Source organism: Trifolium pratense, linkage group LG2, assembly GCF_020283565.1.
Source record: "Trifolium pratense cultivar HEN17-A07 linkage group LG2, ARS_RC_1.1, whole genome shotgun sequence".
Lineage (NCBI taxonomy): Eukaryota > Viridiplantae > Streptophyta > Magnoliopsida > Fabales > Fabaceae > Trifolium > Trifolium pratense.
In genome coordinates, this window is record NC_060060.1 from 50,732,991 (window position 1) to 50,877,169 (window position 144,179).

General features: G+C 35.6%; 7 protein-coding genes across 26 annotated transcripts; 4 read left to right on the top strand and 3 right to left on the bottom strand.

Annotated features, from left to right (window-relative positions):
• Positions 1–15,785: 15,785 nt before the first annotated feature.
• LOC123909786 lies at positions 15,786–19,219 on the top strand. Of its 6 annotated transcripts, none has more exons than XM_045960681.1 (10): positions 15,786–15,900; positions 15,981–16,080; positions 16,173–16,236; positions 16,321–16,413; positions 16,514–16,578; positions 17,310–17,393; positions 17,580–17,659; positions 17,727–17,943; positions 18,887–18,942; positions 19,045–19,219. In XM_045960681.1, the coding sequence occupies exons 1-10, from the start codon at positions 15,872–15,874 to the stop codon at positions 19,142–19,144; spliced, it is 888 nt and encodes a 295-aa protein (XP_045816637.1). In that variant the 5' UTR covers positions 15,786–15,871; the 3' UTR covers positions 19,145–19,219. The 6 variants fall into 6 exon arrangements, with proteins under 6 accessions (XP_045816637.1, XP_045816641.1, XP_045816639.1 ...); XM_045960685.1 differs by having other exon boundaries at positions 16,363–16,413; positions 19,045–19,218; XM_045960683.1 differs by having other exon boundaries at positions 16,333–16,413; positions 19,045–19,217.
• Positions 19,220–19,232: 13 nt separating this feature from the next.
• On the top strand, positions 19,233–21,734 carry LOC123909782. 2 transcript variants are annotated; one of them, XM_045960669.1, is made up of 4 exons: positions 19,233–19,994; positions 20,093–21,043; positions 21,126–21,318; positions 21,406–21,734. In XM_045960669.1, exons 1-4 carry the CDS (start codon positions 19,380–19,382, stop codon positions 21,480–21,482), a joined length of 1,836 nt encoding a protein of 611 aa, XP_045816625.1. In that variant the 5' UTR covers positions 19,233–19,379; the 3' UTR covers positions 21,483–21,734. The 2 variants fall into 2 exon arrangements, with proteins under 2 accessions (XP_045816625.1, XP_045816626.1); XM_045960670.1 differs by having other exon boundaries at positions 19,301–19,994; positions 20,603–21,043.
• A 6,997-nt stretch (positions 21,735–28,731) lies between these two features.
• Positions 28,732–49,948, bottom strand: LOC123909785 (chalcone synthase 1A). Of its 2 annotated transcripts, XM_045960679.1 has the most exons (3): positions 49,504–49,948; positions 48,995–49,224; positions 28,732–29,702 (listed from the first exon to the last, which is right to left on the bottom strand). In XM_045960679.1, exons 1-3 carry the CDS (start codon positions 49,679–49,681, stop codon positions 28,941–28,943), a joined length of 1,170 nt encoding a protein of 389 aa, XP_045816635.1. In that variant the 5' UTR covers positions 49,682–49,948; the 3' UTR covers positions 28,732–28,940. The 2 variants fall into 2 exon arrangements, with proteins under 2 accessions (XP_045816635.1, XP_045816634.1); XM_045960678.1 differs by lacking the exon at positions 28,732–29,702 and having other exon boundaries at positions 47,613–49,224; positions 49,504–49,945.
• On the top strand, positions 34,268–39,858 carry LOC123909783. 6 transcript variants are annotated; one of them, XM_045960671.1, is made up of 13 exons: positions 34,268–34,366; positions 34,922–34,993; positions 35,074–35,173; positions 35,266–35,329; positions 35,414–35,515; positions 35,607–35,671; positions 36,403–36,486; positions 36,673–36,752; positions 36,820–37,036; positions 37,980–38,035; positions 38,138–38,233; positions 38,326–38,506; positions 39,534–39,858. In XM_045960671.1, exons 2-13 carry the CDS (start codon positions 34,965–34,967, stop codon positions 39,636–39,638), a joined length of 1,179 nt encoding a protein of 392 aa, XP_045816627.1. In that variant the 5' UTR covers positions 34,268–34,366; positions 34,922–34,964; the 3' UTR covers positions 39,639–39,858. The 6 variants fall into 6 exon arrangements, with proteins under 6 accessions (XP_045816627.1, XP_045816628.1, XP_045816629.1 ...); XM_045960672.1 differs by having other exon boundaries at positions 35,414–35,506; XM_045960673.1 differs by having other exon boundaries at positions 35,426–35,515.
• Positions 49,949–56,798: 6,850 nt separating the features above from the next.
• LOC123904892 lies at positions 56,799–60,938 on the bottom strand. The gene has a single exon (XM_045954499.1). The coding sequence runs from the start codon at positions 60,936–60,938 to the stop codon at positions 56,799–56,801; it is 4,140 nt and encodes a 1,379-aa protein (XP_045810455.1).
• Positions 60,939–68,237: 7,299 nt separating this feature from the next.
• On the bottom strand, positions 68,238–70,455 carry LOC123905578. Of its 3 annotated transcripts, XR_006808426.1 has the most exons (3): positions 70,057–70,455; positions 69,119–69,917; positions 68,240–69,034 (listed from the first exon to the last, which is right to left on the bottom strand). XR_006808426.1 is itself a non-coding variant. In XM_045955240.1 (2 exons), exon 2 carries the CDS (start codon positions 68,900–68,902, stop codon positions 68,366–68,368), a length of 537 nt encoding a protein of 178 aa, XP_045811196.1. In that variant the 5' UTR covers positions 68,903–69,034; positions 69,129–69,367; the 3' UTR covers positions 68,238–68,365. The 3 variants fall into 3 exon arrangements, 2 of the variants coding, with proteins under 2 accessions (XP_045811196.1, XP_045811195.1); XM_045955240.1 differs by lacking the exon at positions 70,057–70,455 and having other exon boundaries at positions 68,238–69,034; positions 69,129–69,367; XM_045955239.1 differs by lacking the exon at positions 70,057–70,455 and having other exon boundaries at positions 68,238–69,034; positions 69,119–69,367.
• Positions 70,456–74,645: 4,190 nt separating this feature from the next.
• On the top strand, positions 74,646–101,254 carry LOC123905579. Of its 6 annotated transcripts, none has more exons than XM_045955243.1 (6): positions 76,174–76,497; positions 76,648–76,761; positions 78,548–78,681; positions 80,307–80,409; positions 98,727–98,831; positions 100,376–101,254. In XM_045955243.1, exons 2-6 carry the CDS (start codon positions 76,689–76,691, stop codon positions 100,381–100,383), a joined length of 423 nt encoding a protein of 140 aa, XP_045811199.1. In that variant the 5' UTR covers positions 76,174–76,497; positions 76,648–76,688; the 3' UTR covers positions 100,384–101,254. The 6 variants fall into 6 exon arrangements, 5 of the variants coding, with proteins under 5 accessions (XP_045811198.1, XP_045811197.1, XP_045811199.1 ...); XM_045955244.1 differs by lacking the exon at positions 100,376–101,254 and adding an exon at positions 98,917–98,939; XM_045955242.1 differs by lacking the exons at positions 76,174–76,497; positions 100,376–101,254 and adding an exon at positions 74,646–74,816 and having other exon boundaries at positions 98,727–98,933.
• Positions 101,255–144,179: the final 42,925 nt, after the last annotated feature.

Here is a 144,179-nt window from a genome sequence, read left to right on the forward strand (position 1 = left end):
GATATATGCACTCCTGCTGATGTGCCCTGTGCTAGAGAGGCAGATCTGTCTTTTGACTACAGGCTGTTTGAAGGGTCAACCAGTAAAGCCCTTGAAGAAAGGAAGCCATCTGTTGATTGTGTGATTCAGACCTTGCAGGCTGAAGTTGATGAGGAAGGAGGAATGAAAGATGATGGTGTGGATGTGCAATAGGGAAGGCTCTGATGAAAGTGCCTCTATCTGATTCCATGATCTATTATGTATGGGCTAGGCCCTGATTTTTTGAGCACCTACGTGTGCCACTGGTTTGTAACTTGCACAATATGCTCTGATGACTTCAGGTTTTATGTGCTCTGACTTTATTGTCAAGATTTTGAGCTAAAAAGGGGGAGTAATAATCTCTGATATGCATGATGTGAAGACAGATGCTACAACATCTGGCATATTATGATGATGCATGACTTTAGGGGGAGTGTTGCATGAAGTGAGGGAGAGTAGAATTTATTTTTTTGCTACTCTAGTCATATGCAAGTTGAGTGCAAGTTATGTTCTATCCGCTGTCGCATGCCTCTGATTTTACTTAGGAATAACGTTGCAAAGGTTTTTACTTTTCTTCTTAGTTGTGTGTTCAAGTTGACTCAAGTTGACTTGAAGGAAAGAGTTCTCTATATCTCTCCACAAAGATTGGTCTAAGATTGTTTTAGCCAAAATTTGCCAAAGGGGGAGATTGTTGGGTTTTGAAGATTGGCTACAATTTTGCAAAAACATCATAAGCCGACTGTTGTACCTAAATGCTACAGAATGCCTGTACAGCATGTGTTCCCAGGAAAACAGAATGCGCTATAATTACGTTTGCATATCTAGTGAAGATTTGATCTACAAATATGATAGTGCTTATCCAGTAAGCCAAAACGCGTTTGTTACGAAAAGATACTAAGAAGGCGGTTTGTTTTATTTGTTACAAAAATATATTTCAATATTTTTGTTTCAAATTTTTTTATTGAAGAAATATATATTTTGGAGTAAATATTTTTTCAAAAATATATTTTTGGGATTGAAGAGTTTGTTGAAGATTTATTTTTCCAACAAATCTTGCGAGCTGTCAATAAAGATTAGATCAAACAATTCTGAAGATTTATCTTGAAGAAACAAGATTATTGAAAACTATAAATACATAGGCTTGAACAACGTATAACTTACGAATTCCAAAGAGTACTTTACAAAGTGTGAGTTTTAGCTTTTAGAGTGTTTTAATTGTGAGCCTTTCTTGTATCACATTGATGCAAGCTTAGGACTGTGTTTAAGTTGTAAGTTGTGTACTTACTCCGAAGCTTTTAAGCAAGGAGGTTAGGTACGATTAAAGATTCAACCTTAAGCTTTTAAGTACGGGTTGTGATCGTTTGTGTCTTGAAGGGTGACTTCACAATTGGTTTGATACTGAGTTTAAATCACAGGTTGTGTGATTGAGAGGAAGTGAGAGGGGTCTCATATCTAGGAGTTCCTAGGTACAAGTTGCATTGGGTAGTGATTAAGTGAGGAGTTGTAAACGGGGGAGTTTAGCTCTGAATTAATACTACTGATAGTGGATTTCCTTCCTGGATTGGTATCCCCCAGATTAGGTGTGTTTACACTGAACTGAGTTAACAAACCTACTGTGTTCTTTATCATTCTGCACTTTATTACTCTGTTCGTTCTACTCTGTTTTGTCTGCTTTGAGATACAGACAACTGCTGTAACATCTGTTATAGCACTTGTCCACTACATGCCAGGAATTTCATAAACAAAAAAAAAAATATATATCTTAAAGCTCCATTGAAAATGTATCTATATAAATTAGGGAGCTTCTATGGTGTAGTACCTTTTTGGACTGTTTTGATGCAGTCCATTTTTTTGACCAATAGAATTCAATTTAATTCCCACATCAATGCAAGTCTATGGTGAGCCTTATGAAACTTTTACTTATTGCATATAAGTTCTTTTATTAGTTTTTTTTTTTGACAAAAAATCCTTTTATTAGTTAAAATTATTTAATAATTAAAACTTATTTTTTTTCATTTGGATTTTGAAATTCCTGGCACACAGTGGACAGGTGTTGCTCAAGGTGTAGCAACACTTGTCTGTTGTAGACAGATGTTGTTACTGGTGCGCCAACACTTGTCTATAAACAGAGCAAATAACATAAAACAATACAAACAGTAAAGTAAATAACACACAAGAGTTGTTAACCCAGTTCAGCCTAAAGCCTACTCTGGGGGATACCAATCCAGGAATGAAGTCCACTATCAGCAGTATTACTTCGAAGCTAAACTCACCCGTTTACAACTTCTCACTTAATCACTACCCAATGACCCTTCTACCTAGGAACTCCTAGATATGAGACCCCGTCCCAATTCCCACCTTAGCAACACAGACAGCGCTGCTATTCAACTCAGACGATTACAACGATTGGAGACACACTCCTAAAAACTAGGATTCACTCTTGCTTAAAAGCTTGCGAGTAAACCACACAACACAATAGAACAATCTCCGTACTTCAAAGCTTAGGAGAAGTTCACACTTACAACTCAATAACACTCAGGTCCTAAGCTTGCATCAATGAGACACAAGAAAGGCTCACAATTAACACTCTAAAATCCCTAAAAACACACGCTTTGTAAGACTCGATTTTAGATGCTTGAAACCATATGCTTGCCTTCGTATTTATAGTAGTAGAATGACTTGGGCTTCAAGACAAAATTAGGGCTTCTAGAATTGCGGCAGCAGTGATATATTTTTGAAAATAATAGTTATATTTTTGAAACCGCAAAAATATATTTTCCAAAAATATAATTCTTTTGGAAAATAAAACTAGGGTTTAGCTGCCTTCTGAATCACATTAAACACGTGCGCCTTCTTCTGCAAGATACCTTGAACAAATTCTTCAAACAGATCTTCAAAAGATTGAGTAGAAAATAATAACATCCAGCTGGCGCGCGCAGAACAGAGTCAGGTGTTGTTCCAAAGTGTCACAACATTTGTCACAACACTTGGGGTCAGCACACTTGTCTCAACACTTGGCTGAAATATGTTTTTGCAAAATATAGCCAACTTACAAAAACCCAACAATCTCCCCCTTTGGCAAATTTTGGCTAAAACAATATTAGACCAGTATATAGAGAGATATAGTATTACCTTTCCTTCGAGTCAACATGATCACACAACTAGGAAAGAAAGTAACACATAATAAAACTACTTCCAAGATAGTCAAGTAGCATCAGAGGCAATGCAACAGCGGAATAAAAACATCTAGCCTCATGGAACAACACAAGGGAGAAATAAACTCCCAATAGTAGATGCTTAGAAGTAGGAGAAATAAACTCCTAATAGTTTAAGGCGCATCCATACATCATAAGAACAACAGGAAAAATAAATTCCCATAAAACATCTGAGAAAAATAAATTCTCAGTCATAAGAGATAGTGGACTCAATAGTCAGGTGCCATAACATTTGGCACAACATTCATCGTCAAATACATTCAGGCGATCAAGAGTTAATATCGCTCACACTCCCCCTGAATTCATGCATACACTCATCAGATAGAGAAAGAATATTCACTACTCCCCCTCAGTACATGCATATTACTCACACTCCCCCTCAATACGAGCATACGAACACTAGCACAAAAACAGTCACCAGATGTGGGAACATCTGTCGTCACACTTGTCACACACACACACTACTCCCCCTTTTTAGCCACAATTTAGACAAACATCATGAATAGGAAATCATAGTGTACCAGAGCATAGAGAATATCAGTGTGCAGTTATTACAGACCATAGAGCACGCACAGGTGCTAGAAATTCAGGGCCTTGCCCAAAGAAAGTAACAACAAGGAAAAACAACAAAAGGTCATCAGAAACAAATATAAGGAAACATCAGCAATCATATTGAAGAACTTTCATCAGAGTCCTCCATCACATCCTCAGAACCATCCTCAGACTCACTAGCCTCTTCTCCTTCTTGTCCATCTAGTTCACCCTCAGCCATATCAGCAGCTTCCTCAGCCTTGAGTGCATCAATCACACGATCTATTTTCAGCTTCCTGGCCTCAAGAGCTCTGCTGGTCTCAGTCAAGTCTGCAATCATCTGCTTCCTTGAAAGTATACTACCCTGGGCAGATGTGCCAACACCTGCTGCAGCATTTGTCCCATCCAGCAGCCTCTGCTCAATCACCAACACCCCTTTCCTTTTACAAGGAACATCAGTACTCCTTAGTATATCTGGGTGTTGCTCAAGAATTATATTGCATAGCAGAGTAGGGAGAGCAACTGGCTTCTCAACAGCATAAGTCAGGGCATGGCTTAAAGTTTCTTGAAAGAAATAAGCTCCATAGTCAAAATTGGCCTTGGTACCCACAGCATAGATGAACTTACCCAATCCTCTTGCTACATCACCTGAGTGGGTTGTAGGCACCTAATTATGTGCAGCAATCCTATTTAGAACAGCATAGAATGGTGAGAGGGAAGTTGCAGACAGTTTTGCCTTACTTGGCCACACTTTAATTTTTCCACCAGTGAGGACCTTGCAGATTTCATTATCTGTGGCTTTTAGAGGAGCCACTTCATCAGAACTTCTTTGTAGATATTGATTAATCACAATTGGTGAGAAATTCACACACTTTCCACGTACAAATACCTGCCTGTACTCAGGACTTGCTGGGTCATTACAGTTTGCAGCCACATTAATCAAAAATTCCTTGACAAGCCTGTCATAGCACTTGTCCAGACCAACCACTGTTTTCATCAAACCTGCATACTCAAGAGCTTCAACAACAAGAGGACATTCAAGAATATCATTCTTTAAATTCCTTTCCAGAGCTAACCTCCTGTGGTATACAAACTTCCATCTTGCAGACCCATTTTCCAGATGGAATGAAACATTATCCAAAGGAGCATAGGGAACAGTTTGAGGGATCTTCTTCCTTCCTATACTCTTCCTGGATGTGCTGCCAGATGCAGCAACATCTGTCTCTGGCTCAAACTCAGAATCACTTGTTGGTGGAGCTTTCCTTTTTCTAGTCTCAGTTCTAGGAACCACCTTACTTACAGGTTTTGGAGGTCCATACACAGGCTTTTTACCAGTAGCTTTTCCAGCCTTAGAGGGTTTGGGTGTTTGGACAGGTGTACTAGCAGTCTCTACAGCTTTACCAGCCCTACTTCTAGTCCTCCTAGCTACACTAGCTTCAGAATGTGCAGGAATAGCCTTATCACTAACAGTAGTTTCATTAACAATTATCACCTCAGGAGTTTCATTCACAACTTTATCAGAAACAGCTTCTTTATCAGTATCCTTAGGTGGGGGACTCTCATCAGACTCAGAATAGTCCACAAGGTTCTCTTGTGCCAAAGATGTGGTAACATCTGGCACCACATTTGGCGCAGCGCCATGTGTTGCAACATTCAGCGCAACATGAGTCTCAGGAGCAGTTTTCTTGAGAGACTCATCAGCAACAGCCTCATTGGTCTCAGTGGAAGCACCAATATTAGCATCAACAACAGTAGGGGGGTTAGGAACAGTTTTCCCCAATTTTTCAGACATAGCAGGGTCCTTTAAACCTAGGGTTTCAGTAGGATTTTCAACATTAAGACCTAAATTAACAGAAGTCTTACCAGATGTGTCAACATTCTCTTCTGCAGGATTAATGACAGGTGTAGGAGCATCACTCGATGGCAGTGGATCATTATACAGTTCAGACATTGTATAGGCCCTTCTCGATTCAGTTCGCGATTTCTTGCTTTTCTTCTTCTTTTTCTTAATTGAAGTGGAGGGAGATGAAGGATTTATACTCGTTCGTGATGATTTTTCCTTCTTTGCGACTGATTTTCTCCTCATCGTTGGACTTGTGGAAGGTATGGTGTTGAGAGGAATAGCATTAATCACCATTTGTGGTGACGGAACATCTTCATTCTTCGTTGGTGAGGATTTTGCAGAATCAGACATGATTATTGAGTGAGATTTTCTAAGAAAGGTCAAGATTAAAACAGAGTTGATGAAGAAGTTGGAGAGATTTTGATCGAGAGAAGATGCAGTTCTGTTTGTGTTTGGAACGAACACAAGAAGTTGAGCAGTTGGTTGCGTGTTTTGGGAATAGAATAAATGTTGTAATGATTTCCCTTTGTAAACGTGCAGAGAGTGTAGGAGGGAAGATAAAGTAACTGTTGTACACTCTCCTTGCAATAACTGCTATTGATTTTCAAAAAGGCAAATTCCCAATTTGCCCCTCAATTTTTCAAATTGACTTGCGTCCAAAGCTTTAGTAAAAATATCTGCTAATTGTTCTTCAGATGCAATGTGCTCAAGTTTAACAATTTTTTCTTCTACAAGCTCTCTTATAAAATGATGACGTATGTCAATGTGCTTAGTCCTACTATGTTGAATAGGATTTTTAGAGATGTTTATAGCACTTAGATTGTCACAGTAAAGTGTCATGACATCTTGCTCCACACTATACTCTTTCAACATTTGTCTCATCCATAACAATTGAGAGCAACTACTCCCAGCTGCTATATATTCTGCCTCAGCTGTTGATAGAGACACGCTATTTTGCTTCTTACTAAACCAAGATACTAGATTGTTTCCCAAGAAGAAACATGCACCAGAGGTGCTCTTTCTATCATCTGCACTTCCAGCCCAATCTGCATCACAATATCCAATTAAGGTAGAATCATTACCATGAGAATATAGAATTCCATAGCCACATGTGCCATTGACATATTTGAAGATCCTCTTTACTTGAGTCAGATGACTCATCTTGGGTTCGGATTGATATCTTGCACAGACACCAACTGCAAACATAATATCAGGCCTGCTAGCTGTGAGATATAGTAAGCTCCCAATCATACTTCTATAGAGACTTTGATCCACATCAACACCTTTCTCATCTTTGGTAAGCTTCAAGTGTGTAGGTGCAGGTGTCCTTTTGTGACTACCACCTTCCATACCAAATTTCTTCACAATGTTTCTTGCATATTTTTCTTGAGAGATAAATATGGTGTCTTCCATTTGTTTGACCTGAAGACCTAAAAAATAAGTTAGCTCACCTACAAGACTCATTTCAAATTCAGATTGCATTTGATGCACAAAGTGTTCCACCATTTGTCGCGACATTCCACCAAATACAATATCATCCACATATATCTGAGCTATCATTAGCTTCCCTTTCTCTTCTCTTACAAACAGGGTTTTATCATTACCACCCTTCTTGTATCCATGGCTGACAAGGAATTCAGTCAGTCTTTCATACCATGCTCTAGGGGCTTGTTTCAATCCATAGAGTGCTTTCTTTAGTTTGTAAACATGGTTAGGAAAGCTTGGATCTACAAACCCTTTTGGTTGCTCAACATATACCTCTTCATTTAGATAGCCATTTAGGAATGCACTTTTTACATCCATTTGATATAGCTTGAATTTCAAAATGCATGCCACAGCCAAGAGTAATCTTATGGACTCCAAGCGAGCAACTGGAGCAAAAGTCTCATCAAAATCTACTCCTTCTATCTGGGTGTATCCTTGTGCTACAAGTCTGGCTTTATTTCTAGTAATATCACCATTTTCATCAGTCTTGTTCTTGTACACCCACTTTGTACCAATAACATTTATACCATCTGGTCTAGGTACTAGATCCCATACCTCACTTCTTTTGAACTGAGTTAGTTCCTCCTGCATAGCATTGATCCAGTATTCATCTGTCAAAGCTTCTTTAACATTCTTTGGCTCAATCTTTGATATGAAACATGAATTGGAGATTGCTTCTTTTGATCTTCTTGTTGCAATTCCTTGATTTGGATTTCCAATGACAAGTTCCAGAGGATGATTCTTCTGTGTTCTAGTAGATGGTCCCTTGTTTGGTCTAGGAACCTCTGTAGTAGACTCAGAATGTTGATCAGGTTCAGGTTCAGTTTGATCATCATCAGGTGTTGGGACAGGTGTTATGACATCTGTCTCTTCAGCTGGATCTGCACTTGTTGTATCACTGTCATCAACAACAACATTAATTGATTCCATCATAGTTCTTGTTCTGGAGTTAAAAACCCTGTATGCTCTGCTGTTGGTTGAGTAACCTAAAAATATCCCCTCATCACTTTTGGGATCCAATTTTCTCCTAGGTTCTCTATCTGCCAAAATATAACATTTTGACCCAAACACATGGAAGTACTTCACAGTAGGCTTCCTATTCTTCCATAGTTCATACAATGTTGTAGCAGTACCTTTCTTTAATGTTACTCTATTGTGAATGTAACATGCTGTATTCATGGCTTCAGCCCAGAACTTGTAAGGAACATTTTTGGCATGCAACATTACTCTAGCAGATTCCTGTAAGGTTCTATTCTTTCTTTCAACCACACCATTTTGTTGAGGTGTAATTGGTGAAGAAAATTCATGAATTATTCCTTCAGCAGCACAAAAATCAGCAAATTTAGAGTTTTCAAATTCCTTACCATGGTCACTTCTGATTCTTACAATACCACAGTCTTTCTCTTTTTGAAGTTGTACACAAAGATTTTTGAATTCTTCAAAAGTCTCAGATTTTTCCCTAATGAAATTCACCCAAGTATATCTAGAGAAGTCATCAACAACAACAAGTACATATTTCTTACCTCCAAGACTCTCCACTTGTATGGGCCCCATCAGATCCATGTGTAGTAACTCAAGAACTTTAGAAGTGGACAAGTGTTGCAACTTCTGGTGCGACACTTTGGTTTGCTTCCCAATCTGACATTCACCACAGATATTGCCTTCCTGTATCTGTAAGATTGGTAGTCCTCTGACAGCTTCTTCTGATATGACTCTCTTCATGCTTTTCAGGTTAAGGTGTCCTAATTTTTGATGCCACAGCTTAACCTATTCATTTTTAGTTAAGAGACATGTAGATACATTACCTTCTTCAAGAGGGATCCACAAGTAGCAGTTGTCTTTTGATCTAACACCCCTCATAAGGATGTCTCCTTCATTATTGCTGACCAGACATTCATTTTTTGTAAAGTTGACTTTCATGCCTTGATCACATAGTTGGCTTATACTGATTAGATTGGCAGTTAGTCCTTTTACAAGGAGAACATTTTCAAGTTTTGGTAGACCATGGTCAATAAGTCTTCCAATACCTTTGATTTCCCCCTTTGCTCCATCTCCAAATGTCACAAAACTTGTGGCATAAGATTTTACTTCCTTTAAATATTTTTCAACACCAGTCATGTGTCTGGAACAGCCACTATCAAAGTACCAATCTTCTTTTGATGATGCTCTGAGAGATGTATGGGCAATCAGACTTTTCCCACTGCTTTCAGCTGTATACTCCTTGGTATTGGTTGCATCATCTTTTTGCTTCCATTCCATCTTTGTTTTAGTGATGGATTGATCAGATTCTTGTGGAATTTCACTTGGATAACCATACAGTTTGTAGCAATAAGGCCTTATGTGCCCCTTTCTTCCACAGTGATGACATCTCCATGAATGGTACCTGCTTCTTGGTCTAGGTATAAACCTAGGTCTCTGCCATCTTTGCTGATGTGGTGCCACATGTGGCAACACTTGTCTCTGCTGTCTAGGAGACAGGTGTGGCGACATCCTGTCATGCATTTTTGGAGACGGTTGTTTACTCAACTCAGGCAAAAATTTCCCTTCTTTGTTGTAATCCATAATCCTATTAACATTTTTGTATTCATACCCAATGCCTGTTTTGGATCTACTAGGGGCAGGCAAAGTTTCTAGGATTTCATCTAGATCACTTCCTTTGAATAGCCTAAGAACATGCTTCTTTAAATTCTCAAGATGAGAGTTTAATTCAGTTACCTCTTCATTCAGATGGGCTATCTCAGTCAGTTGTTTGATCTTGTCAGCTTCTAAGTTGATGATAGTTGCCTTCTGTTGCTCAATGATCTTTAAACTATCTTCCCATTTAGTACCAAATTCAGAGATTCTTGACAAATTAGCAGCTTTCTCAGTTTGCAACTTAGTGATTGTCTCTTTTTGCTCTTCAGAGACTCTGCAGACTTCTGCACTCTTCAGACACAGCTTTTTATATGATTCAGCAAGCTCATCAAAGGTTAGTTCTTCTTCACATGATTCAGTGTCAGATGTGCAAACACTTGTCAATACATGTATAGCTTTTGCAGTATCAGCTTCTCCTTCAGAATCTTCATCTGACCAAGTTACAGTTAACCCCTTCTTTTGTTTCTTCAGAAAGGTTCCACATTCACTTCTGATGTGACCAAACCCCTCACATTCATGGCATTGAACACCTTTATTTGGAGCTGATTTCTCATCTGTTACAGGTTTTCTGAAATTCCTGTAAGTGTTGCGACCAATGTCAGCTGCACCTGTCTTAGAGCGTTTGTCCATTCTCTTTAGCACCTTATTAAATTGTTTTCCCAGAAGAACCATTGCATCAGAGATGCTTTGTTCAGATTCTGTGTCACTCAGTTGATCTTCTTCTTCAGCATTTGAAACAAAAGCAATACTTTTGTTTTTCTTATCCATCTTTTCATTTGTGGCTACCTCATAGGTTTGTAATGAACCAACTAGTTCATCTAGCTTCATATCTGTGATATCCTTTGCTTCTTCTATAGCTGTGACTTTCATGTCAAACTTCTTAGGTAGAGACCTGAGCATTTTTCTTACCAGCTTTTCTTCAGGTATCTTTTCACCCAAGGCATCAAATTGATTGTCAAAATCAAGTATGGTCATGTGAAAATCCTGAATGGTTTCATCATCATTCATTCTTAGATTCTCAAACTTAGTTGTTAGGAGTTGTAGCTTAGACAGCTTCACTTTAGAGGTACCTTCATGAACAGTCTCAAGAATTGTCCAAGCTTCCTTAGCACAGACACACTTTTTGATGAGTCTGAATATGTGCTTGTCAACACCATTATATAGCGCATATAATGCTTTTGAGTTTGCAAGAGCAAGCTCATCTTCTTCTTTGGACCATTCTTCAGCAGATTTCAACTCAAGAGTTGGTTTACCATCTTTGTCCATCTTCACAGGTGGAGTCCATCCTCTCAGAATTGCCTTCCATGTCTTGCTATCAATTTGTTTTAGGAAGGCCATCATGCGGGACTTTCAATAGTCATAGTTTGAAGCGCCAACCAAGAGAGGTGGTCTGGTAACAAAACCTCCTTCTTTGTCCATCCTTGCCAAAAACGATTTCCCTGGAGCTCACCCTAAAATTCAGAACAGGGTGCCTGCTCTGATGCCAATTGAAATTCCTGGCACACAGTGGACAGGTGTTGCTCAAGGTGTAGCAACACTTGTCTGTTGTAGACAGATGTTGTTACTGGTGCGCCAACACTTGTCTATAAACAGAGCAAATAACATAAAACAATACAAACAGTAAAGTAAATAACACACAAGAGTTGTTAACCCAGTTCAGCCTAAAGCCTACTCTGGGGGATACCAATCCAGGAATGAAGTCCACTATCAGCAGTATTACTTCGAAGCTAAACTCACCCGTTTACAACTTCTCACTTAATCACTACCCAATGACCCTTCTACCTAGGAACTCCTAGATATGAGACCCCGTCCCAATTCCCACCTTAGCAACACAGACAGCGCTGCTATTCAACTCAGACGATTACAACGATTGGAGACACACTCCTAAAAACTAGGATTCACTCTTGCTTAAAAGCTTGCGAGTAAACCACACAACACAATAGAACAATCTCCGTACTTCAAAGCTTAGGAGAAGTTCACACTTACAACTCAATAACACTCAGGTCCTAAGCTTGCATCAATGAGACACAAGAAAGGCTCACAATTAACACTCTAAAATCCCTAAAAACACACGCTTTGTAAGACTCGATTTTAGATGCTTGAAACCATATGCTTGCCTTCGTATTTATAGTAGTAGAATGACTTGGGCTTCAAGACAAAATTAGGGCTTCTAGAATTGCGGCAGCAGTGATATATTTTTGAAAATAATAGTTATATTTTTGAAACCGCAAAAATATATTTTCCAAAAATATAATTCTTTTGGAAAATAAAACTAGGGTTTAGCTGCCTTCTGAATCACATTAAACACGTGCGCCTTCTTCTGCAAGATACCTTGAACAAATTCTTCAAACAGATCTTCAAAAGATTGAGTAGAAAATAATAACATCCAGCTGGCGCGCGCAGAACAGAGTCAGGTGTTGTTCCAAAGTGTCACAACATTTGTCACAACACTTGGGGTCAGCACACTTGTCTCAACACTTGGCTGAAATATGTTTTTGCAAAATATAGCCAACTTACAAAAACCCAACAGATTTAAATCATATTTCCAAAAACAAATATTATCATCACAAACTCACCATCACCCATCATCATCACTAACCAAAATAAAAAAATCATCCTCATTTTATCATCCTTCATAATTTTCACTTTCTCAAAACCTAGAAACAAATATTCATGTCCCTAAACTAATTGTGACTTCATCAACTCCTCAAAATTTCTTCAACTCCATTAAAGAACTACAAGTAGATGAAGATATTCTTAATAACAACAATAAAGTGGGTTTGATTTTTCTGGGTTTTACATCAAGCTTGTTTTTGAGTTCTGAGTTTAATCTTTGATTTCTATGTTCTTTTATGCCCTTTTTTAATTTGTTAATCGCTTTGTGATGATTATTTTATTTTTCTCATTCAAAGAGGTTTCAAAATTTGGTTTGTTTAGATTTTTTTTTCCTGAAGAGGCAAGCCATAGCCAAAAACCAATGGTTCTTATTCTTCCGCTGCAGCAACAATAAAAGCTCATGTCATGTTAATCAATTAATTCACGATCTTGGTACCCTTTTGCGTGCTAGATAATGACCAGAATAATTTTTTTTGGTAGGCGCGGCCGGAATTACTGTGAAAATACACGGTGGAATCGTAGTAGCAGACTAGCAGCGCGAGTTTGTTCGTCAACCTAAAATTCCGGGTACCCGGGTCGGATTCAAGACCCGTTTTTGAAAATCACGACCCAACTTCTGAAAAAACTTTTTTTTTTTTTTTTACTTTACAGTCACATTAAATGAAAGAAAAAAATAAAAATTGTTCATCAAGACAATTAATTACTATTTGAAACCTTTCCGATAAACACTCATAAATGCCATAATTTTTTTTATAAGGATAAAGGTCATAATTTGTGGAGCTTTACCAAGTAAAAATCAAACTTTTGATATTTTCTTATTTTACTTTTTACGGAGACTATTTGTATTCTCTTTCTTACATTTTTTTTTTACCTTTTTAAGATAATAAACTAGAGAATAAATAAAATGCAGTAAGTTTCCGTAGATTTGAGATTATTCCTTCATGTATTGAACTTTTGATATTTAATGAAATGCAGTAAGTTTGTTTGGTTCAAAAAAAAAAAAAACTAGAGAATAAATAAAAATAAAAAACACAAATCGGCTTAGTATGAAATCCTAAAAAAAAATATCCTCCAAAAAAAACCATCACTGCATCCTTTCAAATTTTTTTAAAAATAAATATGGAAGAAAATAACACGTACTATACATATAAGTTGTTACCTATTTTTATTTTACTTTTTTGTATAAGCATACGTTTTTTTTTTTAAGGATGTATAAGCATAAGTTGTTACCTATTATTAATGCTGAGGTCTTGGAGTTGGACACCAATTAATTTCCTTTGCAACGAGATAAATCTATTACTACTTGTTTTGTTGTTGTTTCTTTTTATTGCATCAAAAAATATTAAAATCGATTATCACCAAAGTTATTAATTTATCCTTATTACTTTTAATTACATTGCAAGTTTTATATCATTCATTGTAATTTCACTACAAAAAATATTTTAACAATATCATATAAAAAATTTAAATATTTAATTTTAAATAAACTTTCTACATTAATATAATGACAAACTCAATTATCGAATAAAATTCTCGCACGGGTCTTTAAACTAGTTTTGATAAAAATATATATATGGTGGACTATTAAATTATATTTTGAATGATACAGTAGAAACTCTTTAAATTAATACTCGGTAAATTAATAAACTCTCTAAAATAATAAATTTGTCCGGTCCCAACTTGGGGCAATGTAAAAAATTGAAAAATTCGATAAAATAATAAGATAATAATTTTTCAGGAGATCCTTTATAATTTTTGGTCCCAATAAAATCATAAATTAATAATTTATAGAAACTGAAAAAAATATATTACACTCTATTTAAATATAATTAAATAGTTGTTTGTTTTCTTTTAAAGTTCAAAAGTCCTTATTGATTTCCAAAACATATGAACACAGTAGTTACTAATTTACGTTGAGTCTCAAGGTTCGCTGCAACGTAATTCTAAGAGGCATAGACTAATTTGTCTTTTTGTTTGGTATGTACAGTATAATTACTTAAAAACTCTTTAAATTAATAATTATTAATTTATCGATAAATTAATAACTCTCTAAATTAATAAATTTCTCCGGTCCTGACATTATTAATTTAAAGAGTTTCTACTGTACTTACAATCCTAATAACTTAATAATTTTTAAAAAGTAAAATAAAAAGTGAGTCAACAAAAAACAAAGTTTAATAGTCGAAAATCTAATTTTATTAAATTTTACCCTCAATTAAAAACTATGGTTTGTTTAATATAATTTTTTTTTTAATAAGCTAAATTAGTCCACCCAAATTGGCACTAGAGATAATCTAACTTGAAACATTAGGCTATGTTTGGATTGATGGTACATAATGAAACAGAGCGGAAGTAGATTATACTTTATTGAAATTAAAATGAAGGATATAAAACTTTAGTGAAATTAAAATGAAGGATATAAAATTTGCAACGTGCCGACGTGGTTAAAAGTAATAAGGATAAATTAGTAACTTTGGTGGTAATCAATTTTAATATATTAGTCGTAGATTATACTGTACTTTGAAATTTTACTTTATTTATATAATTTTTAAGTCATTAACTTCAACGATAAAAGTCTAGGGTTAATAGTGTTTCAATTGACTTAAAGTATAATTTCATGTAAAATTATACTTTATTTTTTATTTATACATTATTTTTATAATTTTTAAGTCATTAACTGCGAACGAAGTATAAGCATCGGTCAAAAATTAGGGTTAATAGTGTTTTAGTTGAATCGGAGTATAACTTTCAGTCAAAGTCTAGGGTAGGGTTAGTATTACTTCAGTGGAACCAGGATATAATCAAAACCGAAGTATAACTTAAAATAGAGTATAACACTCAATCAAAAATCAAGGTTAATCGTGCTTCAGTTGAGTAGAGAGTATAATATTAAATCAAATTATACTTTATATTTCAATTTTACCTTATTTATATAATTTGTACTCCCCTTAGCCATAGTCTTTGATTGACGATTATAATTTAAAATAAAGTATAATTCGACATAAAATTATATTCCGGTCTAAAAATTAGGGTTAATAGCGTTTCAGTTGAATTAGAGTATAACCTTCAGTCAAAGTCTAGGGTTGATAATTTTATAAAAAAAAAAGTCTACGGTTGATAATACTTTTGTTGAACCGCAGTATAATCTTAAGTCAAATTATGATTAATTTTACTTAATTTTTTTATTTTTAATTCCAAATAATCTTATGTCAACTTATACTTTATTTTTAAATTTTACTTTATTTGTATTATTTTTAAGGACAAAACTTACATGCATTTCCATACATGCATTTCTTACTTTTCCTCTTACAAAGAGGTAGTTTTTTTTATTAAAAATTAATTTTCTTTTATTTTTTCAAAATGAAAAAACACAAATAACCACCTCTTTGTGAGTGGAAAAGTAAGAAATGCATGTATGAAAATGTATGTAAGTTTTGTCCTATTTTTAATTCCCCAACTTCAACCGGAATATAGTCATTAGTCAAAGACTATGATTAATGGAATTTGGAACCATTTTTGACTGATTAATATGGCCGCAGAAGCAAATAAGATCCGCAGGTACTCTCTTTCTTCTTCTTCTTTCTCTGATTCCATCTCCGTTATTCTAACGCCGTTATCTCATTCTGCAAACTTTTCAGTCGAATTTTAGAGATTCACAACTTCATCAAAAACGACGAAGAAGAATCAAACCCTTCAGATTCCGCCGATTTACTCCACGACTGTGCTCTTCATGTTCAAGTTGCGTACAATTCTTAAATTGAATAAACTCTCACTCTTAATCTTACCCTAACACAATCAATTTATTCACTTTCAATTTTCATTTCTCACAGAACACAGTGCAACAAATTGTATCCGAATTCTCTGATATCGATTCTTTACAAAATTCCGATTTCGGTAATTCAAATCAACTCTTTTTCCTTTTCCTTTTCTTTATGTAATTTTAGGTTATGTGAATTTTCTTTTGTGTTGTTGTTTCATATGCTTATGTAGAGTATTTGACAAAGGAACTTAATGATGTAAAAGTTGAATCCACCAATGTAGCTACCGAGATTGAGTATCTTGCGAGAACTCGTAAGGATGGTTAGTTTCACTCACTTTTTGTTTGTTTTTTTGTTTCACATAACCACCAATGGATTATACTGTGTAATTATTGTTATTCTTTTTTCTTCAGATTCTATTAATTTGGAGGCCAAACTTGAAGAATTGGAATGTTCTTTACAATATATTGCATTAGAGGTTGGTATTTGCTACTTGGTTTGGTTCTCTTCTAAACAAAGCAACCTGTTTGGATAAAAAGGTTGTTTGTGGCTTTTAGCACAAGCACTTCTCATGATAAGTGCTTATGTATAAGCTATTTTTATAGAAAAAGATAAAATAAGATTGTTTTTGTATGTGCTATAAGTTGTTTTCTTAAGCTATCTTGGATAACTTATGAAAATAAGCTGAAAAAGCTTATGAAAAAAGTCATAAAGGACAAAACTTATCCCATTAAATAAGCTCAAATAAGCCAATCCAAACATGCCTTAACTAACTATGTTGTGTTTTATACTTTTAGCTAATAATAAACACTTCTGTCCTAAATAAATATCAGACCAGTTAACTAAATTATGAGAATTAAGAAATTGGGTATGATATTAATTTGTTAAATGGTAGTATTGTTTTTGCGCTTCATAGTATTTTTTGGAAACTTATTTGGTTATAGAAAAAATGTTAAATAATTAGGGGTATTTTGGTAAACAAATATATAATGCAGTTGAAATTTTGAAGAGAGATTCGAACAAAATGGGATGATGAAAGTTCTCGAGGTTTCTATATTTAGGGACGGAAGTAGTAGTAATATACCTATGCTCATTATGACGAAGCCTTGTTTGTTTTCAATTTTCATTTAACCATCCATTTGTTTATTGAGTGGAAGGGGATTCTCCAGTCAGTAATCGTGTTTTGACAGTTGTTTTTAATAATTATAGGAGCAGATGACAGCTGAGGCTAATGAAGGAATTGTTTCTCCAATGCTGGAAGACACTGTCATGAATCTAGGCGAAAATTTGGAGGTGTTTGATTTCTATGCCCCATTGCTTGCCGTTTATTTTTATTCTTTTTGGCATTGAATTAGTTTCAAACCCAAGTGGACTCATTACTCCGTGAACATTTTTCTGCTTCTTTCACTTTGGTGGTTCTTCACTGTAACTTTTATACAAAGTGTATATTTTTATTGAAATATTTCTTTGTTGTTGCAGCAATTGGAACTTGAGAGTAAGGTTGATGAAATGAAGGAGATTCTGAAGACTATGGAGTGTCTTCAGTGTGAGGTCAAATGGTAAGTTCAACTATTTTCATTCGCACTTTCAGATACTATGGCTTACTCATCTTGCTCACCTTTTCAGGTTTGATGCTATAGATCAGATTGACGATGTATTGACGGGTCTAAAAGTGCTTGCATTTGACGAGAATTGCATTAGGCTGTCTTTGCAAACTTATATGCCAACGGCAGAGAGCATTTCTTGCCTACAGAGAGTTGAAGATACCAATGATGCATCTGTGCAGAATCATGAGTTATTGATTGAAGTGTTTGAGGGGACCATGAAGTTAAAGGATATTCAGGTTTCAAAACAGATCACCATTTCATTCTTTGACTTGTTTGTTACGACCATTGTTCATTAGATTTGACAATGGTGTTCAGCAATGATGTGGAAAATTACTGATATGAACCATATAATTATTAGGGAAAAGTGACAGTTTGAGTGTTGCCATTTAGATAAGCTCATATGAACTATGAAAGGCTTTTCTGTCATCAAATAATGTCTGCTTTGAAGTTGTTTCTTTTGGTATTTTGAAGTATACTTTTTGTGTTTTTTGAAGCAGAATTGACCATGAAAATCATGGTCAACTTCTTTTAGTTTGATCTGATGGTGATATTCATTCTGATATTCCATTTGGCTTTATAGTTATCATTAGTATCTTGTAAAAAGCTGAGTTTATAACTATTTTTTTAGTGTCTTCAACTTTATGCCTTATGGTGTTTGCTCTAGTTACTTTTCTTTTTAGTTTTAGTACCTTTGTTGTAGGTGATTAATACTCTGTAAATGTTGTTTTGTATTTGCAAAATTAGGTGAAATTTTTTAAAGTTTAGTAGTCATGGAGTTATTTTTAAAGTTTAGTAGTCATGGATCATTTACCAATTTCAATTAGCCCAGACATTTCTGGATGGAATCTTTAGCATCATATTTTGTTGTTAACTTTAGATTTCATGTAGAAGACTTAAGAAAGGGTAATTATAAGATTAGGTTCTGAAGGAGCTTATTTCTATTAATTAGTAATAACGCTTCATACTTCACATGTGATCTTAGCAAAACACAGCAACAATATCATTTTTCCTTTCCTAATCTCTTCCTTTAGGAGGAGATTGTTGGATACTTTTGATATAATGATGTTTGGTTATACTTGATGAACGACGTATAAAATCAAAAGCATCAAGTTATTCATCAGTTTAGTTTTTAGCATATGCTCTTAATGATTTGTTAACTTTTTTGGTTTTGTTATTTAGGTTTTTCCAAATGATATATATGTGGATGACATTGTTGATACTGCAAAGTCTGTCAGGTCCGCCATTTCTTTCTTTTTGCTCTGTCTAGGTTTACTTAATTCTCCCCTCCACCGAAATTCCTTATGGCTATAACTTTTTGACCATCATTCACCATGCAGTAATTCCTCATTGCAATGGTTAATACAAAAACTGCAAGATAGAATTATACTAAGCACACTTAGGAGACTTGTGGTAAATGATGCTAATAAATCAAGGTGAGAGACTGTAATATAATCCTTTCAGTTTGATGTTATTAAATTTGGATTATGATTTAATATTCTTTTCACTATTTCTTGTCTTAATGTAGATATTGATGTTATCATAGAATTCAATGATGAAGACGTGGTATGGTAGATATTTCTTGTCTTAATGTAGATATTAATGTAGAGTGGTATGTAAGAAAAAATGTGGTTTTGTGGCTCTTGTAAGCAGAGTGGGAGGTAAGCACACATTCATGATGAAGACGTGGCATGGTATTCACTCGTGTACAAGAGATCCCAATAATAAGACTGCAACTGCGAAGTGGGTGGCACAATTAATACTTAATACCATGAGCACAAGTGACCATATGAAGGTAAATGACATTTTGACTCACGTAAGGAAAAATTTCTCTGTCAACATCAGGTTTTGGAGAGCTTGGAAAGCAAAACAGATGGCTAAGGAAATTGTAGAAGGTAATGCTGCACGACAATATAATCTATTATGGAGATATTCTGCAGAGCTTAGGAGGGTATCTGATAATGGTAACACTTGCAAAATCACAATTGAGAGACCACATCCAACTTTACAACCTAGGTTTGGAAGCTTTTATTTTTCATTTGATGGTTGCAAAAAGGGGTTTTTGAAAGCATGTCGACCTTTCATTGGAGTTGATGGTTGTCATCTAAAAACTAGATATGGGGGGCAGCTTCTCATTGCAGTCGGAAGAGACCCAAATGACCAGTACTTTCCATTAGCATTTGGAGTGGTTGAAACTGAGACCAAAGAATCATGGAGATGGTTTTTGACGTTGCTACTAGAGGATATTGGACAAGAAAAAAGATGGGTTTTCATTTCTGATCAACAAAAGGTAAATGTTGTTTATACCTATATTTACGCTATATATTTTGTTGCATGCTTGTTGTTTGTGTTTTTGTATGCTAAAGATACCTATTTCATTAATGGTAGGGGTTGATTCCTGTTTTTGAAGAGATGTTTGAAAAATTAGAACACAGGCTATGTTTGAGGCATCTATATGCTAACTTTAAGAAAAAATTTGGTGGAGGCACTCAAATTAGAGATCTCATGATGGGGGCAGCTAAGGCAACATACATCCAAGCATACGAGAAGAAAATGTCAGAGCTGAAAGTAGTAAATACAAAGGCATGGGAGTGGCTAGTAGGACATCAAACAAAGTTGTGGTGTAAGCATGCTTTCTCATTTTTTTCAAAGTGTGATGTCCTAATGAATAATATTTCTGAGGCTTTCAATAGTACTATCTTGGTTGCTAGGGATAAACCAATTATCACTATGTGTGAATGGATTAGAATTTATCTGATGAATAGAATGACAACTTTAAGGTATAAAAATGTTAAGTACCAACAAAGGATAATGCCTACACCTATGAAGAGATTGAACAGGGAAGTTGAACTTAGTGCAGGTTGGTGCTCACATTTGTCTAGTGAAACTGAATTTCAGGTTGAACATCATCAACATGCTAGTAGTTTTATTGTTAATTTAGACAAAAGAACTTGTACATGTAACTTTTGGGAATTAGTAGGCATACCATGTAGACATGCCATTTCAGCTATGGGATTCTCAAACCAAAATCCTGAGGACTTTGTTGATCACTATTATTCAAGGGAGGCATATGAACTTTGCTATAGTTTTAGTGTTAGCGCTATTAATGGTCAAGACATGTGGCCTGAGGCTGAAGTTGAAGTTGAAGATATGTTACCCCCACAATACAAGAGAGGTCCTGGTAGACCAAAAAAGATGAGAAGAAGGGATGCTCATGAAGATGCAAAGCCTAGAAAACAAAGGCCTGCGCCTAACAGGTGTACAAAATGTGGAAATCCTGGTCATAATACCAGGGGTTGCAAGAGCACAGAAGTGAACTCAGATGCACAACGCAGACAGGTATAAGGTTATTTACTAGCTTTTATTTCACTGAGTAGAACTTCACATAATGCTAGGTCTGATTGTATTTTTTTTATGACAGAGAAAACCAAAGAAAAATGTTGAAAATGCATCTGCATCTAATGGATTTGTTAATGCATCTACCACAGTTGGTACTGCATCTAATGCAGCTGAAACTGCATCTACCGCAGTTAGTACTGCACGTGTTGTTAAGGCACCAATTGAATGCCTTTTAGATGAAAATGATGACAATGTTTTGTACGGCACCAAAAAAAGTATTATTGCAAATTTAAAACTTTTTGTACTTTATATAGATTTAAACCATTCTTGTAACTGATTCAATGATAAATCTATTATTGTAGGAAAAGAAGAGAAAGTACGCAGGACCGCAGAAGAAGGTGAAACTCCAAAAATGATGCAATGTGAACAAGACAAGTGATTTTTAAGTTTCATTTTGATGTATTATGTATTATGGTGGCCTATGTAAATCAAAGGATAATAAAGGATAATGAATAAACATAGACAATAAAGGATAAAGGACAATAAAGGATAAAGGATAATAAAGGATACTGAAGGAGTTATATAAATCAAATTTTATTTTAAGTAATTTCATTTTGATTTAAACATAGACAATAAAGGATAATGAATAAACTGAAGCTTTAAATTGAAGCTTAAAAAATGACAGAGTTAAGCGTGGTGGTGGTGGTTGTGGTGGTGGTGTTCGTAAGAAGAAGAAGAAGAAGAAGAAGAAGAAGAAGAAGAAGAAGAAGAAGAAGGTCACAAAATCTCTCTCCCATGGCTGCTGCTCACGAAGTAGAAGGAGACACTAAGCCAAACCCCTCTTTTATGCAACCATTTATCTTTCTTTACATTAAAAAAATTTTAAAGTTGTATTTTTTAATGTGCCACGTGGCTCATATTGATTGGGCCATGTGGCACACCGTTAAGTGCTCTTTTTTGTAACGGCTGGAAATAACAGAGGGACTAATACCAAAATTGTTTCAAACTGCAGGGATGAAAAACCAACAAAAAAAACTGCAGGGACTAATACCAAAACTAGGTAAAACTACAGGGACTTATCACATATTTAAGCCTATTTCTAATTCTAATGTATGTGGAAAAACGTATTAATATTTGGAAGGGAAATTTGAATGGTCAATCATATATTGTTGTTTTGGTGTTAAAATATCAACCAGGAAATTCAATGGAAACAATCAAATAATTGGCTTGATATATTCCAAGGGCTATCCAGTGTTAGGTGAGGTGAGACTGTTGATTTTTAAATTGAATTAAAATAATATTCTCGTCCTTAAGCTTTTTAAATTATTTGTTTTTGTCCTTTAGTGCATGTGCATCTTATTATTACTTATGAATTATGATGAGAAATTCTATCTTGGGCAGAAACCTAAGAAAAAATCATTTAGGCACACACTCACAAATATAATAAAGGCAAAATTACACCAGAAGTCCTTTATCTTATTTATTTGTAACACTTTGATCCTTTATTTTTTATTTGTAACATATAGGTCCTTTATATTTTAAAACATGCACGATCATGTCCTTTTTTCTATTTTTTATTTAAAAATGCTGATGTGTCGATGACTTGGCAGTAATGTCACTATTTTTTTATTATTTTTTTTTACATAAACATTTTAAATAAAATTTTAATTTTTAAAAATAAAAACCTAAGAATGTTCATATTCTATATTCTTCATCTTCAATCAAAAAACCTAATACCCACAACCCAAAAAACCAAAAAATTTAACCAGATCTGAGAAATTAAAGCCATAAATCACATAACAAAATCAAACAAACATTAAGAAAACATAAATCAAGCAAGTCCCAAAAATCTAAAACACAACCTCATAAATTTGTTAAAAAAAAAACTCATGAATTTGTTCTCACTGTCTCTTGCCAACAAGTAACACCACACAAGACAATAAGATTAAGGGCGGCTAAAGCTCATACAATTTGCAGTAGATCTGCTTGAGGTGGTGGAGCTTTGGAGATACAACTTTAATATGTGGATTTGACAACAAACTAAGGGGGTGTATTGGATTGAGATTTCAAGAGACAATTTTGTTAAAAAAAGTCTGGAAGATTTTAAAAGACTTTGTGACATTATATTGACTCTGTGAGATTTTAATAGACTTTTTTAAAAGACTTTTTGTAATCAGGATTTTAAGCACAAGATTTCAATGGATTCATCATTTAGATTTTTAAGATTTTAAAGAATTTTAAGGATTTTTAAAATTTCAAATGACTCAATTTTATTTTTTTTGAAGACTCAATATTCAATCCATAAACCGACTAATCCGAGAGACAAACATAAATCTCAGTGTTCATAAACTTTCACCACCATGTCAACATTCAAGTTTTAAGAAGATTTTGACAAAAAAAAAAAAATGAAAACTGTTTCATGTAGGAACTCTAAGAAAAGTAATTACGTTAAAATCTTAAAATCCCAGGTACAATACTTATTTGGATCTGAAGCCCCTTAATTGCTTAGATCGGTGCCAGATTTGTGCGATTTCTCAGTCTTTAAAATTGAGTGGTTTTAAGGTGTTAAGCATAAAAAAAATTGATCATGGGTGAACAATAATATGATTCCAGGATGATAGCATAATAGTGATTGGAGGGATGAGAAGAAAACAATAGTATATAACACAAGATCAAGACTGATCGTCGAACTGGCTGATGGCATAATAGTATATATGAACTATACCAAGTTTTGGTGGAAAAAAAAAACTGACGGCAAAAAAAGTCTATGGAAAGTTGAGAAAGTCTTGAGGGTTTGATTGAGTAAGATTGTTGGATGAGTGTTTTGTGTGTATTTTCAACTAAAAAGTCCATCAAAATCCATCACAAAGAAGAATCCATCAAATTCTCTAGACTTTTGAATACCAATAGACATTTTAAAAGTAGTAAGAAATCTCAATTGAATACCAACAGACTTTATTGCCCTGAAAAAAAAATCTTGATTGTCTTAATTGAATACCACATGATTTATTTAACTTTTATAAAAGTCTTGATTGAATACCATAAGACTTTTTTATTATAAAAAAATCTTTTAAAATCCTTTGAAATCTCAATCCAATACACCCCCTAAGAAAAATAGATGTTTGGTGGTGTAGCTTTGGAGTTTTAATTTTTTTTTTATTTTAGATGGATATTGAGGAGAACATAAAATAAACGTAAGGGACTAACTTGAAACTTAAAATAAACGTAAGGGACCAAATTGATACTTTTTAAACGTAAGAGACCAAATTGAAACCTAAAATAAACGTAAGGGACCAAATGTGTAGTTAAACCTTTAATATATTAGTAGTAGATTATACTGTACTTTGAAATTTTACTTTATTTATATAATTTTTAAGTCATTAACTTCAACGATAAAAGTCTAGGGTTAATAGTGTTTCAATTGACTTAAAGTATAATTTCATGTAAAATTATACTTTATTTTTTATTTATACTTTATTTTTATAATTTTTAAGTCATTAACTGCGAACGAAGTATAAGCATCGGTAAAAAATTAGGGTTAATAGTGTTTTAGTTGAACCGGAGTATAACTTTCAGTCAAAGTCTAGGGTAGGGTTAGTATTACTTCAGTGGAACCAGGATATAATCAAAACCGAAGTATAACTTAAAACAGAGTATAACACTCAATCAAAAATCAAGGTTAATCGTGCTTCAGTTGAGTAGAGAGTATAATATTAAATCAAATTATACTTTATATTTCAATTTTACTTTATTTATATAATTTGTACTCCCCTTAGCCGTAGTCTTTGATTGACGATTATAATTTAAAATAAAGTATAATTCGACATAAAATTATATTCCAGTCTAAAAATTAGGGTTAATAGCGTTTCAGTTGAATTAGAGTATAACCTTCAGTCAAAGTCTAGGGTTGATAATTTTATAAAAAAAAAGTCTACGGTTGATAATACTTTTGTTGAACCGCAGTATAATCTTAAGTCAAATTATGCTTAATTTTACTTAATTTTTTTATTTTTAATTCCAAATAATCTTATGTCAACTTATACTTTATTTTTAAATTTTACTTTATTTGTATTATTTTTAATTCCCCAACTTCAACCGGAATATAGTCATTAGTCAAAGACTATGATTAATGGTGTTTCAGAATAATTTTACTTAATTAAAGATACTGCGGCTACTCCCTAATCATTTTTTTTGCTAAAATTGTATTGTGAAATCTTAATTCAATACAGCTCCTTAAATCATATTTACATTTGAATTTGATTCAAGCATAATTAAATTGGATAAACAAGTAAGCAATTAATTTTAATGCATATAATTACATGATTAAAATGACAGATCATGTATGTAACAAAAAAAAATGACACCTCATGTATTAATTGTTACCGCAAAGATAGGCTGGACTCGAATATATATGTACATATGGAGTGCAATATTTAACATAAAATTGGCATAGCTAATTGGTTAATTGGTATGGTGATGTTTTACAGTCCCTGCTTCGAATCTAGGTTTTGCCAAAATCGTCCATTTTCTTCTCTTTTTTTTTTCCGGTATTTTAAAGAGGCTGATTCTTGTCATCATCTTCAACCTTCATCCGGGTCACTTCGACCCGGTTTTTGACCCGCAATACCAGTGCGAAATCCGATAATTTCTCGACAGTTTCAAGTCGATTTAAACTCAAAAATAACAATTAATTATCCATAAACATCACAAACACCATTTACAATACATTTTTATTTTAGTTTTAATTCAAATAGTCTAAAACAAAAGACCTAAAATTAAAATGGCGCACCTCTCCTAACTATTGCCCATTTATTATCGGAATAATCTTTTTCATCATCATTAATTTTAATTATATTATCGTCATACCATTTTTTAGCTTTTATATAACTATCAAAATTCTGGAAATGATAAGCCGCTGCATTTTGTAATAAATAATCAGTAAACTCTGTCTCACTGTTCTTTCAATTCTAGTTATTCTCCGAGGACAGCATTTAACCGTCTATGAACTTCTAAGACTGATTTCATTTTCTCTTATCTTTCATGCGAATTCTGTAACAAAAGATAAAAAGAGAAAGGCACCTATTTTGGATAATTAGTGGTTTTGCTAAAGAAGTTCCTTCCCTCTACTCTAGTATGCTATTGACTTCCTTTGCCAACTGCAATACATAATACATAGTCCCAACGATTAATCATCCATAAACATCACAAAAACCATTTACAATACATTTTTATTTTAGTTTTGATTTTGAATCAAATAAGTCTAAAACAAAAGACCTAAAATTAAAATTCTCAACATGTTTGGATGAGTTGGTGTCAAATATGTGTGTTTTTATTTATTTAAATGAATGTAAGAAATCAAAAGGGATGTAGAACCTTCAACTCCATTGCAAAATTCATATGAAAAGAACAATGGTAAAATTTGAAAACTATCAATTGAAAAGAAAAAAAAAATATGAAGGGGTGAAGGGGAAATCATAAAATTCTGAATGTTCAAAAAAAGAAAAACGGAGAAGAAGATTATGGGTTTTAGATCTGAGTTTTTCTCAAGTTTTGAGATTGGATTTATACTGCTATGTTGATGAAGAAATCAAGAACCATGATGTTGCGATTTTTTTTTTGAGTTGCTCGGTGATATTGTTTTAATTTTTTTACAATCACAATTAAAATTAAAAACAATTTAATAATTGGGGTAATTTTGTTACTTTTAATATGGTAGGGGCTTAGTTGAAATATTAATAGATATAAAGATACATGGTATGTACTATGTACTATATAAATGGTGTGTACCTTATAATTCAAAGTTAGTCAACACTGCATTGTCATTGGCCAGATTAAAAATGTATCAAAACAGTTCAAATAAAGAATGCATCATAGAATTTTCCTATAAATTATATATATTTGAATATAACTTAGATGATTAATAGATGTAAATTTATAATTTATTACAAAACCTTATTATATTTATTAACTACATATTAAACATAATTAACTATATATTTAAATTGTGTTAACCAATTTTTTTTTATAAGCATTGTATTAACCATCTGATTTGTTGAGGAAATTTGATGTCTAATTTATGTGTCAAAATAATGCAACTCAAGGCGATACTTCAAAATAACAGTTAAATAATTTAGAGTAATTTATGTTGGCGGTACAATTTTCAGCAGAATATTCTTCCCAAAGAGCGTGATTCATAATTTGCGGTGATCATCTCTCTTAATATAATAGCTTGACTGATCAAAGTGAGTCTCTTTTTTTTAATTTTATTTTGTTGACAAACAAAAATAACGATATTCATTAATTCAAATTGGTAAATATTACATCAATCAAAATCATTACATATTCAAAATTGCTAAAAACTAAAAAGGATGAATCTGCGAATAAGCTCACAACATCCGAGTTAATAACATAAAATGACTTTATCTTTAAGCTTGTAATTGATATGACGAAATACAAGTGTCCGGAATAGTCATGCCTCCGGATCTGCTACGTTGAAGACGCTGAAGTCATTGAATCTGTATTTGATCTGAATCAAGCAAATCTGCAAATCTAAACAAAACAAACACCGTACAAAGACGGGTCTCAAAACAAACACCACACAAAGACGGGAATCAAAGTGAGTCTCTTTAAAACAATAAAAATAATTGAATTGTCCCACTCGTTGTCTTTCCTAGTTCTCAGCAAATGGCAACACCATTTATGTGTATTTCATCTTGAATGCTAGTAAAGTGTCTTTTAAAGAATTGAAAAAGATGTTACATTAACACATGTTTAACTTATAACCTAGTAGAGGTTCGTGGTTGGTATTGTTGTTTCAAAATGTTGTGGTAATGTTACTACAACAAAGAGGATTTCACAAAAAGAAAAAAATAAAATTAATAATGTAATGGTGATGACTCCGCAAAAATGTAGAACAAAGATGATTGTGTAAGACTCTAAAGCGTATGTGATGATGTGAACCCTAATTTTTTAGGTTTGATTTGTCTACGCTTGTTTATTTATATACTAGATGCAACAAAATAATAGTGAATCTCGTTTGGAGTACTTTGGACTTCCTTTGCACACCCACACCAAGCTTATCGGCAATGGTAGTTTATTACATAGCAATAGATTCTTCAATTCTATTTGCGCGTGTACACGTACACACATATACTCGTGTCTTTTTTCTGAGAAGACCTTTAAAGAGATGTGACCTTTCACTAACCCGTTATGGTGAGGAGATACAACTCTTCAAAGAAGAGATGTAACGATATTCATTCATGCTCTTTGATGAGAAAACACAACCCTTCAAAAAAGAGATGTGACTTTTCACTAATGCATTTTGGGGAAAAGACACACATAAGAGATGTAGTTTTCCATGCATTAATGCAATAACACATCTATTAAACATGTGCATCTTTTTTCTTCTAGCTTACACCTTCTCTCTATTACTCATGATGATTACTCTATTATTCAATGCTTAGTGCATTATTATTTCAAGGAACTACATTCTAAATGAAAAGTTATAAGTAAGAAGTGAAATTATACTGAAGAAGGGATTCATTAATGACATGTAGAATTCAGTGTTGTAGTTAACAGATATGAAATAAAAGGAGTTAATCTGGTTGAGGATTGCATTGATTTTATTAAGTTTCAACAATCCATTGATGAAATGGAGTTGATTGATGTTCCAATGGTTGGAGAAAATGTTTCATGGTACATATATGTTTGATGGATTTATTATGAACTGAATCAATACATTTATTTTATCTGAAAATCTTATCAGATAACAGATAATTAAAGGTTTATATAACAGTGATAATCATGATCAATTATAGGGATAGGAAACACAAAGAAAGAAAAAAGAAAAGAGCGTGGGGGAAAAATAGAACTTGTTCCCTTAGTAAAACGTGTGGATTTAGTTGGCCACGCTATGGAGCACAACCGTCTCGATAGTGAGTCCTGGTCCAAAACCGAAAAGCACACCCCATTCAAGTCCCTCGCCTGTTGTAGCAAGTCCGTCTTCTTTTGACTTCCTCCTCATCTCATCCAATATGAATAACACACACGCACTTGACATGTTACCATATTCGCTAAGTACATTTCGAGTGGCTTGCATTTTCTCTGGCTTTAAGCCCAACTTAGCTTCAACTTGGTCAAGAATTGCTGGTCCACCAGGGTGTGCAATCCAAAAGAGCGAATTGTAATCAGAGATGTTCAAAGGTTGAAATGCATCAACAAGAGCTTTCTCAATGTTATTTGAGACAAGGCTAGGAACATCCTTGAGGAGATGGAATGTCAACCCTGCTTCACGAAGGTGACCATCAATGGCTCCTTCACTATCAGGAGCGATTGTTTGTGCGGTCCATACCAATTCAAACAAAGGCTTCTCAACTTCTGGTAACGGATCTGAACCAACAATCACAGCTGCCGCACCATCTCCAAACAACGCCTGTCCCACAAGACTATCAAGATGGGTGTCACTCGGACCACGAAAGGTTACTGCAGTGATCTCTGAACAAACCACCAATACACGAGCACCTTTGTTATTTTCAGCCAAGTCTTTAGCTAAACGAAGCACCGTACCACCAGCGAAACAACCTTGTTGGTACATCATATAACGCTTCACATGTGGACGAAGGCCTAAAAGCTTTGTGAGCTGATAGTCGGCACCAGGCATGTCCACACCACTTGTGGCTGAGAAGAATTTTAGAAGTGATGCACCATAAGCAAAATAATCCTACGGGGATATTTTGTGACAACAAGTCGGCAATAGCATTGAGTAAAAATCCAGTTTTTCATGGAAGGTCCAAGTATATTGATATTCGGTTTCATAAGATACGAGAACTAGTTGATGAAAAAGAAGTTGTGATCGAATATTGTCCCACCGAAGAGCAAGTTGCAGATATTTTCACAAAGCCTTTGAAGATTGAGTTATTTTACAAGTTGAAGAAGATGCTTGGAATGACAAGTTTGAAAGCTTGATTTAAGGGAGGCAATGTTAGCTAAATAAATCAAGAGACTAGTAGAAACCTTGAGAAGCAAGTAGAAGTGTAGAACTATACTTGGCCATTAAAGAAATGTTTTTCATTGGACCTCATGAGAAACCGCCCACCTTGCCTCCACCGTTTGTTTTGATTAGCTTAATCCATAAGTATTTGTTTGCTTAATTATTAAGTATCTAAGGCTATAAATAGCCATGTACCATATCATTGTTGTAACATATCAAAAGTTAGTAATCAAATATAGACATAGTGTATTGAAGTTCATAAACTCTTCCTCTGTTTTCTTGTTTCAATTTTATTTCTATATGTTCCACTGATATCAAATTGATATCAGAGCAGGTTAGATCCTGCGGGTGTTGGTGTCATAAATAGTTTGAGTGTGTGAGGAACAAAAGAGTTCTCATTGTGTCAAAAATTATTGTGAGTATATTTTCAAAGAGATATGGATACTAATTACAATTTCGTTTGATCCGGTCCTAAATTAAATACCGAGTTAGATTTTGATTATTGGGAGATGTTGATGACAACACATCTTAAAGCTCACAATATTTAGAGCTATGTTGAAACTGGTTTGCAAGAAGGAGCTGATGATACCGCTCGTAGAAGGGACCAATTGACACTCTCACAAATACACCAAGGAATAGAGTATTCAATGTTTGGCAAGATAGCAAATGCCAAAACTGCTAAAGAAGCGTGGGACATATTGAAGTTGTCACGTAAAGGAGTTGAGAAAGCTCAGAAATCAAAATTGCAATCTCTGCGACGAGAATATGAATGGTACGATGTCGAATTCAGAAACAGTAGAACAATATTTTTCTCGAATTATAAATCTTGTCAACAAAATGAGGGTGTATGGAGAAGACATCCCGGATAGCAGAGTAGTGAGAAAATTCTACGCACCATGCCGATGAAGTTTGATCATGTGGTGACGACGATAATTGAGTCGCACGATACAGACACCTTGTCTGTAGCAGAGTTGCAAGGAAGTATTGAAAGTCATGTCAATAGAATATTGGAGAAAACGGAAAAAGTTAAAGAAGAAGCCTTAAAGAGTCAATTGAATTTCAACAATGTTGGTGAGTCAAGTCAAATGGGAGAAGGCAGAGGTCGTGATAATTTTAATCATGGAGGCTGAGGAAATTTTAGAGGCCGAGGTCGAGGAACCTTTTGAGGAAGAGGACGTGGCAATTTCAACCAATGGAGAGACAACAATTTCAATCCATCATATCAAGGAAGAGGCAGAAATAATTTCGGTTCTAGCTTCCGTGGAAGAGGAAGAGGAAACTATCATCAAAAGAGGACAAATTATAATTGTTTTCATTGTGGAAAATCTGGGCATAAAGTAGCTGATTGCAGATATCAACAACAGGCAAACATGGCAGAAAGTACGTATCAACACACTGGTGAGAATTATGAAAATCCACACAGTTTATTTTTAGCAAGTAATACGTTTCCAGAAGAAGAAAACATTTGGTATTTGGATACTGGATGTAGTAATCACATGTGTGGGAAAAAAAAGCTATTTTCTTCTCTAAACGAATCAGTAAAATCTACCGTGAAGTTTGGAAATAATTCAAATATTCCAATTTTGGGGAAATGCCAAATTGCTATTCGATTGAAAGATGGATCTCAGAACTTTATTGGTGATGTTTTCTATGCTCCTGGTCTTCATCACAATCTATTGAGTATGAGACAGTTGTCAGAGAAAGGGTACAATGTGCATATTCACAATGGTTTCTGCACATTGATCGACAGAAATGGAAGATTCATCACGAAGGTAAAAATGACACCTAATCGCCTATTCCCATTAAGAATTCAACATGATAGATTTCCTTGTTTGAGTTCTATTATTCCAAATGATGATTGGTTGTGGCACATGAGATTTGGTCACTTCCATTTTTCTGGCTTGAATTACTTGTCACGAAAAGAATATGTTTCTGGGTTGCCTGTTGTGAATATTCCGAGTGGAGTATGTGAAACTTGTCAAATTGGAAAGAAGCATAGAGATATTTCCAACCGGAAAGTCTTGGAGAGCGAGGAAACTACTAGAGATAGTTCATTCAGATTTGTGTTCAGTTGAGATACCAACACCTGGTGGCTGCAGGTATTTTATTACATTTATTGATGACTTCAGTAGAAAAGATTGGGCATACTTTTTGAAGCAGAAATGAGAAGCTTGTGATGTCGTCAAGACATTCAAGGCATTTGTAGAAAAACAAAGTGGTTGCAGAATCAAAGCTTTGAGAACAGACAGAGGCCAAGAATACCTCGCTGGTACAAATTTCTTTGAGCAACATGGAATTGAGCATCAGTTAACAACAAGATACACGGCTCAACATAATGGAGTTGCCGAACGGAAGAATAGGACAATCATGGATATAGTGAGATGCATGCTCAAAACAAAACAAATACCGAAAGAATTTTGGGGCAGAAGCAGTTGCTACTGCAGTATATATTTTGAATAGGTGTCCAACAAAAAGTGTTCGAGAAAAGACTCCCGAAGAAGCATGGAGTGGAAGAAGACCTTCGATCCGACACCTCAGAGTTTTTGGATGTATAGCATATGCTCATGTACCAGATCAACTCCGAAAGAAGTTAGATGACAAAGATGAAAGATGTGTCTTTTTTGGCTATAGTCCAAACTCAAAAGCCTACAAACTTTACAACCCAGAGACAAAGAAGGTGATTTTCAGTCGAGATGTGACTTTTGATGAAGGAGGAATGTGGAATTGGTCCTCAAAGTCACAAAAAGAGCCGGTAGTAACATTAAATGATTACGAAGATGAGAACGAACAAGAGACGGAACATGTAGATCCAATAACTGACGAGCCAGAAACATTTGATAGACTACAAAGGCAGCGGAGATTACCAGCCAGACTGCAAGATTGTGTTTTAGGGAACGATAACAACGCATCGGATGAAGAAATTATCTGATACCAATTTGATATCAGTGGGACATATAGAAATAAAATTGAAACAAGAAAACAGAGGAAGAGTTTATGAACTTCAGTACACTATGTCTATATTTGATTACCAACTTTTGATATGTTACAACAATGATGGTACATGGCTATTTATAGCCTTAGATACTTAATAATTAAGCAAATAAATACTTAATCAAAACAAACGGTGGAGGCAAGGTGGGCGGTTTCTCATGAGGTCCAATGAAAAACATTTCCTTAATGGCCAAGTATAGTTCTACTTGCTTCTCAAGGTTTCTAGTAGTCTCTTGCACTTATGGAAGTCCCTTGTTCCTAAATATATAAAGAGAATTTTCTTGCATGTTCATAACTCACATCATATAACAAACACCAATATACAAATAAATCTATAGTCTTACAAAACAAATTATTTTTTATCACACCAATCATTTGGTGCTCCAACAATGTTATTCATAGGATCCCACCCTAATCCAGTTTCTTTCCCAAACAAGTTGTACCATGCTCGCCAATTTTTTCTTAGACTGCCATACCTGTTCTTTAGTTGAACTTTCTCATACTTCCGGTCAACTCATTAAATCGGGAAATAATGTTTTTCCACCCTTTTTTCGTAAAACTGGTACCAACACATTCACCCTTATAAACTTGATACAAACAAGTTTTGACAAAGTTTTCAGTTGACTTATTCACCCCATCTTTAGTTGTAGAGGCCGTAGTAGAACAAATTGAGATAAAATTGGTAATTGAAAAATAAACCTTCATTCCAAAAAACCATGAAAACTATTAATTGTGTGAACCAGCTATAGTAGGTCACATGCATAGGTCCACCGGTGGACCCTTATTTTTGGGTTCATATAAGTGGCTTCCCAATTTTTAATTTTTCTTTAAAGATAAACTTAAATGGCTTGAATCGAGAGTCTCTAAGACTTAACTCAACTCTTTTAGATTTAATATTTTTAATATTTTATTGGAATTCAAACTCAAAATTTCACAAATTTTAGTGAATTTCTAATTGTAACTACCACTTCAACAAAAACAAAAATAGAAGAAAAATTTAATAACATAGATAATATTTTGCCCAAGTGTATACTGTCAGTGCCACATCATTAATAACATTAACACATCATCAAAATTGATTCAAAAATTAAATGAAAGACTAAATTGAAATAAGGGACTAAATTTACAAAAAATTGAAATAAGAGACTAAAATATTAATTTTAAAAATAAAGGAATCAAAATTTTAATTAAAAAATTAAAAATAGAGGACCAAAATGCAAACATGCATTTATCCCAAAAAAAAAAAAGAAAAATGTTCGAACCAAAGCAAAAATAAGAAGCTAAAGCAGAAATGAACTGTTTTGAAAAAAGTGCAAAACAGGGGGAACATTGAACAGTACTACATATAGGGTTGGGAACAGGTCAGACCAGACCTTGACAGGCCTGAGTCTGGCCTACGATTTTTTTTCAGGCCTGAGTCTGGCCTGTGGCCTATCAAATGTTATTTTTTTTGGCCTGCCCTGAGTCTTTTAAAAGTCTGGTCTGGCCTTGTAGCCTGTTTAAAAGCCTGTGTTACATTAAAGCTTCTCTATATAGTTTTTTTAAATAGGCTAAACAGGCCTTAAAAAGTTCACATTTAAATTTTTATAATTTCTACAACATTAAGAAAAAACTAATAATATGATTAACACAATAATTAAAAACTAATAAAATAACAAATATGATTACGAAAAGTCGCAATAATTAAAAGCTAATAATATTTATATAAATAATATTTTTTTATAAGATATAAATAATAATATTATATAAATAATAATTATTATAAACAGGCAAGTCTATCAGGTTTTGTAGGCCTTTTTAAAAGCATAAACCTGACCTATTTATATAAACAGACCGTTTTCAAAACCTAAACCTGTCATTTTAAATAATCAGGTCAGACCTATTCCCAACCTAACTACATAATTCACATTTGAAATTTGGAACCATTTTTGACTGATTAATATGGCCGCAGAAGCAAATAAGATCCGCAGGTACTCTCTTTCTTCTTCTTCTTTCTCTGATTCCATCTCCGTTATTCTAACGCCGTTATCTCATTCTGCAAACTTTTCAGTCGAATTTCAGAGATTCACAACTTCATCAAAAACGACGAAGAAGAATCAAACCCTTCAGATTCCGCCGATTTACTCCACGACTGTGCTCTTCATGTTCAAGTTGCGTACAATTCTTAAATTGAATAAACTCTCACTCTTAATCTTACCCTAACACAATCAATTTATTCACTTTCAATTTTCATTTCTCACAGAACACAGTGCAACAAATTGTATCCGAATTCTCTGATATCGATTCTTTACAAAATTCCGATTTCGGTAATTCAAATCAACTCTTTTTCCTTTTCCTTTTCTTTATGTAATTTTAGGTTATGTGAATTTTCTTTTGTGTTGTTGTTTCATATGCTTATGTAGAGTATTTGACAAAGGAACTTAATGATGTAAAAGTTGAATCCACCAATGTAGCTACCGAGATTGAGTATCTTGCGAGAACTCGTAAGGATGGTTAGTTTCACTCACTTTTTGTTTGTTTTTTTGTTTCACATAACCACCAATGGATTATACTGTGTAATTATTGTTATTCTTTTTTCTTCAGATTCTATTAATTTGGAGGCCAAACTTGAAGAATTGGAATGTTCTTTACAATATATTGCATTAGAGGTTGGTATTTGCTACTTGGTTTGGTTCTCTTCTAAACAAAGCAACCTGTTTGGATAAAAAGGTTGTTTGTGGCTTTTAGCACAAGCACTTCTCATGATAAGTGCTTATGTATAAGCTATTTTTATAGAAAAAGATAAAATAAGATTGTTTTTGTATGTGCTATAAGTTGTTTTCTTAAGCTATCTTGGATAACTTATGAAAATAAGCTGAAAAAGCTTATGAAAAAAGTCATAAAGGACAAAACTTATCCCATTAAATAAGCTCAAATAAGCCAATCCAAACATGCCTTAACTAACTATGTTGTGTTTTATACTTTTAGCTAATAATAAACACTTCTGTCCTAAATAAATATCAGACCAGTTAACTAAATTATGAGAATTAAGAAATTGGGTATGATATTAATTTGTTAAATGGTAGTATTGTTTTTGCGCTTCATAGTATTTTTTGGAAACTTATTTGGTTATAGAAAAAATGTTAAATAATTAGGGGTATTTTGGTAAACAAATATATAATGCAGTTGAAATTTTGAAGAGAGATTCGAACAAAATGGGATGATGAAAGTTCTCGAGGTTTCTATATTTAGGGACGGAAGTAGTAGTAATATACCTATGCTCATTATGACGAAGCCTTGTTTGTTTTCAATTTTCATTTAACCATCCATTTGTTTATTGAGTGGAAGGGGATTCTCCAGTCAGTAATCGTGTTTTGACAGTTGTTTTTAATAATTATAGGAGCAGATGACAGCTGAGGCTAATGAAGGAATTGTTTCTCCAATGCTGGAAGACACTGTCATGAATCTAGGCGAAAATTTGGAGGTGTTTGATTTCTATGCCCCATTGCTTGCCGTTTATTTTTATTCTTTTTGGCATTGAATTAGTTTCAAACCCATGTGGACTCATTACTCCGTGAACATTTTTCTGCTTCTTTCACTTTGGTGGTTCTTCACTGTAACTTTTATACAAAGTGTATATCTTTATTGAAATATTTCTTTGTTGTTGCAGCAATTGGAACTTGAGAGTAAGGTTGATGAAATGAAGGAGATTCTGAGGACTATGGAGTGTCTTCAGTGTGAGGTCAAATGGTAAGTTCAACTATTTTCATTCGCACTTTCAGATACTATGGCTTACTCATCTTGCTCACCTTTTCAGGTTTGATGCTATAGATCAGATTGACGATGTATTGACGGGTCTAAAAGTGCTTGCATTTGACGAGAATTGCATTAGGCTGTCTTTGCAAACTTATATGCCAACGGCAGAGAGCATTTCTTGCCTACAGAGAGTTGAAGATACCAATGATGCATCTGTGCAGAATCATGAGTTATTGATTGAAGTGTTTGAGGGGACCATGAAGTTAAAGGATATTCAGGTTTCAAAACAGATCACCATTTCATTCTTTGACTTGTTTGTTACGACCATTGTTCATTAGATTTGACAATGGTGTTCAGCAATGATGTGGAAAATTACTGATATGAACCATATAATTATTAGGGAAAAGTGACAGTTTGAGTGTTGCCATTTAGATAAGCTCATATGAACTATGAAAGGCTTTTCTGTCATCAAATAATGTCTGCTTTGAAGTTGTTTCTTTTGGTATTTTGAAGTATACTTTTTGTGTTTTTTGAAGCAGAATTGACCATGAAAATCATGGTCAACTTCTTTTAGTTTGATCTGATGGTGATATTCATTCTGATATTCCATTTGGCTTTATAGTTATCATTAGTATCTTGTAAAAAGCTGAGTTTATAACTATTTTTTTAGTGTCTTCAACTTTATGCCTTATGGTGTTTGCTCTAGTTACTTTTCTTTTTAGTTTTAGTACCTTTGTTGTAGGTGATTAATACTCTGTAAATGTTGTTTTGTATTTGCAAAATTAGGTGAAATTTTTTAAAGTTTAGTAGTCATGGAGTTATTTTTAAAGTTTAGTAGTCATGGATCATTTACCAATTTCAATTAGCGCAGACATTTCTGGATGGAATCTTTAGCATCATATTTTGTTGTTAACTTTAGATTTCATGTAGAAGACTTAAGAAAGGGTAATTATAAGATTAGGTTCTGAAGGAGCTTATTTCTATTAATTAGTAATAACGCTTCATACTTCACATGTGATCTTAGCAAAACACAGCAACAATATCATTTTTCCTTTCCTAATCTCTTCCTTTAGGAGGAGATTGTTGGATACTTTTGATATAATGATGTTTGGTTATACTTGATGAACGACGTATAAAATCAAAAGCATCAAGTTATTCATCAGTTTAGTTTTTAGCATATGCTCTTAATGATTTGTTAACTTTTTTGGTTTTGTTATTTAGGTTTTTCCAAATGATATATATGTGGATGACATTGTTGATACTGCAAAGTCTGTCAGGTCCGCCATTTCTTTCTTTTTGCTCTGTCTAGGTTTACTTAATTCTCCCCTCCACCGAAATTCCTTATGGCTATAACTTTTTGACCATCATTCACCATGCAGTAATTCCTCATTGCAATGGTTAATACAAAAACTGCAAGATAGAATTATACTAAGCACACTTAGGAGACTTGTGGTAAATGATGCTAATAAATCAAGGTGAGAGACTGTAATATAATCCTTTCAGTTTGATGTTATTAAATTTGGATTATGATTTAATATTCTTTTCACTATTTCTTGTCTTAATGTAGATATTCTGTTGAATACTTGGACAAAGATGAGACTATTCTAGCTCATTTAGTTAAAGGAATTGATGTATACATAAAATTGTCTCATGGTTGGCCAATATTTGGTTCTCCATTGAAGCTGATATCTATCAAGGGTTTAGATATTTTGAAGAAAAATTCTGCAAGTTTTCACTGCGAAGTTGAGGTGAGAGAATTCCACCTAGCTATAAAAAATTTCAGACATTATTCTTCCTTGTGCTGTACAGATGTGTTAAAGCATTCTCTATGTGGTATCAAAGTTTTCACCTCAAACTGTCCTACTTAAATTGCTTGCTGAATCCACTGGAATTGTGGAGTAGTTTATACATATATTTTCATTTCTTTGATAGTAGCTGGAATATTAATTCACCGACCTAGCCAATATGCTAGTCCGTATGTTGTTTTTAGTCCTCATATGATAGTACTCCGAAATGTGCGAAACTTAAAATTTACTATTACTAGAGTGGCCTGGTTAGGAATAGAGTGTATCAAATTATGTAGAGTTCAAGCCTGGACATCAATAAACCCACCTATGTAATCAACATTATGTAGAGTTCAGATTTTTTGTTTGAAACTGTCAAATGCAAGTTTTAAACATCAAGAATTAGCTCAATATAGGTTTATAAAGAAGCAGTAAATGTCCTCCAATTTGTTGTATCATGTTACTGTCTTTTAATTCCTTTCAATCATATTACTTGGTAAATTTATATTTGACAATACTTGGTAAAATTGCAGTTGTATTGATTCTTGTACTAATTTTACTTGGAATATGTATTTTTATTGTTGAGAAGTGAAAAGTTTGCACTTGTGATACAAATTGTGGTGGAAGAATGTAGATAATTTAAAGTATACATTTTGGAGGCTAGTAGATTAATCCGCAAACTTTTAAGAAATTAGCATGTTGTAATTGGCTATTAATTACATGTTTTTAAGTCATATTTGGTGTGTGGTATTCAAAGAGTAAAGTAATTGGAATCCCACTTTACCAAAAAAAAAAAAGTAATTGGAAACCCCTTTGATGTTTTGCTATTAGTTTCTTTTTAAAAAAAAATTTGAAAAACAAAACAAACGGGTGACTATCTGTCTCCTACATACAAGTATCTGTAATGAAATCATATCTCATATTTGTGGTTAACTTCAATGGTTGGAAGATTTGTGCACTGACATTGTTCTTTGGTGGATTGACTATTCAGAATCTGGCCAACTCTTTAGACACTCATACTCGGCAAAATATACTGCGCTTTGTTGATGCTGTTGAAAACGTGCTTAAAGAGCAGTTGCAGCTTGATAGCCGCTGATGGTTCTGGCTAAGGATGTGCTCACAAAATCTGTATGTTTGAAGTTCTGTATCTTGTGCTCATATTCACTTTTCTATTTGCTGAAGCAAATATTATAATTATCTTGTTAAGATGATTTACTTCAATTTTAGACAAGAAACTGACATGCTAAACTGGTATATGTAATATTCGAATTGTCAGGATCAGTTAATCAGATATTGTGATAGAATTGAAAATTTCACATGAGTAATCCCATAGTTCATAAGAAGTTCATATTTTTAAAATGATAGAATGTGTCAATGATAAAAAACGGTATCCGTTTCCTTTCTGTGCCTTCATTCATCAGATCAAAAGTATTAACACCACTCAAGTTTTAGTCATATCCTGCACGTACAAGTCTTATTTGAAAGGGATTTTCCTTTTTCTATTTAAATAATACCTTCAACTCCTTGTCTTAATCAAATAAAAAAGTTAGAATATTTGAAGGTAAAAATGTGTCTTCCACTTGGTAATTCATAAAAGATCATGAAATTGCAAGTTGATTAATATATGTATTACAAATATTATATGGAGGGGTATTAAGCAACACCATATCACATTCTGAATACTTAAACACACTTTATTCAAATGCTCAGCGAAGCAAGTGAAGATAAAATCCCCCAGAAACAAAGAATTAAATGAGCATATAGTGTTATAGCATATCTAGGCAATTTAAGTGCCAACACTGTGGAGCACTACAGTCTCGACAGTGAGTCCTTAAGAACTCAAAAAGAAACGTAGGTATATTACATATACACTTAAGGAGAGAGAACTGGTAGATGAAACACATGCTTAACTGATCAAATTCCTAGCAAATTCAAATATTAATTGAAAATAACATAAGGATAGGATAGCGATAGGATATGATAAGAAATTGGATAAGAATAGGATAGGATAGTGACAGGATAAGCACATATCCTGTCATGTGTTTGGTGCACACAGGATAATAAAGATGATATCATTATTTTATCATATCCTGTGTTTGGTGAACACTTGATATTGATGTGATATCATATGATTAAATGAAAAAATTATTCTCGTAAAACAAATACATTTTTTATTAAAAAAAATATATTTTTAATTAACATAAAAGAAATTAAAATTTTTTTGCAGAAATTGAAATTGTATCAAATTAAAATTGTCATTGTCAAACACACATTAGCAAGAAATCAACGAAGCAACAAAACAACGGTAAAACAACAATATATTGTCAAATATTTTTATCAAACCGTACTTAAACTACCCTATCAAAGACTTAACAAATGCAAGAACAAGTGTTTTGAAACTTGATATTTTCTCTCAATCAAACACAGTATCATGAATATGAAAAAAGATAAGAAGCAAATTCTACATGTTAATGGGTTATAATCATAATAATACGCAGAACAGTAGCAAATTCTTTGGATTATAATCATAACATAGCAGAACAACAGCAAATTCTCAATCAAACATAGCAGAACAGCAGCAAACAGTAGCAAATTCTTTGGATTATAATCATAACATAGCAGAACAGCAGCAAATTCTCAATAAAACATAACACAGTATCATGAATATGAAAACAGATAAGAAGCAAATTCTACATGTTAATGGGTTATAATCATAATAATACGCAGAACAGTAGCAAATTCTTTGGATTATAATCATAACATAGCAGAACAGCAGCAAATTCTCAATCAAACATAGCAGAACAGCAGCAAAGAAAACGCAGGTAGTAGCAATATCCACATGTAGCAAATCAATGGGTTATAATCATAATAATAGGCAATAGTATTAGGTAGATATAAAGACTATGCAATAACAACACAGCAACAAAGAACCAAAACCTATCAATCCCAAATCGATGAGTTATAAAATAGTAATAAAATAATTGATCATTGATTCATAAAAGCACAAGAAGAGCAAATCGATGAGTTATAAAATAGTAATAAAATAATTGATCATTGATTCATAAAAGCACAAGAAGAGAAACGGCAACAGTAGCTATGATGAATAAGAAACAATTCATAGCTATATAAAATAATGATAATAATAGGACTTGTGAGATGAGAAACGGAAACATTAGCTATAAAATAATTCATCCATGTATACCTGAAGAGATGAGAAACGGCAACAGTAGGAGAAGAGAGTAGCGTGAAAAAAAAAAGAAGCAAAAAGCGGCTGGTGAGAATCGAAGAGTGAAAAAGCGCTAGGTTAGTATAATCCTATCAGGTTGCTAACCCAGCCTAAAATAAGGATTAGAATAACAAAGAGTCAATAGGATAGGATTAGTAATAGGTTAAATTTATCCTTTCCAATTGGTGCACCAAACATCGGATAGAAACAGGATAGGTTAATTTTATCATATCCTGTCTCCTTATCCTGTGCACCAAACGGGTCCGAAAGGTTTGCTAGTTGCTACATACCAAACTATATATTTCTAATTCTAATGTATGTGGAAAAACGTATTAATATTTGGAAGGGAAATTTGAATGGTCAATCATATATTGTTGTTTTGGTGTTAAAATATCAACCAGGAAACTCAATGGAAACAATCAAATGATTGGTTTGATATATTCCAAGGGCTATCCAGTGTTAGGTGAGGTGAGAGTGTTGATTTTTAAATTGAATTAAAATAATATTCTCGTCCTTAAGCTTGTTTTTGTCCTTTAGTGCATGTGCATCTTATTATTACTTATGAATTATGATGAGAAATTCTATCTTGGGCATAAACCTAAGAAAAAATCATTTAGGCACACACTCACAAATATAATAAAGGCAAAATTACACCAGAAGTCTTTTATCTTATTTATTTGTAACACTTTGATCCTTTATCTTTTATTTGTAACATATAGGTCCTTTATCTTTTAAAACATGCACGATCATGTCCTTTTTTCTATTTTTTATTTAAAAATGCTGATGTGTCGATGACTTGGCAGTAATGTCACTATTTTTTTATTATTTTTTTTACATAAACATTTTAAATAAAATTTTAATTTTTAAAAATAAAAACCTAAGAATGTTCATATTCTATATTCTTCATCTTCAATCAAAAAACCTAATACCCACAACCCAAAAAACCAAAAAATTTAACCAGATCTGAGAAATTAAAGCCATAAATCACATAACAAAATTAAGCAAACATTAAGAAAACATAAATCAAGCAAGTCCCAAAAATCTAAAACACAACCTCATAAATTTGTTAAAAAAAAACTCATGAATTTGTTCTCACTGTCTCTTGCCAACAAGTAACACCACACAAGACAATAAGATTAAGGGCGGCTAAAGCTCATACAATTTGCAGTAGATCTGCTTGAGGTGGTGGAGCTTTGGAGATACAACTTTAATATGTGGATTTGACAACAAACTAAGAAAAATAGATGTTTGGTGGTGTAGCTTTGGAGTTTTAATTTTTTTTATTTTAGATGGATATTGAGGAGAACATAACATTGATATTGTTTGTAGGTGTATTTGAGAAGAAATTAATTTTGGGTTAAGGATGAAGATGATGATGAACACATTAATTTTTTGGGTTTTTTATAATTTTAATAAAAGAAAAACATTTTAAAATGTAATATAATCCAATTTCAAAAATAAATTATTATTTATAATCCTACATGGCCATGCCATCTCAGCATTTTAAATAAAAAATAGAAAAAAAGGACATGATTGTGCATGTTTTAAAAGATAAAGGACCTATATGTTACAAATAAAAGATAAAGGACCAAAATGTTACAAATAAATAAAATAAAGGACTTCTGATATAATTTTGCCTATAATAAAGTTAAAACAAAATTAATATTGTCACGTCATCTAGTCATTTCTTCTTTAAATTTTTTTACTCATGTATGTGTGCCTAAAAGATTTTTTCTTGGGTTTGTGCCCAAGTAAGAATTCCTCACTTATGATACCGTTTAAAATACTTTGAACTCGTTTCAATCCGTTATACTTCCTCTGTCCCATATAAGAACTAATTTAGCTAAATACACTGTGTATATGTTTTGTTTTGACCGTATTTTTCTACAAGTATATAAATGTAAATATTATAATATAAGATTTTGTTTGATTTGTGTCTACGAGTATTTTCAAAATATCAAATTTCTATAATTTTTACTAATGCACAATTAAAGATATTTGTAATCAAAGTTATGCATTGGTGTGCGTGCACTGGTCAAATAGTTCTTATATTTTCGGACGGATGGAGGAATTATGATTTTGAATTCGTAGTAGATATTGCATATTATTCTCCATAGGTGTGTTTAGTAACAATTTGTACCGGAACACGAACTCGAATTTTCCCTATGTGTTTTTTTTATATATAATTTCAACACTTTAATACACATATAATTTAAATATGTATACCTCAATGTTGCATGGGAACATATCCAAATAAAATGTGTATGAAAAATTTAAAAAACAATTTTTTTTATTAAGTAATCTAGTGGCTATAAATTCTATTTGTAAAGTGAATAAGTTGGATGTCCGAGGTTCGAACCTTGGCCCCTGCAACTAGGCTACCTAAAAAAAAAAGCCTCCCACACAAAATATGTATGCTCTCCGGCACTTTTGATCGGTTGAGATCAGATCATATCATATTTGTGTATTTTCTTTTTGGTAAAGAGGGGTTTTTTGAGTTATTTTTGTCAAGTAGCCTAATGCTTAAAAATTTATCTTTTTAAATGAATAATTGAGAATTCCGAATTCAAACTCCAACAATGCATATAAAATGCAATATTTCAGCCCATTAAGCTCACACTTTATCAACAATAAGAGAGTGTCTAAGCATATTTGTGTATTTTCACATTGCTTTCCTTCATAACAAATAGCCGTGCTCTAATTGTAATCCATTAACTTCTCGTGATTTTCTTCTCACCGCTACTTCATTGTTCTTTCAAATTTTGTGAAAATTCATTCCTACTAAATTGTAAAGCTTTTCTAATAATGAATTGTTGAAAAGAATTTGAGTTTATTTTTTTTTTTAAATAATTATTTATCAAATTTTATGATTTTCTAGTCGAATTTTAGATTATCAATACCCCTTTCTCGTGAGAACTGGAGAGTAAACAAAAAAAAAATATATCTTAAAGCTCCATTGAAAATGTAACTAAATAAATTATATATATTTGAATATAACTTAGATGATTAATAGATGTAAATTTATATTTTAACACTTGAAAACTGTAATTAACTACGTTTGTATTTAATTTAGTTGATGGTTAATTTATTACAAAACCTTATTATATTTATTAACTACATATTAAACATAATTAACTATATATTTAAATTGTGTTAACCAATTTTTTTTTATAAGCATTGTATTAACCATCTGATTTGTTGAGGAAATTTGATGTCTAATTTATGTGTCAAAATAATGCAACTCAAGGCGATACTTCAAAATAACAGTTAAATAATTTAGAGTAATTTATGTTGGCGGTACAATTTTCAGCAGAATATTCTTCCCAAAGAGCGTGATTCATAATTTGCGGTGATCATCTCTCTTAATATAATAGCTTGACTGATCAAAGTGAGTCTCTTTTTTTTAATTTTATTTTGTTGACAAACAAAAATAACGATATTCATTAATTCAAATTGGTAAATATTACATCAATCAAATTCATTACATATTCAAAATTGCTAAAAACTAAAAAGGATGAATCTGCGAATAAGCTCACAACATCCGAGTTAATAACATAAAATGACTTTATCTTTAAGCTTGTAATTGATATGACGAAATACAAGTGTCCGGAATAGTCATGCCTCCGGATCTGCTACGTTGAAGACGCTGAAGTCATTGAATCTGTATTTGATCTGAATCAAGCAAATCTGCAAATCTAAACAAAACAAACACCGTACAAAGACGGGTCTCAAAACAAACACCACACAAAGACGGGAATCAAAGTGAGTCTCTTTAAAACAATAAAAATAATTGAATTGTCCCACTCGTTGTCTTTCCTAGTTCTCAGCAAATGGCAACACCATTTATGTGTATTTCATCTTGAATGCTAGTAAAGTGTCTTTTAAAGAATTGAAAAAGATGTTACATTAACACATGTTTAACTTATAACCTAGTAGAGGTTCGTGGTTGGTATTGTTGTTTCAAAATGTTGTGGTAATGTTACTACAACAAAGAGGATTTCACAAAAAGAAAATAATAAAATTAATAATGTAATGGTGATGACTCCGCAAAAATGTAGAACAAAGATGATTGTGTAAGACTCTAAAGCGTATGTGATAATGTGAACCCTAATTTTTTAGGTTTGATTTGTCTACGCTTGTTTATTTATATACTAGATGCAACAGAATAATAGTGAATCTCGTTTGGAGTACTTCGGACTTCCTTTGCACACCCACACCAAGCTTATCGACAATGGTAGTTTATTACATAGCAATAGATTCTTCAATTCTATTTGCGCGTGTACACGTACACACATATACTCGTGTCTTTTTTCTAAGAAGACCTTTAAAGAGATGTGACCTTTCACTAACCCGTTATGGTGAGGAGATACAACTCTTCAAAGAAGAGATGTAACGATATTCATTCATGCTCTTTGATGAGAAAACATAACCCTTCAAAGAAGAGATGTGACTTTTCACTAATGCATTTTGGGGAAAAGACACACATAAGAGATGTAGTTTTCCATGCATTAATGCAATAACTGTTGTATTCGAATTTAAAAAACAGTTAAAAAATAATTTTTACAGCCACCGAAAAGATTACTGGGTTGAGTCGCGGACTAGGTCGCTCTCTTTAAGACGTTTCGTGGCACTGCCCAAAATTGTGCAAGCAGACTATCAACCACGCCGTCCCCAGGATAAAACAACCCAGTTACAACTGTATACCGATATGCTACTGCACGGTAGAAATCGGTCAAAGAATACACCTTCTTGAATGGTACTACAATACCACTCGAATTGATGCTACGACATCATTCTATGTTTCATCGGTGATTCAGTGATACTACAATATCACTCAGATTGATGCTACAACCTCAATCCATGAATCAACGGTACTACGATACCACATGTGGTACTACAATACCACATGTATTGATGATACTACAATATCAATCAATATAATGACACTGAGGCCATTCCAGTATGGTACTAAGATCATTCTCAAATCAAAGGGATAATGGTAATAAGACCATTCTTTATTTGAAGGAACTAGTGATACTTTGATCACTCTTAAAATAAATTAATACTAATATAACTATTAGTATTCTTAAGGAACTTATGCTGATATAAATCAACAAACACCACTTGTTTGATAAAAGATTAATAACAATTGGTCATAAAATGAATAAGAAATATCCAATTAGTTATTATGGACTCAATGTACTTAAGCATGATTTCAACTAAAAAATAGGGAAAAGTTTTGCTAAAATCATAAGTCTCGCAAAATAATAGAACAAACTTGAATGTAGACATCAAGATTAAATTCAACATTAGAAAATGTCCATATATTCAGCATTAAGTTCTAAAATGTAAATTCATAGTATAATACTCCCAAAAATTAGACCCAACAATCATACTAGAGTTCGGTCCCTAATTGTGATCATCCATTGTTTGTTTGAAAAACAAAATAAAAAACTAACATACCTTGAAGTCTGCCATCACCGCTAGCAACTAGCTTCAACTCTTTGGATGAACATGGCTCCAAAACCAATTAAACAAAATATTGAAATGTTTATTGCATAATCGTGTAGTCACTTGAGCATGTATCTACAACTTGATTGTACAAATTATAATTGCTCCAACCATGTCTCACTTAAGGGCTGAGATGTATATGCATATATTTTCTTAGTGAAGCAATCAATTAGAATTATTCTCCCATAAATTAACAGTTACAAAATGATGGAAAATAAATCACAATAAATTAAATAAATAAATAGTATGTCCAATATCATCAAAGTGTAGGACTTAATTTACAAAATACACACTAGTATGCTACAACACACTAGTATGTTCTAATACCCGATATGTGACTCAATTTTATTTTCAATTCACACACCAATGTGATGTGAACTTTGTTCCAACAATAACACATCTATTAAACATGTGCATCTTTTTTCTTCTAGCTTACACCTTCTCTCTATTACTCATGATTACTCTATTATTCAATGCTTAGTGCATTATTATTTCAAGGAACTACATTCTAAATGAAAAGTTATATGTAAGAAGTGAAATTATACTGAAGAAGGGATTCATTAATGACATCTTATGGTTTATTAGCGTAGAATTCAGTGTTGTAGTTAACAGATATGAAATAAAAAGAGTTAATCTGGTTGAGGATTGCATTGATTTTATTAAGTTTCAACGATCCATTGATGAAATGGAGTTGATTGATGTTCCAATGGTTGGAGAAAATGTTTCATTGTACATGTTTGATGGATTTATTATGAACTGAATCAATACATTTATTTTATCTGAAGATCTTATCAGATAACAGATAATTAAAGGTTTATGTAACATAGTGATAATGATGATCAATTATAGGGATAGGAACCACAAAGAAAGAAGGAAAACATTCGCTTTTTGGGTGAAAAAGAAAAGAGCGTGGGGGAAAAATAGAACTTGTTCCCTTAGTAAAACGTGTGGATTTAGTTGGCCACGCTATGGAGCACAACCGTCTCGATAGTGAGTCCTGGTCCAAAACCGAAAAGCACACCCCATTCAAGTCCCTCGCCTGTTGTAGCAAGTCCGTCTTCTTTTGACTTCCTCCTCATCTCATCCAATATGAATAACACACACGCACTTGACATGTTACCATATTCGCTAAGTACATTTCGAGTGGCTTGCATTTTCTCTGGCTTTAAGCCCAACTTAGCTTCAACTTGGTCAAGAATTGCTGGTCCACCAGGGTGTGCAATCCAAAAGAGCGAATTGTAATCAGAGATATTCAAAGGTTGAAATGCATCAACAAGAGCTTTCTCAATGTTATTTGAGACAAGGCTAGGAACATCCTTGAGGAGATGGAATGTCAACCCTGCTTCACGAAGGTGACCATCAATGGCTCCTTCACTATCAGGAGCGATTGTTTGTGCGGTCCATACCAATTCAAACAAAGGCTTCTCAACTTCTGGTAACGGATCTGAACCAACAATCACAGCTGCCGCACCATCTCCAAACAACGCCTGTCCCACAAGACTATCAAGATGGGTGTCACTCGGACCACGAAAGGTTACTGCAGTGATCTCTGAACAAACCACCAATACACGAGCACCTTTGTTATTTTCAGCCAAGTCTTTAGCTAAACGAAGCACCGTACCACCAGCGAAACAACCTTGTTGGTACATCATATACCGCTTCACATGTGGACGAAGGCCTAAAAGCTTTGTGAGCTGATAGTCGGCACCAGGCATGTCCACACCACTTGTGGTGCAAAAGATTAGGTGAGTAATCTTGGACTTAGGTTGACCCCATTCCTTGATGGCCTTTGTTGCGGCCTCTTTTCCTAGCCTTGGTACTTCCACAACCACCATGTCCTGTCTTGCATCCAATGAAGGTGCCATGTACTCACATAAACTTGGATTCTCCTTCAAAATCTCTTCTGTCAAATGCATGTATCTCTTCTTAATCATAGATTTGTCACCTGAAAAAAATGATTTGCAGATTAATCATTAGTCCTAAGTAACACTAAAAAATAAATATAGAGACACATAAAAAATACTGTCAAATGTCAATGTAAAAAAAAAATTACACTATCAATCAAAGTCATATTGTCGGATCATTAAAAACGTTTGATTTGAATCATAACTACTGGAGTACTTTGAAAGTCATACATTTGATTAGTTGAGTTGCTGACACTGCAATTTTTTTACACCGACGGTGTATAGAAATTAAACTCGTATAATACAGATAGATATCTTACACATGCGCTGGAATTTTTCTTTGAGCTCAGTCTTGTGTTCGCTGTTTGTGATTCGGAAATAGTAGTCAGGGTATGTACTCTGATCAACACAGTTTTTAGGAGTTGCAGTGCCTATTGCAAACACAGTGGCAGGGCCTTCAGCTCTCTGTGCCTGGCGGATCTCATTAACTGTAACCATATTCTTAAGTGAACAAAGAAGAAAACCAAATTATGGGATGAAAGTAAGAAAGTGTTGTGAGAGTGACAAAGGGAAGAATGATTGAATGATACTAAGATGAGATTTAGTTTGTGAGAAAATGTTGATATATATAGTGTGACTGAGTTGAAGGAAAAGTGATTAGATAGAGTTCAAAGAGTGTTACATTATTACAAGCATGATACTGGCCGGCTAATTAGTGATTATTATAATATTAATAGAAAGTTGAGTACCTAGTATTTTGTGTGAGAAATGAGAATGGTATATTAAGATACAAGGTTTGGTATAGTGGTGAGGGGTTTGGATAGTATGTTATAGGTCCTGAGTTTGATGCACATCTCATTATAAACAAAAAAAAAAAAGAATGGTATATTAAGATATGAGTTAGGTGAGGGAGGCTCTTACCAGATTGGTTTGTTTGGTGCATGAATGACTGTGTAGACTGAAGACTCTCTTGTCTACCAACCAACCAAAACCACATTTCTTACGAGTCAGTCAACCAACCAATTGGTGTTCTATTAGATCTTAAACAAATTATACTATAATCACTTATTATAAGCTTGCTTTTCTTAAACACTAGGGATAAACCCGTGCGTTGCACGAGTTTGATTAAAATATAAAATTAAAATATTTTTATAAATAAAAAATAATAATTGCGATAACTATAATCACATATAGTTAAATAATAGATATTATTTTAAAATATGATTATATTTAATATTAGTATATGAGTAAAAAAAGTTGTTTAGAAATATTAGATTTTTTATTAATTTATATCGTAGTTTGTTTACATTTTAATGTAATAGATCTCTTATAATATTTCATAAGTTTGAAAGGATGTATCATTTTTTATTTTATTAGTGTAATAATATAAGATTTTAGTTTTCTTTATATGAGTTGCAATTTTATAGTCAAATGTCACTTTATTTTTTATTTTTGATGTATCCCTTATTTTATTATTTTCAATAAGAGTTGGAGGCATACCTAATTATACTTGTAGACAATATTGCTCATGAGAAATGTTAAAAAAAGTTTTGATTATAGAATATGATTCATATATGGTGGCTTTGACTATTTGTTCCACGTGTTCTCATTTTTTGAAAATTATGTATCAAATAGCATATTTTGCTTACTACGTTCTATGCAATTTAAGGTTCCAAATAGCTTATCTACTTACTCATCTCTCGTTTTCTTGGAGTTTATTCTCACTTATTCACTTGGTGAAATTTTATTCCAACTTTATTTGTCCCAATTTTTTAGTCTATTGTTTGGTTCACTTTTTTTTTGCTTGGTCCTTTTGTTTTTGGTTTGTTTTTCTTTTTCTTGGTGAGGTTTGTGTCTCTTCAAAATTATTGTTAGTTTTTGTCCCTCTTATTTAATATTTTCTTGAACATTTATTTTCTTATTATATTATATAAACTTGAATATTTATTGTTGTCAATATATAAGTTTGGACGAAGATTTTATATATTTGAATTTTGGTTAAGGTAAAGAAAGTCTTATAGATGAATTTAAGATTTAACATGTGTCATCTTCTTATTTGCTTAAAAAAATGTTATCTTATTCTTATAAATATTCCACTATTTTATTTTCAGCCGTAACGTAAACATTCTTTTAGAATATGTACTTAATTTATCCAAAAAGTTATATTATTATGTAAATTAAATTAATAATTTTTGAATTATTGGTGAATTTTAGTTGTGTGTAAATATGTTTAAATATATGTGTGATTATATTTTCTAAATATATGTAAATATATTTTAACATCTACGGTTTTAATAATTTCTAAAATTTATTTTGACAAATAAGCATCAACAATTTTTATTTAATAATTTTTGTCTTTTTTTAATTTAATTTAGAAAGTTTTTAGTACAATTCTAAGTGGGAGGAAAAAGTATTTAGCACAATTTCTAAACTAACATGTTTTTAGCACAATTCTTTTCATCGATTCATTTTATGGTTGTAAGAATAAGATGGCATGCGTAGATTAAAATAGGACCGTCCATTAAAATTCATATATACTCATATTGAACCATCCAGATTTAGGCAAGTGTTATACGATAAATGCATGAAGATTATATATTTGGACAACCTCTAAGTCAATTTGAATCAATATAACTTCTTGCATGTATTACAATTATAAGAACCGCAAGACTTGAGTGTCAACTACAAAAAAAAAAAAAACTTATTTTAATTTCTACTTTGTTTTTGTTTCTATATTTCTCTTGATCGAGATCAAGTAGATCACATACACATTGTAGACAATATAGTATTTAAAAATGAGACACATATTGACAAAATATGTGTCAAAATGTGTCAAAAAAAATGAGACACATATTTATATTTCTAAATTATTTGGATTGTCCTCTTTTAATTGAATTCCTCTAACATCAATATACCCTCGATCTATATAAATTTTAAGGCACTTCAAAATCAATAAATAGAAGTCTCTTGTATCCTCTTCAACTTATTCACATGAAAATAATTAATTATATTTCCATTAATCAACAATTTTTTATACAAATCTTTTACCTTATATAAAATAATAAATGAAAAAGAAAATAAGAAACAAATAAGCTAAAACATTAGACTAATAAAATAATAAATGAAAAAGAAAAGTTGTCTAATTACAAACATTATATCAATAAAAAAAATGATGGTTTACAAACTGCCATTAGAGTTAAATACACATCCTTACATGAGGTGTCATTTCATAGGCTTTATAAGGAGCAAAGATGCAACGTAAGCAAAAATATAAGTATGTTTTATCCTGTTCTCCTCCTTCACATGAAAAAATAGTCATATTCATATTAATCGATTCAACTCAAAGTTTAATTAATCATCGAACAAAACACCAGTTGATATTTAAAAAAATATCCAACCTAAAAAAGAAATAAAAAAATGATTAGAGATGTTCTAAACTCAGAGTAATAGAAAAATTTCAATTTACAAACATATTAATAGGCAACTATCACATATATGTATATCAATTTCTTAATCAATCACATGTAGAAATACCTGATATTCTAAGAGGTTAGACACCATCACATACCAAGGACAAAAACCAATTTACTTATGATGTAACTATATATATGCACACAATAGCTTTTAAATCAATTCAAGACACTATAATGTGTAACTTTAAGATATGGAAGGTGAAGATGCATAATTTTTTCTCATGGAGATGTTAGACAAAGAAACCATAGAGTTTTTGTCATGAGATAGATAATTAAAATTTTGTTAAAACATAGAAGGTAGACTTCCTGGTATGGTGGTGGTGATAATTAGCTTTTGGGTTAACTTTATATAGAGCTTGTGTTTGATAATTAGCTAAATTTACATATTCAATATTAGTGTCTCCAAGAATTCTTTGTTTTCAATTGCATTAATAGGAAATTGTAACATACAATATATATTTTAATAAGATATTGCAATGCCATTAAAACAATAACATGATGCATCATTCCACCTTTCATTACTTGCAATTCATTTTTGTCTCAATTCAACAACAATAAATTGTGTTAGTTTTTTTTTTAATATATTATTATTGTTTATTATTTATTATTAGAGTAACTCTATTATATGAAATATGAAAAGGTTTTAATAAAGATTTGTAGACTTTTCTTATAGAGTGTCACATCATCACAATAACTTATATGTCTAAGTAGAGTCATAAAATTAGAAGTATGATCCCTTTTAATTCATTAGGCTAAGTAGAAGTATGATCCCTTTGGTTTCAAGCAATCCCTTCTAAACAATATAAGTAATGAAGAATGATCCCTTTTTAATTCATTTAGTATTGAATGAATATATTTCAAGCAAGAGAGACACACGTTTTTTTTATTATTAAATTCAGTTCTTTAAGGGATTGATCAAAGAGGTTTGGAATATCAAAGTGAGTCACTTGCTTGAAATATAATGATTCCTTTTTTTATTAGTATTGAAAGAATTCCAATAGTCATGAATATTTTGTGGTTATATAAATCTTATATATTAGTTGGTCCATTTTAATTTAATAATTTTTCATTTTAGTTAGTTGGTCCCTTGTAAGAAGTTATATAGTGATAATTTGATATATTGATAATTAAAATAAAAATGATTTAATTAAAGATAATTAAAATTAAAATGATTTAATTAAAGGAGATGATGAAAAGGTTATATAGTGATAATTTGATATATTGATAATTAAAATTAAAATGATTTAATTAAATATAATTAAAATTAAAATGATTTAATTAAAGGAAATGATGAAAATGTTTTTTAATAGAGATTGTAAACTTTTCTTATAGAGTGCCACATCATCAAAATACTTGATTGTGAGCAACTCAACATTCCTTTTACTTGTAAAAGAAAGATTTTAAGGCACTTCAAAATCAATAAAAAGAAGTCTCTTTTATCTTCTTCAACTTATTTACATGAAAAAAATTAATTATATTCCCATTAATCAACAATTTTTTATACAAATCTTTTACTTTATATAAAATAATAAATGAAAAAGAAAATAAGAAACAAATAAGCTAAAACATTAGACTAATAAAATAATAAATGAAAAAGAAAAGTTGTCTAATTACAAACATTATATCAATTAAAAAAAAATGATGGTTTACAAACTGCCATTAGAGTTAAATACACATCCTTACATGAGGTGCCATTTCATAGGCTTTATAAGGAGCAAGGATGCAACGTAAGCAAAAATAGAAGTATGGTTTATCCTGTTCTCCTCCTTCACATGAAAAAATAGTCATATTCATATTAATCGATTCAACTCAAAGTTTAATTAATCATCGAACAAAACACCGGTTGATATTTTAAAAAATATCCAACCTAAAAAAGAAATATAAAAAATGATTAGAGATGTTCCAAACTCAGATTAATAGAAAAATTTCAATTTACAAACATATTAATAGGCAACTATCACATATATGTATATCAATTTCTTAATCAATCACATGTAGACATACCTGATATTCTAAGAGGTTAGACACCATCACCTACCAAGGACAAAAACCAATATACTTACGATGTAACTATATATATGCACACAATAGCTTTTAAATCAATTCAAGACACAATAATGTGTAACTATAACATATGGAAGGTGAAGATGCATAACTTTTTCTCATGGAGATGTTAGACAAAGAAACCATAGAGTTTTTGCCATGAGATAGACAAATTAAAATTTTGTTAAAACATAGAAGGTAGACTTCCTGATATGGTGGTGGTGATAATTAGCTTTTGGGTTAACTTTATATAGAGCTTGTGTTTGATAATTAGCTAAATTTACATATTCAATATTAGTGTCTCCAAGAATTCTTTGTTTTCAATTGCATTAATAGGGAATTGTAACATACAATATATATTTTAATATATTATTATTATTAGAGTAACTCTATTATATGAAATATGAAAAGGTTTTAATAGAGATTATAAACTTTTCTTATAGAGTGTCACATCATCACAATGCATGCTTGTGAGCAACTCAACAACTAAAGTATTTTTTTTTTCATAAAATTTATTTTGTCAAGCATGAAATTTTTTTGAGGAGTAATTTTTTTATTTGGTTTATTTATTTAAAGTAAATTTTTGCAAATTGCAAATCATATTTACACATGCATGATTTATATTTTATGTTTGGTAGTGTAAAATATGAAAGAGCATATATCTATTCATTGTTCTTTTTGTAATTTATCTTTTTTTTTTTCTTTTCTTTCTTTCATTATTATTGGGAGCTATTATTATTGTAACATATAGATAATTACTTTGGAGGATAAATGGACACACAAAATAAATTGTGGGACAAATTTTAAATAGATATGAGAAGTTCTCTAAAGCATGCCACATCATCACAATGAAGGCCTATGAACAATTCAACCTTCCTTTTACTAGTAAAAGATAATAAGAAAAATGATAATGTAATAAATATATTGTGTATTCAACCTTCCTTTTATTAGTAAAAGATAATAAGAAAAATGATAATGTAATAAATATATTGTGTATGAATGAAACTAAATTACATTTTGTATATAGATATAGACAATGAGTAATGTGCACAAGATTACACACGGGGTGCTCGCGGTTCGGTTTGGATCGGTTTTGAGGTAAAAACTCATCTGATCCAAAAATAAATTCATTTGCGGTTTGGTTCGGTTTTGGATGACAAATAAAAAAAATCCGATCCAATCCGATCCAATATTATGCGGTTTAATTTGGATCGGTTTTTGGATATCCAAATTATAAATTGTAATTTTTTTTAATAAATATAAATATTATAAAAAACGCTACAAAATAATAATTTGACATTTTTGACAAAATAAATATTAAGTTTGATGTAAAATATAACATATAATATATTGAAAATTAAAATTTTGGAATGACAATTACCAATTATATTCGAAACATATAAAAAGTAAAAAAAAAAAAAAAAAGATTAAATTAAACTATCATATAGTATTAACAAAATTTAAAATAAAAAAAAGGTTAATGCAATATATATATTTATACTAATAAAAAGATAAATAAATATTAAAATATATGTATGCGGTTTGGATCGGTTTTAAGAAATCAATCCGAAATCCGATCCGATCCAGCGGTTTTCACAAAAGAACATCCAAACACATCCAAAAAACTTCGGTTTTTTGCGGTTTTCGGTTTTTTTTGGATCGGTTTTCGGTTTTTATTTGGATTGGTTTGGATTTGAGCACCCCTACTGACACGGTACACAATTCTTTTTTACCGTTGGATGGTTAAGTTTCACTAGATCTTTTATACTAAACTTTCTACTAAGCAAGTAATTGCAATCCGACTCAAAACCGATATATCCGCCAATATATGAAAGCACTCGGTCGAGTGTGGGTCAGGTCTTGGGTCAACAATTGTGACAAGTCGGTCATTAATAGTTGTATACGAGCGGGAGCATGTCTCTAAAAATGCATACCGAAACCGACTGAACTGAATAATGGAATCGAACCAGCAACCTTCCAATAAAGCAGTGTAACCTTATCACTTGGCTAGGTGAACTTGTGTCATTATTATGCATGCATATTACATATATTTTTTTTTTTTTGGATACAAAAGGGGCCAAAGCCCAAAAGAAAAGTAACTATAGAGAGATGACTCTAGGGGTAGTTATCCCCATAACATCAGCTAACAACAATGAACTCAGACTCATAGGACATTGTTCATACACACGCATCCCCGGCTCATGATCACACCCCAAATTAGCAAGAGCATCAACACAAGCATTTGATTCACGATAAGAGTGACAAATCTTAACTTCCCAATCCATACCAAGTAACCGTCTAATTTCTTGAATAATTCTCCATCCAACAACACTTCCATCCTTGTCGCTTTGAAGAGTGTGTACCACAACATTAGAGTCGATATGCAGCGCAATCTTTTTGAAACCTCTATCATATGCAAACGTGAGACCATCAAAGACCCCCCACAACTCTGCAATGTATGCATTACACCGACCCAAATGATGTGAGAAACCCCCGAGCCATTGACCACCCGAGTTTCTTAGTAGTCCCCCGCATCCAGCAGTGCTACCGCACCTACTAGCACCATCGGTATTGAGCATTATCCAATCTCCTTCCGGACCATTCCACCCAATTTGTACTACCTCCTTAGTTGTTATATGCGATGCTATCTGCGAAACATTGGCTCGCTTATAATGATGAACCCAGTTCATGATCACCCGCCACGGTTGACTCGGCCTCACTCGCTCATCTCCATGAGCCTCTCTGTTACGCCAAAGCCAAAGAAAATGACACCCGACTGCCCACACACAACTCCAAATACCTGCCTTCACTCTCCCAAGATCTTGCTGCAGGTTCATAGTTATCCAATCATGCAAATTAGCAGCATAAAAAGTAGCTCCTGCTAAGCCATTCATCAAATTACACCAAATTACTTTGGCTAAAGGGCAGTCTCGAAGAACATGCATGGTATCTTCAACTATATCCACACAGTGCTTACACCAAGGTGTACAAACATTCATCTTACTCTTGCGATAATTTGTAAGTAAACGATCATGTTTCACCAACCATATAAAGCTACGAACTCGCTCCGGAACTTGCAGGCGCCAAACCCGCCGCCACACAACATCCCACTCGTCATCATTAAAATTACAAAGCATTGTATATGCTGAAGCAATACTGAATTTTCCATCTGTTGTGCCTCTCCAAGCTAGCCTGTCCGCAGCAGCAACATTTTTTGGTGGTACAATAGCAAATAATCTGTTTATTATATTTTGAGGCAGCCATGTACTTAGATCATCTACTTTCCAAACCCCATTATTATCCACTAAGTCCTTCACCTTCCAACCATGCAATTCGTGAGGTATTACAATGCCAAGATCTTTTATTGGCCTCCCATATAATAACCAATGATCACTCCATGCATTCACAGTAGCCCCATCACCAATAGTCCAAAATTCATACATATGAAAATTGTGTAAAGCAGTAGACAAACTCTTCCACAAAGTAGAGTCTTGCGCTCTCACAATGGGATCTTCAATACTTGAATTTTGTCTCACATATTTACCTTTCACAACATCAATCCACAGAGCTTGTTGACCAGTTCGAAGAGCCCAACCTAATTTCATTAAACAAGCTTTATTCATATTAATTAAGCGCCGAATACCCAAACCACCATGAGCTTTTGGTTTGGTAACAGTGTCCCAACTCACAGCATGATATTTGCGACTTCCATCTTCGTCACCCCATATAAAGGCCCGCTGGATTTTCTGAATTTCATTCAAACAAGCTTTCGGAATGGGAGTAGTCATCATGGGATAGATGGGAATGGCCTCGATAACCGACTTCAAAAGCGTAACTCTACCGGCGAAAGACAATTGTTTTGCTTTCCATGCCGATAACTTGCTCTTTACCTGATCTAACAAGTAGTTATAGTCTGATCTCCTTGGAGCTCTCCCCACAAGAGGAACTCCTAAATATTTCCCCAAAGAAGGGGTTACATTGAAGCCAGATAATAGTAGTAACTCCTCTCTAACTTGATGGCCAACATTTTTTGAGAACATGATGCTAGTTTTCTCATGAGAGACTTGTTGACCTGATAATTGGCAGAACTGACCAAGAATTCTTAGAACAACATTCATTTGTGTGGAAGTAGCCTCCACAAAAAGAAGTAAGTCATCCGCAAACATAAGATGCGAAATAAAGGGACCATTTTTACCCGCCCTCATAGGCTTCCACTCTCCCTCCTGAACTCCTTGCGTAATCAAATGCGACAGTTTATCCATGCAAATAACAAAAAGATAAGGCGATATAGGATCACCCTGCCTGATACCTTGTTGCGGTTGAAAGTACTCCGCTCTAACACCATTCCATTTGACATTCGTACGGACGCTAGTAACCGAGGTCATGACTACATTGATCCACTCCAAAGGGTATCCCACCTCAGTAAGAGTCTGATGAATGAAATTCCAATTGAGGCGGTCATAAGCTTTGGACAAATCTACTTTGATAGCAAAATACCCCACCTTTCCATTTAACTTGCGCATGCTGTGAGCCATCTCCTGAGCGACAACGATATTCTCATGAATACTCCTTCCAGGAATAAAACCTGTCTGATGAGGGGACACCACTGTTGTAATAGTATCTTTTATTCTATTAGTCATAACTTTACTCACTATTTTGTATAAAGTGTTACACAAAGATATGGGTCTAAACTGCTGGATGGACTCTGGCTGATCGACCTTCGGGATTAAACATATATCAGTGTAATTAACATCCCGCACACAGAGAGGATTCGACCACACCTGCTTGACAAAATCACACACACTTTGCCCCACTATCTTCCAAGACTTCTGATAGAAACCTGCAGGAAAACCGTCAGGTCCCGGAGCTTTCCACGGACTCATATTGAAAACAGCTCTCTTCACTTCTTCATTGGTAATGTCACCACGAATCATTTGTAAATCTTCGTCATTCAATTGAGGAAAAGTAATTTTAGTTTGATACCAATTCAAAGCATTCCCCTCATCAGCGAATAAAGCTTTGTAATAGTTATTAGCCATTTGTTTCAGCGCCTCTACATCTTCGACCCAATTACCATGCATATCGCGAAGCATATTTACTTTATTATATCTCCTTCTAGTGATTGCTTTAAGATGATAATAACGAGTATTCCTATCTCCGTCAACCAACCAGTTTGCTCTAGATCGCTGAAACCACATAAGTTCTTCCGATTTTAGGATGTGAGCCAATTCATCTTGAAGATCTTTTTCTAACCGAATAAGAAATCTATTTCTCCTCTCCGTCTGTAACTTCCGTTGAATGCCTCCGATCCGGCCCAATAATTTTCTTTTCTGTTTCATAACTCTTTCAACAGTGATGTCATTCCATTCCTTAATTCCATGTGCTAGCTGACTCAACCTTTCTTTGATACTAACTGGTCCACTCCAGCAAGCTTCTAGCATTCCCATATAACTCTCCTCTAAGAGCCAAGCACTCTCAAATTTAAAATATCTTGGTCTATGTACATGATCAAAACCGTAAAGCGCAATTAACAATGGATGATGGTCTGAGAAATTAACTCTTGGCAACACTTTAACCACTGCATTCGGGAAACCCAACCTCCACTCATCGTTTGAGAAGGCACGATCTAATCTTTCAAAAATTCTATCTTTATTTTGAAAAACTGGACCACGCCATGTAAACTTCGGACCGGTAGCTCCACAATCAATCAAATTACAATCATTTATTCTATCTACAAATTTGTCACATTTTCTCTGTTGCGCGGGTAAGCCCCCTTTTTTCTCTGAAGGATTAGCTATATCATTGAAATCCCCCGCTAGTAGCCATTCTCCCACCATACCTCTTGAAATAGTTTTTAATTCTCTCCATAATTCATGCCTCCCCTCCTCCCTAGGACTTGCATAAACCGGCGAGAAGAAAAAACATTTCTTGTTCTGTAAAATCACTTTCAGATGAAGGAATTGAAAGTGATTAACAATTACTTCCACATCTAATAGTCTCTCTTTCCATGATACAATAATGCCTCCAGCGAAGCCATTATTATTAGCATATTGATAACCATCATAACCTAACAATTCAAAAGACCTCCTTAAGTTGAGAGGGCTGGTCCTTGTTTCCATTATGACGATCAAAACAGGTTTATACTTATCAACATATTGTTTACAATTACGGTAAAAGGCAGTACTAGCAGCACCCCTACAATTCCATACAAAGAAGTTGTCATTCATCATAATAGACATAATTTAATGAAGTTTTCCTCTTTCTCCGGTCACCACATGGCTTCGGTTATCACCGTCGTCCGCTATATCCACATCCCATTCCTCAGTGCTTGTGTCCCCACTTTCCTTTGCATCCATAAAAATCTCCGTCTCCAAACTCCCCCCTCCAATGGTTTTTGGATGTACGGAAGGCTCAAGACCTGGCTCTCTATCATCCATCATAGGTCCATGAAAATTTTTTTGACTCCTTTAATCCTGGGTCCCTATGATAATTCAAATGTGATGAAACCATCTCTTGAGCACCATCAACGTTGGCATGCTCTATAGATTTCAACTCAACATCTTGCTCCAGCTCCACCCTGCTTGGTCCCTTACCACCCTTGATTGGCAATTTTTCGTTTTTGTTCAGTGGGTTACAATGTGTTGCAAGAAAAGTGTCCAAAGCATTTGTGACCATTAAATCTGCAAGAGTATCATTTTTCTTTCCAATTGTGTGTCCTGTTTTTTCCTTGAAACTAGCACGTGTGGCATTAAATTTCTTGCTCTTATTGTTATTTACATGGCCTTTGGATCTCTCATTTGTTGACTTTGTGGTATTCTTCTCTCTCCCATCATTATGAGGTACTGATTGCATTGAGTGCTCCACATCATTGTTGATAATCTCTTCACTATTTTTTGGCAGGAATAGATTCATGTTTGTCTTCCTCCATTAACAACGCAAATCGAGAGTCCTGTCTGTCCGTCAAGGTTTTTTTGCTTTTCCGGTTGATTATGCTCATCTGCCGACTGCTGCACCGGTACCCATCTCTCTCAACAACAACAACGGAGAAAAACAAAAGGCAGGAGAGAAAGAGGGGAGAGAGGGGGGGAATACGGAGAAGAGGTAGAAAGAAAGAGGGCAATGCTTCTACGGGTGGGGGAGGGAGTCCTCTGTGTTGTTGTCTTTTAGGCAGCCGTCCAATTCTATGGCCCCAAATAATGGACAACACTAATAACCGACCGTGAGGATAGGATTAACCTAAGCTGAATGAGAATAGGGAGTAAGTCTTGTCTGGTCCCCCCTCCCCCCCCTTTTGTTCTGTGTCGTCGGTTATGCAACAACCCGCCTCCCCTCTCCTCGAATAGTAACTTCAACACACAGCCGCGCATACTTCCCTCTTTCCTGCAAAAGTGTGTTCTTGTCTACTTTAACTGACGTCCCTATTCGATTACCAATGAAGTGCAGTATTCTGGCATCATAGTACTCAATTGGCAATCCCGAGAATCGCACCCACACAGCAGTCTTAGTAACTGTCGCAATCGCCGGATCAAAATTTGGACTCCATGCACGCACCACCAAATAATGATCATAAATCATCCACGGACCCTCCGTTAACGCCTACATTGGTCCTCCAAGCTTGTAAAGGTAACAAGATAAAAATCATGGCTGAGGTCCACAATTTGTATGACACCCTTACGAACCCATAGTTGCTGCAATCGGTTCTCGAGAGCCCTGTAACCAATCTTTCTTCCAAGCAGTTGCACTATTACACCTTGTTCCAAGGTTGTTGGATACGGTGCTCCTCCTTCAAAGAGAAAGAGAAATTTTGGACATTCAATATCCCCAACTCTCTGTTCTTCGATTTGCCCTTCCACGTCAGCCCCATCCTCCTCAACCATCTCCTCCTCCCTCACAGTCTTACCACCTACCTCCGCTGCATCAACACCGACCACCACTCCAGCAATAGTTTCCTTGAAAGACTTAGAAACTATCATAGCCCCCTTCTCTCCTAATTCCCCTTCCTTCACAGCCGCGCCCTTACCAGAACCCTTTTCATCATCCATCGCACTTCCTTTGATTTTTTTTGAGCTTCTCTCCTTCTGGTCGAGTTCATCTCGTGACGGCACATGGTGTCCCGACGTAAACCCTAGCAGAGGGTTTTCGTCGCTCATCGTTTTTTTTTTTTTTTACTGCTTTTTTCAATTACATATATTTTGATTTGAAACTAATTAAGAAACAATCAAATCAATAATCTCACACTTGATTTATTTTTCTTCTTTTCTTTCTTTTCTATTTTACAAAAAATCTATTTTTCTTTTGTTTCCTAACCATCACCCGTAGTAATTTTAAACTAATTAATTTTATTGTAACCAAAAAAATCTTATTAATTTTATTTTTCTTATTAATTGTATTTTTAAACTTATTCATTTTTTTTTAAAAAAAAATTATTAGTTTTTTCTTATTGAATGTAATTGTTATAAAATTTAACATTCGAATATATTTTTTAAATTAAAAATAATATTCCGGGTCAACAGTCATGCAGTCCTACTAGTGACTCAGTGCCTTGACTGGGTCGATCACTGGTCCGGGTTTTAAAACTATGGTATCATTTGTTGCATTGTGTACGAAATATTGAGCTATTTGAAAAATATATATGAATTTTTTATCAATGAAATTTTGAATGTAACAACAAAGTTTAAAGCTAATCTGTTAAAGCCGGACCCGTTATACCCATCACCCGAATGACCCGACACCCGAATAAACCGAAGATCTCGACGGTCGAAATTGAGTCTAAATTAAGAGGTTGCATTTTTTATCGGTTTGACGATTTTTTGCTCGAACCCTACCGAACATTGTTTTAAAAACCGGACCGGACCGGCCGGTCGGACCGGTCCGGCCGGGAACCGGTGATCAGTCTGGGTTGGTCTGTATTTACAACCAGTTCAGTGCCCAAACCAGCATAAACCGCTTTGAACCGGCCGGGTCTATGGTCGAACCGGTAAACCGATGAAACCACCCGTGAACCGGACCTGAACCGAACCCGGTTTTAGAGATTCACTAAATATTTCAAAAAATATTTGAAAATAGCTCTCAGAGAGGATTGAACCACGTTCAGCTGGATAATAGTACTGCCCACTACCACTAGGTCATCTTAATTTTTTGTGTTACTATTACATCTTAATATTATATATTAGTTTAAAACAAATTAAATGAGCTATATAATCATGCATTGTCACACATATAACCATCGGGTCCGGTTACTGTGCATAAGCCATACTTATGCACGGTGCATAAGTCTGCTTCGTACACCCCCTCCTTTGTCATACACCCCCAATTCCAAAACCCATCTCCACAGCCCAACTCCTTTGCGGCCCTCTCCAAACGAAAACGAAAACCATTTTCATCACCCTCGCCATTTTCATCACCATCGCATAAACGAAAACCATTTTCATCATCACCGTCGCCATCAACATCACCCTCGCCGGAAATCATCAAAACCCATCAAAGTTCAACATCATCACCATCGCCATCATCATCACCCTCGCCGGAAATCATCAAAACCCATCAAAGCTCAACATCATCACCATCGCCATCATCATCAACGCATAAATCATCTTTCATCGCCATCATCCTCGCCGGAAATCAAAGCCCAACATCACTGTATCATCATTATCATCAAAATGAAACGAAATCAGGTTTGTGCTTACTGCAGTAATTGCTCTTAATTTTGTTGTTGAGTTTGAAAAATGCTTTCAAGTAATTGCAATTAGTTGGTTGGAAATGGTTTTGTTGTTGCATGATTTTCTAACTAGATGTGTATATGATTTTTAGATGCTTAATTGCAGTTAGTTAGTTGCTTAATTTTTGGAAATGGTTTGAAAAATGCTTTCAAGTAATTGCAGTTACTTAGTTGCTTAATTTCATTTTTAAGATGAGATATGAGTTTCTAACTAGATGTGTATGTGATTTTTAGAACTGTTGTGACTTCAAGTTTGTTTACTTATGCATTGTTATGACTTTGAATCCAAGATGAATATTATTGGAATGGTTTTAGATAGTTTTACTGTAAAACCATTAGATGTACTTAATGGTTTTGCCTTTGAATCCAAGATGCATAATGTTATATATAATTTACAGCACGCTCAAAAGGTTGTTTCAGAAACTATCTTGTTGAATATGTGTTTTTGGACTGTGATTATGAGATGTAAGATTAGTGTTAGGGTAGTTTTCTGTGTAATTTGTAGTAGTTACTTATCACTCAATCACATAGAATGATTCATTAAAATGTCCTGTCTGTGATATTGTATTTTGTGGAGCTGGTATAGAATTGGTCTAGAACAAACTTGACAGTTGATTTAGATTGAACTGTTGAAGATAGTAATTATGTGACAAGTTACTGCATAGAATCTGTGTCCGTAATATGTAATATGCAGAACTCTACCAAAGGATATCTGCAAGATATTCTTTTACACTTTGAAGCTTAGTTGTTAGTTAACCATTGTGCTTGTTTTCTGCATACTTAGGATGCAATATATTCTGCACTATTGGCATATCAGAAACTGATATTCAATAAAAATTTACTGGTATATGCCATGGACTATTCCTAAGGAACTTGCTTGTATCTTCTGTTGCTGTGATGGTCCCTATTGCTGGTAGACCTCCTCTTTAAACCGACTTTACGAAAAGCTCATTCTATGTCATATGATATGTCATATTAATCTCATTAATTTGTTTTGCATTTTCTTACAATATACTTTCATAACTATATATGCTGAATTACTTTTGGATATGCTGAAATAGGCAACAACATATAAGCTAAGTCTTAGTCTTGTGAGGTACAATCTTTTCAGCAATTGTTTGGACAATGATTTTAAGCTAAAATGTTAATTTGTGCCACACTCTAGCTTGGTTGTTCTGTTTTCATTGCTATGTCACTTGAGTGCCTTTAGTGCAGTGCAAGCCTTACTATCAGTATCTCTTGGCTTTGTATTGTTAAGATTCTTTTGTAGCTAGAGCAGGTGTTAGGTAGGGGAGTGCTAGCTTAATTTTGTTTTGGTTTTGGACTGGTGTCATTGCAGCCTCATAGGAGTGCTAGCTTAATCTTGATGTAAATAATAAGACCTCCTTTGTATTTATTAGACCTTGTAGTACTTCTTGTACTTGGGGTTTTTATTTTATTTAATAAATCTTCTTTTTGCTTTTTCACAAAAAAACAAAAAGAGATGAAAATCTATACACTTGTGTTGTACATGTGTGACTTTTTTCACATTACATACATTATCATGGAGTAATACCCTGAATTACAAGTCAACTTGTGGTTGCCTGCTATAAATGGTCCTTTAAATATTTTTCAACGATACAAATACACTGCATGTAAGAACAAGGAACATGAAAATATGCTGAATCGTAGGCTAGGCTTTAAGTGTAAGTTATTTCGATTTTCCATAAGTGTGGGCAACTATATTTAGTACTCATGGCAGTGGAATAGCTTAATTAATAATTCTTTAGAACTGAATAAATATTAGAGCATCAAGTAACTGCTTCATCTTGAATGTTAAAACCATTTTTGCTGTTGAATTGTTTTAGAGAATTGTACTCTAAAACCATTATATGTATTTAATGATATAATTTTAGGCACGGCAAGAGGTTTGGCCTATCTGCACGAGGATTTCCATGTTTGCATTATACATAGGGATATAAAGACTGACAACATTCTCTTAGACGATGATCTTCAGCCTAAAATTGCTGATTTTGGGTTGGCAAGGCTTTTACCAGAAGATCAATCTCATCTTAGCACAAGATTTGCAGGAACATTGTAAGTCCAAATGATTACTTTTATAAAGATGTAGCTGACATAAAAAGAATCTAATTTTAATGTTACATTCTTTTATCAACTATGCTAGGGGATACACTACACCAGAATATGCAATACATGGTAAGTTAAATGTATGTTTCTTCTATGAATTTTCTATTGCTTAAATGATCAATTTTTGAGTTGGACCTTAACAAATCTCACCTTTAGAAAGGCACATGATCCATTTTCTGTTTCTAATCACTGTGTATGTTAGGCTTTTTTTATTGAGGTGTTTAAAATTGATTTTAGAATGGTTTCAGAGAGTTGTACTCTAAAACCATTTAGCTGGTAGAATGGTTTCAGAGAGTTGTACGCTGAAACCATTTTGCTGGTAGAATGGTTTCAGGTAGTTGATGTTTAATTGTTGCTTCCTAAACTATTTTGCTGGTAGAATGGTTTCAAATGATTATGTTCCAGTTACATCCTTAGTTTAGGCCATTTGGAGGAACTACAAAATTAACATCAGTTCATTTATCTTATCAATCAATTATGATTATCTTTTTTTGTAAAACTTATAGATTGTTGGAGATAATATGCAAGGTGCTGTGTTTGGAGAGCTGCTAGATTGCCTCTTGAAACCTACAAACATCAAAGAGAAAATATCAAGTATGTTAACTTCATTTTGTCATGGACAATGCTTCTTAATAATGCACTTCTTCTTAAAGTATAATTTATTTTTGACAATTTTGCGCAAAGGGATTGATATAGGTTGTTTTTACTTGTAGGCTTGATGCTACTTGCATCTCTTGGAAGCGAATGCGAGGAAACTATGTTAAAACAATTGATGTTGTTGGAGTTTGGCAAGAGAACAATGTTGTTGAAACTGAAAAGACCATTGAAGCTCTTAAAAGAGTTGCATAGTAAATTTAGAAAAGTTCTCAGAATTGATGTTATTCTTGTTGTATAAATTGTTGTAGACCTTTGGATGTATTTATATATTTTAAGTTATTTTATGTGTCATCTTGGGTAGAAATTTTAATATCACCACATACATATTGTAAAGAATTTAGACCTATATTTGTGTACTATCGATTAATGCAATTAGATTTCTAATGATTTTGCAATATCATTTTTCTGGTTTCAATATCCTTCCCATAGTTTCTACTAGTTATGCAATTCACCAACTACTAGTTAATGAAACCATTTAACTATACTAATGGTTTTAGTGTAAAACATATTGAAACCATTTAGCTATACTAAACCATTTAACTATACTAATGGTTTCAGTGTGAAGCATATTGAAACCATTTACCTAAACTAATGGTTTCAGTGTAAAGCATATTGAAACCATTTACCTAAACTAATGGTTTCACTTATACAAATCCATCATAAACTAAAACTTGGAAATGTGACATGATGATATAGTTGTGGTTTTCATTATTTAGTTCATTTCAATATTAAGGATTTCAAAAATCTATTTTAAAACAATTTAACTACTAGTTATTGAAACAATTTAACTATAATAATGGTTTCAGTGTATAACGCTATGAAACCATTTAACTAGATTAATGGTTTCAGTGTATAACGGTATGAAACCATTTAACTAGACAAATGGTTTCAGTGTATAACATCTAGAAACCAAAATAATTGTCTAATGATTTTGTAACAAACTAGTGTCAAAATAATCAAAACCATCTAATCTAAAATCAACAGTTATGATTTAAAATAGTGAAAACTGTGTCGAATATTACTTTTTTTTTTTTAACAAAAACAAACTTATAGCATTTCATTAATCAAAAAAGGTTCAATACAAGAAGGTAGTAATTTAAATAGATAACGACTAGATCAAGAAATGGTCGCCCTAGCAAGCGTATGAGCAATCATATTCGCTTGTCACTTGGTAAAACTCACCTCAAAGTTTAAATGTAAAGACAACAATTGCTTAATTTTACACATTAAAATACTAAAGTCAGAAAGGCCAACATATGAACAGCGTATTGCATCCACTACACTCTTAGAATCTGTTTCAAATATGACATTAGTGAGACCCCAACGCTCCAACTCCTTCATAGCTTCAAACAAGGCAAGAGCTTCCCCGTCAATTATGGAACATTTCCCTTTAATCCATGATGTACCAGCTAGCACAAACTGACCCAAGTAATCTCTAACACACCATCCCGCGCTTGTAACACCTTGCTCGATGTGAAAACCTGCATCAACATTGCACTTGAGCCATCCAAATTCTGGTTGTTTCCACTGTGTATTCTGCTGATGTACTTGCGGTCTGCTGTTGTTCCTGTCGCGAATTTGCTGAACCGCGTCCCATTCATTCCACAAATGCATCGCTTTACCGCATAGTTGTTGCCCCGAATCTTTCACATTATTCCAAACCCAATTGTTTCTATTATTCCACAAGATCCACACTAGCATAGCGAATTTCCCAGCTGTATATGTTTACCCTCATAATGACAAATATTCATAATAACATCTTTTGGCGCATTGTAGTGTTGAAACCGCGCCGAAATCATCACATCGAGTCCAGCAGCTTGCCACGCTGTTTTGCTGTTATTACAGTAAAAAAGGAAATGACAATCATCCTCGTTATAGTGGTTACATATCGGACATGACAATGGGCAGGGCACAAACCTCTCTTTACCTCAAAGTTGGAATTTAAAAGCAACAATCTCTTAATATTTAAAATGAGGATACTAAAGGCTGAGACACCAACATGGTTAGCATGTAAAGCTACAACAACAGTACTTGAATCAGTTTCAAATATTATGTTCTCTAAGTTCATATTGCTTGCATCCTTCGTGGCCTCTAAAAGAACTAGGGCCTCTACTTCAAGAATTGAGTAAGCACTACTTATCCAATATGTTCCTGCACGCCTAAACAGTCCGCCGTCATCTCGGATGTACCATATACACTTTTTCAGCCATACAGTGTGTAGACCAGATAATACAACAAATCAATTTCCAACACATACAACTAAGAATTAATTTACCAAGAGATTTGCAGAGCTTAAAGTGGTGGATGTGATGAGATTCTGAAAATACCAAGTGTTTGATCATTCGAGAGATGAGCGGATACTGTAACTAACAGAACCACTAACATAGCTAAAGATCAAAGTCGTGAACCTCTAAAACTAAACCCATATACAAAAAATTGAAACTAAATTTGTTAACCCCATCTGCAAAATCAAGTTTCAAGTAACAATTCATTCATTCGTTTATTCATCCTCAGCAGCAGCCTTAGAGGAAGGACCAGTATTCTTTGGAAGCAACAAGTTATGAATATTAGGCATAACACCACCATTAGCAATGGTAACATCACCAAGAAGCTTGCTCAATTATTCATCATTCCTAACAGCCAATTGAATAATATGACTTAGCAAAGTTCTACTTTTCTTGTTGTCCCTTGCAGCATTTCCAGCCAACTCCAAAACCTAGTCAAACTCAAATTAAACCAAATTCAAAATCAAATCCAAATTCAAACGAAATCGCATGTGAATTAGTAATTAGAATTTATTCAAGAACATGAATTTGATCTAAATTTGGGGAAAAACGAAAAACTAATTGAATTACCTAGATCTTGATCCTGATACAACATGTATATGAAATTGAAGAGAATGAGATGAATTGAACGGAAATTGATCTTGATACACCTACGAGTACTTCATCTTCCTCATATTACAACCATCACCGCCACCCTTTTTATCAAACTACTCATAACTAAAAAGAAGAACAGAACAAGAAAGAAAAGTGAGGACCACCGTCGAGAATCCACCGTACACCACCGAGTACGAAGGGAGAAGACGACGGCGAGATTCAGAGAGAATCGCGATGTTGAGACCTTGAGAGAGCTTGAGACTGTGATCCTGTGTGACTCAGGGTCAGAGGTGAGACCTTCAGATCAATACACGTGTCATCACTATAATCATGATCGGATGGCTGTCATCACCTTATGCATTGTGCATAAAAAGACCCTTATGGATATTAACTTTTGCCATAACCATCATGATAAAATTCTCCCCCCACTTTTTTTTTCTTTACGAAAAATAAAATGCATTATTAATTAATTTAAAAAACATACATTATCCATTTGGATTTTCTTATATATATATTTGACTCAAAAAATATTTTTAAATAAATTATAATATTATATGTTGTATATATGTGAATCAAAATGAAAACATAATTTTTTTTGTAAATGTAGGAATTCTTATTAATTTAGGTCATGAATATTTTTAAGTTTTTTTATAGGTCGGTTCGACAATCATGCGGTCCGACCAGTGACCCACTGGTCCGACCAGTAAACCAGTAACCCACCATCTTGACCGGGTCAGTCACCGGTCCGGGTTTTAAAACTATGCTACCGAACCTAACCGATGCTCAACCTACAATCTATATTCTTATTTTAATTTTCTTTTAATGTTTATTGTTGTGATTCATACTTATAATGATTAATTAAATTATTCTAAGAACAAATTGTTATTATATGTAAAATGAGGGATCAAATTCGTTATTATCTGATACTAACTTCTTTTTTTTTTACTTCACTTGACAACGACTTTATCACTTATCAGTTAGCACGTCATAAAAAACAATTGTCCCGAAAGGAACATGTTTGTTGCATTCACTTTCATATATTTCATATATGCATTTATACATGAATTGACACTACAAGTCATCATTTGGAGATATACTTTTTTTTTTTTTTTATAATGTTCACATATGCCCTTAAGGCACATGTTAAAGAAGCAAAAATAGAAAAGGAAAATGCTAAGCAGTGCCCCCGGGGCACTGTTTAAGGATGCAAAAATAGTAATTTGGCATTGGAGTTTGTGCAACCAACTCCTCAAAAGTTTAAAAAGTGTTCTTTTCTTTTCAAAACTTTCTTTTTTTGGTTTCCTTAACCAGTGTCGGGGGCACCGGTTAGCATGACCCAAATAGAAATTATTAAATACTAATTTATGTTTTTTTAACATTTGAAGCATTAAATTTCTAACATCATTAAATGTTGAGTTACTATATTTGGATATCTTAACATGTGCCTTAATATTAACGAGTTGAGGTATGCTCCATTTAGCATAACTCCATTTAATCCAGTTCAATTACTAGATGTGTGACATGTGGATAATTTTGTTTTAAAGGCTGTTATTAAAAGTTTAACTCATAGAATTTATTATTTAATTAAAATAAAAAATTAAACAAAGCCTTTCTTCTTCTCCCTGCATCGTGATTCACCGGTCACCGCTGTGGCTTCTGCCTCTTCTGTTGCTACTGCCGTCCTCACTATTCCTTGCCGCTGGCATCATGAGCAAACCTCACTGTCCCGCTGTCGCCGCCATGAAGGCTTATCGCTCCGCCTACATCCGCCGCCGATATGGCTATGTTCTTTGTAATTTGTTTCCAGAAGCAGATAGAAAATCCCAATATTTGTGTTTGAGATTTGTGAAAGGTAGGGGTGAATTGCTGGAAAAATACAATTGTAAAAAGAAAATTTCCATTTCGATCTGTTCCTTTTGAAAGTAAGAAGAGGTCCTGAACAAAGATACAATCATGGTGGTGCGGCAGTGGGTTGTCACGGCGGCTGGAACGATTCAACAAGGTGTGGCGGTAGAATGGTGAGTGTGATACTGTTTCGGTGTGGAAGACTTAAACAATACTGATTCTCAGATTTCTAATCTAGACCGTTGAATGTTTAGTAGACACGTGTCAGTATCTATTAACCAAACTGGAAAAACTGGATAGATATAGCACTGGAGCATACCCGGACTCAATATTAACAAGACCCTTTTAATATTCATTGATTTGCATTAATAGATTAGTAGTAAACTGTGATATTTTAGTGTACATGATCTTTAGTTTAAATTCCAATGTTAGCATCATATTGGATAGCAAAATTTTGTGATTTTTTTTCTTCATCATGTTGGATCACACAGGAGGGCACGAAATGTGCTTTTCTGCCACTGGTTTATATAACTATAGAATTTTTTAAAATGCGAAGAATTCGATATAAATTTTTAAAATTTCAAAACATAAAGATAATGTAACGAAAATCTCCACATAAAAATTAAATTGAGTTTCTTTTTTTAATTTTTTTTACAATATTCTAAACATGTCTACAAAATAATTATTTAAAAATACACATTATTTTAACAATAGGAACTTAAACTAAAAACCAAAACATGTATTTTTTTTGTCAAGTAGCTTAGTAACTAGAAATTTCACACGTAACATGGATAAGTAGTATGGCTGTGGTTCGAACCCCGACCTTTCTGCATATATAATGCAATTTACTACAAATTGAGCTAAGTTCACGGAACAACATGCCACTTTTTTTACCCAAGACAAATTTTTTCTTGGTAGTTATAAGGAAAAAAAATTTACCTAAGATTTTTTTAAGAAAGTACAGTATAAAAATTAATTTTTTTCAAAAAAAAAAAAAACAAAATCAAACGCCCCATTTAAGCGAAGTGATTAAATATGTGTGCTTTTCATTCTGTCCCAAAAGAACCTTAAAAGACAGTTTTTTGTTTGTCACGATAATGGGTTTCACTTGTTTTTGGAATTTTCATTCTTAACATATTTGCCCCATTTGGTTTATAATCGATACATGTTGGGAACGATGGTGGGTTTCATGTATAAGATTGTGAATTATTGTGTGAAGGAATCTGTTTTCATTATCTTAAAAAGGGGTATATTGCCCTAGAAACCCTAAATTTGACCGTTGGAATCGATGAATATACTTTGTTTTATAAATTTTGTAACGGATGGATCGTAGATGCCTCAATGACCCTAGTCCTTGAATGTGAAAGCTACTTGTTGCCTTAATTGATACTTAAGCAATTCTCTGAAGTTTTATTCATAATGCATGAATGGGTATATAGTCTGCTTTGATGACCCTTAGTCCCTAAATTCGATTATGCAACTACAATTAGAAGTGATTGCATTATGAACAATATTCAATACATGTTGGGAACGATGGTGGGTTTCATGTATAAGACTGTGAATTATTTTGCGAAGGAATCTGTTTTCATTATCTGAAAAAGGGGTGGAGTATATTTCCCTAGTAACCCTAAATTTGACGGTTGGAATCGATGAATATACTTTGATTTATGAATTTTGTAACAGATGGATCATAGATGCCTCAATGACCCTAGTCGCTCAATGTGAAAGCTAGTTGTTTCCTTAATTGCTACTCAAGCAATTCTCTATCGGTGTTCGATTCTACAATTGCATTTAGAAGTGATTGCATTATGAACAATATTCAATCTTCTGCTTCATAAAAACAAAATAAAAGAAACCTTAATTTACCAAAGGTGTTCTTTTTGTTTGAACATTCAATTTTCTGCTTGAAAAAAGCTACAACTTTACCCATTTTTTCTCATTCTTGATCATTCAAGGAAATTCAATCTTCTGCATGAGAAAAACAAAAGTACCTTAATTGTGCAAAAGGTTTTCTGTTCTGTCCCAAAAGAACCTTAAAAGACAGTTTTTTGTTTGTCACGACTCACGATAATGGGTTTCACTTGTTTTTGGAATTTTCACTCTTAACATATTTGCCCCATTTGGTTTATAATCGATACATGTTGGGAACGATGGTGGGTTTCATGTATAAGACTGTGAATTATTGTGTGAAGGAATCTGTTTTCATTATCTTAATAAGGGGTGGAGTATATTGCCCTAGAAACCCTAAATTTGACCGTTGGAATCGATGAATATACTTTGTTTTATAAATTTTGTAAAGGATGGATCGTAGATGCCTCAATGACCCTAGTCCTTGAATGTGAAAGCTACTTGTTGCCTTAATTGATACTTAAGCAATTCTCTGAAGTTTTATTCATAATGCATGAATGGGTATATAGTCTGCTTTGATGACCCTTAGTCCCTAAATTCGATTATGCAACTACAATTAGAAGTGATTGCATTATGAACAATATTCAATACATGTTGGGAACGATGGTGGGTTTCATGTATAAGACTGTGAATTATTGTGCGAAGGAATCTGTTTTCATTATCTGAAAAGGGGTGGAGTATATTTCCCTAGTAACCCTAAATTTGACGGTTGGAATCGATGAATATACTTTGATTTATGAATTTTGTAACAGATGGATCATAGATGCCTCAATGACCCTAGTCGCTCAATGTGAAAGCTAGTTGTTGCCTTAATTGCTACTCAAGCAATTCTCTATCGGTGTTCGATTCTGCAATTGCATTTAGAAGTGATTGCATTATGAACAATATTCAATCTTCTGCTTCATAAAAACAAAATAAAAGAAACCTTAATTTACCAAAGGTGTTCTTTTTGTTTGAACATTCAATTTTCTGCTTGAAAAAAGGTACAACTTTACCCTGTTTTTCTCATTCTTGATCATTCAAGGAAATTCAATCTTCTGCATGAGAAAAACAAAAGTACCTTAATTGTGCAAAAGGTTTTCTGTTATGTCCCAAAAGAACCTTAGAAGACAGTTTTTTGTTTGTCACGATAATGGAGTTTCACTTGTTTTTGGAATTTTCATTCTAACATATTTGCCCCATTTGGTTTATAATCGATACATGTTGGGAACGATGATGGGTTTCATGGATAAGACTGTGAATTATTGAGTGAAGGAATCTGTTTTCATTATCTGAAAAAGGGTGGAGTATATTGCCCTAGTAACCCTAAATTTGACCATTGGAATCAATGAATATACTGTTTTATAAATTTTGTAATGGATGGATCATAGATGCCTCAATGATCCTAGTCCCTGAATGTGAAAGCTAGTTGTTGCCTTAATTGTTACTCAAGCAATTCTCTATCGGTGTCCGCTTTTCTATTAAAAAAAATTATGAATTTTTATTCATAATGCATTAATGGGTATATATTCTGCTTTGATGACCCTTAGTCCCTAAATTTGATTCTACAACTACAATTAGAAGTGATTTTTATGAACAACATTCAATCTTCTGCTTCATAAAAACACAACAAAAGAAGCTTAATTGAGCAAAGGTGTTCTTGTTGTCCCATGACCCTTTGTTTGTTTGGCACAAATTTTTGAAAGATTAACTTTTTCGTTTGGTATGGTAAATTTTTGAACTTTCATTTCAATATATTTGCATTCACGAATCCTATATGTTGAGATAATTTTTTTATTTTTTTTGACACGAACATTCAATCTTCTGCTTGAAAAAGAGGTACAACTTTACCCATTTTTCTGGTTCTTGATCATTGAAGAATATTCAATCTTCTGCTTGAGAAAAACAAAAAGAACCTTAATTGTGCAAAAAGTGTTCTTTCCAAGATCATGTTTGGTACCAATATTTTAAAAAAACATTGTTGTTTGTTACGATAATGTAGTTTTACACGTTTTTGGAATTTTCATTCAAAATATTTGCCCCATCTGCTTTATAATCAATACCTGTTGGGAAAGATGACGGGCTTCGATAAAAAATTTTAATCTTCTGCTTCGATAAAAAGTGATTGGATGTCTTGTTGCCCAAAGAATGCCGGATAAATTACTTAATGACCCTAGTCCCTGAATGCGAAAGCTAGTTGTTGCCTTAATTGCTACTCAAGCAATTGTCTCTATCAGTGTCCGCTTTTCTATTAAAAAAATTATGATTTTTTATTCATAATAATGCATGAATAGATATATAGTCTGCTTTGATGACCCTTAGTCCCTAAATTCAATTCTGCAACTACAATTGGAAGTGATTTTGCATTATGAACATAATGAACCTTGTCCCTAATGTTGACTGATGCCTTACTGTGAAAGATAGTTGTTACCTCAATGACTATAGAGTAACAGATGGATGAGATACTATGGAGTCAATGAATATACTATGTTTTATAAATTTGGTGCTAATTTATCCCAAGTACATGTGATTTTGCCTGCTAATTTTTTGCCTTATGTAATAGAATTTCTGTTGCTCTGGTTTTTGCTAGTCTGCTGCATGTTTCTCTTAAGCTGTCTTCTTGCATGACAACTGCATACTGTGTGGCTTCTTTTAACTGATCAACTACATATTGTGATGCATGATGTAAGATTGGCTCCATTGTAATTGAAGTAAACTTCCTGTTTTGTACATTTGACATGTTCATTGATGACTTTCTTATGTGATTTTGTTTAATATTTTTCTGCCCTTTAAGACCTTGTGGTTTACCATTGACTTTTTGGTTATATTGTGTAGATATCTGTGAGAAATGTACATTTTGTGGATCCAAAGTGTTCATGGCTGAAGTTATTATTCGTGGGTTTTTGTTAGTTTTGGATTGGTTTCTGGCGTACACCCATGGATACAGAGGTATAAACTAATAGCTCAATTTAGAATGTATTATGACCTTATTATTAATTTAAATTTATAAAGTAATATATAGTTGGGGGGCATCCTGATTGTTACATACGTAGTTATATGGTCTTTTCTATAGTAAAGAAATATGCTTTTTGATAGTTTGTGTTATCATGTATTCATGATTAAAGATTGAGTTTATTGTGAGTTTGCTTAAGTTCCAGCTTGCTCTACCTTGAGAGTTTAGTTGCATTTATTTACTACGAGATTTAATTTTAGCCATTATAGTTAGCCTTGGGGATAGGGAGATCGGAGGGGGAAAAAGATTGCTGGAGATGGGGAGATTATAGTTATTCGGTTAGGGAGGCATATCGATGTTTAACCTCTGAGGAATCAGAAGATTCTGGTTGGTTGGTATGCCGAGGTCTGGAATGCTTTAATCCCGTCTATAATCTAAATTTTGGTCTGGAGACTCTTTCTAAATAGACTCCCTACCAAAGAGAACCTTCGGAAGCAAAGTATCAATCTCAATTTTGGTCTGGAGACTCTTTCTAAATAGACATCCTGTCATCGTTCCCAATAGGTATATTCCGATTTTTTAATTCTTGATAATTCAAGAATATTCAATCTTTTAGTTAAAACTCAATTGAGGAAACATGCTCTGCCCAAGAACCTTAAATCTTCTGCTTATTGGAATTTTTGTTCCAACATATTTGCCCCGTTTGGTTTATAATCGATATATACCTATTGGGAACGATGATGGGATGTCGATTTTATCATTTTTGATTATTGAAGAACCTTCGATCTTTTGATTCGAGAAAAAGTTAACCTTCAATTTTGTAAATCGAAATTTAAACAGGTATGCAAATCCTACAAGACTATAAATCATTGTGAGATGGAATCTTTTTCCATTATCTTAAAAAACGGGTGGAGCATATGGCCCTAGAAACCCCAAGTATGATAGTTGGAATTTTATATGTTTCTCATATGGTATAATGATTGTACTGATGTGTTTTTCTTTATGCAATTAACACTTGCTGTCAATTACCTATGCGTCGTGCAATTTACGATGCCGCTATATAACTACAGCTCTATAATTAGCTTAACAAGAGGACCTTTTTTACCATGTTATGTATTTGAGAGATTTGGCGCTTAATGCAGTCTATTTTCGTTTTTGAGAACTTATTCAGCCTATAAAATATGCTGCTTTTCTACAATTTGTGCCGGAGTCTAGATTTTATGCATATTAGCTATATAACATTGACAATAAAACATTGGATTCTTTTGAATTTATACAAGATTGCATTATCTAGATAACAAGATTAACATTATGATGGTTGTTGTGTGACGGGAAGTTCTTTTATAATATGCTTTGAATGCTTTTTTAAAAATTGATCAATTACATGAAAATAAGTAGTAGAGAAAGTGGTAATTTATGGCATGTATGGTGGTTGATTTCGGATTTTTGGAGAGGGTTACAAGGATGAGCGACTCAGATTTTAATAGGTTTATGCTCTCATAAGTCTCGTTTAAAAAATGACGATGTTTTATGTCATCATATAAGTATATGGATAATTAGTTGCCTTGGATTAAGTTAGTTTGTAGTTTGTAGTGTTTTTCTCCTGTTTACATTTTTTTGAAACTTCAACTAATCAAGTTTAAGTTGGTATGACTACATATAGTGATATAACAATGCAATCCTCTCTGTTTTTATGTCTTCTTTTTTCCTGTCTATATATTCTTTTGAAACTTGAATTTATCAAGTTTAAGTTGGGATGAACTTATGAATATCTTCTTGTAGTTTCTCGGATTGTTGCACGAAGTGAGAAGCATAACATGTACATGCTGCTAGATGTAAATACTGAGATTTATCCTTTAAACATAGGCGAAAGATTCTTGTTGACTTTGTCTCCATCGCTTGTTTTAAATACTAAGGTAAATTTAATGCTCATTTCATTTGTTGTTCCATGCTTTATTATATCCGATATAGAAGCAATTTTTAATCTATATAATCCGAATTTATATATGCTTTATTATCTGCTTGATCGTTTGCGGAACTATCCGATAAAACCGTTCTGTTGATGTCACATATTATGTGGATTGTGGAGGTTCTTTCTGCTGGTGCTAACTAAGAAGTTTATCATTTTTTACTTATTTTTTGATACATTGAATCCAAAGTATGGAATAACTCTTACACAAGTGTTTGTTACCTATTTTTAGCATCTAAGGTCAGTCAAAGTAAATTCAGAATGGCAAGGCACTAAGTTTAATGGGGTTAAATGTCTTACATGCGTCGAAATATAGGAGTCCTGTTTGTAGTTGACCAAGCTGAGAAAGATCCAAAAAATTACTGTTAAATGGTCATATCTAAAAGAACAGTGAATTCCCTGAAAAAGAAATAAAACTAGTATGGTCGCTCACAAGTCACATCAATACTCTTAGGTTATCTACCTTCAAATACCTTTATTTTGAAGCCAGAGCTAATAATTCTAAAGCCAGCAAACTATATGTGGTTAAGGTTTCTTGGTGTCACAAGTAAGAAGTAAAGACAAATTGCAATTACAATATTATGCTTACCGAGCTTTTCAATAGATATCTGTTAAAGCAGTTTAAATGATATTATTTGTCTTGAGTAATGGATAACTGGATATTGCTATTACACTGAATTGATTTTGCCTCCACGACGGCCCAATTTCAATTCAAGAAAAGTTTGAATACATCATGCACGGAAGGTTATATGAAAATAAGTAGTACAAAAAGTGGTAATTTATGGCATGTATGGTTGATTTCGGATTTTTGAAGAGGATTACAAGGATGAGCGACTCAGACTTTAATAGGTTTATGCTCTCATAAGTCTCATTTAAAAAATGACAATGTTTTATGTCATCATATAAGTATATGGATAATTAGTTGCCTTGAAATTGTGTAATAATACTACCTAAAAATAGACCAAGAGCTATTGAATATCAAACTCAAATCTGATTGAGATTAAGTTAGTTTGTAGTTATAACATCTTTAAATACTGACCAAAAGTTGTATAGAAATCCTATGGTCAAATGGCAAGTATAGTTAAATTTTCCCTTTGATTTTTAGTCCCTATTCTTCTAAGTACAAGTTTTTCTGCAAAAAGATATCCTATATTGCTTGATTCTCTAATAAGCTAAATGGTAGTATGATCTCACCTCAACAATTATAAAACTGAGTCTCGGTGTACAAAGTGAAAGCTACTGCAGTTATTGGTTGAAAATATTATTCTTGTTTTGAGCCTTCAAGTGGTAACACTGGATAGGATTGACATTCATAGCAGCCAACATTGAGGGGCTATATACTTAATAATTAGTGACTATGCCATTAAAGTAGTTGATGTAGTTCTTCAAAAGAAGAAGCGATAATAGGCAAAACGTATTTAAAATTCTTGTAATTTGGATTTTGGAGGTATTCTCATTATTTATGTTTTCTAATTTGGTTTATGTGTTTAAGCAAATTGAAGTTGATTAATTTGGCATCCTTTTAGATTCATTATGAGAGACTTGACTAGAATATTGATGCTCTGGTTGTAGGATATGAATTCAAATAATGTGTGTTCTAGAGTGGATTGTTGGGCTGGCACAAGACCAATACCACCTCCTCGACTGTATAAGCCTCACATCATCACCTATGAAGGTATATCTCATTCTAAACCTCTCTTTAACTCAAAAGTTTGAAGGACATAAATTAACTTAAAAGCAAAGACAAAAAATTATTACTCAAAGGAAGGATAATGTAACATCCTGACTTTAATAGGAGAATATTAAGGCTTAATTGCATATTTAGTCCCTTATGTTTATTTTAGGTTTCAATTTGGTCCCTTATGTTTAAAAAGTTTCAAGTTGGTCCCTTATGTTATTGATCTCAAAATAAGTTGGTCCTTTTCGTTAAATTTTGAGTTAATTTCTTCTTAAAGTTTCACATAGTACTCTCCTAAGTGGTTCACGTACGCAAATTCATTAGACAAGTCGACGATTTAAACAAAAATTTGACGAAAAGGACCAACTTGAAACTTTTTAAACATAAGGGACCAAATTGAAACATAAAATAAACATAAGGGACCAAATATGCAATTAAGCTGAATATTAATTAGAGATAATTATTAGAAACTACATGGAAATAAGTGAACAAGTATAAATGGATAATCAAAGGACACAAGTAAGTACATTTTGGTGTTAAGTGGAGGGGGAAAAGGATAGTAAAATAGCACAATTGTGAATTCAAGACATGTTGGAGGGCAAGGAGATACATTGGTCCAATGACTTAAATATTTTTGATGAGAGGAAAAGAAGAGATGAAATTTATTTTTCCCTTCCTTCCTTCCCTGTTTCTATGACCAAATCTCATTTCATTTCTTCCTATTTCATCAAAATCAAACTTGCATGTGTGTCATTCTTTTTCCAATAACCTCATATGAGCCCACAAAGGTAAAGTTTCAACTCATCTCTTCCCTCACCTCCACAAGGTTGTCGAACCACCTTCCTCCTACACCCAAATTCTTCTATTCTTATACCATTGAAAATTGCCCGAGTGATTTTTGATTGCGTATTTGCAAGTGTACAAATCCGTCAATTGAGTAATAAAAAGTTATCGATCCTCAGGGATTGCGCGATTGTAACAAGGAAATCATGTCTATAAACATACTAAAATTAACACACATATCGGGGGTTTGTTTGAGTAGTTCGGTATTGTAAGAAAACATAGCGAATTCAATTGTAGACAAGCGAGGTAGGATCATCGGAATCACTTAAGCTATAGTCATCAAATGCAAGCAATTATATCAAATGGAATCACTCAAGTGTTACAACTAGATCAACAATATGGTGAATCTCAATCTCTTGATAAATTCACCCTATCCGTTGTCGATACTCCTCCGATCTCTCGGATGAAAGCTACCGACAATGAAGTATTTGAAAACGCGTTGATCGTGTGCTACACTCTATGTTTCAATCTCTCGACCGGAAACACTCAAGTGCACAATGCATTCAGTTCAGTATTTCAATCAATATTCTCATACGTGATTAAAAACTAGAATCATTGCAAAGTTGATCAGAAATTGTAAAGCATTAAACTCGGAATTGCATTGAATAACACATACAAGAGGATTCAAATTTGATAAGCAAGATTACATGAGATTGTTACAACTTAAGTTCATCCTAATTCCTACCTCTATGAGGAAATTAGTTCCTCATAGTTTCTTGATTCACTTCAAGCTCCAACTCCATGGCAATTGCTTGCATCTTGCTGAATACCTTGAAGCTATCCACTTAATTGCAGGATCGGACCTTCTTGATCGCCCAGAATCTCAGAATTGGTGATGAACTGCAGAATTTTCCAACCCTTGTCCAGAAAAATCACTTTTCTATATATAGTAATTGCAACCACGCCGCGCGTGGTTGCGTTTCTTCATGCTACGCTGCGCGTGTAACTGCATCACGCGGCGCGTGATCAAGTCAGAGGCAACTGGTCTTCAGCAAAGTTTACTACGCCGCGCGTGATAGGTTCCACGCCCCCGGCGTAGTTCAAATCCTCTATCACGCCACGCGTGGTCCTTCTCACGCTGCGCCTGATCATAGTCAGTGGCCAAACTTCTTCTGGTCAGGGTTTCACGTCGCGCGTGGACAGGTCCCCACGCCGCGCGTGATCATAGCAGGTTTTTGGTCTCTCTGTAATAAGCATCACGCTGCGCGTGATGGATCACACCCCCAGCGTGGTTAACTTGCAACATTTCCTGCATAATTTCCTGCTTTCTTGTATTCCAAGTAACCTTGCTTCTGAGTTGATTTCTCTTGATTTATTGCTTAAAAACCTCTAAAATAAGTCTAATGTTCCTCAAATAAGCATGGATTATGAGAGTGTGACGACACGTCATCACAACCCCATACTTAAACGTTTCCTTGTCCTCAAGGAAACAACTTTTACCTCAAGCTTTTATGTCAAGACCTTGGCATTTTCCTTAGATTACTCGAATCATACATGCGTGAGACTTACCTGATGATCAATGATCCACTCGCAAACAACACTCAATTGCACCACAGTTCCCTTAAGGCACTTTCAAGTAATTCACACTTTTCAACCGATGCACTATGATTTCATCACAATCCTCACATACATCTTCAATCATGGTAATTTACTCAAATCAACACATCAAGCAAGTCAACAATAATTTTGCAAGTAGCCTAGAAATTCAATTGGTTCACTTTGCGCACACACATTAGAGGTCTTATGGGTTATAACGTGGCTTGGTTAGGGTGGATGGTGACTTTTTAGGATAAGTAGTAGAAAAATTTGGAGTTAGACCCCCCTAAAGTCAAAGAAAATTTTTAAACCAAAACCCTTATCTTTTGAAACATAGTGGACTAGAGAACTTTTTCAATTCATCATACAAGTTTTTGCAATTCTTTTGTATTCAAGGCTATCACTTCTTTTTGTATTTCTTTTCACTTTTTCTACATTCATATCTTTTTTCATTTTTTTATTGCTTTTCTTTCTCTATAGCCTTTTTAAAGTTTGAAAATTTTTCAATTTTTTTTTCAACCAAAAACTTTTTGTAAGTTCTCTAGTACCCTCACCCCAAACTTCATTGTTTGCTAATTCCAAAGAGCAACCCCAAACTTAGTGGTGAGCATTGCGCATCAACCACTAATTAGGTGACTAACCTCCAAGAAAGTCATTCTTTTTTTTCATCAAAAATTTCTTAGGTTTTGCAAAAATAACATTGTTTCTTTCAGCTCAAATTGGTTAAGCAAATGATATATATGTAAGGGTGGATAGAAAGGCTCAAAGGTACCAAAACAACATGCCTCGTGTGTGCGACAAAATTACCAATCAAATAAAGAGAATACAAGCAAAATCGAGAGACAATACAAGAGTGGATATCACATAGAAAGAATGAGAAGTGTTTGGCTCAATACCTCACGGTTAGGTCGAATCAAAGAGTCGGTAAAAAGTGTGAATTCCCTTCCTTTGCCTCTTGATCACATGAGTGCAACAAGCTATTGCACTGAAAGTATCACAAATCACACACGGATATAATCAAGCAATTGATACTCAAGTAAATAGAAAGAACATGTCAAGATATCGAAACAAATTCTAAAAGTAAACGACATTCCACAATTGAACAATTAAAGATTCAAATTCAGAGTTAATAGTACAGTCATCCAGCCAATTCAAAGAACATCAAACAATGATTACATGCCAAGAGTAGTAAAATAGAAAGAGTAGAAATAAAGTAGCAGCAGCAAACATAACCAAGATCCTCGGAAAGCTCAAGACTCGTCATCCGGCTGGGCATTAAAGTATTCGATGAAAGAACTATTCAAGTTCAAGTTCAGCCCATCAACATCAAGCATCTCCCGCTCCATAGCAGCGACTTCTTCTTGCTCCACCCGGCGCCTCCTCTCAATCTCGGCCAACTCAGAACTTCTCAAGCTAGAGTTGTAAAATTGTCTAGCCTGAAAAGATGTCATCTCCCTTGCCTGATGCGCCTCCCACTCGGTATCAATCGGATACAAAGTGTCAAATGTGGGAGGAGGGAAGGTGGACTGATAGGACATCGCCTCGGAGTACATAAGAGAAGAAGTGTCAAAGTATAAATTTGGGAGACCGGAGTATTGAGAGATCTCCAGCTGATGCAACATAGAAGCCAGCTGATTAATATCATGAGTGTAAAGAGGGCTGCTCCGGCACACCTTGTGGTTCATTCACCGGTACACCATGTTGGTCCGGATGAATACCATCTTCAAACTGATTTATTTCTTCCTCTTCTCTTGCCGCTTCTTCTCTTGCCGCATTACCCTCACCACGGGGCACCAAAGGACCTCTTTCAAAAATTTTGTTGAAGTAAGATAAAGACAAAGGACAGATGGGATGAAGATCACCTTCTTGCATAGCCATAAGGACATTGTTTGCTCTACACAAAGCAGCAATTAGATTGCAATGCCCCAAAGTAAAAGTCGGACTAGGATGGTTGGCCATCTCATGAAGATCTTTTTGCAACCACAACCCAAGATCAATGAACCTCCCTTCAGCCAGCAACTGGACATCACTAACATTGTCAATTTGAATCTCGGAACTATTACCAACAACTCTCACATTTTTCAACCAAAATTCACCCCAAGCATGGTGAATTGGATTAAAACTCGTCAAGCTTAACCTTGTAGGGAGAGAAGCAGCCGAGTGTGGTAGCCACCTTGCACCCGACCTGCACACAACATTCTTCAGTTCCTCCCTAGCCACTAGATCAGCATTTTCGATCCTTTCCTTTTCCGGGACGAATTCACATGCAGCTCTAACTCGACAGCCCAATAACACATTAATATGCTCAGCAGAATAATTCACTCTAACACCTCTCACCACAGAAAAATGCTCTGGGAAAAGTGGTTTGTCCGGTAAATAAGCATTGGCGAGGAACTCCCTCACCCACATTTGACTACCCGGATTATCTTCATCCTTAGTCATCAACCTATTGAACTTCCCCCACTTCCTAGACTTAATAGCATCTCCTAACTCAGCCACCCCTTTTAGCAAATCTTCCCCAAAACCCTTTTCTTGATTAATAGTAAAAGTTCGGATTTTGGTATACCTTGCTTGATGAACCTCACTCAGGAAGCGGTTGTTAACCGGTGGTTGAGAAGCATTACTTCGGCGTGGAGCGGAAACTTCCGGTGGAACTCGTTGAGACCTCGATGATGACCCTTTGCTAGCACCCATCTTCATTAATCTTTTCTTCTTGGGTGGCTCTTGTGGAGGAGTGTTGTCATTCTTCTTGGACTTACCGGTAAGCCTTGTAATCATGGAAGACATGGTAATTTCGAATTTCTTTGGGTGAAGGTTGAATTTAGGATGAATTTGGGTTGAAATTTGAGATAAGATGAAAATAGAAATGGAAATGGAAATTGGAGTTGTTGTGATGTGGGTTATGTATATGTGGATGATTTGGATGATTTGTGAAGGTTTAAGAGGAGATTGGAGAAGGTTTATGATGAAATAGGGGTTGAAAATGGTGATGAACGCGTGATGGACGAGTGAAAGTAATGGAAAAGTGGTTGAATGTATTGGGGAAGATGAAGAAATTCGAAATTACATGTTTTCCCGTGACCTACGCCGCGCGTAGTGTAAAAACTGTAACGGTAAAAAAAAAATTCAGAGGCCACGCCGCGCGTGATAGCCATCACGCGGCGCGTGACTAAGTCAGAGAGCTCTTCCATATCCAATACCACGAAGTCAACTGGAAAAACAAACTCAGCTACTCTCATAAGTACATCGTGCAGAATTCCTACCGGATGGAGAATGGATCGATCGACTAAAGATAAACTCATCTTTGTTGGTTTTGCCACAGCTCCGGTTATCCTCTTCATCATAGACAACGATATCAGATTTATACTTGCCCCGAAATCACATAAGGCCTTACCAATAGTCAGATTACCAATGGAGCATGGGATTGTAAAGCTCCCCGGATCTTTCTTCTTTTGAGGTAGCTTCCACTGAATTAGGGCACTACATTCTTCAGTCATGCTAACCATTTCGTCATCTAACGGCTTCCTTTTCTTCGTAAGAAGTTCTTTTAAGAATTTGGCATAACTTGGCATTTGCTCCAATGCCTCAACCAATGGGATCGCCATTTCAAGTTTGTTCAGCACCTTCATGAACTTCCTAAACTCTTTCTCACGCTCTAGGTTCTTCACTCTCTTCTTTCTAGGGTAGGGCACCCTAGCATACGGTGATTCATCCACACCCTTACCTTTTTCAGTCTTCTTTTTCTCCTTTTCTCTCATCTCCCTCTATTTTTTAACTTCTCCTTCTTCATCATCACTCACCTCTACTTCCCTAGGCAAATTTTCATTTTCAACTTCTCCCTCATTTCTCATCTTTTCAACTACATCATCATCTCTCTCTTTTTCAACTTCTCCCTCATTAACCTTCTTCCTAATAGGCTTTTCTACAACTTGTCTTTCCGGAACTTCGCGACTCCTCAAGGTAATTCCGTTGCACGTTTCATTCATAGGGTTGTCTTGTGTATTTCCACCGAACCCTCCTTGATTTTGCAACATGGAAAACTGCCTTGAAAGTTGACCCATTTGTACCTCAAGATTCTTGATGGATGCTTCATGGTTCTTGTTGGAGGTTTCTTGGCTTGACTTCATAGCTTCGAAATTGCTTTGAGTCATCATCATAAATTGATTTAGTGTCTCCTCCATTCTTGAGGGTGGTCTTTGCTGTTGTTGAGCTGATCCTTGAGTTTGCATGTTTCCCCATCCGGAACCGTTGTTATTGTTGGGATACGGTTTCCGGAAGTTAGCCAAGTACTTGGCCTCCTCTGAACCTTCCGGGAAACATCCACCATTGGGATGGTCCTGCAAACAGAAATTACATCTCACATTATCAATTTTACCTACCAAAGAAGCTTGACTTTGAGGATTGGAAAGAAGCTTCATCATTGCTTCCATTTGACTTGTCATCAGTTTTTGTTGAGCTAAGAGTGCAGATTGTGTGTCCAGCTCTAACACCGCTCCTCTCTTCTTTGCTCCTCTATCATTGGTGGCACGGTACTCATTTTGTGTCATACTCTCGACCAGCTCTCTCGCTTCGGCCTCATCCCTGTTCTTCAAAGAACCTCCAGCTGATGCATCAAGGATCATGCGAGTTTGCGCTCTAAGACCTTGCGTGAACATCTGCATTTGGTTGTGTCCATCGAATCCATGGTTCGAACACCTCTTGAGGCACACCTTAAATCTTTCCCAAGCATTATATAGTGTTTCTCCATCCGCTTGCTCGAAATTACTTATCTCCGCTCTCCTTTCCAGAAATTTATGAATTGGAAAGTAGCGGTCAAGAAATTTCCTTCGAGTTGCCTCCAATTTGCAATTGTACCAGCCGGGATCGTATCTAACCAATCTTTGGCTCTTCCGGAAAGAGAATGCTTAAACAACCGTAGCATTTTGTCTGACTCGCTTACCCCTAGTGGATCCTTGTAGTCACACGCTTCATAAAAGTGAGATAAGTGCAAGTTCGGACATTGCGATTCTGAACCGGAGTATGGATTCTCCTTCAATGCAGACAACACCCTGTTCTTGATGTCAAATGATACCGGATTTGCCGGCTGGAAGCCTTGATTGGCCAATACATCATTGTCCTTTCGTCCGTAATCACCTAAGGTACGTCTTGGTGGTGGTGGATGTGGTTGAACCTCAACCGGTGGATCTTGTTCTTCCTCCATATCAGAAAAATTCTGTTGTTGACAGTTTTGATCACCACTTGATGTAGCTTTGTTTCTTGAAGCTAGTAGGGCTTCCATTGCTGCTTTTCTATTAGCGCGAGCTGTCTTTTCTATCTCGGGATCAAAATGCAGCTCACTCGGACCTGTTCTCCGCATGCACAAGAAAGCAAACAAGTAGAACGCTCTTGTCAGAAAAATTATAAAACCAGAAAAAGTAAAGAAAACACGGAAAAATAGACACAACCGCCTTGTCGAATCGATCAACAATCCCCAGCAACGGCGCCAAAAACTTGATTGCGTATTTGCAAGTGTACAAATCTGTCAATTGAGTAATAAAAAGTTATCGATCCTCAGGGATTGCGCGATTGTAACAAGGAAATCATGTCTATAAACATACTAAAATTAACACACATATCGGGGGTTTGTTTGAGTAGTTCAGTATTGTAAGAAAACGTAGCGAATTCAATTGTAGACAAGCGAAGTAGGATCATCGGAATCACTTAAGCTATAGTCATCACATGCAAGCAATTATATCAAATGGAATCACTCAAGTGTTACAACTAGATCAACAATATGGTGAATCTCAATCTCTTGATAAATTCACCCTACCCGTTGTCGATACTCCTCCGATCTCTCGGATAATAGCTACCGACAACGAAGTATTTGAAAACGCGTTGATCGTGTGCTACACTCTATGTTTCAATCTCTCGACCGGAAATGTAACGACCCAATTTTCAAATTATTATTTTTATGTGTTAAAATATTTTATTTAACGAGGCATTTTAATTAAGTTAATAACTTGAGTTATTTATCGAGTACTTTAGTTATTAAGCGAGTAGTGAGAGTTAACGTGTTATTGGGCCAAGCCAATTGGGCTTGAGGCCCAATGGGCCTTATGTGTGTGAGGGGGGCGCCCATATGGCCATGAGGGAAGAGAGAAACATTTCATTTCTCATAGTTCTTTGTATTCTTGAGAGAGTTGGAAAGCTTGGGAGCTAGGGCAAGAAGAAAAGGGAGAGATTCAAGATCATTCATTGAGTTTTCTTCGAATCCAGGTATGAGAGTAGGTTCCATAATCGTGGGTGACCCGAGGAAGGGGAGAATGTCGATTTCTCCTCACCCGAACTTCCTCCACCCCATTTTCGTTTTAGCTTAGATCGGATTTTCTTGATGGAATTCGTTCCTAAGTTTCTTAATATGTTTAACATACTTTTAACATGATTAATGAACGAAAATAATGGATAAAAACGAGTTTTATAACAGATTAAACTCAAGAACTTTGTGTTCTTGAGAGTTTTGATGAAAAAGTGTCAATCTTTACTTTTTCGATGTTTATGAGGTAGATCTGAGAAATGGACTGTCCTTTTGTGTTTATCTATGTTTGTTATGTGTGAATACAAACTCTTTTGGGATTTATAACATGAAAAATGGGATTTTTGGGTGATTTGGTGTAGAAATCGCAAGTTTTGAACTGTCCTGACAGGAGGTGTTCGCTCAGCGAACGTGTGGCGAACAGCTCGCCACAGCTCGCCATGAGCAGGTGACTTCCTGGTGAGGTTCGCTATGTCTCGCTGAGCCTTCGCTCAGCGAATAGTTCGCCGAAGCTCGCCAATGCTCGCCGTGAGTATGTGATTCCCTGGTAAGGTTCGCCATGTCTCGCTAAGCCTTCGCTTAGCGAAGGTCTCTGCGACAGCAATTTTTGTTGATGTTTATAAGTGTAATTAGGCACTTGTAACATGGTTTAATGGTATCCTTACATGATTGTTGATGCTTGTTGATGATTGTTGATGCTTGTTGATGCTTATAACGATTGTTAATCATGTATGAAGTTGTAAATGACGAATATTGAGGTTTTGTTAATCTTAATAATGACGTATGTTGGATAGTGTTCCACATAGTAAATGACGAGCTTTATGCTAAATAATTGTTGGTGAATTCATGAAAAACATATACATGCATTCATGAATTTTGTTGTGGTATATTGCATATTCCAATAAAGACGGATATCGGATTATATTTATCCGATAAAGACGAATATTAGAGGTGAGATACTCTAATAAAGACGAAATGGTACCACATGCATTAGATATGTCTAGAGTGACATTGCATGAAGTTGACGCATTAGAATGCATTAGGTTATGTGTACATTTATGTGATAAGTGATATGTGACACATACTTGACTAATTGTGATAATTGATTGTGTGAGTATTCGATTATATGTGTTTATGTACTTATAATTGAATGGTAGATTGTTGATGAATATGGATGTATGTATGATATATGCATGATTATAGAAGAAGTGTTTAAGTACTCCTTTACTTGCACTTGTATTTGATTATGTGATCTAACTCTCATACTTTGTGTTATGTGCTGGACCGTTGGGGGTTCAGATTCTCAGGTTGAGGATCCCGATCAGAGTTAGAGGGCTTGCTCGTGCTCGTGGTAGTGCGCTTTTTGGTGAGGAGTTTAGCGTAGACTACTCCTTAGATATATTTTATATATCTTTTTGACTGGGTTGTATAGAATTGCTCTGATTAGGTATTTACCGGGTCGGGTTATTCGTTTGAATTGTATTAAGCCCGTGATGGCATATGTGACCTTGCTAATCCCTTACTTTTGTTGTAAACATAATATCCTTGTTGTCGATATGGCCTAGAGCCTAGGGATATTATGTGAACAATTTGGATATTGTATGATATGCACTATGTTAATTATTTGTTTTTAATTTCCGCTGTGCTAGCATGACGCGTCTATGCCGTGATTTCGTATTATAACATGTGACGCCTGAATTTTCTTAAGTGTTTTATTTATTTATATTTAATAAATTTGCGTTAAGGGGTTTGGGTGTTACAATAGTGGTATCAGAGCAAGGTCGGTTCATGTGGAACCAATTAGGATTAGTTGCCCATATATTCAACTTGTGTAGAGATAACACTGTTGATATTACCTTTCTAAGTCTGTTTTTGGAATTGATTGGTTGTTCAGGATCATGGCGGCAAGGGCTAACAATCAGATGGCAGATGCGATAGCTACTTTGACCAACATCGTGGCTAGAGATCATCAACCCGGGAGGGAAGATGAGATGAGGTTAGAAAGGTTTATGAAGCATAATCTGAAGCTTTTCACTTGAGGCTATGCTCCGGAGGCTGCTGTCAAGTGGATAGAGGAAGTGGAGATTGTCTTTGAGGCTATGAGGTGTACCGAGGAGAGTAAGTTGACCTTGGGTACTTATGTACTTCGTGAAGAAGCTAACAAGTGGTGGAAGAATGCTAAGCTGAGGATGGGAGTTGGTGGTGTGGTAATCACTTGGGAGATGTTCAAGGGAGAGTTCTTGAGGAAGTACTTTCCGGCTGATATTAGGAACAAGAAAGTGGTGGAGTTCATGGAGCTCAAGCAAGGAAACATGTCTGTGGCGGAGTATTCCGTGAAGTTTGAGGAGTTGTGTGCGTTTAGTCCACACTACAACACCGTGGAAGCTGAGAATGACAAGTGTGTCAAGTTTGAAAGTGGGTTGCGCCCGGACATCAAGCATCTTATCGGATTTTCTCAAATCCGAGACTTTCCAACTTTGGTGGATAAGTGTCGTATCTGTGATGATGATGGAAAGGCCAAGACTAATTACTACAAGGCCATGAGTGACAAAAGAGGAAAAGGTCAAAACCGTGGGAAGTCCTATGGTGACAAAGGAAAGAAAGTTGTTGAGGCTAGTGGTGGAAAGAAGAAAGGTAGCGGTCAATGCTATAGGTGTGGAGAAGTGGGCCATAAGTCTTATGAATGCCCAGGGAAAGGAGACAAGTGTTTCAATTGTGGAAAGTGGGGACATAGGTCCGATGTTTGTCTAGTGAAGGTGACTTGCTTCAATTGTGGTGAAGAGGGTCACAAGAGTCCTATGTGCAAGAAGCCGAAGAAGACTATGGGAAAGGTGTTTGCTTTGAGTGGAGATGATGCGGATCAGGGGGATAATCTCATTAGAGGTACGTGTTTCATCTATGACACTCCTTTAATTGCGATTATTGATACGGGAGCAACACATTCTTTTATATCCGTTGATTGCATGAAGCGTCTTAGTATACCTGTGTCTGAAATGTCTGGTCGTATGGAAATAGAAACTCCTGCTAATGGTTCTGTAACTACCCGTCTCGTATGTCGTGACTGTCCCGTAACCGTGTTTGGTAGACACTTTGGAATGGACCTAGTGTGTATCCAACTTAGTGGAATAGATGTTATCTTTGGTATGAACTGGTTGATATTTAATCGAGTCCATATCAACTGTTGCGAGAAGACTGTTGTGTTTCCTAAACCGGAGGAGAGTTTGCATTTGATGAGTAAGAAGGAAGTAGTAGAATCGTTGAAGGAACCTGTAGAGGTGTACGCGTTGTTTGCATCATTGAAGGTGGAAGGTGAAGTTAAGGTGGAAGAGTTACCGGTTGTTTGTGAATTTCCCGATGTATTTCCGGAAGACGTGTCAGATGTACCGCCGAAAAGAGAAGTAGAGTTTACGATTGATTTGGTACCTGGTACTACTCCGATATCTATGGCACCGTATCGAATGTCAGCGTCAGAGTTGAATAAGTTGAAGAAGCAACTAGAGGAACTACTTGAGAAGAAGTTTATTCGACCTAGTATATCGCCGTGGGGTGCACCTGTGTTGTTGGTTAAGAAGAAAGAAGGGAGTATGAGGTTGTGTATTGACAACCGACAGTTGAACAAAGTGACGATCAAGAATAAGTATCCACTTCTGAGGATAGATGATTTAATGGATCAATTGGTTGGAGCTTGCGTGTTTAGTAAGATTGATTTGAGATCCGGATACCATCAGATTAGAGTGAAAACGGAGGATATACCAAAGACTGCTTTTAGGACGAGGTATGGTCATTATGAATATTCGGTGATGCCTTTTGGTGTGACCAATGCACCTGGTGTTTTTATGGAGTACATGAATAGGATTTTTCATTCATTCTTGGACAAGTTTGTAGTGGTATTCATCGACGATATTTTAGTTTACTCAAGGTCCGAAGAGGAACATAAGGAGCATTTACGGATTGTTTTACAAGTTTTGAAGGAGAAGAAGTTGTATGCCAAATTGTCGAAGTGTGAATTTTGGTTGAAAGAAGTAAGTTTTCTTGGTCATGTGATTTCAAGTGGAGGAATAGCGGTTGACCCGGCGAAAGTTGATGCCGTATTGCAATGGGGAACGCCGGAGTCTGTTTCTGAGATAAGAAGTTTTCTTGGATTGGCTGGTTATTATAGGAGGTTCATTGAAGGGTTTTCGAAGTTGGCTTTGCCTTTGACGCAGTTGACTCGGAAGGATCAAGCGTTTGTTTGGGATGTGAAGTGTGAAGAAAGTTTTCAAGAGCTTAAGAAGAGGTTGACTACCGCGCCTGTGTTGATTTTACCGGATGCTAACGAGTGTTTCGTCATGTATTGTGATGCTTCGAAGATGGGACTAGGAGGTGTGCTTATGCAAAAAGGCCAAGTGGTAGCGTATGCGTCGAGACAACTGAAGGTTCACGAGAGGAACTATCCGACACACGATCTTGAATTAGCCGCAGTTGTGTTTTCATTGAAGGTGTGGAGACATTACTTGTATGGATCGAAGTTTGAAGTCTTTAGTGATCACAAGAGTTTGAAGTATCTATTCGATCAAAAGGAGTTGAATATGAGACAAAGAAGATGGCTCGAATTTTTGAAGGATTATGACTTTGATTTGAGTTATCACCCCAGAAAAGCTAATGTGGTGGCTGATGCGTTGAGTAGGAAATCGTTGCACGTGTCATCACTAATGGTGAAAGAGTTAGAGTTGATTGAAGAATTTCGAGACTTGAGTCTAGTGTGTGAAGTGACTCCTAAGAGTGTGAAATTGGGAATGTTGAAGTTGACGAATCCTTTTCTGGGGAATATCAAAGAATGTCAAAAGACGGATAAGAAGTTAATGGAGAAGTTGGCAATAGTAGTTGAGGAAGGAAAAGAAGCTAATTTCAAAGTTGACGAGAATGGAGTTGTGAGATTTCATGGAAGAGTGTGCGTGCCCGATGTGCCCGAGATGAAGAAGATGATTTTGGAAGAAGGTCATAGGAGTGGAATGAGTATTCATCCTGGGGTAACCAAGATGTATCAAGATTTGAAGAAGTTGTTTTGGTGGCCAGGAATGAAGAGGCAAATTTCTGAGTTTGTTTATGCTTGTCTAGTTTGTCAGAAGTCGAAGATTGAGCATCAGAAACCGTCTGGTTTGTTACAACCTTTGTTTATACCGGAATGGAAGTGGGATAGTATTGCGATGGATTTTGTGGGAGGTTTACCCAAGACTACTAAAGGTTATGAAGTGATTTGGGTGGTAGTAGACCGTTTGACGAAGTGTGCGCATTTTATTGCTATTAAGAAAGGTACCTTGGTGCCTAAGTTGGCCGAGATCTATGTGGAGCAAATTGTGAAGTTGCATGGTATTCCGTCGAGTATTGTTTCGGATCGAGATCCGAGGTTCACTTCGAGATTTTGGGAAAGTTTACAAGAGGCTTTACTAAGTTGAGGTTGAGTTCGGCTTATCATCCTCAAACGGATGGCCAATCGGAAAGGACGATACAATCTTTGGAAGATTTGTTGAGAGCTTGTGTTTTGGAGCAAGGAGTAAGTTGGGATTCGTGTTTACCGTTGATCGAGTTCACGTACAACAATAGTTTTCATTCGAGTATTGGAATGGCACCTTTTGAGGCTTTGTATGGAAGGAGGTGTAGAACACCGCTTTGTTGGTTTGAATCTAGAGAGAGTGTGATTCTTGGTCCGGAGATTGTGCAAGAGACTACGGAAAAGATTAGAATGATTCGAGAGAAGATGAAAGCGTCTCAGAGTCGTCAGAAGAGTTATCATGACAAGAGGAGGAAGGACATTGAATTTCAAGAAGGTGATCATGTTTTCTTAAGAGTTACATCGACTACCGGAATTGGACGTGCTTTGAAGTCAAGGAAGTTGACGTCGAAGTTTATAGGTCCTTATCAGATTTTGAAAAGAGTGGGGAAAGTGGCGTATAGGATTGCTTTGCCGCCATCATTGGCGAATTTGCACGATGTGTTTCACGTGTCACAATTGAGGAAGTATGTAAGAGACCCGTCACATGTGATTGAATCAGATGATGTTCAAGTGAGGGATGACTTAACGGTCGAGACTGTGCCTTTGAGGATTGAAGGTAGAGAAGTGAAGAGGTTGAGAAACAAGGATATCGCCTCGGTGAAGGTAGTATGGGGAGGACCCGCTGGTGAGAATGCGACTTGGGAATTGGAGAGCAAGATGATGAGTTCGTATCCAGAGTTATTTCCAGGTAATTTTCGAGGGCGAAAATTCTTTAAGGAGGGTAGAGTTGTAACGACCCAATTTTCAAATTATTATTTTTATGTGTTAAAATATTTTATTTAACGAGGCATTTTAATTAAGTTAATAACTTGAGTTATTTATCGAGTACTTTAGTTATTAAGCGAGTAGTGAGAGTTAACGTGTTATTGGGCCAAGCCAATTGGGCTTGAGGCCCAATGGGCCTTATGTGTGTGAGGGGGGCGCCCATATGGCCATGAGGGAAGAGAGAAACATTTCATTTCTCATAGTTCTTTGTATTCTTGAGAGAGTTGGAAAGCTTGGGAGCTAGGGCAAGAAGAAAAGGGAGAGATTCAAGATCATTCATCGAGTTTTCTTCGAATCCAGGTATGAGAGTAGGTTCCATAATCGTGGGTGACCCGAGGAAGGGGAGAATGTCGATTTCTCCTCACCCGAACTTCCTCCACCCCATTTTCGTTTTAGCTTAGATCGGATTTTCTTGATGGAATTCGTTCCTAAGTTTCTTAATATGTTTAACATACTTTTAACATGATTAATGAACGAAAATAATGGATAAAAACGAGTTTTATAACAGATTAAACTCAAGAACTTTGTGTTCTTGAGAGTTTTGATGAAAAAGTGTCAATCTTTACTTTTTCGATGTTTATGAGGTAGATCTGAGAAATGGACTGTCCTTTTGTGTTTATCTATGTTTGTTATGTGTGAATACAAACTCTTTTGGGATTTATAACATGAAAAATGGGATTTTTGGGTGATTTGGTGTAGAAATCGCAAGTTTTGAACTGTCCTGACAGGAGGTGTTCGCTCAGCGAACGTGTGGCGAACAGCTCGCCACAGCTCGCTGCAGCTCGCCATGAGCAGGTGACTTCCTGGTGAGGTTCGCTATGTCTCGCTGAGCCTTCGCTCAGCGAATAGTTCGCCGAAGCTCGCCAATGCTCGCCGTGAGTATGTGATTCCCTGGTGAGGTTCGCCATGTCTCGCTAAGCCTTCGCTTAGCGAAGGTCTCTACGACAGCAATTTTTGTTGATGTTTATATGTGTAATTAGGCACTTGTAACATGGTTTAATGGTATCCTTACATGATTGTTGATGCTTGTTGATGATTGTTGATGCTTGTTGATGCTTATAACGATTGTTAATCATGTATGAAGTTGTAAATGACGAATATTGAGGTTTTGTTAATCTTAATAATGACGTATGTTGGATAGTGTTCCACATAGTAAATGACGAGCTTTATGCTAAATAATTGTTGGTGAATTCATGAAAAACATATACATGCATTCATGAATTTTGTTGTGGTATATTGGATATTCCAATAAAGACGGATATCGGATTATATTTATCCGATAAAGACGAATATTAGAGGTGAGATACTCTAATAAAGACGAAACGGTACCACATGCATTAGATATGTCTAGGGTGACATTGCATGAAGTTGACGCATTAGAATGCATTAGGTTATGTGTACATTTATGTGATAAGTGATATGTGACACATACTTGGCTAATTGTGATAATTGATTGTGTGAGTATTCGATTATATGTGTTTATGTACTTATAATTGAATGGTAGATTGTTGATGAATATGGATGTATGTATGATATATGCATGATTATAGAAGAAGTGTTTAAGTACTCCTTTACTTGCACTTGTATTTGATTATGTGATCTAACTCTCATACTTTGTGTTATGTGCTGGACCGTTGGGGGTTCAGATTCTCAGGTTGAGGATCCCGATCAGAGTTAGAGGGCTTGCTCGTGCTCGTGGTAGTGCGCTTTTTGGTGAGGAGTTTAGCGTAGACTACTCCTTAGATATATTTTATATATCTTTTTGACTGGGTTGTATAGAATTGCTCTGATTAGGTATTTACCGGGTCGGGTTATTCGTTTGAATTGTATTAAGCCTGTGATGGCATATGTGACCTTGCTAATCCCTTACTTTTGTTGTAAACATAATATCCTTGTTGTCGATATGGCCTAGAGCCTAGGGATATTATGTGAACAATTTGGATATTGTATGATATGCACTATGTTAATTATTTGTTTTTAATTTCCGCTGTGCTAGCATGACGCGTCTATGCCGTGATTTCGTATTATAACATGTGACGCCTGAATTTTCTTAAGTGTTTTATTTATTTATATTTAATAAATTCGCGTTAAGGGGTTTGGGTGTTACAGGAAACACTCAAGTGCACAATGCATTCAGTTCAGTATTTCAATCAATATTCTCATACGTGATTAAAAACTAGGATCATTGCAAAGTTGATCAGAAATTGTAAAGCATTAAACTCGGAATTGCATTGAATAACACTTACAAGAGGATTCACATTTGATAAGCAAGATTACATGAGATTGTTACAACTTAAGTTCATCCTAAATCCTACCTCTATGAGGAAATTAGTTCCTCATAGTTTCTTGATTCACTCCAAGCTCCAACTCCATGGCAATTGCTTCCATCTTGCTGAATACCTTGAAGCTATCCACATAATTGCAGGATCGGACCTTCTTGATCGCCCAGAATCTCAGAATTGGTGATGAACTGCAGAATTTTCCAACCCCTGTCCAGAAAAATCACTTTTCTATATATAGTAATTGCAACCACGCCGCGCGTCAGATCCATCACGCCGCGCGTGGTTGCGTTTCTTCATGCTACGCTGCGCGTGTAACTACATCACGCGGCGCGTGATCAAGTCAGAGGCAACTGGTCTTCAACAAAGTTTACTACGCCGCGCGTGATAGGTTCCACGCCTCCGGCGTAGTTCAAATCCTCTGTCACGCCGCGCGTGGTCCTTCTCACGCTGCGCGTGATCATAGTCAGTGGCCAAACTTCTTCTGGTCAGGGTTTCACGTCGCGCGTGATCATAGCAGGTTTTTGGTCTCTCTGTAATAAGCATCACGCTGCGCGTGATGGATCACGCCCCCAGCGTGGTTAACTTGTAACATTTCCTGCATAATTTCCTGCTTTCTTGTATTCCAAGTAACCTTGCTTCTGAGTTGATTTATCTTGATTTATTGCTTAAAAACCTCTAAAATAAGTCTAATGTTCCTCAAATAAGCATGGATTATGAGAGTGTGACGACACGTCATCAATTTTCCTCTCCATTCACATCACTACAACCTTAAAGAAATTGAACTTAAACTCTATTTGTTTCCTCTCAAACTCTTGGTGAGATTTCTCTCAAAACCCCAATTCTCAATTGTGCTTAATTTCCCTTTATTCTCTGTTCGCATGAAATTCCTTATGGAGTTAAGCTATGGAATATTGAAGAATCAAGGTAACAAGCAAAATTTCATTTCTCTTCTTTCTTGTCTCAGCCGAATCCCTAACCTAAAAGGGGGAAGTTCGAAATTCATTCTTATCCTTTAAGTTGATAGGTAAAGCATGATATCTTACTAGGATTTAACTGGTTGTAGTTGAAAAGATTGAATTTTGGAAGGAATTGAAGAACAAGGTAGTTTTTGGAAAGGTTGGAGGAAAGTATGAGAAATCCGTATTTGGGACAGGGCTGCACTTAAACGGTAAGTTCTCACTCCCTGTAACTCCAAATTCAGCGAGGTTTGTTGCTATGGAAAGCTAACGAAATTCCGGTCCTTTTGGTACCAGTCTCGTGAATTTTGGATAAGAATAAGTCAGTAGCAGGATTTGTGCAGAAAATTCTGTTACGGGTTTAAAGTGCTTTCGCTATAAATTCTGCATTTCGGTGAACTCCGGGGTTATCGGTGGTACTGTTCAAGCGTCAATTACAGGTGGGTTCCTTTAGGTATTAGTATTACCTTATTTACTTGGCCATTAGGTAATTTAATTAGTGACTAAGTCCTAGATACATTTGTATTGGAGTATTAGCGTTCCCGTAATACTCCTAGTGGTCATCAATAATGTTTTTTTTTTTTTTGGAATGATCATCAATAATGTTTGATCATCATAATTATACATAGATAAGCTTACCCTTCCCCTTGCTTATTATGTAAGATTTAGATTAATTGGTGTATGATGATGCTTAAACCCCAAGGCTCATTGTTAAGTTGAAATTATGTTTAAAAGATGCATTTTTATGACTGTGATGAATTGGGATTGTAGGTGTTGAATTAAATTCTTTTGCAATTTTACAACTGTTATGGATCCGTCCGCGAGTCTACTTTCGAGCTTGATTGGGAATTGATTCATAATAATTTTATTACTTAAAAACACCCGTTTTAGGTCCCGATTGATTACCAAGGAATTTCTTAAATAAGCTTGCTACTTTTAAATGTGATTTTAGCCTTCAATACACCAGGTCAATTATTAAGTCAATTGCTTAAGGTCGGGAATTGTTGGATTTATTTATAAATTCCCTAATGAATCATGAACTAAGAAACTTAGGTGGAATTACACAAGAACTTAGTAATTGTTTATGCGTGGATCCTATGGATAGAGGCCAAACGCCCCCCAATATCCTAACGTGCTCCCATGCAAAGGACAATCCAGATGTTATATGTGGGAGATCATCTTCATATGGGGACACCACTATACTGTAAACCCTAATATTATCATATATATATATATATATATATATATATATATATATATATATATATATATATATATATATATATATATATATATAAAAAACCATCCATACATCAATCCCTAGGTATGAAATATTTGCGCCTCCAATTCTACATTTCTCTTTCACCTCTTTCAAATGCTGACTTGAGCGTTGGAATGGATTCATATACTTTTATTATTTAAAAAACACTCGTCTATGACCAAAACTCATTTCTTCGTATTTCATCAAAATCTGCATGTGTGTCATTCTTTTTCCAATAACCTCATATAAGCCTACAAAGGTAAAGTTTCAACTCATCTCTTCCCTCACCTCCACAAGGTTGTCGAACCACCTTCCTCCTACACCCAAATTCTTCTATTCTTGTACCATTGAAGATTGCATGGGTGATTTTCCTCTCCATTCATATCACTACAGCCCAAAAGAAGTTGAACTTAAACTCTATTTGTTTCCTCTCAAACTCTTGGTGAGATTTCTCTCAAAACCCCAATTCTCAATTGTGCTTAATTTTGGTACCAATCTCTTGAATCTTGTATAAGAATTGAGGTCTGGAGACATTTTTGAAATTGGAAGTCAGTAGCAGGATTTGTGCAGAAAATTCTGTTACGGGTGGTTTAAAGTGCTTTCGCTACGAATTCTGCATTTCGGCGAACTCCGGGTTATCAGTGGTACTGTTCAAGCATCAATTATAGGTGGGTTCCTTTAGGTATTAGTGTTACCTTATTTACTTGGCCATTAGGTAATTTAATTAGTGACTAAGTCCTAGATACATTTGTATTGGAGTATTAGCGTTCTCATTATACTCCTAGAGGTCATCAATAATGTTTGATCATCATAACTATACATAAATAAGCTTACCCTTCCCCTTGCTTATTATGTAAGATTTAGATTAATTGGTGTATGATGACGCTTAAACCCCAAGGCTCATTGATTGTTAGGTTGAAATTATGTTTAAAAGATGCATTTTTATGACACTGATGAATTGGGATTGTGGGTGTTGAATTAAATTCTTTTGCACTTTTACAACTGTTATGGATCCGTCTGCGAGTCTACGTACTTTCGAGGTTGATTGAGAATGGATTCATAATAATTTTATTACTTAAAATCACTCGTTTTAGGTCCCAATTGATCACCAAAGAATTTCTTAAATAAGCTTGCAGCTTTTAAATGTGATTTTAGCCTTCAATACACCAGGTCAACTGCAAATCAGGTTTTCCTCGGGGTAGTCACTACCGTAGTTGGGGTAGTAGGAGCGCATTGAGGCTTAGTAGTCTTAACCATTGTATTCATCATTATGTATTTTATTCCCGAATGGTTGTAATACCAATTATGTATTCATCCGAATGGTTTTGTAATTTTAATGTATCCAGATTCATTATGTATACTCCTATTAATATTCTAGATTGGTATTGGGTGTTATAATTGGCATCACAGCAGGTTGATCCAGTACGGACCCTTTGGAATCATCGTGTATTGAACCTGATCAACTCAATGGCGTGTATGGTAGGCAGGGTACTATGGTTGAGAACCGAAGTGAACCAAGGAGGTCAAGTAGTAAGAACACAGTAAAAGCGCGAATACAAAAGGAGGCATGAGCGGAAATACTTGGAATTGGATGTTGGAGTTGTAGCGATCGACGCCACAGGAATAATAGATCGTTAAATTACTAGATAAATGAATATTTTTCTATTATTTAAAATATTATAATGACTAAATACTATTTATCAAAATTGTAAAAAAATAAAATTTTATATTTTTTTAATTTTTTATCACTCATAATAGTTATTATTGAATTTTTTTATGAAAAAAATGTAAAAATGTTAGCATAATGCTTATAAAACAATGAAATCGTGTTTTTTTTCTTATGAAATCATCATTTATGAAATACAATAATCGATAAATAGTATTTTGATACATAAAATAATCGTTAATTTAGTAATTATTTGATCTAAGGTACCAACACATTGAAATTTGATAGATGTACCGTAGAATCTTCCATATTTTGAAGAAATAATAGTTTGGTGTCCACTTTAATTTGTTCTTGACCATATGCACATCATCATATGCTTCACTTTAGCTCATTATAATAATGATTAAATTGGTGTGACAATTTTATGTTTTCTCTAATTTTTTTAATTTGTGTGTGTCCATATTTTGTGTTCAAATGCTTATGCCCAAACAAGTGTTACTCACACTCGAGTAGGAGTAAGTCTTGTGGTGGTGTAAACGTAAGATTTTGGAGTATGTTTTTTCTCTAGTTTGAAGTTCAAATCCTCCAATGCCAATTAATTTTTATATTGGGTCAGTTGCATGCAAATTTCAATTTACACATTTGGATTCTAGAATCTGATCCCCTCTATATATATGATTTTAAACTCTCTTGTAATGTCTAGTTTCACATCAAAAGAATGATAATGAGGAACATTCATATATATTAGAAAAAGTGTAAATAACTTAAGAATATAATTATTTTGGTAAAAAACGTGTTTTAAATTCTCTAATCTAAATGTATAAAGGATATTCAAATTCAAGAATAAAAGCAAAAAGAAGAGTTCCTAGGCACTTTAATAACTTCCGGTTATCATGCAGACAAATGTCCCTCTCCTCGACTCTTTTATTTGAGGGAAATGATAAAGGAGATTAGAGGTTATTTTAAATTTTAATAAAAGATTTAATGTGATGGGGGTGTGATTTTTTTTCTCAATGGGTGAGTTAAAATCTGAGATTTTTCATTCATTCACATTTTTAGTAAATGATCATCTTAAATCTTAAATATTTTAGAAGTTGTGTTTTAACCTTAGAACCATGCCCTCAAAATTTGTGACTTTCTTAACACACCCCTTGCGCCCAACACCGTTGGGCTTGATGTGCGGATATAAATAGTGGATGATCCGATCAAAAACTTCATAGTAGGCGGCCCAGCAGATCGTGGATGAGGCTCGAATACCATCTTATAATTGAGAGTTGGGCCAAATTCATCCTCACAATACCGGCTTGTAAACACATTCATGTCATCTCGCAAGTGGAACTTTCTTAACACCTTTTACACTCACAAAAAAGATGTTTATGAAAAGTGATAGAATCTGGCACTAGTAGAAAAAAGCTTTTTTACATCTGGCGAAAAACACTTTTTACATCTGAAAAATGTCAGATGTAGGCGCACGAGACTTAGTAAGTATACACGTTTTACATCTGGCGGAGTCAGATGTAAAAAAACACTTTTTACCTCTGACCAAGGCGAAAATCAAATATAATTTTTTAAAAATTAAATTGGACCTTTTACATCTGACCAAGTCCACCAGATGTGAAATCTTGTATTTAATTTTTTTTTTTTGAAAAACCTGCGTTTTTTTTGATATATTTTAAATCCTTTTTTTTATTAAAAAAATCTAACTCACAATGCCAACAATATAACATAACTTGCATCAAGAACATAATACTAAAATTCAACATTCAACATATAGTAATAATGTCGTTAAAATACAACCATTGAACATTCAAAATACAAATAAAAATATCATCATAATTAATACTAATCCATTGTAACTTCACACAAACCTAGCTAGCTAGCTCCTAATCTTTCTCATCGGCATCATCATAATCTACCTCAGGATTATATAGGTCAAGAAAACAAGTTGCCCAGCGGTCTCGCAAATCATACAGCTCCTCCTTTGTTAATGTCGTGGGATCATTGAACACCTACAATATGTAAATAACTTAATTCAGCCACTTATTACAAGAAGTACTTAGGAAGTTACAAGGGTCAAGGAGCCCAAACAAACGAGCACACCAAAAAGTTGCAAACACACACAACACGCCGAGCTAAAAAAAAAACAGAAAAACGCAGCAACAAGCTCTTGATTAATGGACTACCTATAATGAACATATAGTTTTACACTACCAGTGAACCTTGCATGTATGTGGTCAAGTTTTTTAATACTAGCTCTTGTTAAGAAGGGAACTAGTCATGTGGTTTATAAATTAACATTTCTAGGACCAGGTTAGTGATTTGAGCAAGGGCTCTGTTTTATGCAAAGCCATATGAGGAGAATCCTAAATCATTCAATAATATTGACGGTTATCATTGTTTGTTTTTATCAATTTCCCATTTCTCTTGTCTACATTCCTACTCCTACCTAACAATCAATGACAAACTAATGAAGAAAAAAAAGAAAGATTGTTCACACCTCATTGGTTGAATTTACAACAGAATCCATCTACAAATAAATCCTCAAATTGATTTCATGATCAACGGGAAATCTAGATACCGACAAGCTCCCGTCTACTCCCGAGGTTGATGCTGAAAAATCAAGAAGGTATGAAACAAGAAATGGACAATCTCCATACACTAAGACTTTATATATAGAAAGTCATCAACAAGGGAAACACCATTAACATAATAGAAAAGGGAAACAAAACCAAGAAATAAAGAGAAGATAAAAAGGCACTAAAATATATAATTTTGATAAAATTGTAGAGTTCATCACCAAGGATTAATGCAATGGAAATAAAAACCTGCATCATGAAAATAAAGGAAAGTTAAGGCTTAAAATGGAAAAAAATCAAAACTGAAATCATGATAAATTGAAATCATGATAAGTACTCTGATCAATGGCCACATAATGCCCCATGAAACCACAACACCGAAAAACAATGATAAATTGACAAGATGAGAACAGATCATTCCTGCTCCAACATAAGTCATGCTGAAATCAAAGTAAAATCTGCAAAAAAATCAAACATTCAAATCAATACAATCGACAAATGTTTCATAGTTCCGATTCATAAAACTAAAAAGAGAGTTACAGAAGTTGAAGTTAAAGGACCGGTTCAACCCTGACAAAAGAGAAAATACTAACATAACACTAATATACTAACATTTGCCTATTAAAAAAAAGAGAGAGATAGAATCAAAGCACACACGTGTTTTTCCACGCTTTCCACCCGAAAGTAGGAAACTGACCAAATCCACATTGGTCTCCACCAGCATAGAAACATTGGAAGAAAGACCAAAGCAAACTGAGTGAGAAGAATTGCGTGAAACCCTTAAGTTACTTCCTGTCAAAGATGCCAAACTAGTTTTATATGTTTTCATCTTGAAATTACAAATATAGAAGACAAATAACACAAACATAATCGGCCTCGTAATCATACTTGTGTTAGAGTTGTGTGGTCTAAATTAGTCCCACATCGCTTATTTTATTTCTGTTATGTCTCATTAAGTGCTATATATATAGACATCTTGTAAACTTCTATATACCAAGTAATAAAGCTCTTCTCTAGTGCAACCGTGGACTAGGCACACACACTGTGTGCTGAACCACGTTATATCTTTGTGTCCTTTTTCTCTTTTTCTATTCTTCTCATTTCTTCTACTATTATTATTGCTCGATACTAACAACTGGTATCAAGAGCCTTTGGTTATTCCAAGGGAATTCCTTAGTTTAGAGGAATTAGTGGGAGTCTTCTCAGTTTAGAGGAGATAGTCGAGCAATGGCGTTAGAAGAAGGGAAGGTGAAGATTGAGAGGTTTGATGGCAGAGACTTCAGTTTCTGGAAGATGCAGATAGAGGATTATCTCTACCAGAAGAAGTTATATCAACCCTTGTCAGGGAAGAAGCCAGATGACATGAAGCAGGAAGATTGGGTTTTGTTAGATCGACAAGCTCTTGGCGTGATCAGATTGACATTGGCCAAGAATGTTGCATTCAACATTGTGAACGAGACGACTACTGCAGGTTTGATAAAGGCGTTATCAGATATGTACGAGAAGCCGTCTGCAGCCAACAAAGTATATTTGATGCGGCGGTTGTTCAACCTCAAGATGGGAGAAGTCAGTAGTTCTACAGGGGATAACACATTGAAGCTCAATGACATCCGTAACTTGATCTTAAGCGAAGATGTTCGCAGGAGAGCCTCAGGGGAGTCTTCCAGTCATGTTTCTAATTCAGCATTGAATACTGAAAGCAGAGGAAGGACAACTCAAAAGTCTCAGAATGGTCGAGGTAGATCAAAGTCAAGAGGGAAAGGTCAGACAAAGTTTCGAAGTGATATTGTTTGTTGGAATTGTGACAAGATAGGCCACTTTACCAATCAGTGCAAGGCACCAAAGAAGAACAAGAGTCACAGAAATAAAAAGCATGATGATGATGAATCCGCAAATGCAGCAACTGATGAATTTGATGATGCATTAATATGTAGCTTGGATAGTCCTGTTGATTCATGGGTTATGGATTCAGGTGCGTCATTCCACACCACTCCTTGTAAAGAATTGTTATCTAATTATGTTTCTGGAAGGTTTGGAAAAGTTTATCTTGCAGATGGAAAACCTCTTGACATTGTCGGAAGGGGCAATATTGACATCAGGACCTCTAGTGGAACTCTTTGGACATTGCACAATGTCAGACACATTCCAGCCTTAAAAAGAAATCTGATATCTATAGGGCAGTTGGATAGTGAAGGACATTACACCACTTTTGGAGATGGAGCTTGGAAGGTAACAAAAGGTAATCTTGTTGTGGCTCGTGGTAAGAAGCAAGGGTCTCTTTACATGGTTGCAGATGAAGATATGATAGCAGTTACTGAGGTTGTCAATAATTCATCCTTATGGCATCAAAGACTTGGGCACATGAGTGAAAAAGGAATGAAACTTATGGCAACAAAGGGTAAGTTATCAAACTTGAAGCATGTTGATGTTGGTGTCTGTGAACATTGTATCTTTGGAAAGCAGAAAAAGGTTAGCTTCTCAAGAACAGGGAAGAATTCCAAAGTTGAAAAGCTAGAATTGGTGCATACAGATGTTTGGGGACCAGCTCCGGTGAAATCTATTGGAGGCTCATGCTATTACATCACCTTTATCGATGACTCCACCAGAAAGGTATGGGTTTATTTTCTTAAAAATAAATCAGATGTGTTTTCTGTATTTAAAAGGTGGAAAGTAGAAGTTGAAAATCAGACAGGTCTAAAGATTAAAAGTCTGAAATCTGATAATGGTGGAGAGTATGATAGTCAAGAGTTTAAAGATTTCTGTTCAGAACATGGGATCAGAATGATTAAGACAATACCAGGAACACCTGAACAAAATGGTGTTGCAGAAAGGATGAACAGAACCTTAAACGAAAGAGCTAGATGTATCCGGATCCAATCTGGTTTGCCTAAAGTATTTTGGGCAGAAGCAATAAACACAGCAGCATATCTCATCAATAGAGGACCATCAGTTCCTTTGAATTATCAATTGCCGGAAGAAGTATGGTCAGGAAAGGAGGTAAAACTTTCACATTTAAGAATCTTTGGTTGTGTTTCATATATACTAATTGACTCTTGTAATAGAGATAAACTGGACCCGAAAGCAAGAAAGTGTTATTTCATTGGTTATGGATCTGACATGTATGGCTACAGGTTTTGGGATGACCAAAACAAGAAAATCATCAGAAGCAGGAATGTCACTTTTAATGAAAATTTATTTTATAAGGACAGACTTTCTGCAGAATCTGTGGGTGCTAGTAAAGTACCAGAACTTCCTGAAAAGGCAACACTTGAAGAAATTTCAGAAAGTGATATAGCCATTAAAAGCCAGAATACAGGTATTGAGGTTGAGTCAGAATCAGAACCATCAACTCCTCCGAGAAGATCTAGCAGAATGTCAGTACCACCAGATAGGTATTCTCCCTCATTACATTATTTGTTGTTAACTGATGCTGGTGAACCAGAATGTTTTAGTGAAGCTATGCAGGGGAATGACTCTATTAAGTGGGAGCTAGCAATGAAAGATGAAATGACATCTCTTGAAAAGAATGGAACGTGGTCTTTGACCAAGTTGCCAAAAGAAAAGAAAGCTTTACATAATAGATGGGTCTACAGGTTAAAGGAAGAATCTGATGGTAGTAGAAGATACAAGGCGAGACTTGTGGTGAAAGGGTTTCAACAGAAACAGGGAATTGACTTCACAGAGATCTTCTCTCCTGTCGTCAAGATGACCACCATCAGAGTTATCTTGAGTATTGTAGCTGCAGAGAATCTTCACTTAGAGCAGTTAGATGTCAAAACTGCGTTTTTACATGGAGATTTAGAGGAAGACATTTACATGACTCAGCCAGAAGGTTTTGAAGTTCCAGGCAAGGAGAATCTTGTATGCAAGCTTAATAAGAGTTTATATGGCTTGAAACAAGCACCGAGACAGTGGTACAAAAAGTTTAATGAGTTTATGAGTAACTCAGGATTCAACAGATGTAACATGGACCATTGTTGCTATGTTAAGAAATATGCTAACAGTTATATTATTCTTGCTGTGTATGTTGATGACATGTTGATTGCAGGATCGAATATGGCAGAAATCAACAGGTTGAAGCAGAAGTTAGCAGAAAACTTTGAAATGAAGGATCTTGGTCCAGCTAAACAAATACTTGGTATGAGAATTCTCAGAAACAGATCAGAAGGAACTTTGAAATTGTCTCAGGAGAAATATATACACAAGTTACTTGATAGATTTAGCCTTGAAGATGCCAAGACCAGAAATACTCCTCTGGGATCTCATTTGAAGTTTTCAAAGAGTCAGTCTTCGCAGATAGATGAAGAAAAATGTTACATGTCAAAAGTACCATATGCGTCAGCAGTTGGGAGTTTGATGTATGCTATGGTGTGTACCAGACCTGATATAGCACATGCAGTGGGAGTTGTCAGTAGGTTCCTATCAAATCCAGCAAAGGAGCATTGGGAAGGTGTAAAATGGATACTCAGATATTTGAAGGGTACATCAGAGATGTGTTTGTGCTTCAGAAAAGGTAATATCTCCTTACAAGGTTTTTCAGATGCAGATTTGGGAGGAGATTTAGATACTCGAAAAAGCACCACCGGTTACATTTTCACTTTGGGAGGTACGGCTGTGAGTTGGAAGTCTAAACTTCAACATAGTGTTGCTCTCTCAACCACCGAAGCCGAGTACATAGCCATCTCAGAAGCAGCTAAGGAGATGATTTGGTTGCAGAATTTTCTCAAAGAATTGGGGAAAGAACAAGATGATGCTCCATTGTTCAGTGATAGTCAGAGTGCTCTATCTCTTGCTAAGAATCCAGTCTTCCATTCTAGATGCAAGCATATTCAATTGAAATACCATTTTATCAGGGAGCTAATAAATGATGGAGAGTTGTCATTGCTAAAGATCTCAGGATCAGAGAATCCAGCAGATATGTTAACCAAGACTGTCACTACTGACAAGCTGAGGCTTTGCATAACCTCAGCTGGCCTTCGAGGATAATTGAAGACGAAGGCGTTGCACTAGGGAATGAGCAGATGAGCTCAATGTTTACAAGAAGTTGTTGTTGTTTGAAACTTAGACCCCAAGTGGGAGAATTGTTAGAGTTGTGTGGTCTAAATTAGTCCCACATCGCTTATTTTATTTCTGTTATGTCTCATTAAGTGCTATATATATAGACATCTTGTAAACTTCTATATACCAAGTAATAAAGCTCTTCTCTAGTGCAACCGTGGACTAGGCACACACACTGTGTGCTGAACCACGTTATATCTTTGTGTCCTTTTTCTCTTTTTCTATTCTTCTCATTTCTTCTACTATTATTATTGCTCGATACTAACAACTTGGCCATGACATTTCCTTAAGGAGTATGGAATCCATTAATAAGAACACCTGTAGCAGTTCCACTTGGATAAGGTAATTTAGAGTCAATTATCATCATCTGTTAAATAACATAGCAATCAACATTCAAGTTACTCTTAATCCAATTCATCTTAAAATAAACACTTTCATCACTTTTACATTAATATATTATTACTTAAACTGTTAAACTTCAAGAATAACAAACCTTTGAAATGTAATCAATTAATCAAGTGAATGAATATCATATAAAGAAACTAATAAAGCAAATTGATTTGACTCCGACAAAATATCATGTGATCACTATATCAGTCACCGGATGACGATCATACGATTCATATTCTGAAGTAAAAAATATACGGTTTAACCTGCATCCAATGGCTGAGATAGTAACTGTAGGAAATTTTCATTGTGTTGTGGTCAATCACATCACATGGCGTTAAAATTAGCAGTTTGGTAAAACTTTGCTAGGCCCCCAAAGACACAAAACACAAACACAAGCATTACAATACCACAAATTTCAACACTTAGACAAGGATACCTTGGCAATCTATGTAAAGACAACTCAAATAAATCTAACACACTTAGAAGTGATAAGGTGATTTTGTTGGCAATTAATTAAGTTATGCTATATATACTAAATCATCCTTCATACAAACTTCAACACATATGACAAACATAAAAAATCAATAAGGGACCAACCTCCAATGAATCTACAAAGTTTCTTTAAGCCTCAAGTATCAGATGTTGTGCTTCAGTACCTAAGCTTTCGATCTCATCCTCAAATGCCTTCTGCTGTCTATCATGTTGCATAATGAGTTTACCTACTTATATGTCTATCCTTCTTGATAAGCTTTTGTAATCAAATTCATCATTTAGCTTTATCATATTTTCCACCTTTATAGCCTACAAGATGCACAAATATTGAACATCTATGTAATGGTTAGTGGTGACATAATACTATTTTTTTATCTTATTATCTACAACAAATTTAAAAGTTTTGATAGAAGCAAATTTATTGTCTTAAGGTATTGAAAGTACTTGAATCTCAGATTTTCCAGTTCACATCAATATCAAATTTTCACAACACTAAAAGCAAAAGTAGAAGAGATTACAAAAAAAGTACACAAGATTAAACCCTTAATCATCAAAATCAAAGATTAAAATGAAAGATAAGCATATGCTAAAACGTAAAAACCCTTAATCGTCAGAACTCACTAGTTTTAGATCGAGAGCAGAGGCGGTGCAATTATGACTCTGTAACAACCCTTAATCGTTTCACTGATCTTCGATTTGGGTTCAGTAAGCCTTGATTCTTCAATTAGGGATTGAATTTGTGATTCAGTGAAAGGGATTGGAGGCTAGGGTTCGAGAGAGAACGAGTGTGATAGGGAGAGAGAGAGAGAGAATGAGTTCGATCTAGTGAGAGAGTGAACGATAGATCAAGTGAGGTAGCGAAGAATCACCGATTGCCGAAACGGAGAAGATGAAGGCTAGGTTTGGTTTCGATTTCGCGTGCGTGGCTGAGAGAAGATGAGGTGTTTTTTGTTATGTCGTGACTTATAATAATTTCCATTAAAAAAAAATACTTTAATACTTTTTATATCTGAGCATATTATGGGCCAGATGTATACATATTTTAGAGAATTTTGGAAATAATTACAGGATTGCCACCGCGTTTAGTTTTGTATCCGGGGATATTAAGCTCAGATGTAAAAAGTTGTCTCTATGTATTTTTCACTTATGTGGATATTGATACCAGATGTAAACACTACTCCATATTCCTTTTCACATCTGACATAGCTTCCACTGATGTAAAACCGTTAAGTAATATGTAATATTTGTACTAGTGTGGAGGTAGCAGTTTCGAAGCAAGGTAAATGGAGGGAAACATAAACAACAACGACCCCTCAATTAAATTTTTTCTGTCTTAGATAAAGTGGTAAATACTGATACGATCATGTGGAATGTGGAATGAAACTTATAAAAAATGCTCAAAAAATATTATAAAAAATATTCCTAAACATGTGGAATGAAACTTATAAAAAATGCTCAAAAAATATTTTTGATGAAGATGCTTTGAGCCCAACTTGAAGCCCAATTCACATGATACGAAGCATCCATGGGACGATTTGTGGTGTAATAATATTAGACTAAATAAAAAATAATTAAATCCAATTTTCTTTATTTTTATTGTAATTGTCATTTTTGGTATTAGGAGGATTTTTATAGATGACAATTAAGTCATTATAGTGGCTACTGGCTAGTGGGAATTTATAAGCATGTTAGTGGAAATTTTCTAAGTCCTATGATGAATGTATGGTTGTGGACAATAGATCCTACTATGTAAGGATAAGCTATAAATAGGGCTCTCATGTACTTCTCAAAATAACTTGAAGTTTAATCAAATTTGAGAGTTTCTCTTGTGAGAACTTTTTCTTTGTTCTTGTGATAAGAACCTTGTTCTTGAGATAAGAACTTTATAGTGTTGGTTCTACCGGCGGATCGCAGTTAGGGTCGCACTTTTCTTGATAACTTTGGTTCTACCGGCAAGTCGCGGTTAGGGTCAAGTTCCTTATTCCTTGATAACTTTGATTCTACCGGCAGGTCGCGGTTAGGGTCAAGTTCCTCTTTGTCTTGATAATTTTGGTTCTACCGACAGGTGCGGTTGGGGTCAAGTTCCTTTACCTGTTTTCAAGATGATACATAAGTAGTTTGCTTATCAGCTACTGAAACTTGATCATATATATTGTGAGGGTTTGAGTTTGAATCTCAGTAAAAATTAGATATCTTACTTAACAATATCATCATTTTACAATTGATCTAGGATTTATATACAAATATCAAATGGATTTTTCTTAATATCAAATAGATTTTACTTTTCATAAGCAACAATTGTAATCCATTGTTACAACCTAGTCGTTTGACTATATATAAAAACATTTTATCTCAGTACTTGGATTAATCTCGGATCTTGGCACTCTCCCTCTATAGTCTATATGAGTATTTATTTAAGTATGTTAATTAGTCATTGGATTGGACTAAGAGTAAAATTTTAAAAAATGAAAATATAGTAGCAACAAGTAATCCTCTCAATTATGTATACTAATTCTTTGGTCATGCTAATGTCAATTACATCAATGCATTATTATGCTAGTTAACATCAAACTGAAAAGTTTGAAGATTGTTCCATTCTTATGCTAATCCATTCGTTTTGAGCTTTCCTGAATCTGTGTGACTGGTTTGGAATTTTCTCATAAAGTAAAATCATAATGCTGGCATTAGCTGATCTTTGATGCAGATATAAAGCGGGGTATTGTTTACAATATCCATTATATCCACGATGTTTAATTTGGGAATATGACGACAATATTGAGGACTTTGACATCAGAGCATGTGTATATTTTAAAAATATTGTATTCCCATTTTTTTTCATAGATAGTCGATTTTTTTATTTTTTTTATTTTATAAATAGGTAAAATGATAAGTTATTAGAAATTTGGACATAAGAAGTGGAGGAATTAGAGTTGCTTGATCTAACAATTTGATTTCTACCGATTGAACTAATAATATTCAGGGATCAAACCTACAACCTTAGTTAAGTTAGAAGAGATTTGCGTTATTTCTTCTAAGTGTTCTTGGGTGTATCTCAGAATTGGACATTAGAACTAACTCATCTCTACAAAACCAACTTGTAAGGTGATAATTGTCCTCACTTATAAACACACATTCAGGTCATCTTACAGACTTCTTAATGTATGCATGTTTTGAGCATAGAAGAGACTAAGGATGTGTAGATTTAATTACTTGGCGTCAAAAATTACTATCTAGTACTTGACGGACTCAACGACTTTGTGGATAATGAAGGAAGTGCTGGGGTTGATTGCAATGTAAGTCTCACATTGCTAATGAAAGAAGGAAAAAAAAGGTCAAAGAAATTATATTGAAGAAGTCCCACATCGCTTAGAATGATGAAGCAATGGGGAAATCAAGGCTATATAATGAACTTAAGTTCTTTGTTTATAATTGCACCAGTCAGTAGCAATTTAAGTTTATATCTGATTTTTTTTTTGTTTTTCTATTGTACTCTTGTATTAGAGGGTTGAGAGATGTAGTTAGGTATTTCCTTTGGAGATTGCGGGTGTATTGGGGGCCAAGGGAAGGTTGAGGGTAGTCTATGTGTTGTAACAATTTTCACATAGTGTTTACTCTCTGGTTGTCGTTTTTGACAACGACCGTGGTTTTTTCTCCGGTTTTGGAGTTTCCACGTTATATTCTTGTGTTGTGATTGCGTTCATTTATTTTCTCTATGCCGATTTTTCCCAACAACTGGTATCAGAGCTCTTGGTTTGATTCAGGAGTAGGGAGTCCGCTGTGAAGTCTGTGAAGTTTAGGCTAGAGAAAACTAATGGAAGAATCACGTTTGGCTTGTGGGAAATCAAGTCAAGGATATGGTGATGCAATTTGGGTTACACAAGGTCATCCTGGAGAGGCGGTGGTAATAATACTCAACATCAGTCTGGAGAGGCGGTGGTAAGAATACTCGGGTTACGTCTGAAACAACAACTTATTATGAGGACGCGGAGGTGCTAGTGAAAGTTTGGAATCGGCGGAGTGTTGAGTCATGAACTTTGGAAGCTCCTATCATATGTGTTTGAAGAAGAAATACTTTTGAATCCCTAGAGCTAGTTGAAGGTGGAGTTGTTCATCTCGGTGATGGAAAGCTTGTAAGGTTCAAGGTATGGGTGAGTTTCTTTTAACATAATGCGAGGTATTTTCTTGAACTTTGATGCATAGATAGTATAGGTAGATACTTGTTAGATAGTTCTACTATTATTGGTTATGCATCTGTTACTAGTGGTGATTCTCATGTTTTGGTTAAGTTGTGGATCTTCGGGTGGGTACGTGTTAGTGACATGAGTTTAGTTGGACTAGTGAAACAAGGTTTATTAGGTGATGTTGTTTTCGGGATTTAAAAACAGTTAAAAATAATTTTTACAGCCACCGAAGAGATTACTGGGTTGAGTCGCGGACTAGGTCGCTCTCTTTAAGACGTTTCGTGGCACTGCCCAAAATTGTGCAAGCAGACTATCAACCACGCCGTCCCCAGGATAAAACAGCCCAGTTTCAACTGTATACCGATATGCTACTGCACGGTAGAAATCGGTCAAAGAATACACCTTCTTAAATGGTACTACAATACCACTCGAATTGATGCTACAACATCAATCTATGATTCATCGTTGATTCAGTGGTACTACAATACCACTCAAATTGATGCTACGACATCAATCTATGAATCAACGGTACTACGATACCACATGTGGTACTACAATATCACATGTATTGATGATACTACAATATCAATCAATATAATGACACTAAAGTCATTCCAATATGGTACTAAGACCATTCTCAAATCAAAGGGATAATGGTACTAAGACCATTCTTTATTTGAAGGAACTAGTGATTCTTATATCACCTTTAAAATAAATTAATACTAATATTACTATTAGTATCCTTAAGGCACTTATGCTGATATAAATCAACAAACGTCACTGGTTTGATAAAAGATTAGTAACAATTGATCATAAAATCAATTAGAAATATCCAATTAGTTATTATGGACTGAATGTACTTAAGCATGATTTCAACTATTGTGAGGAGACCTTTCTTTTGTGTTTATTAACACTTAGCCGCCAGATTATTGTGTGTATCTAGTTATCAACTAAGGTTTTTTATTTATATGAGTATATAGACCATAGTCCATAGGTATCCTTAGTGTAACCATCAAAAGTATAATTATTCTCCCATAAACTAGACGGTTACAAAATAATGGAAAATAAAGCACAATAAATTAAATAAAATATGAGACTTAATTTTATTTATTTTCTCAAATTACACACTAGTATGCTACAACACACTAGTTTGTTCTAGTACCCGATATGGGACTCAATTTTATTTTCAATTCACACACCAATGTGAACTTTGTTCCAACAGGTGATGTAACTAAACTAAAATTGTTGGAGCCTAACAATGGTCTGAAGGTGGTTTCAGAGCAGTTTGAAGTTGTTCAAGTGACACATGGGCATCGGTTGACATGGATGCAAGGTGTGTGGTTATAGCGTGCGGGCATTGGTTGGCATTGATGCAAGGTACGCGGTTATCTCGATGGATGATGAACTTCCGGAGAAAGCCAACATGGAAGTTGCACCGTAAATTTTCAGCAAGGTTTCGAGATGAAATTCTTGGGATGGCTTGGTTCCAAGTGAAGGAAATTCTTGGGATGGTTTAGTTCCAAGTGAAGAAAATTTTTGGGATGGTTTAGTTCTAAGTGTAGTATACTTTTTATGGTGGAGTGTGATAATTTAATTTGTCGGTATAGACAATGAAAATTATGATTGTCGGTGAAGATAATGATTGTCGGTATAGACGATGGAAGCGGAAGATAATGATTGTCGGTGTAGACAATGAAGATTGAAGACCATTACAATCAAGGTGGAGATTGCTGGGGTTGATTGCAATGTAAGTCACACATTGCTAATGAAAGAAGAAGAAAAAAAGGTCAAAGAAATTATATTGAAGAAATCTCACATGGCTTAGAATGATGAAGCAATGGGGAAATCAAGACTATATAATGGACTTAAGTTTTTTGTTTATAATTGCACCAGTCAGTAGCACTTTAAGCTTATATCTATTTTTTTTTCTCTTGTACTCTTGTATTAGAGGGTTGAGAGATGTAGTTAGGTATTTGTATTGGAGAGGGCGGGTGTATTGTGGGTCAAGGGAAGGTTGGGGGTAGTCTATGTGTTGTAACAATTTTCACATAGTGTTTACTCTCTGGTTGTCGTTTTTGACAACGACTTACGACCGTGGTTTTTTCTCCGGTTTTGGAGTTTCCACATTATATTCTTGTGTTATGATTGCGTTCATTTATTTTCTCTATGCCGGTTTTTCCGAACAGGAAGCAAAGTGGGAAATTGGGAAGGAACAATTGTTGTGACGGTGCTGCTAGTGTGCTGTGCTGTGCAACACCACTCAGTTTTGTATCCAATCAATCTCTCTAGCTCGACACGCTTCCATTCCATATAGTCAACTCTAACTTTTACTAATTTTCACACTCACTCACCACCACCAAACACTCAAATTCATTCCATCCATGTACATGTATGATGTATGTACTAGTACTAGTTTCTAATTTCAAGGGGCATGCATGCATGATTTCAGTTAATTTGTTTTTTCTTATTAAAAAGATACTAGTTAGTTAATTCAATCTACCATTAACATATTTATTTACTACTATTTTTAGAAGACGGCACAATTTTTGAATTCAACGTTTCTTTCAAATTAATAATGCATTGAAAAGTTCGTTACGTTTCCATGTTTGCTAGCTAGTAAGTTTAACTTCATTGTCATTTACTATTGTTTATACAAGACAAATACTACTAGCTAGGTTGACCCATACATACATACCTCAAAATTGTCTAAAGTGTGGACTACAAACTAAGACTCATGCTGCAAAACTTGATAACAAGATTTTTTAATTGTCAAGTAGCTACAATTAACAATACTTTGAACTGGTAGCTGGTAGTATGTACTATAACTTAAGTGGTAGCTACAATTACCCGTATCAATAATAGGTATCCACAACATTAGATCTTTATCATTGATTTGGACATCATTATGTGGCTCACTGGACTGCTAATCTGATTTGGGGTCAATTCTGACATCAATCAAGTAGTTTCAGCCTCTCCCTAATCACAGTTGCGGGAAATCGAACCATAGTCCTCAATCATTGATTTAAATCGACGAACAAGGTAGGTGTAATTAAGTGGCGCAGTGGAATTACATATGAAAATCTACTTCTTATTAATATACCCTGTTCTGATTTATGACCTTGTCAACAACTGGTGATAGACCAAGTTGGCATGGCATGGCAAAGTCAAGAAATGGAATTTAATATGGAATGATACTTTCCATGCTGTTTCTCTCATCACACACACACACACACTCTCCATATAAATACTATCTAATCTACTAACCAAACCTCACCCCACAAATCCACACAAATTAAATCTACCTTTCTTGATCTACTAACACATCTTATAGAATCTTGCTCTCCATCATCTGTCTTAATTTCATCATTAATTAGTAGTAAAACAAATGGTTAATCCACTGAGAAACCATCACCTTCGCCTTGCAGCAACACTGCTAATTCTGTTATCATTATCATCTCTATCCTCTGCTAGGCCCTTGAACGATTTCAGCCACCTCCCAGCCACATCAAACCTTGCACTTCCAAGCGACAGGACGGCGATGATGCCCGATAAGGAAGGACACGTCTCAGGATTATTGGAAATTAGAGGTGGTGGAAAAGCAGCAGCATATGGGCCATTGATTCTCAATATGCTTCCAAAGGGGAAAGTTCCACCATCTGGACCAAGCAAAGGAACAAACAACCTCAACAACTAGTTCCAAATAGCGTTGTTACTTGTGTGTGTTATAGGCTATAGCTATATTAATTAATACTTAATTATTGATTGAATTAATTAGAACTTATGTCTTATACAAAGTAGTATACATGGACATGATCATAGTACATCACTGTCATCACATACGTCAACTGTAACTCAGTTCATCACATTTTGGTTTAATTAATATTTTTTGGTTTAATTAATAAAATGGTCTCTTAAAGACATTTTTTATTTCACATTGGTCCTTTAAAGAAAAAAAAGGTCTGAATAGGTTCCTTAAAGAAAAAAAGTCCGAATAGGTCCCTTAAAGACATATCCGTTAATCAGTTTGGTCTTATTTTGACCTTTTTTTAGGGATCAAACTGATTAACGAATATGTCTTTAAGGGACCTATTCAGACCTTTTTTTCTTTAAGGGACCAATCCGAAACCAAAAATATCTTTAAAGGACCATTTTACTAATTAAGCCATATTTTTTACTAATTAACTAAACATGTTAACCATTTTCTTAGTGTTTTGTTTTTTACCGAAAGAAAAAAATCATTGGACTTAAAAGTTTTTTTTTAACTAAACATGCTAAAAAAATATACTTTTTTTTTATGTCTTTCTGAACTTAAAAGTTTGTTCATGTTGAGGAGTATGGTTGATCGTATTACTGCAAATATATATATATATATATATATATATATATATATATATATATATATATATATATATATATATATATATGTATATATGAGTCAGGATCCGTTTACACCAACTAGTTTGACACCAAATGTTACACCTCTCAATAACGTTTTAACCGATATAAATTTTATAAAATCCACCGTTGGATTGAAAGTTTACATCATATAGATCATTTGTGAAAAATTTCAAATAAATCCAAAATAATTTGATATGTTATTGAGATACATCAAAATTAACGGTTTTTGTATTTTTTTAAATGCCGTTAATCTTTATGTGTCTCAATAGCATATCAAATGATTTTGGATTTGTCTGAAATTTTACACAAATGATCTATATGATGTAAACTTTCAATCCAACGGTGGATTTTATAAAATTTATATCGGTTAAAACGTTATTGAGAGGTGTAACATTTGGTGTCAAACTAGTTGGTGTCAACGGATCCTGACTATATATATATATATATATATATATATTTGCAGTAATACGATCAATGTGACTATATTATGAATCCAGGTATATATCAATGTGACTATATTATTAATTACGAAAAAAAATCATTGATTCAAATTTGTTTCTTTTGCTAACAATGTATCCTAACCTTTCCAGATCAAGGAAGATTGTTTTCTGAATGGGTTTTGGGCGTTGGCGATGGAGAAATTGAAGATGACAACGGCGATGATTTAGAACTTGACATTCCATCAGATTTATTGATTCCAAATTCAGGTGATCCTCATGCTTCTATCGTTGAAAGCACATATCCCCAACTTTTACAAAAATGAACGATATTACGTGTTTCCAAAATAGAGCTATATTAGCTTCTAAAAATTCAATAGTCAACACAATAAATGATTATATGTTGGATTTAATTCCTGGTGAAGAAAAAATATATTTGAGTTATGATACTCCACTCGCACAGAATGTAGATGGTCAAACAGTGGATGATGTTCATACTCCCGAATTTTTGAACATGATTTCTACGTCGGGACTCCCAAATCACAAGTTGAGACTTAAAGTTGGAGTTCCTGTTATGCTATTAAGGAATTTGAATCAAAAATTAGAAGTATGCAATGGAACAAGACTTATTATTACAAGATTGGAAAAACGTGCTCTTGAAGGAAAAATTATTTCAAGAAGTAATATTGGTGATCAGGTTTTCATTCCTAGATTTTCTCTGACACCATCTGATGTAAGAATTCCTTTTAAATTTCAACGGAGACAATTTCTTTTAATGACTTTTTTTTGTGTGATGACTATTAAGAAGAGTCAGGGACAATCTTTAAAGCATGTTGGGATATATCTTCCGTCACCAGAATTTTCACATGGTCAGCTGTATGTTGCGATTTCAAGAGTTACTTCTAGAGAAATATTAAAAATATTGATCATCGATGATGAATGCGAAGATACGACTAAGACTTCGGATGTGGTCTATAAGAAAGTCTTTCGTAATATACCTTCCTTTGTATGAATATTTATCCAAAATTATTGTTGAATTATCGTTTAATGTTACTCAAAAATTTTCATATACCTTATATTATTGTAATTATCATATTGTAATTTATAATTACATATCTTACAGCTAATTAGACTTGTGTACCGCACGAGTCAATGTTCTAGTTATTATGATATAGTTATATATTTTTAATATGGATAATGTTAAGGCACATGTTAAGAAAGCAAAAATAGAAATTATTAAATGCTAATTTGTGTTTTTTTAACATTTGAAGCATTAAATTTCTAACATCATTAAATGTTGAGTTTCTATATTTGGATATCTTAACATGTGCCCTTAGGGCGCATGTTAACAAGACCTTTTTTTTTTTAAGGAAATCATTTAGAGATATACTGTTAAATATGTTTTTGGTCTTTATAATATTTCAAATTTCGTTTTTAGTTTGTATAAAAAATATCAACAATTTTTAGGTGGCTTCTAGGGTGAGGGTTCTATCAAGTATCTCACTGGTGTACCATTTAACTTAACCGTTAAATTAATCAAGTGTATATTATACAATTAGACATTACCACACTAGATCAAAACCTTTCTTTACATTCATGAAATTTCAACCGAGATTAAAATAAAAAAAAAACACACAAACACAACCAGACTTTGTTCATTAGAAAACCAGTAAGTAAGATTTGTACTTTTCGCAACCCTAGATTCACTCAGTCACCCCGTGAAATTACCATAATACCCTTCTCGCTAGATAACTCGCGAACAGCTGCCCATTGCCTGGATAGCGAGGGTCAAAATAAGTGACTGTTTGGAATTGGTTTCACCCCTAGAATGTATTTTGAAAACACAACGTTCGCCTTGTATACAGCAAAAATAGATCTTTGTTCGCTTTCTAGAAAGCGAATAGCTTCTGATCGTGTAGACCAGAAAGATGCGACCTCGCCGGCGTTTGACGGTGGTTGAGAGCGTTTGAGACCCCTGTTGGAGCGGAGGGGGGTTGTGTACCTGCAGGCACTCCGACGCTCAAGTCAGTATGTGTGTAAGGTTTTCTTAGCTATCAAAATGCGTACCTTGCAAATGAAGTGGAGATGCATATATATAGCCCCCAGCGCTGGGCTAAGGCCCTTGATGGCATTAATGGCCATCAAGTGGCTGCCGGAAAACGGCTAAGGAGCCATGATGTGCAGTTAATGCTCATCATTCCGGTTTACGGCCGTTACAATACGCAAGGGTATCTGACCGTTAGGACGTGCTCGGATGGTATGTGTGTTCGACACCCACTGATGCTCGAGCTCTAAGCTCGGCCCAGAACAGGAGCCCCCCAAGTCGTTATGCTCGTAGGCGAGGGTAATGACTTGAAGCTTTATCGATTCATCTCGATTTACCGAACGTAACAGATCCGAGCTGGGCAGCTGAATTTTCGCAGTGTCCCTGTGGTCAAAGTCAAGCTTTGGAAAGGGAAAATCGTTTATTCCAAATGGTCAATCCTAGGTTTCTGCAGCCGCCTCTCGCATTTATGGGATGTCAGGTGTGGTGACTGGTCCTTTGGGCGGCAAGTTTTGCTATAAATACTTGCTTATCCTTTGGCTTCCCATATCCTGAGTTTGAAGGCTAGCGATGGATAATAGGGATTCCAAGAAGGTTGTTGCTGATGGCTCTGAGTCTCGAAGAGGAAAAAAGAGAGCGGAGGTTCCTAAGCCTGCGCCGGCTCGTTCTCAAAAGGGGAAGGAAGCCAAGGTGATGTTCCCTTCCTCGGATACTTCTGATACCTCAAGTTCCGACGAGTCGGCGGATTTCATTGGGGCAATCGAGGAGTTCCTGAGGGCTCGTCAATCTCCCCACCTCTATCCTCCCGGCCCTGCCTCTGGTGAAGGAGGGTCCCAGGTTGGGAAAGAGGCTAAGATATGGCCAGAGGAGGTGCTGTGGACTGATTCGGATTCCGCAATTAGCTCAGGTTCCGAGCACGAGGATTAGGTGCTCGGTTCCCCTTGTAATCCTCTTCCCTTTGTAATGGACTATCATTAATAAAATAATTCTCCTTTGAATTTTCCGAGCATAGTTTATTTGCACTCATGCTTTATGTATGCCTTTAATTTAAATGATGTCGAGGATTTTCCGATCGATCCCGAGCAGACTTTTCGATCGAAAACCGTACTCCCTTTTCGAGCATGTTTTCAATTTTACAAATTTGTCGAGGATCACGGTGTTCTTATTCGGTTGCTGCGGCCTTCCCCGTATTTTTAGCAAAGAAATAAGGGGAATGGAATCCGAGGATCTTGCATTACCTTTTTTGGTTGCGATTTTCTCGGGATGTGGTGTCTTGGATTTCGCGAGATTTGCGCGAGCAGACGGGTGTGACTTGAAAGGACGAGTCGCTTCGTTTCCTTTCGCCACGTGTAAAGGCTATGAAATAGCACTCGAGTGGCTATTCTCTGAGATTTGAACTTCGAGGTCGTCTTGGACCGTTGGATTTTCGCGCCTTTTCGTTTCTCCTGAGATCAAATCTGAGCCACTTGATCGTGATTGATCCGGACCGTTGGATCGATCCTGTGGTTCAGATGGAAGCGGCGCGAATTTTCCTGTACGGGCGCGTTGGTCTATATATAGGAGGGAGGTTTTTCGTTTGAAACTTTACAGTTTCTTACTCATTTTCTCCATCGTTAGCCTTTCCTTTTCAAGCTTCCTCTGGTGGTTTTGCTCCTCCGACGTTTTTCTACTACAAACTCCTTACTCCTATCTTCATTTAACCAACAAGTAAGTGTTTCATCCTTTTAATCTTTGAAGATTTTGTTTGGATTTTACTTTAGATTGTTGTAGATAGTTCACGCGGTAGGGGGTTGTAGTGTGTGTTTTTCATGTAGCTTGGGTAGTCTTTTTGGAGGTTGTAGATGGTGATTAGCACCCTTTTCCCCCCAAAAGAAGGGTTTTTCGCGGTTTCTAGGCGAAAAATCGCTTGTTTTCACCAACTGACGGTTGGGTTTTATCTTAGAACAGTGTCGAGCACCACATGCGTTTCGTGCTCGGTTGTTTACATGAATTTCGCGCTCGGAGAGATTATTTTGTCCCTTTTAGTTTCCGCGTAATCTTTGTTTGAGATCCTCGCCCTTTCGCTTGATTTGGCGGTGGAAGGGTGGATTTGAATGTCGAATTCATTTTTCCTTCCTCTGCTTTTTCAGGTTTTCTAGATGGCTGAGGGATCTCAAAGTGACTTCGCGTTCGTAGATCAACAGCCTTCCTCATCGATTCGCATCCGAGCCGACGTTTCGTGGGTGGCGGATGAACCCCGAGAGACGGAGTCAGTTTATCAGGATTGCGAGAGCGACATCCCAGAGATGATGTGCACGGATATTCAGACTCCTCCTACCGAAGACTTCGAGGTGCGGATTCCCACTGCTCGCCACAGGATCTGCGGCAATTGGGCTTGGGGGACGATCCCCATGTACGAGATTGCTTTTAAGCATCTGGGAATTCGACTGCCCTTCACCGATCTGGAAGTGTCCATCTTTCGGCATCTTCGGTTAGCCCCTTCTCAACTGCACCCGAACTCGTTGGCCTTGAGTATTTGGGTCTGGGCCCCACCTTGCCTTTATTTTTCTATCATTTTGGCCTTCAACGGAGCTGTCCTCGGGGGGAACAGGCAAAAGGGAAGCTCGCGAAGGGTGCTCCAGTACCGGGCATCAAACATGGATGGGTTTCTTTGAGGCAACGGAGACGCCTCTTTGATATGTTTGACGAGTCAGTCCGGGGGTTCAAGTCCGTGTTCTATGGAGTTAGGCCAATCACGACGAAAGGTTGGAACAATTTCGTTCGTAGGGGAAATCGAATTGATGAGCTTGGACAGGAAGTGCTTGACGAGCAGGGTCTCCCTATAGAGGAGGATTTTGCTAGATTCCCGTTCTATTGGCGCAGGGATCATTATTCCATGTCGACCAAAGAATTTGTGTTTACGCTGGGAGCGTTATCAGCTGAGGAGAGAGCTGACTATAAAAAATTATTAGAGTTTGTGGAGGGCTTGCCTCCTTTCCTTCTGTGTGACTCGAATGGCGAGCCTTTGCTTGGGGAAGATGGTCGAAGGTTGACCTGCCCGAAGGTGATCGCCACGAAAGAGTTACTCGCCTGCGATACCTCGGAAAAATTGGCCGCTTTTTGGAGTATGCTCGCAGCTTTCTTTTACTTATTTTTAACTGTTTTTGCTTCTTTTACTTGCTCGCATTTTTGTTTTGCTAACCGTTGCTCTGATTTGCGTAGGTACAATGACCAGTGGATCTGCCGCTCTCCGCAAAGCTCGTGCCGCCAAGAACAAGAGGGAGGCGAGCAGTGCTGCTACAACTTCTTCTGCCCCTCAGTCTCCCACAGCTTCCAACGTGGATCGCTCGAAGAGGACTCGACTGGAGGAGGAAACCTCTTCTCGACAGGATCATGTGATCGTGGATCTTTCTGGCCAGGATGATCCTCCTCTTCCCGGTCCCCACAAGTTGACTGCCGGTGTTCCCGCCGATGATTTTGTCCTCCCTCCACTTTATGCTCATAGCGAGCTACTGACCGGAGCTACCAAAGTGAAGATTAATCCCGCGGATGAAGCCATCCTATCGGATATGGGTCCTGAGGTTCTCCGTGCCGAGATAGCTGCCCAATCCATGGCTCTACTCAAATTGATCGAGGTGTCGACTTTTTTGAATGGTCGGGAGTGCAAGTATTTGGAGGAGAGGGACGAAGCTCGCAAGGAGTTGCCTTTGTTGCAGCGGAGGTTGGCAGAATCCGAGGCCTCCTGCGAGGTGTTCAGGGAGGAGCGCAAGACCCTCTCGGCCAATCTCAAGGAAGCGGAGGATAGGCTCAAGACGGTGTCCGAGGAGAGGGATAGTGCCGTGCAGAAGGTTGATGAGCAGAAGGATTTGATTGGCGAGCTGGAAGGGAAATTGGAGAGGCTTCAAGTCACCGGGGTTGTTGAAGATCGGGAAAAGGAGCTCGATCCTCAAGGGGAGTATGCTTCCTCTTCTCGTGCTGATTTGATCGCCAAGATCCAGGAGCTTGAGTCCAACATGGTGGCTGCTGCAGCTTTTAGTTTCAACAACGCAGTGGCTCAGCTCAGGATTCTCAATCCCGGTTTGAACGAGGAGGGTTTAGATGAGGAGAAGGAGGTGAGAGATGGAGCTATTGTCACCCCTCCTGATGATGAAGTGTAAATTTATTTTTTCTTCTTTGTTTCGCTCGGGCACTTGCCCTTTTTGATGTAACCGACAATTATGGCCCTTCGGGGTCTTTAACTATCAGTACTTTGATTTATTCTCTTGCCTTTTTACCTTTATCTCATATCTAGACTTAGGCTTTGTATGGCGATGTTTTCAATTTCCTCTGAATGTCGAATCGGCCGTTCGTATGCTTCACCGTTTTTAGGTTCGTGCCTTGATTATTTTTTCGTAGCGACGACCCGTATGCCAGTGCTCGACTAGCTTTGAGGTTTTTAACTTGATAAATTTCCAAACATTCTATGCGCCGAGCTATGTAACTCCTCGCGCTAGTGTGTGTCTGGACGGTGGTCATCGTTATGATAGCTGGTACCATTGATGCCGAGCTTAGAAGGTGTGGGGAACCGTTCTAAGTGTTTGGAGATGTTAATCCAAACTATCAACGAGGAGAGGGGCTGTTGTTAAGCTTTCCTCCTCGGGGTGTGAACATCCCATCGCGAGCTGGGGTTCTACCGGACGTGTACTACGACGATGGGAACCTAGGTATGAGAACCTCCGCTCACCTCCTCTTGACCACAGCCACTGTGATCGTACAATACTAGATTTAATATGTGAGGACACACTTCATAAAACACTCACACCACTTCCGTGCTTAAAAGCTTTGGAATGGTATACACACACTATCTCCTTGCTTAGAAGCTCCAGAGATATTACAATGCACAAACACACAGTTCCTAGTCTAGTGGGAAATCAACACAAGACTTAGAACACAATAGACACAATACTAAAACCTAAACTCACGCTTTGTAAGACTCAAATCTGGTTTCAGTTACTTGAACAATGGTGTCAACATTCTTTAAATAACCTTCACTAGCTCAGGCTAGGTCTTCAATTAGGCTTCAATGGCATAGCTTGATTAATGGATCCTTCAAGGAATATTCTTCGATTAAAATGTTTTGTTTCCTTAACTTGAAGATCTGATTATTAAGCAAAACTTGATCACGAGATCCATTAATAATTATGCGTGACAACGCTCCTTATCACAAACGATCATTTATTATGGATTCCATATTTAGAACTTAGGCGCGAGATCTCAACATACACAGGCCCGGCCTACTGGATGTGGTATCCAATGTTGAAGCATTGTACCGAACATCTTGCTTATACTGGATGGTGGAAGCATGTAGTTCCACATCAAGAAAGATCACATGTTTTAGCAAAATGAGGCCAACCATACAACGCCAACAGAGGCTACCTCGCTTTCCTCGACACACCTTAGTAGAGGGATGGAAAATCCTCGGCGGTACATTTTTCCATTTAGGATTACGTATGCGCAGGCTCTTCTTTTTACCTTAGCTGCCTCCTTCTTGTCAAGTGGAAGGTTTCCGGTGTTCAAAAATTTGAACACGGGTGTCATCCAGCTGTCGGCGTTGATTTCGCATATCAGGAATACCTCGGTGGGTTTCACTATGCTTGGTTTGGATAGCGTTTCCTGAATAAGCGATTGATTTCCGCCTTTCTTTCTCTTAGTGCTTGCGAGCTTTGATAGGATATCTGCTCTTGCATTATGTTCGCGAGGAACGTGCTTGATTTCAGTTTGTCTGAATTTGGTCAATTTTTCTTTGATTAAGTTTAAATATTCCGTGAGTCGCTCGTCTTTTGTTTGGTATTCCCCGGTTATTTGTGATGCGACGAGCTGTGAGTCCGTAAATATCTTAATTTCCTCGGCCTCCATATCCTGAGCCAATCTTAATCCCGCCAAGAAGGCTTCGTACTCGGATTGGTTGTTTGTGGTTGGAAAGGCGAGTTCGAGTGAAACCTCTATGAGTGCTCCTTCACCGCTTTCGAGTATGATACCTGCACCACTCCCTTGTGGATTCGAGGATCCATCTACGAAGATGGTCCATTTGTTTTTGTCCGGGGTAGATGGTGTGGTCATCTCGGCTATGAAGTCTGCTAGCACTTGGGCTTTTAAAGCCTTTCTGCTTTCGAAAAAGATTTCGAATTCGGACAACTCGAGCGACCATTTTAGCATTCGTCCTGTCATATCCGGCCTCGCCAGGAGTTGCTTAATCGGTTGATCAGTTCGAACCATGATGGAGTGAGCTAAGAAATAGTGTCTTAGCTTCCTCGCGGCCATGACTACTGCTAAGGCCGTTTTTTCAATTTGTAAGTATCGGAGTTCTGGTCCTTGCAGAGCTTTACTCACGAAATAGACGGGTTTTTGCCCTTGCTCGGTTTCTCTTATGAGAACGGCGCTGATGGCCTCCGATGCTACGGCGAGATAAAGATACAAGGTTTCCCCTTCGTTGGGTCGTGTTAGGACTGGAGGTTCGGATAGTGCTCGTTTTAAGTGTTGTAGCGCATCCTCGCATTCTTTTGTCCATTCAAATGCGGATTCTTTTCTAAGTAATTTGAATAAAGGTAGCGCGTGTTGAGCAGATTTTGCGACAAAACGAGATAAGGCCGTGAGCATCCCGTTTAATGATTGGATTGATTTCTTTGAGTCCGGCGTAGGGAATTCAAAGAATGCTCTGCATTTATCGGGGTTGGCTTCGATTCCTCTTTCGGTTAAGTAAAACCCGAGGAATTTCCCAGCTTTTACGCCGAACGTGCATTTTTCAGGATTGAATCTCATGTTATACTTTCTCGCTTGGTCGAATACTCTTTTTAGATGGGCTGTATGATCGACTTCCTCTTCGGATTTGACGATCATATCATCCATGTAGACTTCGAGCATGTCACCGATTTCATTATTGAAGACTTTGTTCATCATCCTTTGGTATGTGGCGCCTGCGTTTTTAAGCCCGAAAGGCATTACGTTGTAATAATAATTACCGGATTCGGTCATAAACGCTGTTTTCTTTTTATCGATTTCAGCCATTTTTATTTGATTATAACCCGAGTACGCATCCATAAACGATAGTAATTTAAATCCTGATGAATTATCTACTAATTTGTCTATGTTAGGTAAAGGGTAAGCGTCTTTAGGGCAAGCCCTATTAAGATCGGTATAATCAACACACATGCGCCATTTTCCATTCGATTTCTTAACAAGTACAACATTGGATAGCCAGGTGGTATACCTAGCTTCCGAAATGAAATTTGCCTCGAGGAGGTCTTTTACAGCTTTTTCAGCAGCCTCCGCTTTTTCGGGAGACTGCTTCCTACGCCGCTGAACAACGGCACTAGCCCTAGGATCTAAAGTCAACTGGTGACAGGCGACCTCAGGGTCGATACCAGGCATCTCTGCAGCGCTCCAGGCGAACAGTTCAGCATTATCCTTAAGGCAGGCGATCAGTTGTTTTTTGACCAAGTCGGGGAGCCCAGTTCCAATCTTGATCCCTTTGAGGGGGTCTTCGCCCAAGGGCACCAGTTCGAAATCTCCGTCCGGGATGGGGCGGTAGATCTTCTTTTCAGCATCGGTGAGGTCCTTTTGTTTTTCTTCTTGATGCTCCTTTTTTGTGAGTCGAGCATCTATGTCGACGGAACCTCCAATAGTGTTTACCCCCGGATTTTTCTTTTCAGTTTTCTTGGGGGTTGCCACGGTGCTCAGATTTTTTGCCGCGGCCTCGAAACATCTCCTCGCAGCAGCTATATCGCCGTTGATGGTGGCGACCTGGCCGTCCGGTGTGTAGTATTTCAGCTTCAGGTGAACGGTGGACGACACAGCAAACAGCTCCGCTAAGGTAGTTCTGCCGATGATGCAGTTGTACAGCGAGGGACAGTCGACGACCATGAATTGCGTCCTCACGGATTTCATAGTCCTTTCCTCGCCGAAGGTGACGATGAGGTCCACGTATCCCCAAGGTTTGGTAGTCGACCCGTTGAACCCCTGAAGGTCGGGTCCTACATATGGAACCAAGTTCTTCTCCGACAGCTGTAGAGTTTTGAATAGCCCCGAGTACATTACGTCGCACGAGCTCCCCTGATCTACGAGGATGCGGTGGACGTCGAAGTTCGCCATACGAGCCCTTACCAGTAGCGGAATCTGATAGTTTGGTGAGCCCCCAGGAATTTCTGATTTGTAGAAGGCCAGCGGGTCGGAGTCTCCCTCAGGTTTGGTTACGGTGATGGGAGTCACTGAGCAAACGTTTTCCAGCTCCTCGAACTTTCTTTTTACCGATCCGAGGGTGATTTTGTTTAGCCCTCCACCTGTTATCACCAGTGCTTTTGGGAAATTTTCCCATGAGCCATTCAGGTGGGCGTTGAAATGCCTCATGAGCGCTCCCTCGTCTGACCCCGGGGATGGGAGTGGTATTTCAGGTGCGGAGATGGCAAGCGCCTGAGGGGCGATGCCTCTGTTTTCCTGCTCAGGAACATCAATGGCCATTGCGACCTCTTGAGGCTCCCGCCTTGGTTGTTGTTGTTGTTGTTGTGCTTGTTCGTCGTTCTGAACATATCTTCGGGCATAACCCTTTTGTATCAGAATCTCGATGGCATCTTTTAAGTGGACACAGTCCTCAGTGACGTGTCCATGGCTTTTATGATAGCGACAAAATTTCGTCCTATCAGTATTTGCCTTCATGGGCTGCTGTCTTGGGAAGTGTATCCCAGCCTTTTTGAAGTCCGCAGCGGAGACTTCGGCGAAAATGCGATCTCTTGACGCATTCAGTGGAGTGTATGTTGTGAATTTTCCCCGAGGAGGTTTGGAATCTTTAATCCTTTCCTCCTTTTGCTTTTCGTTACCTCTTCGCGAGGTTCCAGCTTCATCTTTCTCATGGTTCCTGGTTTTTTCTTGTCCTTTAGGCCTTCTTAGATCTTTGGCCCTCTGTTTTTCCTCGTAGGCAATGTAATTCTTCGCCTTTTCGAAGAATGCATCCAGCGTTTTCGGCTCTTCGATCCCGACAGCTTTAGCGAAGTCACTGTCCGAATGTAATCCCCTGTCGAGGAGATACAGCTTCATGCCCTCCTCGACCTTCACTTCTACGGCTGCTTTGTTGAACCGTTCGAGGTAGGCCCTTAGAGGCTCGTTCTCGCCTTGGATAATGGCCTCGAGTGTAACACCCGAACCCATTATTTTAATGTAATTCTACCTTTATTAAATCTTTTACAAAATACGCAACGGAAAATTGCAATTTAAGTTATAGAATATTAGTTCTAGGTATTACACTCCTCTTTACAAAATAATACTAACATGATTATTTAATAAAAACTCGTTTTATACAATATAAATTTCCTTATAAAAGATACATTTTTCCAATCTAGATACATGAGTCATGAATGACTCTATATACTATATACAACCCCTTTTCCCGTGTCACAATCAGAGCGGAGCGTCACCAAAGACTCGAACAACGAAACACACATAACCTGTAAAATCTGGACCCCCAACGGTCCAGCACATAACACATAAAAGAGAGTTAGATAACATACTCAAAAATATACAATTGTAAGTAAATGATACTTAAACACTTCATCACAAATCATACATAGTCTAACTCATGCATATACTTCATTAATCACATCAAATTAGGAGTTATAACCTAATTGTACTCATACTTCATTTATAAGCATACATCATTAACTTCATTTAATTATAAGCTACACAAGTTATAATCAAATATCAATCATAATTCACAAGATATTGAAGCCAATTACATTTAAAATCATCGGACAATCAACACATACAACAAGTCTAACACACATAGACAATTATCACAAATTCCAAACATATGTGTCACATATCAAATATCAAATAATGTACACATATCCTAATGCAATCTAATGCCACAATCTTCATGCTATGTCCCCTAGACATATCTAATGCATGTGGTACCATCTTCTTTATTAGAGTATCTCACCTCTAATATCCTTCTTTATCGGATAAATATAATCCGATATCCTTCTTTATTGGAATATCCAATATCACATATATTCATGAATGCATGTATGTATTTCATGAATTCACTCACAATCAATAGCATTAAGCTCGTCATTTACTAATGGGGAACATTATCCAACATTACTTCTTTATTAAGATAACACTATACCTTAATATCCTTCTTTATCGAATAACATAATTCGATATACTTCTTTATTAAGTTAATTAACACCTTAATATACTTCTTTGACATTTTAACAAACATCATCAACACAATCAACAACAATTATATTCCACACATATAATCAACAATTCATCAACATTCATGCATATTCATATATCATGCATTTACTCACATTTTTAACACAACACTAATAATATAAGTAAAGTGTATTAAGCATACATTTTATCATAAAACAAACTCCGGAATCGGAATCTACTCGAAAAACTGGGTAAAATACATAATATAACATGTTAGAACCCTCAAAGTCATTCAAATTCCAAAACAGCAAAGTGTTGTGCTGACACGGTGGCTAAGCGAGCCTTAGCGAGATGTAGCGAGCTGTTCGCTAAGCGAAGGTCAGCGAGCTTCAGCGAACCACACCAGTGGCTCACCTGCTCGTAGCGAGCTGCAGCGAGCTGTAGCGAACAGCTCCTGCCAGAACTGCTCAAAACATGCGATTTCCACCCAAATTCACCCAAAAATCCCATTTTTCATGTTATAAACCCCAAATGAGTTTGTATTCAAGTGCAACAAACATATCTAAACACAAAAGGACGGTTCATTTCACCGATCTACCATTTTTACTACGAAAAAGTAGAGATTTAACACTTTTACTCAAAACTCTCAAGAACACAAAGTTCTTGAGTTTAATCATCTATAAACTTCGTTTTTAACCATTAAATTTGTTCATTCATCATGTTAAAAGCAAGTTAAGCATGTTAAAAACCTTAGGAACGATTTCCATCAAGAAAATCCATTCCAAGCTAAAACGAAAATGGGGTGGAGGAAGTTCGGGTGAGGAGAAATCGACATTCTCCCCTTCCTCGAGTCACCCACGAATATGAAATCTACTCTCTTACCTGGATTCGAAGAAAACTCGGAGATTTGCTCTTGATCCCTCTAGCTCAAGCTTGCCCTAGCTCTCCTCTTGCTCTCCCTTCTCTCTTCCTCTCACAAGAACATGAGAAAATGAATTCTCTCTTCCCTCACTATGCCCATATGGGCGCTCCACACCCACACAAGGCCCATTGGGCCTCAAGCCCAATTGGCTTGGCCCAATTACACGTTAACTCACTCTACTCGCCTAATAACTAAAGTACTCGATAAATAACTCAAGTTATTAACTTAATTAAAATGCCACGTTAAATAAAATATTTTAACACATAAAAATAATAATATGAAAATTGGGTCGTTACAACTCTCCCCCACTTAGAAGATTTTCGCCCTCGAAAATTACGCGACTAAAACAACTTCGGATAACTCCTGTATCCGACCCTCCAACGAAACGCTCAAAACGCTACACATTACTAAGTTTGACAAAATTAGTTTATCCCATCCAACACAATTTTTGTCCATTTATCAACAAGAGATCAAGGACGGCCAGTTCCTCAATTTGTCGATAGATAGTCAACAATCATGATATCGGCATAAACCATTCTTATCAAACCGCTAAAACGTTATCTTCGCACGAAACATCCACAGACTCACATTCTACGACCTCACAACGTTACCCAAAAATAGGTACAACCAATCAACCTTACTCCGAAAGATACTTCCGTGGAATACTTCCACAACTCCATAATTCTCATAAATCTCTGATTCCCTCATGGATCACTTAACCGTGTTACATCACCTATTCATATCGTATCTCATTCCAACTTATCACTCGATGTTTTCAATTCCAACAATCATTTGATGACCAACATTCTCAAACTTCATTGACACATGCTAAAAACTACCGTCTCTAACCGTCAAATTCCTTTTCTCACATATCTCCAATCATTGAGTCGAATCCCAACACGACTATTCCGTTCTCAAGTCATCTCTTAACCAACATTTGCATTCTTTAACGCAACATTTTCGAATACCACTTCTCTTTAATCCCTTAGTAATTCGCTACTTCAAAATTAGACTATCGCCTAAAATTGGTTCTCCAAACAACCATAACGTCTATCTCGTTGACTCCAAACGTCATCTTCAATTCGCCCATAATCCATCTATCAATGTTCCTCATCATCTTGCATTGCAACAAGCATACTCTTATCCGTTTATTCACTCATCAGTTTCTTATTCACCTCCGACCTCTACCAATCATCATCTTTCTATGGATAGCTATCTTTAAACTCCCCCTTAGTACATTCGATACCAAAATCAAACTCTTGAATTAAATCCACAAAGCTTCAAATACTCGTCATACGATCTAATCCCATCCATTAAATTCTAATCAACCCTTGTCTTAGTATTCTTACTAATGACTCCTTGTCTACTCTCAATCTGACATTTATAGAAAATTTCCAAAAATTATCGTCCAAAATACATCTTAAGTTATGCACCAAATCACTACCGTTCCATCATCCATGATGAAATAATTTAAAATCCTTTACTCCATTATCACCAATTATGACCATACTACACCAACATCCACGATGCATCTAACAAAACTAGTCTCTACCGACTCTCCTATTCCACAAATCCAAATTCCTTAGCAAATACTTACTCACTCTTATCTTGTGGGCACTACCAAATGCTCTCTGACACTTACCTTAGGCATCACCTTCAACCCCTTACTATATGTGCTCAAACACAACATCTACTCACATGTGCGGTAATCCTTTTCGCAAACTCTCACCTAACACAAGTCACTTCCAACATGACCTCCTACTACTCATCCTCTGCACGTTCTTCAACGGCTAACTTTCTTATTTCTAATCATTCTAAGACGTTACTACTCTCTTAGCTTCATCTCAACCTCCAAGACTCTACGTTCTCATTCAACATGTGACACCAATTGTCCGGTCATTATCCAAATCCAATTACTCTTTCTTCAACATGCCTCTCACAAAATCCTTACTTCCAACGATTCACTAATCTTAACATCTCTTTCTCTAAGCTTCTCAAACCTCTTCCAGAAATCACCTCGCACACTAGGCTTAGAACTCCGAATTGTTCAACCAATTCAACCTACTACCATATGCACGACTCACATAAAACTTCTTACTCAAGAATCCGGTACAACATCCGATCCACTTGGATGACAACTTACTTCAAAATCATCACCTCCTCAAGAATCTTAATCACTCCCTCTTCTTCATATTCGACTCATACTAATCGAATAGGTACTTCAACTTGGTCCACAAAACACGCCTCCATACTTTTAGTGCCACACACGATCTCCAACTGTTCCGAATACCCTTCATCTCACTTAACCAATCTCACTAACGCCCCACGGCGAAACACTTGGTCTGACAACTTCCCTTCTAGTAGTTTCTCACAACTTGTTGCGCCCATTCATTCCACTTCGAACAACGTCGCCAATTCCTGAATATTCCGTTTCAAGAACATCTCTACTCATCTCATCTTCTCACGTTCGAAACATCTCGGAGGGATGCAATCTTCTCCCCCACTTATCTCAAACTTACTCGTACTCTTCCACTAGAACTTCCGGTGCTCACACCTAACGGTTCTATCGTCTCTAAACATATTCTTCCTAAGAAGAAACTAGTATCGACATCGTTTACACGCATGTCGCATACAAGGGACAAAACCTAACCCACGATACCTAAACACTAACACAAATTCATGCAAGCATTCAAGTAACCAATACTTCCCTCACTTCTCAAAGTTAGGAAATCAAAACAACACAAGAAAAATGAACATTGCATAGCAATAATTCATACTCACATTTATTCTAGTCCTAACAAACACAAGAAGGCGAGAAACTCACATTCAATCAACTTAGCACAAGACATCAACAAAATAAAATTTCTTGTCTGGCTCCCTCGCTTAGCAAAGGCTAGCAAGCTCCCGGCGAGACAAGTCAAAAACATTCACAGGATTTAGCAAGACTTAGCGAGACTCAGCGAGGTTCATTCTTCGCCTAGCGAGCACATCCAAAAAATCAGGGTGCTCTGCTACGGTTTTGAACTTACGCTCACTAAACTCTCGTTTTCTCGACTCACTAATCCACAAAATCCAAAACTTTAAGCATATAACATCATTATAAATTTGAAAGCACAATTAGAATCATGCATCAACAATCACAACATAGAATTTATGAGATCTTCATGTTTTTACTCATAAAACGCATAGCAATTCAAATGCCTAGTAATCATCTAGCACATGTCATAAACAAACATATAACAAACACATACCAGGACACATTAATATCCTACTCTTCTCACCATTTTGAAAATTTAATTTTCACTTACCCAAAAGAAAATAACTCTATATTTTCACCAAAATCTTCAAGAAATAATATTAGTTTTTAAAATTATTTCAAATCATTACCACATGCAGTTTTATATCATGCCGGATCGTCACATGCAGTTTTATATCATGCCGGATCATCAACAATTAGCAATAAGCATCAATCCATCAAGTTTAAACTACAAAAAGGTTAAACTCTACGCATATACAACTATTATAAACATAGAAGTATAGCACTCACACCATTACTCAACAAAACAATGGATCTATTAATCCAATTCACACCACTCATAGTTCCTAAATGAACAACATGAATGATTTCACAAAACAAACAACACAAAATTGTTAGACAAACACGACTGACACACAATACTCACTTGGTCTGACTGCACAGACCTGCTCTGATCGACACATAACCCACACAGTCCGAAGACAACGGGGCTCTGATACCAATTGTAACACCCGAACCCATTATTTTAATGTAATTCTACCTTTATTAAATCTTTTACAAAATACGCAACGGAAAATTGCAATTTAAGTTATAGAATATTAGTTCTAGGTATTACACTCCTCTTTACAAAATAATACTAACATGATTATTTAATAAAAACTCGTTTTATACAATATAAATTTCCTTATAAAAGATACATTTTTCCAATCTAGATACATGAGTCATGAATGACTCTATATACTATATACAACCCCTTTTCCCGTGTCACAATCAGAGCGGAGCGTCACCAAAGACTCGAACAACGAAACACACATAACCTGTAAAATCTGGACCCCCAACGGTCCAGCACATAACACATAAAAGAGAGTTAGATAACATACTCAAAAATATACAATTGTAAGTAAATGATACTTAAACACTTCATCACAAATCATACATAGTCTAACTCATGCATATACTTCATTAATCACATCAAATTAGGAGTTATAACCTAATTGTACTCATACTTCATTTATAAGCATACATCATTAACTTCATTTAATTATAAGCTACACAAGTTATAATCAAATATCAATCATAATTCACAAGATATTGAAGCCAATTACATTTAAAATCATCGGACAATCAACACATACAACAAGTCTAACACACATAGACAATTATCACAAATTCCAAACATATGTGTCACATATCAAATATCAAATAATGTACACATATCCTAATGCAATCTAATGCCACAATCTTCATGCTATGTCCCCTAGACATATCTAATGCATGTGGTACCATCTTCTTTATTAGAGTATCTCACCTCTAATATCCTTCTTTATCGGATAAATATAATCCGATATCCTTCTTTATTGGAATATCCAATATCACATATATTCATGAATGCATGTATGTATTTCATGAATTCACTCACAATCAATAGCATTAAGCTCGTCATTTACTAATGGGGAACATTATCCAACATTACTTCTTTATTAAGATAACACTATACCTTAATATCCTTCTTTATCGAATAACATAATTCGATATACTTCTTTATTAAGTTAATTAACACCTTAATATACTTCTTTGACATTTTAACAAACATCATCAACACAATCAACAACAATTATATTCCACACATATAATCAACAATTCATCAACATTCATGCATATTCATATATCATGCATTTACTCACATTTTTAACACAATACTAATAATATAAGTAAAGTGTATTAAGCATACATTTTATCATAAAACAAACTCCGGAATCGGAATCTACTCGAAAAACTGGGTAAAATACATAATATAACATGTTAGAACCCTCAAAGTCATTCAAATTCCAAAACAGCAAAGTGTTGTGCTGACACGGTGGCTAAGCGAGCCTTAGCGAGATGTAGCGAGCTGTTCGCTAAGCGAAGGTCAGCGAGCTTCAGCGAACCACACCAGTGGCTCACCTGCTCGTAGCGAGCTGCAGCGAGCTGTAGCGAACAGCTCCTGCCAGAACTGCTCAAAACATGCGATTTCCACCCAAATTCACCCAAAAATCCCATTTTTCATGTTATAAACCCCAAATGAGTTTGTATTCAAGTGCAACAAACATATCTAAACACAAAAGGACGGTTCATTTCACCGATCTACCATTTTTACTACGAAAAAGTAGAGATTTAACACTTTTACTCAAAACTCTCAAGAACACAAAGTTCTTGAGTTTAATCATCTATAAACTTCGTTTTTAACCATTAAATTTGTTCATTCATCATGTTAAAAGCAAGTTAAGCATGTTAAGAACCTTAGGAACGATTTCCATCAAGAAAATCCATTCCAAGCTAAAACGAAAATGGGGTGGAGGAAGTTCGGGTGAGGAGAAATCGACATTCTCCCCTTCCTCGAGTCACCCACGAATATGAAATCTACTCTCTTACCTGGATTCGAAGAAAACTCGGAGATTTGCTCTTGATCCCTCTAGCTCAAGCTTGCCCTAGCTCTCCTCTTGCTCTCCCTTCTCTCTTCCTCTCACAAGAACATGAGAAAATGAATTCTCTCTTCCCTCACTATGCCCATATGGGCGCTCCACACCCACACAAGGCCCATTGGGCCTCAAGCCCAATTGGCTTGGCCCAATTACACGTTAACTCACTCTACTCGCCTAATAACTAAAGTACTCGATAAATAACTCAAGTTATTAACTTAATTAAAATGCCACGTTAAATAAAATATTTTAACACATAAAAATAATAATATGAAAATTGGGTCGTTACATCGAGGGTTGCTTCAGTTTTTGGGTGACGCCTCGAGGAGGTGAAGTGAGCCCGAAAGCGGGCGCACAGGTCCGACCAAGAGTCTATGGATCCTGGCGCCAAGCTCTTGTACCAAGCCATAGCGCCTTTCCTCAGAGTTGTGGGAAAGAGCTGACACTTGATAGAGCCTCGTACATTTCTGTACTCGAGGAGAGCTTCAAGATTTTCGATGTGCTCGTCCGGGTCTGTCGAGCCATCGTAGGTATCCATTGCCGGTGGTTTCTCGAGTCCGACCGGTAGGGGGAGTTCTCGGATTCTTCGGGAGAGGGGGCCTTGGTGACTGTCCCTCTCTTCCGGGGATCGGTTCCTTTGGCGGCGAGGAGGGTTGTCCCTTCTAGGGGAACGTCTCCTCGGCGGGGTGGAGTTTCGAGATATAGCCTCGTTTCTCCTTGGGCTCGACCTCCTTTCGCTTCTGTGTCGAGGTGGTGAGCGAGACCTGGAGTAGGTTCTGCTCCTCACTGGTGTGGGTGAACGGCGAGCTGGGCGAGCTTGCGCCGTGATCCTCGACTCGGCAATTGCGTCGATGCGACGGCTTTGTTGCTCGAGCCTTTGATTCTGCTGCTCGTACCGCTGGTTCTGCTGCAGCAGTAAGTCCGACTGGCGGTTGATTGCATTGACCAGCGCAGCCATCATTTCTTGCATGGGAACGCCCGGAGGGATAGCCACTGCCGGAGTCGCCTGTGGCGGGGTAGCCACAGGGATCTGCGGTTCTTCTGGGTTGTAGGGCTCGTAATGCGCGTCTTGCCCTCCCTGGCCATCTTCCGTTACGGAGGCGAATTGTCCGTCCAGTGGGTGGTACGTCGCGTAGTCCATCGGTGATCCATGGTTCTCCGCCACGTGCTCCGGGATTTGGTGGTTGTTAACGCCAGCCATTGGTCGTGAAGAAGGTGTTTTGAAGGAAGTTTTTTAGTTTTTGGTTTGGTTTAAACAGGGAAACTAGCGTCCCCACAGACGGCGCCACTGATCGTGTAGACCAGAAAGATGCGACCTCGCCGGCGTTTGACGGTGGTTGAGAGCGTTTGAGACCCCTGTTGGAGCGGAGGGGGGTTGTGTACCTGCAGGCACTCCGACGCTCAAGTCAGTATGTGTGTAAGGTTTTCTTAGCTATCAAAATGCGTACCTTGCAAATGAAGTGGAGATGCATATATATAGCCCCCAGCGCTGGGCTAAGGCCCTTGATGGCATTAATGGCCATCAAGTGGCTGCCGGAAAACGGCTAAGGAGCCATGATGTGCAGTTAATGCTCATCATTCCGGTTTACGGCCGTTACAATACGTAAGGGTATCTGACCGTTAGGACGTGCTCGGATGGTATGTGTGTTCGACACCCACTGATGCTCGAGCTCTAAGCTCGGCCCAGAACAGCTTCCATTATTCTTCTATATATCATTTATGGCATCCAATTTATATATTAGTCGCCACAATGATGTCTTCCCATACAATAACGTAAGAGATTTTTTTTGTTATTTATGAGATCGTTCTTATCTATGCGCAAAAGCGTATTTGTTTTAATTCCTCATGATAATCCCCTGCCCTACAAATATGAGGTCGACCGCCAAGTTCTACTTTAATATCACGAGCAAGGTTTATTGGATCAAAATGACGAAGGCAAGATCAAAATAGCTATGTAGATCGTAATATTTCGCTGAACATACATACATCATGTTTCTCCCATTCATGAGACCAAAACTGCTTGTTCCCTCCATAATAAAAATCAGGCCAATACAGTTCATGTTACAGTTCAAGTTCCGGCTGTAAATCACTAATCTGATGAGGAAAAAATAAAGTAAGGAACTCTTGAAATAAAAATATGAAATGATTTTTTTTACAAGTAATTTGGTTTTCAAATATTTGGGTTCTCTTTTAGTAAAAAAAAAATATATATATTTGGGTTCTCTTTTGTCAAAAAATAATATTTGGGTTCTCTAACAAGACACGGTTTTTTTGTTATTTCATCATGTTTTTGAAGTTAATAATAATAATAATAATAATAATAATAATAATAATATATTAAGGCTTTGGATAACATGAACTAGTGACTAATGTTGTGCATGGTGCACAAGTTTCCAATAACACTATAACGAATACGAATTTTACAAAATTCACCGTTGGATTGAAATATTATATCATATAGATCATCCATAATTTTTTTAGAGAAATTGAAAATCATTTGATATGCTATTGAGACCCATCAAGATTAATGGTTTTTGAGTTTTTATTGAATACCGTTAATTTTGATGGATTTCAATAACATATCAAATGATTTTCAATTTCTCTAAATTTTTTTATGGATGATCTATATATCATATAATCTTTCAATCCAACGATGGATTTTGTAAAATTCGTATTCGTTATAATGTTATTAGGAACTTGTGAATCTTGCATAACATTAGTCACTAGTTCATGTTAGAATTGGCCATATATTAAAAGTGATTGTTTTTACAAGTACATGATCAAAAGAAACAAAAATTCGTCAGAATCAAAAGAAGTGTTATTTCTTTAAAATATTATTTTTGTTTCTTTGACAAAATGAAAGTTTTTGAAGTATAGGATCAAAAGTCAAATGACCCATTGATCATTCGCATATTTAAGCTAATACAAATACAGTACTAATATTGGTAAAAAAAAAAATTAAAATAATCATTCATTAAAAAAATAGAGTATGAAGATAGACTAACTTTTTAAAGATCAAATATCTCAGCAGCACATATTGTTACTACATCACTATTTATGTTGGCGGGCCAATGCCCGTGAATTCTAAAAGATTCGATATTTTTTTTTTCCCACCTCTCGTGAATTTTTTATACCTTCTAATATTCCAATTTTGTCCTTGCAGAAAAATTCGGTTCGCAGAAACCGAATTTTTACTAGTGCAAATTCAGATTAACCGAAATTTGTTTTTAAGGCAAAAAAAATTTCGATTTCTACGAACCGAAGTTTTTTTAAGGGCAAAATTGAAAATTCAGAAAGATAAAAGATTCATGGGGGTGGGGAGAGAAAACATCAAAAGATTCAACTGGCAGTCTTTCGCAACCATCAAGATTGGTTCGGCAAAGAGATGGCAGCCATTGTTGGGCCACTATGAAATAGTCATATGATGAACTTGTCTTAATTAAGAAGGAAATGAAGAACATAATCAAAAAATTACTTTTCATTGTGAAGAATAAATTGAAGAATAATTATAACACATATACAATGTTCTAACAAATTTATAGTAACAATACTTTGTTACAAGAGAGAGAACTCAACTGAAACCTACCTTGAGGTAGTGTCTCCACAGTTTTAGTATTTTTTTTAGGAAAATGTTAAACAGTATTCCCGGGCACTCTTTAATCATATTAAATAGTAAGTTTTTGTTAAAATTTATGAAAATATGTGAAGTCAACGCATTAGGAATCAAAATGTTTAACATTTTAAATAAATTATTTCCTTAAATAAAATATTTAAAGAGTGCCCCCAAAATACTGTTTCTCAAGACTTTTTTTTTTCTTATAAGGGTTAAACATAAACCATAAGGTAGTGGTAGTGTCTCCACACTTTCAATTTTGACGAGTTGTTGTCTCTTTTTCTTTGTTTTTTTTTTTTTTTATATGTATATAATAAACATTGATATAAAAGCTTTGATTTTGTCTCATCCTTTAAACATGTGGGTTTCTTTGAGGTCAGAAAGTCCTTCATCTTCAATGATTTTTGTCATTTCAGTGATCAATTTCCCTCTGTTTCGAATACCTTGAGGATTTGACGTTTGTCCAATAATTTGGATAACCCTTCTTAAATACGTCCTTGAGTTTCTCGACTTTTTCTTCAGAATGATATATAAGCTCCTTTTCCAACTTCTCTTACAAAGAAAATGAAAGTTCAATATGAGTGCGAATGTACAAGAACAATAGTTATTTGTACATGCTTGCGAGTGCGCATGTGCGTGCGTGCGAATGTATACTTAATAAAATAAAAATTAAATTTGTATTCTATTAGGTATTAACAAGTGTATTAATATTTGAGTTATACACGTCAATTCTTGATTATTTATTAGTATAGAGTAATAATATAAATATAATGTATGTAAAAAAAAAAAATACAAATATAATGTTGATAAGATGAAAGTGAATATTACCCATTGAAATGATTTATTATGACAAAATCATGTGGGATCCTAACAGTTTTTCTTTTAATTATTCATACCGGGGATAATTTGGGTGAGAGCTATCAAGATCGTAGTACCGGGCCCAAATCCTCTCTAGTAAATTTTTCACGGGATGAGGTCCATTGTGGATCTATGTCATTCATTTATTTATTTCAGTTTAAAGCTAATAAATATAAAATAGATGGTCTGGATTTCACTGTCACATAATGTTACTGGAGAGGATCCTCTCCCTGATAGTACCCGTATTATTTTTTATTTTCTTAACCTCCAAAATTTTCCAATTATTACTTCACAATTAGGGTTGGGAACAGGCCAGGCCAGGCCTTGACAGGCCTGAGCCTGGCCTACGATTTTTTTTCAGGCTTAAGACTGGCCTGTGGCCTATCAAATGTTTTTTTTTTTTGCCTGGCCTGAGCCTTTTAAAAGTCTGGCCTGGCCTTGTAGCCTGTTTAAAAGCCTGTGTTACATTAAAGCTTCTCTATATAGTTTTTTTTAAATAGGCTAAACAGGCCTTAAAAAGTTCACATTTAAATTTTTATAATTTCTACAACATTAAGAAAAAGCTAATAATATGATTAACACAATAATTAAAAATTAATAAAATAACAAATACGATTACGAAAAGTCGCAATAATTAAAAGCTAATAATATTTATATAAATAATATTTTTTATAAGATATAAATAATAATTATTATAAATAGGCCGACCTATCAGGCTTCGTAGGCCTTTTTAGAAGCCTAAGTCTGGCCTATTTATGTAAACAGACCGTTTTCAAAGCCTAAGCCTGACATTTTTAATAACCAGACCAGGCCAGGCTTATACAGGCCAGGCCGAAGGCCCCTGTAGGCCGCCTGGCCTATTCCCAACCCTATTCACAATAAAACAAAAGAAATTATACTTACATTCGTTATCATCTTTTAGATATGTCATTTCATCATTTTGATAAGAATTTGGAAGGAATATATCATCGAAGACTAACTTCAACCACCTGCATAAGAATTTGTTTGTTAAATATATTATCAGCCATCGTACTTTAAATTTACAATTAATTTAACTATATTTGAATCCAATTGGGACAGTAATCTTTTACTAGTAAAAGGAAGGTTGAATTGCTCATAGGCCTTCATTATGATGATGTGGCACCTCTAAAAAAACTCCATATTTTTATTGAAAATTTACCAACTTCTCTTAATTATTATTAAAAATATCTAAAATAAAATTTATCCTCCACAAATTAAATTTCATGTCTAATGATTAATACATGAATAGAAAAAGAAACCCCCATAATTCTAAAAGACTATATTTTGGCATATATAAAATGATAAGTATGGATTAATAGAAAACGTAAATGACTAAATAATTAAGAGTAACCTAAATATCCATATACTTGCCCAAATAAAAAACTTAATTCGTATATATGGATCAATAAAACATTCATACGTAAAAACCAAAAAAATATATCCATATGTCACTAAAATATGTACATATAAATTATATGTATATATAATTTTTAGTATTGTTATTAAATATATATAATCTAATTTTCTAAAAAACCAAGATAAATCATATTAATATATTATTACACATTGCAAGAGGTTAAATCAACAATCAAACGATTAGCTAATCAAAAAAAAAAACAATCAAACGATTAATTACAAGGGATAAAAACAATTATGATTGACCCTTAGGTATTCATATGATGCAACTATAACTGCAAAATTATTATTATTATATTATACAATTAACCCTCATGATTGTTGGAGTTCCTTTCAATAATTATATAT

Bases quoted from the DNA above. Each gene is read 5' to 3' on its own strand.
- LOC123909783 (XM_045960671.1), top strand. From the start codon at position 34,965: ATGGCCGCAGAAGCAAATAAGATCCGCAG. The intron at 37,037-37,979 runs GTTTCAAAACAG...TTTGTTATTTAG, and splicing joins TGAAGTTAAAGGATATTCAG to GTTTTTCCAAATGATATATA. The intron at 38,507-39,533 runs GTGAGAGAATTC...TTGACTATTCAG, and splicing joins GTTTTCACTGCGAAGTTGAG to AATCTGGCCAACTCTTTAGA.
- LOC123905578 (XM_045955240.1), bottom strand. From the start codon at position 68,902: ATGCTAGTGTGGATCTTGTGGAATAATAGAAACAATTGGGTTTGGAAT.
- LOC123904892 (XM_045954499.1), bottom strand. From the start codon at position 60,938: ATGTCTATTATGATGAATGACAACTTCTTTGTATGGAATTGTAGGGGT.
- LOC123909785 (XM_045960679.1), bottom strand. From the start codon at position 49,681: ATGGTTACAGTTAATGAGATCCGCCAGGCACAGAGAGCTGAAGGCCCT. The intron at 49,225-49,503 runs GTAAGATATCTA...CATTTTTTTCAG, and splicing joins AGAAAAATTCCAGCGCATGT to GTGACAAATCTATGATTAAG. The intron at 29,703-48,994 runs ATGCCTGGTGCC...AGTGGTGTGGAC, and splicing joins GCACCACAAGTGGTGTGGAC to ATGCCTGGTGCCGACTATCA.
- LOC123909786 (XM_045960680.1), top strand. From the start codon at position 15,872: ATGGCCGCAGAAGCAAATAAGATCCGCAG. The intron at 16,237-16,320 runs GTAATTCAAATC...TTGTTGTTTCAT, and splicing joins TTTACAAAATTCCGATTTCG to ATGCTTATGTAGAGTATTTG. The intron at 16,579-17,309 runs GTTGGTATTTGC...TAATAATTATAG, and splicing joins TACAATATATTGCATTAGAG to GAGCAGATGACAGCTGAGGC.
- LOC123909782 (XM_045960669.1), top strand. From the start codon at position 19,380: ATGATGAAGACGTGGCATGGTATTCACTCGTGTACAAGAGATCCCAAT. The intron at 19,995-20,092 runs GTAAATGTTGTT...CATTAATGGTAG, and splicing joins TCATTTCTGATCAACAAAAG to GGGTTGATTCCTGTTTTTGA. The intron at 21,044-21,125 runs GTATAAGGTTAT...TTTTTATGACAG, and splicing joins CAGATGCACAACGCAGACAG to AGAAAACCAAAGAAAAATGT.
- LOC123905579 (XM_045955242.1), top strand. From the start codon at position 76,689: ATGGCTGAAGTTATTATTCGTGGGTTTTTGTTAGTTTTGGATTGGTTT. The intron at 78,682-80,306 runs GTAAATTTAATG...CTCTGGTTGTAG, and splicing joins CGCTTGTTTTAAATACTAAG to GATATGAATTCAAATAATGT. The intron at 80,410-98,726 runs GTATATCTCATT...AACTGGTTGTAG, and splicing joins TCACATCATCACCTATGAAG to TTGAAAAGATTGAATTTTGG.